Below are 121896 nucleotides of genomic sequence, written 5' to 3' on the forward strand. Positions count from 1 at the left end.
TTACATTGTAAAATAGCCACTGGATATGTGAATATGGATTTGGTTCTATAAACCAAATTTGTTGGTCTACTACTTCCTCAAAGGAAAAACTATGAGGAAAATAGTATTTGTTTACTTATGAATAAATATTGATCAATGAATGACCTCAGGACTTGGTTCAAATATCACCTCATTTGGGTATGCATAATTAAACAATTCAGATAATTAATGGCTTCTTTGAGTTCTTTGTTGATGCCTTTGCTGTTATACTTACTATCTTATAGCACTTAATGTGTATGTTCCTCCCTTTGTAGAGACAAAAAATATATTGAGTGATAATGTACTACCAAATCTTTCAAAGAAGAAAAGAATCAAACATCAATAAAATGCAAGGCTTGCCACTTCCATCCAAAGGGTCAAACCTAATAATGTAAAATAGAAGAAATGTAACATTACTATCAAATGTAAGTCAGGGCTTATAGGTATTTTGTAGGTTAATACAAGTCAGCAGTGTAATATGGCTACAAATAGAATTAGCCAAATACATATCCACAAAGAAAGTCATGGTTTTGCTGTTTTCCTGTTCACATACTTCTCAGGAAGATTTTTCTTTTTTCGTTTGGGAATCTAATACTTTGACTGAGGTTGGAAGAGCTAGAGAATATAATAAAAGCTAGATGGTACATGGACACAAAGCCACTCTGTGACAGTTTCAGGCAATGGTAAGATAGGAGCTGGAAATGTAAAGATTCATAGGTAATATGATACTCTCTATGGGCCTACATGATCCAAGTAACATCAACATAGGAAACAAACTTCTTATAATTAGAATTGACAAGGATGGAAAGTCAGTTTGTAAGGCAGTGAGTTGCACACATAGATTTTTCATGACTCATTTTTAAAATTTAAATTTCTGCTTATGTAGTATAAAGGAATCAAACCCAGGGCCTCATGCATACTAAGCAAGCACTCTAAGCACTAAGCCACATTTTCAGTCCCTCATAAGGACTTTTAATAATGGTAATTTCCAACCTCAAAATTCTCTGATTCTGAACTCTCTGAGCAGTGAGATTAAAACTAAACCACCTGAATAAACAAACAAACAAATAAGCCATCTGCGTTTTAGTGGCTCACACCTCTAATCTGAGCTACTAAGATGAGGAGATCAAGAAGATCATGGTTTGAGGCCTACCTGGGCAAAAAGTTGGTAAAATTGCATCTCAAACAATAGCTGAAGTAGTAATATGCACTTGTCACTCTAGTTCTTCTGTGGCTTACATACATAGGAAAATGGCAATCCAGGTCAATATGGGAATTAACTTGAAACCCTGTTTGAAAAATAACAAGTAAAAAGGGTTGTAGCATGGTTTAAGTGGTAAGACACCTACCTCACATCTTCAAGGCCCTGACATATATAGAACTCTTACAGCTCAACAACAAAAAGGAAATCAACCCAAGACATAGAATTGAAGCCAGATGTGGTAGTTCACAACTGTAAGCCTAGCTATGGGAGGCTGAGATAAGAAGAATTGTGGTTTAGTTCAAAGCCAACCTGGGCAAAAAACAAGACCCTGTCATCTGAGCTATGCAGGAAGCATAAATAGGAGGTTCATGGTCTAGACTGGCTTGGGCAAAATGTGAGAACAATTCAAAGAACAATGGAAGCAGAAAGGGATGGAGGTGTGGCTCAAGTAGCACATGCCTGGTAAGTAAAAACCCCTGACCTCAAAGCCTAGTACCACAAAAAGAAAAAGAATGGAAAAAATTTGAATAAACATTTCTATTAAAAATGATATACACACAAGATATATGAAAAGATGCTCCACATGATGAATCATGAGCAAAATGCACATCAAAACTCATCATTTCAGCCCTACACTGTTGGTTCACACCTATAATCCTAGCTACCCAGGAGGCTGAGATCTGAGGATCAGGTTTGAAGCCAGCCCAGGCAGGAAAGTACATGAGACTCTTATCTCCAATTAACTACCAAAAAGCTGGAAGTGGTGCTTTGACTCAAGTGGTAGAGCCCCAATTTTGAATGACAAAACAAAGGGACAGCAACTAGGCCCAAAGTTCAAGCACCAGAACTGACAACAAAACCAAACCAAACATACCATCACTTCCTAATCATCTTCATGCAAGAGCCTCCTAAAAATTTCCCAGCTTCTTCCTTGTCCTGAACTGACAACTTACTATACAGAACTCTTACAGCAGACCAGTCCCTCCCCTGCATATGCCCTTCTGGGGATTCCGTTACATTCTGCATAAGAAAACCTGGAGACCCAGGCTGGCCTGTCCTGTACTAAGTGATCTTTCTGACTCTCCCCTCCAAATGCCCTGGCTTCTCCTCTTCTAACCCCCAGGACTCTCCCCTCTGGCTCCCTCAATCCATGAAAATGTCAGACAACGGTGGCAGCAGGGCCTCTGGGCAGCTTCTCCCTCTGTGAAGACCACTTGTCCTGATATCTATCCACTTGGCTCAGCTGTTCTTCCTTAAATTTCTGCTCGGCTCTCACCTTCACAATGCATGTTGTCTCTTCATTCATATCAGGACCTGCCCCTTCCTCCCATCCTTCTAACCCCAAACTATATTTGCTTTGTCTTCTGTGTCCTATTCACTTTCTAGCTCACAATATCATTTACAAATACACTATATTTATTGGTTTATGTCATTCTTCCCATACGAAAATAGAAGTTTCATGACACAAATATCTGTTTCTACTGAAGGATCTCAAGTGTCTCACACAAAGGCTGGCCTAGGAGATACAAGAATGTCAGATAAACAAACCATCTAGTGAGTTACACAGAATGATTTCATTGAAATTTCTACTGTTCACCAAACACTCATGATAATTATTAAAATGCCATACTTCTCCATCAGATATCATCCCATAGCCATGGGAGATCAAGGCCGGGTTCATGTCAGATTTAATTTCACAGATTGAAAGTACTTGAGAGTAGAATAATAGTGCCAAATTTTCCAATCTCATGGCACTATGGGGAGACACGCTAGTTCAACTTTTTTTTCTCTCTCTCTTTCTAAAGTGTCTTGTGTTTAAGTCACAGCACATTGAGAGTATGATAGGAATTAAGGATCTTTGCTGAACAAAATGTTTTGCTTAACAAAGTGTTTGGTGGTCCTAGCCAAAACAAAAATCTCTGAGTGCTAACCCCTTAGGAACATCTCCAAAAATGGTGAGTTTTCTGCCAGGTTCAAAAGATCTACTGTAAAGACTATACAACACGTCTCCCAAATCCCATGCAATATTTAACACTGTTCCTGTCTCCTTATGTCTTGGGAGGATAGCGTAAAAGAGCAATAGACACATCTGGTCCACCATCAGAGGGAGGGCAAACATAAATGTCTGAGCTTTGGAAGCCTGCCGGCACTCTAGAGTGAGTTCTCAAAGCTTCAAAGGTCCAAGGCCACCAGCACCTACACACTGAAGTGCATTCTCATTGTCAGGCTGTCCCCATTAGAGTGAAGAAATGGTTAGCTTCCTCTTTTTGTGAATTCAGTACTGTTCTATATGGACAGTCTAGACATAAAGGATAATGGACAAACAATTAAACTGCCAGCCACTGAAACAGAAAGAGACGAGAATGCTGTGGACAAGACAATGAGAGCAGCTAGGGACAGCCAGTGCCAGCCCTGGAGTCTGACTTGCTGCTGCTACTGATTTTCCTCAACACCATGATCATAGGAAAACACACCTCTTATGGAGGCTGTGCCACAGACCACAGACTGGTATCTTGATGCCAAACAAGCATATTGGGATGAGGGAAGGATGACATGGGTAATCGGAAAGCTAAATTATGGATACAAACACTCAGCAAGAATGAGCTTTTGTTAGCCTAACAAATAATTTTCTGGCTCTGAAAAATAGCACCAACTGAATGAAAGTCTTACATGCAGTCAGGGAAATAGGATTGGTTTAAATCTCTCCTGTGAGCCCAGACGTTCCTTATTAAAAAGCTCTCTGAAGAGTGGAAGATAAATAGGACATTCAACAGCTTCTCTTTATTCCCAAACTCAATTTTACTTTTGTGTCCATGCAGATTACCACAGGCTCCTAAGAAAAGAGGAAGGGGAGGCTGGGAGAACATAGAAAAACACTCCCAGAAACCTGCCCTCCCCCAACCCTACAGCTACTCTGTGATCGGCCTCAGTGGATATAAAGCTTTATATTTCATTGTTCAGAGGGCTATTGGGTCTCTCAAGTTATACAGCAACTTCAAGTAGAAGCATGAAAGCAGGAAGAAAATGTATTCTATTTATTTGCTTTCCTCCCCCTGGTATAAAGTCACTGCCTCTGATAATGGTACTGCAGCTATTAAAGCAACAATTCTTTTTATATGTCTCATTTTCCAATAAGCCAAAACAAATTCTGTCATTACTTCAGTATAACTCCACCTTTCTCCCTAAAGTAAGATAGGAATAGGACTCATATTCTGCTAGTAATTTTCTCTATCCCAACATTTTTGGAAGATGTGGGAGAAGAGGCACAGAAAAATCAGAATATACATGTACCTACCACTGTGGTATACATCAATAGCATAGACTGGACAGGAATAAGTATTACCTTTCTTGTCCCTGTAGTGCTTTTGTGGCACTAATTTGTCCTTACAAATGCCTTGTGGACAAGGACTGAATCCTGTAGCTTCTTTAGACACTGCCCAGTAACTCCCATGCATTAGCTGCCTAAGACTTGATCTTGACTACAGGAATATGTGCACACGTGTGGGCACTCACATCAGCAAGCACACACACACACACAGGAATCCACATGAACTTTTTGTGATTCTCATCACCTGAACTGAGAATCTTCTGAATTTTAATGACAGCAATATTAGTCAATTAATGATCCTCAATGTCCAGTTCCAAGTGACCATTAAAATAGTAAGTATATGCTGGATAGCTCAATACTTCCTCCAAAATCCAATAGCACTTAAGATTGGAAACATTTGTAGTAAGAATTAATCATGATGGTAGCTGGTATTGTTATTTAAGTGTTTAAAACGCATTTATCCTATCCCAGTGATGAGTTGAGTGTTGGTGAAGCATTCAGTTAAAAGTAACTCCTAAAAAATAAAACAAACAGAGAAAGAAAAGTAACTCCTATCTGGGTGTCAGAGGCTCATACCTGTAATTGTAGCTACTCAGGAGGCTAAGATCTGAGGATTTCTGTTTGAAGCCAGCCTAGGCAGAAAAGTCCATGACACTCCAATAAATTACTTGAGGAAAAAAGCTGGAGGTGGCATTGTGGCTCAAGTGGAAGAGTGCCTTGAACACAAAGAGAGAGTGGACAGTGCCCAGGCCCTGATTTCAAGCCCCAGGACTAACAAAAACAAACAAACAAAAAACTCCTGCAGAACAGATACTCGTGTGCTGGTATTCTCCAAAAGAGCTCATCAAAGACTTGGACACATGCAGGCTCTCTGACTATGCTGAATTGTGCTGAATTGAAGATCTGAAGTAGTGAATCAAGCCCAGGCTCTAATTACAAAGTGACAACAGAAACTCTGATGGCTTTCAAAGACCAAATTTGCCACCTGTTCAGTGTTTCTGGTTAATGTTGGACTGTAACTCAATTTGGCTAACAGCTATCACTAACAAGAACCTTTAAAACACATTAGCTGTCCTTAGCATCCTTAATATGTTATTGCTGTCCATTCCAATGTCTTAATCCTATCATCCATCAAGCCTTCTTTGACCATCCTATTTTAAAACACCTCCCCTTAGCCTATTTAATATATCTGCTTTTAACTAGCTTACATCAGTTATATAGGGACAATTTCATCATTAGATTTCCACCCATATTTACAATATATCCTAATCAATTTCACTCCATCTCTCATTCTCCCTTCACCTCTTTTATTTTACTAAGTCACTACACATACCACTATCTAGTACTATGCTAAATGTGTTTATTTGTATACTGTCTTCTCCAATGACAGAACATTGCTGGCAGTGCTGGGAAAATTATGGTGTAAACAGTTCTCAATAATTATTTTTATATGTTATACACATAAATTTATTTTTTATTTTTTTCTTATTTATTGTCAAAGTGATGTACAGAGAGGTTACAGTTTCATACATTAGGCATTGGATACATTTCTTGATAATTATTTTTACAGTAATGTTACTGCATTGGCAAATATCTGATCACTCTCTGGGAATCAGGTTGTTATTTGAGATAGGGAGGCCTAGGAATGAGTTTACCATTTGACAAACAATGCACGCACACACGAGCGCACAAACACATACCAAACCACTATTCAACTGAAGCAGAATTCTTCAGGAAATGAAAAGAGAATCAACCAGTGATGAGTAGGAGAAAACAGGGTCAATCAGTATGAAAGATGTAGGAAGAGGTCTATGTATTCAGCTAAGGACCACCCCCCAACACAACAAAAAATAAAGCAAAGGGAATTGCTGCACGTAAGCCAGCTGGGGTTGAATGCCATGAAACTTACAGCAGATGGCACTAAAATATTATACTCACATTTCCTTATGCTCCAAACTGAGCTCCGTGTTAAGGCTGATTACAGGATGTCTATTTGAAAGCATGAAGATGAAAAATGAATCCCACATTTTTAAATCTTTTGGCTAAAAATATCTGTAAGCATTAGCACTTAATGTACTTTCATACAAAGGATAGGTTAATATTATTCAGACAAGGTTATGTCTAACAGAACCACCCAGAACAGGAGGAGACAGGAAAGAAGCCAAGAGACTCAGGAGTCTGTTTACATCTGGCTCAGTGTGATAAAGCCATGAAAATCTGCTTCTCTGATTTCCATGGCAATGCAGCAACCCTCAGACAAACATTTTACAAACCAGATTTGTTTTTCTCCTTTCTAAATACCTTTGTATGATATTTTTGGATAATGTAGAAATACAACTGATGTTGCATAAGGTGTAAAAAACATTGCCTGTTCCAACAGCTTCAGCCTTAGACAGGATGGCTCATCATTTTCACACCTAAATCACAGTGATGGTTTCAATGGCAACTACCCAGCACATGGCTCTCAGGGGAGGCCTCCAAAAGCACTGGCAACTGCACGCCAGGCTCAATAATATTTATAGACTGGCAGTAGCCACTCAAGGTTTACAAACCATGTAAAGTGATCAGTAGGTTCAACAGCTACTTTGTAAATATGATTTAAAGATTCTACAGAAAAAGAAACCACTGAGTATTCATTTGCTTTCCTCCTCCCCTCCTCCACTCCTCCTCCTTCTCCTCCTCCTCCTCCTTCCATCATTATTATTATTCTCAAGTAGTTTACAAAGGGGTTTCGGTTCAATGTGTGAGTTTATGAATATCATGAATCTGGATTATTGACTTTTTTTGTTGTTATTGTTTACTGAATAGGAAGGGTAGAGACTACCAAGCTCTGGTCATCAAGAAGACCAAGAAGTCAGCAACAAAATTAAAGCTAGAACCATGTAGACAAGTGAGTAATGAAGAATGCCACCAGCTATCCTTTATGTTTGAAAGCTTTCATAATAAAAAAATGAAATAGAGTACATGCAAGCTGTCTTAATCTGCAGAGAATTTTCCCCTGCTCTATATATTCATTATAGTTACTATAGTTGACAAATAGATGTTTAATTAGTCCATTTGCTAATTAAAACTGAAGGATATAGGAATGAATTTGGAGGAATGCTGGGGAAATCTGAAAATGAACTAGGCATTAGATGATATCAAGGTATTTGTTAGATGTAACAATAGCTCTGTGGTTATGTAAGAGAGATAGTCCTATTTTTTAGAGATGTACATTGAAGAATTTAGGGCTGAAATATCTTGATGGTTATGAGTTAATTTTAAAATGATTACTCTAAAAGTATATAGAACAAATATAAAAAATGAGAATAACCGCTAGATTTTGTTGATCTATATGTGGGAGTTCATTATATTATTCTCTCTACACTATGAATGTTATTTAGATAATAATCTATTTTAAGTATCTTTAAAAATAGAATCATGAGGTTGCATTTTAAATCGTAGGTGAAAGGTTAGTTGGCGGCTGAACATACTGTACCTTCTTTAATGGATGATTTAAATTCTCTGTCAGTGCTTGTGAAATACTTTGTATTCACTTGTAGCATGAGCTGGTGCACAATGAGTTCTGAAAATATATAGAATTGGACCAAGAGGGTGAAACACCAAACAAGCAAATTGTTATGGAGTTAAAAAATTCTGCAGAAATTGTTTCTCCTAACTGGTGCCAGTCTACTTACCTTATGGGGGTCATGGACAAAACACTGCCCTAAGTTGGAGCCACATCAAAGCATATTGAAATATTGAAAACTCCTAACAAAATAGGAGAGGTTTTGTTTTATTTTTGGCTTTGGTATTTGTTTGTTTTTTAACAAAATGGTGTTATCTGAGGCAGATACATAAGAAACAAACTTTAAAGATTTGCCTATCCACTTAAAGGGATGGCTGTGTTTATCATTATGAGAATGCAACTAAACTCAGCTCCTTAGTATTGTTTCAAACATTCCTACAGAATCTGAGTGTTCCAAGGGCAACTTTCCATAGAAAGCATCCTAGGGGTAGAACTTTTTATGTATAATGTTTTGCTTTGGTTAATGAGGAAGAAGACTGATGTCAAGTTTGTCCCAAAAGTACTCCCTCTGAAGGAGTGGCCTTAATGGTACTTTTTTTCAATGATACTACCACCAGGGGCATTCTGGGTTGAAAGAAATTGATCCTAACTTGGCTATAACTGATAGGACCAGAGTTGGGGCTTGAATAAATAAAATGTTAAGTGCAAAGAAGGAGATAGGCTGAGAAAGGTGGGCTCCACTTCAGATGGCAAGGAAGTGGCCCAATGAGTTCCTCCCCTTTAAAATATACATTAATATTCAATATGCCAAAGAGTAAGGGCTGGGAATGTGGCCTAGCAGTAAAGAACTTACCTAGCATTCATGAAGCCCTGGGTTCCATTCCTCAGCACCACATAAACAAAAAAATCTGGAAGTAGCACTGTGGCTCAAGTGGTATAGTGCTAGCCTTGAACAAAAAGAAGGCAGGGACTGTGCTCAGGCCCTGAGTTCAAGCCCAGGACTGGCAAAAAAAAAAAGTCCCCCAAAGAGGAAGAACTGCTGACTGGCTCAGGTGCAGGGTACAGTTGCCATGGCAATGCTACATAGGCCCACAAAGGCAGCCTTAGAAGTGACATGCCAGCCAGGGACTGGGTCACCAAGAACAGCCCACCTTTGCTATCACATTTCTAGTGTCTTTGAATAACACATGTTACTGACTGAAACCTGGCTATATTGCTTTGGCTGGAATAGAAAGCACAACCCAATTATAACATGTCATCATAACTGCCATCATCTGATGGGCCAGGTCTTTTATCAACCTAAACCCCTTAAAAGCATTATTCAATTTAAATCATATTACAATTGTAGAAAACAGAAATCATTAGTCACATTTTAAAGAAGAGTCTTGGAAAATATTAGGCCAGAAATGATGGGCCTTGATTCAAGCCCAAGTCTTTCTTATTCCAGAGCTCATACCTTAATTGCCAACATAATATTGTCTGCCTGTGTAGCAACCTTAATTACAAGTCTTATTTTTAACTGGGTCATGGTATATTTAAAATCACAATAAGCATTCATCCACACATTTTCCATTTTGTAGGGGTTATAAAGTTTCAATAGACTGGTCTTGTACAAAATCAATAGGTTTGGCTCAGCAAAGAAAAGGCTAAACACAAGCAAGCCTACAGTGAGGTCACCTTTCTCTTTGTCAACTCAAATCCATTACTGACTATGTCAGCTAAACCTCAGAAAGCATATTTCTCTGCTGGATACATTTGCCCATTCCTGGGCTGATCATCCCAGGAGTACAACTAAGAAGTAAATGTTCTTCATGAGTAACAGTGGATGAGCCACACACAGTTTTCTTCTTAATTGGTCTATTATTCTTTACCCTTTCACTGGACTCAATAACATTTAAATGAGCCTTTGGAAAAGAGCACAGCTATATAACACTCTGGCAGAAACTAACATTCTATAGTATATACTTTAGAAACTTCATTTGTGTGTCTGGAGACACTATTCATTTCGGAATCAAATGTTTATTGAGTTTCCACTATGTAGCAGACTTGACAGTAGGCACTACAGACACAACAGGGAACCACAGGTTACACTCTCTAGAGCTTAAAGTCACAAGCAATAAGCCATTAGGGACATGTCTATATCATACACCAGGTAATAGGTAGATGAAGCACTCAAATACAGATCATTGTGGGAAAATCAGAACGTAAGGCTTGCCAAATTTCCAGTGTATCCCAATGCATCGTGATGGAAAAAGTAATGTTATTAATTCTGGCCGACAAAGACCTCAAACAAAAGTGGTATTTGTCATCTCCAGGAATATGCCTTTAAGAAATAATGGGAATCTCAAACTCTCTCTAATTCCCTAATTGATGTTCAGGAGCATGGATGTGGGGATGGGAGACTGAGGAAAAGCTTGGTGCCTTTTGTAAGTAAACGAAGCACAGCCTTCATCAACATTCAAATGCATAGGATTTTGTGTGAGCTAGAAGTAAATGTGGGAAAAAGCCATACAGATTTGGGTGTTTATTACTGAAGGATGGATTTACTAAAGGAGTCCAGATAGTATGGAACTCTTGAGTCTAGGAATGGTCAGCAAATAAGCCAGAAGATAAGAAGAACCCATACACTGCAGAGATGAACTTATAAACCCTTGCCAAACATTTTAACCCCTTCAGGGTTACCAAAGTATATGACTTGAAGATGTCATACCCAAAGATTATAACTTGGGATATTTAGGGTGGGGTCTACGCATCTATATATGGAAAGAAATGCTCATCAAATGATGATAGATTGGGTCACCTGGCTTTAAAAACCTCTTCAGAGGCAACCTGTCCCACAGTGTGCTTGACATAAAACACAGTAGATCAACTCAAGCAAGCAAACTGTGACCTTTGAAGAAAATCTGTAAACTTTTTATTTGAAATTTTATGGAAAAGAACATATTGTAGAAAATGCATCAAGTGAAAGTAGATTAGATTATGATGAACATAAATATGTAGTAACAAAGTGAGCATGTAAGCACCTAATGACATTATTTTATCTTCATAAGAAGCCTGTAATGTGAATACGATTATCCCTTTGATGTTCAATGGTTACAAACAAACAGGTTAATTTGCCCTAAGTCATATGACTAATAATAAGTAGCAAATATAAGGCCAAAACCCAGTTGGACTATGATTCTTTGCTGCAATGGGGGATGGGAAAAGCAATCAAAAGGATGCAGTCTAGGGGAAATGAATTTACACAAGACACCATTAGACACAGGCTCAGGGAGCAGCTGTTCTACACCTAGCTAAGGACTCCAGTCCTGCAAGAACAGGAAAGTTCACAAGCCACGGAAGCATAATGGAAATTTCCAGTGTGAGCAATCCACACCTCTTGTTCTAATTCCATGCTCACTATGCAGCATGGGCTGATCTGTCTTCTTAGATAAAAGAATCCTCTTGTATGCACTAGTATAAACTTGTAACTGGGTGTTTGGAGTTAGACCAGATTCAGATACATTTCAGAATACTTCCTGGCAAGAAGGAGGTCATGGAATGAAGAAGTGCTATATAATGAAGCCGGCTAGCCTTCCTACAGGGATTCACTTCCTCAGGTTCTTCTAAAAATCTGGGTACTTCTCCCAAGCTCAGAGCCTGTTATATAGAAGGAACCACACATTAGCTAACTGAGGTGCAAAATGAGCTCATTTATCCAGTGAAAGCAGCATAGTATACCCTAAGAACATAGCGTGCATGAAAGGTCCCAAAGAAACAGGATGTGAATAATGCATGTTTTGAAAGGAAAATAGGAAGAACAGAGATATTGGGCTCCAAAGTAGGGGTCTTGAGTGGCTAGTGGACACCATAAAGACTGGGGATACCCTAGTGGTGAGAAGCAGGAGTACCACAAATACTGTGCCTAATTTCCAATTTTGCCTAAAGTTAGCCTTTAACAGAAGGCCTTTCCAGTCCTACTAAGGTTCTCTCTCAAGTCTTTTGTGTTTCTGCTCTCCAAAGGGCATCAGCTACTCACATTGTGGTCATTAAACACTGGAGCCATTTTGACAGCAACATTTTTCAGAAGTAGCAATAAAATGTTTTGAGGATAGGATTGGCTTTATATATATATATATATATATATATATATATATATATATATCACACACACACACACACACACACACACACACACACACACACATACATCAGCAATTCTATCAGTGAGGTTGGTTAGCCCTAGCAAAAGAGAATACAAAGGATAAAAGTGTAGTGGAGCAGCAAGGTTTATAAGATTATGCAACTCTAGGACAGATGCTCCAACACATTTTCTAACTATAGATCTTCTTTCTCAACCTTACATTGTATCATAGGTTATCTCATGACTCAAGAAGGTTCTAGCTATAGTAACAATCCTAAAGCTTCTGTGGTTTAACATAAGAAGAATTTGCTTGGGGCCCAGATGCAACTCATATCACAAACAGCATCATATTCCATTGATAATAATTAGTCTCATAGCTTCAGCAACATGCAAGCTTCAGCAACATGTTCCTGTTTGAACAGCCCCTTTTTGGCCATGACTCTATATTGTGAAAAAGCAAATGCTGATTTGATTGGAAACCACTTTACCATAGACATGAGCATCCATACTGTGAAAAAATCAAGTGCTGATTTGATTGGAAACTATTTATCTTTACCATGTACATGAGCATCATGTACATTTTAGGGGCAAACAATTATTACATAGAAAGAGAGAAAAAATCTTATTGTTCAGGGGAATGATACCATTTTATTTCAGCTTAGATGCCAATTCGTACAGATTTGATAGATGAACTATGAGGCTAGAACCCAAACGGTGATTCTCTCACAGGGGCTTTGTCCCCAGTGCCTGGGGATCATCTCCTATGCTGCCCCAATAGCACATCCTGGCTCTGAGGGTAAGATGTGGTCCCCATGGGAACTTGAATAAAAATCCACAGAGTTTTTCTAAGTCACAATCAAAGCTGAATTTTGGCATTGGAGTTACAGCACATCAAAATGGGATCTATAAAATCTACCCTCAAAATCTATTGGTTTAATGTTTTACTTCCAACATTTGAGAAAACTATGATTCTATGTAAACTTGATCTAACTGTCAATTGGGTAAGATAAGATTTTTTTAATTAAATGCTTTTTCAGGAGATTAGGCTGAATTTGTATCTGATGGATCACTGAATTAGTTGCATATAATGTGAATTAGTTACAGATAAATCTCCTGTTTAAAGTAACATATTTTCATGACAATAAATTTCAAACCTCCAAACTTTAAAGCAAATTGCTATAGAAAAACACTTAAGTTTACTTAAAGACAAGTCAACAAACTGGAAATTAATTTAGGTGAAAAAAGGGCTCCGGTTAGAGGCAGGAGATCTTATTACAAATCCCTGTTCTTCTATCCTTACAATTTCAGCTAAAACAGCTGAATGAAACTTGACTTCAATTTGAAGTGGGGATACTGATCCAAAAAATCTAGTTATTAGAAACTAGGTTCATAAATTCTACAATTCATCATATTTTGTTTTTAAAGAGGATATAAACAGTTGAGCTCCAAATTCATTATGCTAAAAAATAAGTTTACTTATATTTTTGAAACTCTTTTTTGTGTTTATTCCAAGGAAAATACGAGCAGAAATAAAGTTTTCATTGGCTTTTCATTCAGATGTTCATAACAGGGCTATCCTTACTGAAATGAAAATATATCTACCCATTCAGAGTATGATGTTGAGAACACAGGTTGTCCTAGAAGTACTAGAGAGCAGACATACAGGGCAGAGGGAAAAGTGGAGCACAAAGGAGAAATAGTCTCCATGATAACAACAGCAGAGGTCTCTGAAGGATATAGAAAGCTAAAATGATAATAATAATAATAATTTTAAAAAAAAAACTTTGGTAGAACATGTGCAATGATAAACCTAGTGCTCCCTGAATGATATATATTAGGATGCCATTGGGCATCTGCCAAATTAATACTTCATATATTTCCAGACCCTACTGAAATTAAGACCAGCAACAGCCAGGTAGCCACAAAGGAGGGAGCATGCATACTTGCATGCATAAATTTGAACGCACTTACATTTCTAGATGCTTCTGAGGGAACAAGAGCTGAAAACCACAAGCCACCTTGACCCCAAGGCTAAGGAAGCAGGCCTTGGCACAAAAGCAAACCTACTGTCCAGTGACAGTAATTACAAATAGCCAGGGGAGGCCAGGCAGCACTGATCTTTTCTCACCTGCTGGGGAAGAGCTGCTGAGATCAGAAGGAATCTCAGAGCTCAAATAATCTGCTAGTGGAGCTGAGTCATCTGCCCACCACTGTTAGGGCTCAGCTGCCCCAGAATGGACCACAGATAGTATAGCTGAGCAGGGACTTTCAGTGGGAGACTAGATTTCAAAGGACCCCTCAGTGCAGAGGACAGCAGAGGTTATTTGCCTGGCATACCTTAATCTTTTGAAAAGACTGCCTCTCTAGCTTCTAAATTTGCCGGCAGAGGGTTCAAGCCATATGGGGCAACATGCACAAAATAAGGAACACCACAGTTGATGCTCTGAAGCCTGGGCATGCATCCAAAGCTGCAGCTTTCTGCTCCCTTGGCTCCTCAGCAGACATGCGGTCAGTCAGTCCTGGAAGTTGTACTTGTCTTGCAGTTTTACTAAGGACAAAAATGAACCTGCAAATTTTCAAATTTCCTCTTCCTCTTCAATCTTCATACTTTAGGAATAATTTCTCTCTCTCTCTCTCTCTCTCTCTCTCTCTCTCTCTCTCTCTCTGTGTGTGTGTGTGTGTGTGTGTGTGTGTGTGCGCGCGCGCGCGCGCGCGCATGTGTACTGGAATAAAAGCTTGAACTCAGGGCCTAGGCACCGTCCCTTAGTGTTTTCACTCAAGACCAGCACTCTACAACTTGAGCTACAGCTTCACTTTCATGTTGTTTGGTGGTGTGTGTGTGAGGTGGGGAGGGTTAATTAGAGATAAAGGGTTTCACAGACTTTCCTGCTGGGGTCTGGCATCAAACCTTGATCCTCACATCTCAGTCTCCTGAGGAGCTAGGACTGCTGGCTCCAGGCTAGAACAAGCATATTTGAATAGCATGTGCATGTGATGACTATTTCAAGTGTATAAGGGACTAAAAGGAGACACATGCATGTTAAAGTACAGAGACATGAGCATGCACTCATTACAACTCAATCTTAACTGATTCAGGACTAGGGGTCTGAAGTTGTTCAAGCTAATACTATTGCCCTGGTTTCTTGCAAAGTGCAGAGTTCTCTCCCATTACAGTCAGAGAGATGAAAAGAAGCCAAATCAGTGAGATTTTAGCTTGCAAACACCATCACTATTAAACGTCCTACCTATTGCATGCACTAAATATGCTTTAAACTCCGGGAGAGTTATTTAGGAAATTAAGAGTCAGTGGGTGGGGAGCTGTAGCTCAATGGTCAAGCACTTGCCTTGCACATGCAAATCCCTGCTTTCAGTTCCCAGCACAACAAAAGAAGAAAAAGGAAGAGTCAATTATGTAAGGCTCAACAGCAATCCTATTCACCTGTAGATCTACCACCAATCACATAGCCAGGTTATCTTTTCATTTCATTCCCTCTCCAGGTTCCTTCAATGTTAACATGCTCATTTTAAAGTATCTATATTCTAGAGTACAATCTATAAGGGAGATTTCTCCCTCTGTGTTTATATGAAGCACTTTAATTGCCAGTAACATCACCCAAGTTAACAAAATAAGGAAAGAGGGTGCACCTTTGCAATCATTTATATTTAAAAAAAAAAAAAAACACAAAATATAGAAGACATTTGGTGGGAGGGGGCCTGGAGGGAAGTTGTTCATGAGTGCTTGCTTTCAAGTTCTACCTGGGAGTTCTCTACTCAAGAACTAGACAGAAATCCTCTATTTTCACCCAGCACAGTCCATGAACAAACACAGAAGGAGCTAGACCACAGTTACTTATATGATTCTTGGATTTTGTTCCTGAATTCCTGACACAAACTACAACCAGGTGCTGCTAGTGATTTGGGGAGCAGGAGGAAAATATCCTATATACACATACATAGTGTCTGGACAGTTATGACTTCCAATTGTCCTTCATTTGAAGATCTCTTATGGGCAGAACAAATTAAACTAATATTAAGATATAAATGATTTTAAAGATTAATAAAATAAATTAATAATTATATGTCACTCAGAGACAGACAGAAGAAACTCTGGGACCAACTTTGGTCAGTGCTGTTCCTGACTGTCTGAGACACAGAAATCTTATCATAACCCAAGTGTTCGGTTCTTTAGGTAAAGAGGAAGAATGGTTATGACCTCAGAAAACACTGGGATGGGAATGTGGCTTAGCGGTAGAGTGCTTGCCTAGCATGCATGAAGCTCTGGGTTTAATTCCTCAGCACCACAAAAACAGAAAAGGCCGGAAATGGTGCTGTGGCTCAAGTGGTAGAGTGCGAGCCTTGAGCAAAAATAAGCCAGAGACAAGTGCTCAGGCCCTGAGTCCAAGCCTCAGGACTGGGAGAGAGAGAGAGAGAAAGAGAGAGACAGAGAGCGAGAGACAGAGAGAGAGACAGAGAGAGACAGAGAGACAGAGAGAGAGAGAGACAGAGAGTGACAAAAACAGAGAGACAGAGAGAGAGATGAAGAAAGCAAGTACCTTTGGTTGACAAAATGAATCCTTACTAATGGTGGGTTTCAACCTGGAGAGAGCTAGCCACTCCGTCATTGAGGAAGTGGGAAATAAGAAGTCAGCTAGGAAGGAGAGGAGAAAATCATCTCTTTCCAGCTCTGGAATGAACGGAAAGACACAATCCTCCATTAGGTGCTCTTGGAGGGTTCACAAAATGGCTTAGTATTAAGGGTACTTAGGTTCGGCCTACCAGCACCCCTAATTCTGACATGGCTATGTCACTGCTGCCAGTGTTTCTCCTCTCTCAGCCCTTGGTTGTTCTTGGGTCATTTGTGTGACCAGCATGGTGTCAGCTCCAAGTCAGCCAGGAAGGCCTTGCTGCTGATTCCCCAGAACACCCAGAGTGGAAGGACAGACACTCACCGGGCAACCCAGCTTCAACCAGAAAGCTGTCCCTTTACCTTTTTGCCTATTGAGAAGCAGCAGCAGCGAGGGGGCAACACCAGGACCTGCAGGCTCAGGGACCTCCGGGGCTGCAGGACTTTGGTTGGAGCTCGCTGATGCTTCTGCAGGTTTCCACAGCAAAGTGGGATCCTCAGGCTCGGGGGCTTGGTCTGCAGAGGGCAGCTCGGGATTGACTTGGGGGCCAACCAAGGGGAAGTGGAGGAAGGGGTCCGGCTGTGCTGGCTCCGGAAGGCTGGGCGTACGCTCCTCCCCTCGGGTGCAGGTCTCCTCCCGGATGGCATGCAGGGCACCTGGCTTCATGGGGGGCGAGTCCTGCTCTCTCTTGGGGCTCTCCTCGGAGGCGGAGGAGGCGTCGCAGGATTCGATGATGAGCTCGCTGTCCAACTCGGCTTCGCGCTCCTCCCTCAGGATGCTGTACTGGATGGACGGGGATGCGGGCGAAGGAGGCGGGCCGGCCACGTGGCCAAAGGTGACATAACTGGAGGGCAACGCATCTTCAGAGGCCATGGGGTCCTCTGACACCAGCTCAATTTCTGAGTCTCCTGACTCAGCGCTGCTCGCCTCATGGTCCAGAGGGCTGGGGATGGTTGGCAGCCCAGACCTGGCCTTGGCCTCACGTCTGTCGGCCACTGGCCCCACCGACCGTGGGCTCTCTGCGGTTTCATAGGATAACCCTTTGGCTTCTTTAATGGCAGTGATCAACTCATCCTCTGAGAGGCTGCCTTTCCCCTGAGACTCTGCCACAGATGGTTCTGTCATTCCACAGTGCCAGGAAGAGCCAGAGAGGCATGCGTGCACGTGCGCGCGCGCGCACACACACACACACACACACACACACACACACATACAGACAGACAGATGGACACAGAGAAGAAATAAAAACAAAATACCATTAGGGGAAATGTTTGGTGGTTGCCTGAGGAACACATATCTCATTAGCACAAAAATAAGTCTGTTTCTAGGACTAGGCTGGAAAGACAGGCCACCTGAACTAAAAGGCTAATTACTGTTGTGGCCCAATTAATCAGCATTATGCATACCTATCCATCTTCATCTAGTTATTTTAAAAAAAGACCCAGCAATTTCATAGCAACAGAGACTTGTTTTGGTTTTGGTTCTTTCTGTCTCAATGCAACAAAGATGGTAGACGTAATTTTTATTTATGCTGTCATTCTTTGAAGTGGGGAGTCAGTATCACAGATTTCATTGGTTAATATGAGGAATACATCTACAAATGTGAGAATCATTCATCATTCCACATCCATGGATTTTCAGGCTTTACCAAGACAAAGACAGATAATCTGGATGCATGGATGCAACTTAATTTCTGAACTTTATATTTCCCATAAGAATCAATATCTTTTTTTTTTTTTTTTGCCAGTCCTGGGCCTTGGACTCAGGGCCTGAGCACCTTCCCTGGCTTCTTCCCACTCAAGGCTAGCACTCTGCCACCTGAGCCACAGCGCCCCTTCTGGCCATTTTCAATATATGTGGTGCTGGGGAATCAAACGGAGAGCTTCATGTGTAGGAGGCAAGCACTCTTGCCACTAGGCCATATTCCCAGCCCCAAGAATCAATATCTTTATTCCTTTTGAATAAGGAGGAAAAGTACAGCTAGATGGAGTAATTACAAGATATTGTTTCTTTGCTAATCCCAAAAGCAGGCTGTGCATAATACCATCAAGCAACTTCCTGCAGGGATTCCAACAGGGGCAACACCCCTCCCCATTCTCCACCTCCCTCCTCTCCTCTTGAGAAGAACATAGCAGGTAGCCACCCCACTCTCCTGGGTGAATGCTTGCCTTCTGCCTGATGTTTATCCAAAGGGCCTGAAAGCCATACTGGCAATCTTGCTGGGCCCTTTCTCTCTTGGACACAACTAGCCTAAGATCACCATGACAACAGTGTTCAGGAGCTTGGTCTGCCTGGCCATAGAGCAGGGCTTTATTTTAGAATATCCTTGACACTGGTCTCCAGGCCTTTTGTGAACAAGAACTAGTTGTCCAATGCTTTCTCAAAGTTCTGAAGGCCAGTGGGAGGTAAGAGGAGCAGATTATGTGTGGCTACATCATGTGCTGCCTTAAGATTGCCGAGGATCAAACATTTTAATGTTTCTAATTCCTTATAAAGAATTATTGACTTTACTCATAAATATTTCACTCATTTATTATTTATGAAGGCTCTATTATGTCTTGGGCCCTCTTCAAGGAACTCGGGATGTATTAGTGAAAGAGACAGATAACAAAATTCCTGCTTGTATTCTAATGGGGAAGGAATGCAATATATAAAGAATATATGTAATAAGGGAAGCATCTGTTGTGTTAGCTGCATAAAGCAAGGGTAAAGGAATCAAAAGTTAAGAGTAGGGGCTGGGGATATAGCCTAGTGGCAAGAGTGCCTGCCTCGGATACACGAGGCCCTAGGTTCGATTCCCCAGCACCACATATACAGAAAACGGCCAGAAGCGGCGCTGTGGCTCAAGTGGCAGAGTGCTAGCCTTGAGCGGGAAGAAGCCAGGGACAGTGCTCAGGCCCTGAGTCCAAGGCCCAGGACTGGCCAAAAAAAAAAAAAAGTTAAGAGTAAAGTTGAGTAAGGGAATCAGGAGTGCTGTGACCAGGTGGGCTAAGTTTATAGCTTTAAGTAGGGAGGTTGGAATAGGCCTCAGGAAGAAGTGAACCAATATTAGCATTCAAAGAAAGTGTGACAGTGACTCATGAAGATTGTCAGAGGAAAAGCAAGACATGCCAAAGAAACTGATAGATAGGGCAAAGGCACAGAGGGGGGAGTTCCAACGATTTCTAGATAGTGACAGGAGGCTGGTGTATCCTGGCCAAGGGAATAAGGGGGCAAATGATAAAAAGAAGTGAGGGACATGGGGGTTCTGATCTCAGGGGCTATTTGACTGAGTTGAAAAGAGAAATTATTGGAAGGTTCTGAGGAGAGAAATGGTGTGATCAACCTCTTAAGTATCTTAAAACAACCACAACATTATCTCTCAGGTAATTGTAAATTTGTTGTATGAACTCAAATGCTATTTTCATAACAATTGGCTATTTAATAAGCTGCACATATAGTACTCTGTTATGATTCCCAGCATCATCAATGTGCAAAAGTTACATCAGCTTCCTTCAGAATGGTTAGCTACAGCAATGAGGAGGACGACAAAGAGGAGAGGCCATTATCAACTAAGCAACCATCTGTATCTCTGTAGAGCTGCAAATGACAGCATCACAGCTCCATCTGCTAGCCTTTTCTTGGGTGGCAGACACTTTAGAGATAAGAGCTTGAAGTCTAGACAGAGTAGGTGAAACAAGTGTCACTGGACTGGTTTTTCTCTTTGTTTCCCCCCGCTCCCCTCAAATCCATTCTCACTTTTCTTTGCTCTGTTCTGCACATTGTACATGCTCCCTTCACCTCTAGTTTCTGGTTCCTGTCCACATAAAAACATAAACATGAATGTTTCTAACAGCAATGTTCATTATAATTACCCAAAGTGGAAATAACTAATGTCTCTCAAACAAAGAATGGATAAATAAAATATGCTACACTCTTACAACAGAATATTATGGTGCCATAGATAGGTATGAAGTAAGGATAAATGATAAAACATAACTAAAAAAAGTATACTAAGTAAAATAAACCAGTCATAAAAACTGTATATTATATGATTATGTATAGGAAATGTCCTCCATAAGCAAACCCATATAGGCAGGAAGTTGATTAGAATTGTAGGGTGGGGCTGGGGATATGGCCTAGTGGCAAAGAGTGCCTGCCTCATATACATGAGGCCCTGGGTTCGATTCCCCAGCACCACATATACAGAAAATGGCCAGAAGTGGCGCTGTGGCTCAAGTGGCAGAGTGCTAGCCTTGAGCAAAAAGAAGCCAGGGACAGTGCTCAGGCCCTGAGTCCAAGCCCCAGGACTGGCCAAAAAAAAAAAAAAAAACCCACAAAAAAAAAATGGGGCTGGGGATATAGCCTAGTGGCAAGAGTGCCTGCTTCGGATACACGAGGCCCTAGGTTCGATTCCCCAGTACCACATATACAGAAAACGGCCAGAAGCGGCGCTGTGGCTCAAGTGGCAGAGTGCTAGCCTTGAGCGGGAAGAAGCCAGGGACAGTGCTCAGGCCCTGAGTCCAAGGCCCAGGACTGGCCAAAAAAAAAAAAAAAGAATTGTAGGGAAAAGGGTACCCAAATATAGGGTACTACAGGGCACCCAAATAGGGCACAGAGTTTCTTTCATGGTAATAAAAATGCTATAAAATGTATTGTGATGGTAGATCCCAAGTATATTAAGACACTAAAATCAATTGAAATGTTACATGTGTGCTATACATTAATAAAGCTGTTTTTAAGACAGAAAGGCCTGATCTTCACTTGCAGAATGGCAGCCTATCTCCATATAAGTACTCCATGGGTGAGAAGTAACTTTAAATTCAGGTGAAACTACCAGAATTAAAGGAATATATGAATTTGAATGAATGCCTCAAATTCTGACCTCTATTCACTGGTAATTTCCTGGCCAGGTTTGAGGTCTCATCCCCTGTGACCTCTCAGCAGCATTTGATATGTTGTCCATTCCTCTGAAGTTTTTGCAACACTCTTCCAATTCTCTTCCAATTTAACTGCTGTGTCCACAACTCATCACTGCCTTCCCAAGCAAGGCAGCCTCCCAGGAGCTCTATCCTGGCCTCTTCTCCCCACCTCCATTTCTAGTCTCAGTTACCATCACTGTAGCTGGTATTTCACAGCTTCCTCTACTCTAATGAATAAGAAGAAAACAAGACAAACCAGACTGAGTGGTACCAAGTTCCAGAGAAACTTGAAGGGGGTAACTGAAGAAGGTACATTGAAATTGTTCCTAAAATGTAAATAGAGGCATGAAAGGCAGACATTGTCTCAGAGTGGATCTTCTGGGCAAAGATTCTGATATGAAACAGGAAAGGGTGTGAGTCAAACAGTGGCTATAGCAAGAGTGGAGCTGGAGTATTGTGGGGAATGATGCAGGGTATTGAAGTGACTAAAAAGATAAATGGGACATGGGAGTTCCCAAAAGCCAGTTTAAAAAATCAGCACTGATGGGTCCTGGAAGAGCAAGAATAAATCTAACAAAGGAGTGGAGGAGGGTTGACTCATTAAGAGGATATTACAATCATTGACATTATAAATAATGATAACCTGAGTTTTTGGTGACCATGGGATGGAAAGGGGATAATTCAAGAGTTATTGAACAAGAGAAGTTAGAGACCAAGGGTTTAATTCATATGGTGGGTGAAAAAAAGAAGAAATGCTGAGCCTAGGAGAGTAAAATGAGCAGGGATTCCATAGCTAGAAGCATGGAAGTCAAACAAAGATCTGGTCTGATGGACAAGAGGAGAAAATTCTTTCTTTCCTGAGGTATGCATCCTTCTGGTTTCTCATACAGGAAGCCTCTCAACACGAATGCTGGGGCATACCCAGTTCCTGCCTCCATAGCATTGGCAGAAGTGTGAAAGAAAAGGGATTGATGAGTTCCATTTTGGACAAGCAAAGATGTGACTTTGAACACAATGTGCTTATTATGAGTCAAAGGAAACTTGGAGCCAGGTACCAGTTGGTCAGGCCTATAATCCTAGCTACTCAGGAGGTTGAGATCTGAGGATCATGATTGTAAGCCAGCCTAGGCAAGAAAGTTTGTGAGACTCTTATTTCCAATTAGCCACCCAAAAGAAGTGGAATTGTAGGTAGAGTGCCCGCCTTGAGCAAAAATGCCAAGAATAAGCACAAAGCCCTGAGTTCAATCCCCAGAACTGGTGGAAGGAAGGACAAAAGGGAAGGAGGGGAGGGGAGGGAGGGAGGCCAAGAGGAAAGGAGGGGAAGGAATAAGGAAGGGAAGGAAGGAGGGAGGGAGGGAAGGAGGCAGGCAGGGGAGTCAAGTAGAATGAAGTATCTGTTGTTATAGGTAATAAGGATGCCATAAATGAAAAGGGGAGGCTGTTCTATCCTGTTGCAGGTGCTGGTGTCCATAGTGAATGATAGTGTCTTTTAGGTCTCTCTTTCTTCCTGGCTTTTTTCCCCATGCAACCTGCAGAAGGATCACTCGAAACCTTTCCCATCTTTCCATTCTGGCCACATTAGCATTTCAGGTGTTCCCTGAACACCTGCTCAGGGCCTTTGCATGGCTGTCCCTGTAGCTTTATGCCTTTTCCTGTTATTTGTGTGAGCTTTTCTCACACTCCATTCAGTTATCTGTTTAGAACCTCCAATTCAAAGAAACTTCTCCCTGACACTCAGCTTTGTCTCTACCTCATGTTGCAGGCTGAGACAAGTCACATCTAGTTTCAGTTAGATTCTCAGTTCCTTCATTTGCTATCTAGCAACAGCCAAATCTCGTAGGCTCTTACATGCAGGTCACTGTGTCTCCATATTCGCACCTGCCTCATCCTGCTCCCTTGGGGGGGCACCTTCAGTCTCCATTATTTGGGGAGCTATTGGACTCAGATATTCTTGGCACTCTATATTTCTCTTTCTCAGAACACAAATCACACTGAAGTAGGACTGTTCTCTTCATCATCTGTCTTACTAGAGCGGAAGGGCTAGCTTTTGTTTGTTTTAATTTCCATATCACCAGTGCCTCATAGCATGCCTGACCAAGAAAAGTCTGCACTGTTTGTTAAGTGAACGAATGAATTTGAAAAATCAGGGATCTTGGTGTCATGAACCCTGGGAGCTGTACGGTTGAATGAGGTAATGTCAGTGAAGAAGATGAATCACTATGCTTGTCTTTAGGGAAACAGAAAGGAGAGACTTTCATTAAGCCTTCTCTGCTCTAAAACAAGACCCTGGAGTGTAGAGTCAGGATTTCTTCCACCCAAAATGCTGACCAGCACTTGGTACAGTTATAATGCCAGCCCTAGGAGAGCATAGAAAGAGTCTGGAGTCCTCTTTATCTAGTTGCCCCATGGGCAGTGATGGGTGGTTACAGAGCATGGGATAGCTGGTATGGGGTTAAGATGAGTTGTGAAGGTTGAGGAAGCTCCTAATACCACCCTGGTCTTTTACAGGGTCTTTTACATGGTCCCCTTTGTATTTGAAACAACAATTAGAATCTAATTTAATATCCTGCCTTGAGTTAGAGCAGGGTAATATCAAATTTTAAAAATGCTAAGCCTCGTGAACTCTAAATAGATTTTTCTCTTAATTCTCACCAAACATATCTTAATGATAGAATGTCAGTGAATTAATTAAGCTGATAGGGCTAAGATGGAAGGGAGAGGGGAAGAGTGCCCTTTTTTGATGTTTTCTCTCACTGCCTGGGATAACTGAATTCTACCTTCTCTCCGTCTCTCCTGGGAATGCTAAATGTCCCTGCAAATGAAGCCCAGTCAAAGGAGCTCTCTTCCCCATGAGGCCTCTGGGAGATCTGGACATTAAGCGGGAAAGCAGAGCTATACCAGGGTATAGGTGTTTCAGTGTATAAGCATTACCTTGCCATTAAAGAGAAAGAAACACAAAGTAAATCCAATGTGACTTGGAGGGAAATCCTGCATCTCAGCCTTCATACAACAGGCACAGGCCTGACAAATTTGCGTGGTAATTAAATCAATTCAACCAAATAAGACTGCAAGAGACCACAATCGCACATATTGAATGCCACATTCCCTAGGAAGTGCTTTGGGAATTCCATCTCCATGTGCTAGGCTTTCTGGAGGTTGGGGAATGACAGTGCTTTTACCTGTTCCAGAAGATGGAGGGGTGACAGATCCTGGGCTGTCATCTTCCGGCTCTGAGACGGTGACAGTGGGGACTATGTCAGGACTTGGCTTCAGACAGAGATCCTGCTTCTCAGGGCTCTCTTCTTGGATAGCAGTTGCGAGTGAAGGTTCGATTTCCGTCAGTGTGATCTTGATGGGGGCACTGACCAGAGGAGCAGAGTGCTGCTCCTTGGACAGATCATCTATGTAAGGAGCAAAGGTAGATTCTTCGAATAAGTGGTCCTTGACGATTTTTCCCTCCACGGGAGCTGGTTTGTCAGGTTCCCGAATCCCTCCTGGTTTTGTGGAGATGTCACTGTCCTTGTTCTTAAAGTCCAAGTCTTTATTTCCCAGCTCAGGCTGATGATGCTCCTGACATTTCACCTCCTCTGGCCGGGCAATGTCAATGTACTTATAGGTTTCTGCTTTCATCTGGTCCAAGGGCTCCTCGAGGATCTTGTTCACTTCCGTGGACTCGGCAGGAGTCATCTCTATTCCAGAATCAGAACTCAACACCCCATGAGGCTCCATCCCAGGCACTTCTGGTAAGGGAGGGCGAGGGGACCCCAGCTCCTCAGGGCTCTCTGAACTGGTGATGTGGCCGTTTTCCTTCTGAAAACTTCCTGTGAAATATGTAGCATCCTCGTAGGGTGAGTAGCAGATGTCAGAAATCAGAGAAGTGTAACACACTCCTTCTCCATCTTTGGGTGTCGTAAAGGAGTGATCCAGGGCACTGGAAACAACTGCCACACCTGTCAATCAAAATGGCAGTAGACTGAGTGGTACCTCATTGCAGGTCTCTCTCCTTCCTGACCCACCAACCCAGCCTGCCTTAATGAGGACTCGGAGCACCAGCATGCTGATTTTCTCTGTTTACCTGACTATCCACAGCTCTGATATTTTTCATAGAGCACATTCAGCAGCTCACATAAGCTGCCAGGCCCAGACACTCCAGACACATTCAAGGGGACTAGAAAACTGATTTTTGATACATACTACCTCAACACAGAGTCTTAACTTAACTCAGTGTTATGTAAAAGAAGCTTGCTTTGCATCAACAGTCTTACTGGCCTTTGAAACAGAGGCAGAAATGTAGATAAATCCAGGTTAGTAAATACAGAAGGTAATGGGCTAGAATAAGGGCTGCTCCTGGAGGCTCCACAGCTGAGAAATCCCTCAACTCTCTCGTCAGTCCTTCTACTCTTGGAGACCTCATTCCTTTGGACTGAACCCATCCATTTTCCCTTTTAAGGTCCTCAGAGAAAGGGGCGCCTAGTTTTGAGTGTCACTCAAGAGGAATCACTTAATGGCTTGCTTTCCTACTCCTCACTTTCTCCCTCATTCTCTCCTCTAATGCCAATTATTTGCCTTCCAGAGACATCCAAACTGCACCACTGGGAATTCCTTCCACGGGCTGTGCTAAGGACAAAACAAGTTTATAACTTTAAGTTTACATGTTTCCCCCAATCTTTATTCCAGCACCTAGACACAAATGCATTTTGAGCAAAAAAAGAATACCATCTGTTTTTTGGATTTGGGGAGGGTAGGGCGGGTTATACAACAGTGTCAAAAAAGAACACTAATATCATTGAGGATTTACTGTTTACTAAGCAATGAGGTTTTTATTTTTACCTAATCCTTACAACAATTTTATAAATCAAGCCTCACATATCTATATACAAACACATCATAGAATCACACACACACACACACACACACACACACACACACACACACACACACAGCATCCACAATATAAAAACTCTAGACACACCCAAAGACAAAAATAATCAAAGGACTAACTTCTACAAAAATAATCAAAGCAGTAGTAGTAATCTAATAACAATATCTAACATTTGATTATTTGCCATATCATACATGTATTCACTGGGGCAATTCTATTTTTTTTTTTTTTTTTTTTTGCCAGTCCTGGGCCTTGGACTCAGGGGCTGAGCACTGTCCCTGGCTTCTTTTTGCTCAAGGCTAGCACTCTGCCACTTGAGCCACAGCACCACTTCTGGCCATTTTCTGTATATGTGGTGCTGGGGAATCGAACCCAGGGCTTCATGTATAGGAGGCAAGCACTCTTGCCACTAGGCCATATCCCCAGCCCCACTGGGGCAATTCTAAAGGGTGGGTACAGTTACTAGGTTCATTTCATAGATGAGAAAACCAAGGAAAAAGAGGTTGGATAACTCTTCTAAGATTTTACCAGCAGTAAATGTGGTAGGGCCAGCATTCACACCCAAAATAGCCTATAAGCCAGAAAACCTCTCCTAATGCTCTTCTCAAGTTTGTAAAGATATTTTTCCCAAGTAATTTTGCATTAGCATTAATATAAATACACTTAACTTTTATTTTATTTGGTTTCCTTTCTATTTTTCAACCGGTCATGGGGAATGGAAAAGCACAAAGCCCTTCTCCATTCTGGCACCCTCATTTCTCAGCACTTCGGCGTGAGCTGTTTTTCTTTTGGGAATTCTTCCTCCAGACAACTGCACTGCCACCTCCCTCACTTCTAAATCCTTACTTCAAGTGTCAACTCTGGAAAGAAGGGAACCCTGACTACTCAGCCTCAAATTCCAGCCTGCTCTTTCCTTACTACTTTCTGGAAACCCATTCCCCTTTACTCTTCTGCACTTTTCTCATATAACTTTTCTCCTTCTAATGTATTGTAGCATTAAATCATTGTTATTGCATGTTTTCTTTTCTTAGTAGGTATGTTCTATGAAAGTAGAAATCTTTTACTATTTTTCCCACTAAGGAAACCTACCAAGTAGACCAAGTCCTGGCCCCATAGTTGATATTCAATAACTATTTACAAAATAAAAAAATAATTATGAAACTTAGAATTGAGCAAAAATATCAGGATTATGCAAGAAGACAGGCTGGTAGATTCCCTCAAATTGCTAATGAGACTTCTTTCATCAAATGGCCTGATTAATGAATCCGTACAATTCAGTACTAAGTTTCTGTTTGCATTTCCTTTCCAAATACCAGCTCCTCTTTTTAAGTTAGGCCAAAATAAAACTCAATAGCCAAAGGAATAATAATATTGTTTCTATATGGGTCATGTTGGCTAAGCATACATATTCCACCAAAAAAAATCTCTTAAATTTAAATCAGTGAGTGCATACACACTTTCATCCTAAAGGTTTCTTAACACTTCCTGCTTTATGGGAGATTAGCCTGCTTGTACACCTCACTAGAGTCAGGGGACTCAATCTCAGACATTTCACTACAGCTATTTGGATCCTGAGATTTTTTCTACCAGGTTTTGTTGTTGTTTGCTTGTGTTCATTTTTACAATGACTTGCCTATGTTACTAATGAGTTGTCCCTCAGAAAGTAAGAAGGTGTGTCTGTCCAGGATATGACTGGTCTGGAGGGATGGGGTGGAAATGGACTGATACACCACAGAAGACACAGTTGCTTCCAGGCTTGTGTCATAGGCATTACCATCCAGCTACTACTCAATGCTTTCATTGCAAGGGCCACCATAGAGCTCCTGGCATTATCACCTCTACCTACCATGCTCTATCTCCCCTGCCTCGCCCCCTAGCCCCCCAGCCCGTCTCCCCACCCCCCAACCCCCACCCCTAGAGTCCTCATACTAAATACTAGTGCTGCTTGCTCAGCACCCAGCCCCAGGCCTTTGTGTGGCTTCTCTGGATACTCCTTAAACTCTGCAGCCTGGTATCTAACACAGTGTGACTCCACATCCTTCCCAGCAGTCTCCATTGCTCCTGACTCACTCCTTGAATCAAAATCTTTCACAGACACACACTTGATTGGCCAACTTGTATAGCCTTGTCTTCCACTCTCCAATTTAAACATTAAGTTCCATTTCATACAAACTACCTATCATTAACACTTTATCCTTCTAATTTCTACATCCAGCTCTCTTTCAACCTCAAGCCATCAGTGAAAAGAAACTTTAAGTGCCCCCTCCTCTATGACTAATTTGCTGACTGATTTACTTCATTAGGGTTGCTATAACAACCCTACTATAAAGTAGGTAGCTTATAAGCAAGAGAAATTTATTCTGGAGTTTGGAACTTCCAAGGGCCCAGTAGATTCAGTGTTGGCGAGTACCTGCTTTCTAGCTAGCTGACTTTTTGCTATAACTTCACAAGGTAGGAGGAGGGATGGCTCCATATGGAGATTTTTTTATATGGGCATTGATCCTCAGTAACTAATCATTTTCAGAGGTCTTCATCTCCAAAGAACATCACTTTGGTTAGGATTTCAAGACCAACCAAAACTTTTGTAGGAACACACAAATTCAGCCCATAGTAATAACCATACCTGTAGAATCAAACTTCTCCCTATTGTTCTCCATCCTCATTCTTATATCATTGAATTTATACTATTCATGTGACCTCTGTGACATTTGACTTGCAAATGTCCCTATTATCTCATACTAATCTGTCAGCTCCTGGAATTTGAGGCTTATGACTACTGTACTATGTTGTGCGCAGTAGCCATTCTATATAAAATGTGTAAACCTCTCCATTAATAAATGATGGGACATATTCTACAGAGAACAAAGTAAGAATGATTAATACAACATACAAAAAGTGCCTTTTTAACCTGGCATATGAACAATAGAGAAAGAATGCTATTAAGCAATGTGGTGGAGCTTCATCTGAGCACAATAGTGCTCTGATCGTGGCAGACATTCAGCAAGAAACCAGCATCTCCCAGGTAAGACCTGTCATTTTGTGGGAAGTTAAGAACACAGGAAATCCCTTTCCCCTTCCCATAATTTTTATACTGACTGGCTGCCACTACAGTCTGATCGAACTTCTTCTTACCCTAGGGGAAAAAAAAGCAAGAATCTCTGTAATTTTCCCTGAAGTGATCCTGCAGAAATTAGATGTTCCTAGATATATGGTACTAACTGAAAACACAGAATCTGGACTGTGTCGACATTATTTGAGAAATTATGTAAGTAGGATCAAAACCTGGGAGAACTCTTACACTTTGAATTCTTATCCTGCCTACTTTGTCTTGCTTAAAGAGCCCAGCATGAAAATAAAATAACTCCTTTGTCCCACTGCTAATACAGCTAGCTATAGGAAGAGGTCCCAAATCACTTATGCAACTCTAGCTGATCAGATCCTAAAGGACAGGATCCTGAATGCCAGCATAGAATTGTCAAAATCCCAAAGCATCAAAATCTGTACAGTCTAAAATGAATTCCCAAAATTACAATCCCAAAGATTAAAAAAAAACTGTTGAAATTCTAGAAATGAAATCCCAGAACTATAATTCATAATGAATTTTTTAAAAAAGCTATTTGGGAGAAATTAGAAGGTGAATTCTGGGTAAGTGATTAGTGTTCCTCCAGTTATACACAGATCAGTTGTATCAAAATTTAATATTGAGTTACCTTGAATGATTGTGAGGGGGTTTCTAGAAGATATTGTGTGTCTCAGTTGAGTCGGCAGAGAAGACCCATTTTGAATGTGAATGCTCTTAAGACAGCCATATTATAAACAGAAAAGAAAAACTTAGTTGTCACAAAAGAAGACTTTGAAATAGAACTAATGACTGCAAAAGTTCTTATAAATTACTTCACTGGGTTTGCCATCTCTATCCCTATAATGTGCCCTTTCATACTTGGAGTTCTTTTTTGCTTATTGTTTGAGGTTCTTTCTAGTGTTGTTGTGTCCATTTTCCCCCATTATTTTAAATTACTAGCATACTTTTTCCAGAGCATTATGCAATGTACTTCAAATTTGCATCATTTCCAATATTGCACATAAAATATGCAAAGGAATTTCATGAGTTTTGATGAATTTTGTGCATTTTTTCCAATTCAGTGTAATGAAAGTGCACTATCACACAGTTGGCTCTGTGTGTTAAAACTGTGCATATGCATAAAAGATTGAAACTGCCTCTGTAAAGACAAGCCCTTTTTATACAGCTAAATTTGCGAAAGATAAGATTTTTTGAGATCTCAGCTCTTTGGTAGCTGCTGCATGTAAATGGCAACCCATTGAAGTTTTTAATGAATCTCATCAAAAGACCTGAGTTGTCTCAACACAGCCTTCCAAACAATAACAGTAACAAACCTGAGGGCACACAATTAGCGGATTGCTACATCTATGTATTCTGTGTTTTTGTTTTCTCTTTCATTTTGAACAATTTTTTAATTAAATTTTATTGATAAGGTGTTGTGCAAAGGGGGTACAGTTACACGATAAGGAAGTGAGTACATTTCTTATGATATCTTATACCCTCATTTTTCTTTCCCTTCCCTAGATCAGGTAGGCATATATACAATATCCAGTGTACCAAAATCATATACAGTAACCACGTAGGGTACGGCAAAGGAAATTCACCTAGAACTTTAAACGTTAAACGTCAACAATAGAATCCTCCGGTGTCCTTCTCTTGGAGTTGTTTTTACTTATCCTCGTCTTATATGATCATGTGTACATAGCTGTTGAGCTATTGTGATCCACTGAAAGGTCTACTCAAGACCTTTTTAGGTTCAGTAGTTGTTTACTTTTAGATGCATAATGTAAAGTTGCTGACCCAAACATGTGGAAATACCATTTGAAAAGAAGTTTTGCAGACCTGGTCTCTACTGTCCCCCCATTCCCAAAAGTCATATATCAAGGGGACCATGCCCCTTTGTTCTCTGTGTTCTAGGCTTGTTTCACTCCACATTATTTGTTCAAGTTCTGACCATTTCCCTGTGAATATCACTATTTTATCATTTCTAATCGCTATGTAGTATTCCATTGTGCATAGGTACCACATTTTTTGAATCCATTCATCTGTAGTGGGACATCTGGGTTGTTTCCATATTTTTGCTATTGTGAATTGTGCAGTGATTAACATGGTTGTGCAGATGTCTTTATGATATCCTGAGACCTGTTGTTCAGGATAGATGCCTAGGAGTGGTATGGCTGGGTCATTAGGATATGTCGATGCTGAGCTTTTTGAGGAACCTCCACACTGTTCTCCAAAGTGGTTGTACTAATTTGCACTCCCATCAGCAGTGGAGAAGGGTTCCTCTTTCCCCACATCCCCTCCAGCATTAGTTGATGCCTGAGTTCAGAGTATAGGCCATTCTAACTGGAGTGAGGTGGTATCTCAGGGTTGTTTTTATTTGCATTTCCTTTACTGCCAGGGATGTTGAACATTTCCTCATATGTTTCTTTGCCATTTTTATCTCTTCTCCTGTGAAGTCTCTCTTTAGCTCCATTGCCCATTTCATAATTGGCTTAATGGGTTTGGAGGGGGTTAGTTTTTTGAGTTCTCTGTAGATGACGGATATTAGGCCTTTGTCTGTTGCTGTGCTGGTGAAGATCCTTTCCCATATGGTTGGCTGTCTTTCTAGTTTGGTGGCTATGTCTATACCTGTGCAAAAACTTTTTATTTTGTGGTAGTCCCATTTGCTAAGACTCTCCCCTATCTGTTGTGCCCCTGGGACTCTGTTCAGGAAGTTCCTATCTGTACCTATAAGTTCTAGCATCTCTCCTACTCTGTCCTTCAGTAGTTTCAGGGATTCAGGTCTGATGTTGAGGTCCTTTATCCATTTTGAGTTGGTCTTGGTGCATGGTGAAAGGCTAGGGTCTACTTTGAGTTTTTGACATGTGGCTGCCCAGTTTTCCCAGCACCAGTAGTTGAAGAGGCTATGTTTTTTTCCATTGTATGTCTTTAGCTCCTTTGTCAAATATCAGCTGACTGTAAGAATGTGGCTTTATTTCTGGGTCTTCTATCCTATTCCATTGGTCTTCAGGTCTATTTTTATGCCACTACCAGGCTGTTTCTGTTATGAGGGCTCTATAATAGATCTTGAAGTCTGGTATTGTGATACTTCCTGCGCTGTTTATTTTGCCTAGAATTGCTTTGGATATTCCAGGTCTTTTGCTGTTCCATATGAATATATGGGTTGCTATCTCTATTTCAGTGAAGAATGTAGCTGGGATCTTGATGTGGATTGCATTGAATTTGTATAACATTTTGGGCAATATGACCATTTTCACTATATTGATTCTGCCTACCCATGAGCATGGGAGGTCTTTCCATCTCCTGGTGTCCTCTTTGATTTCCCTTTTTAGATTTTTATACTTCTCATTAAATAGGTCATTCACGTCTTTAGTTAGGTTAATCCCTAGTTAATTTATTCTTTTTTTAGCTATTGCAAATGGTATTATTTCCATAATTTCCTTTTTTGCTTGTACATTGCTGGTGTACAGAAAAGCTGCTGATTTTCGTGGGTTGATTTTGTATCCTGCTACTTTGCCAAAATGATCTCTTAGTTCTAGGACTAATAAACTGAGGACTAATAAACTAATAAACTGGGGACTGAGTTTTTTGGGTCCTTCAGATATAAAATCATGTCATCTGCGAATAGGGATAGTTTGATTTCTTCTTTACCAATGTGGATCCCTTTGATGTCCTCCTGTTGCCTTATTTGCTATGGCTAGGGATTCCAGCACTATGTTGAATAGAAGCGGAGAGAGAGGGCATCCTTGTCTTGTTCCTGAGTTTAGGGGAAATGGTTTTAGTTTCTCCCCATTTAATATGATATTAGCAGTTGGTCTGTTGTATATGGCTTTTATTGTTTTAAAGAATGTTCCCTCTATTCCTCTTCTCTCCAGGGCTTTTAACATGTGTGGGTGTTGTATTGTCACAGGCTTTTTGGGCATCGGCTGAGATGATGATGATGTGGTTCTTGGTCTTAGCTCTGTTGATGTGGTGAATTACCTTTATTGATTTGCAGATGTTGAACCATCTTGCATCTGTGGGATGAAACCTACTTGATTGTGATGTATAATTTTCTTGATCAGTTTCTGGATCCTGTTAGCTAATATTTTGGTGAGGAGCTTTGCATCTGTGTTCATTAGTGATATCGGTCTGTAGTTCTTTTTTTTTGTTGTTGGGTCTTTGCCTGGTTTGGGGATGAGTATGATATTAGCTTCATAGAATGAGTTTGGGATTTCTCCCTCTGTTTCTATTTCCTGAAAGAGTTTGAGGAGTATTGGTATTAGCTCCTCACTGAAGGTTTTATAGAATTCATTGCTGAATCCTTCCAGGTCTGGGCTTTTCTTTGTTCAGAGATTCTTGATAACATCCTGTATCTCACTGTAGGTTATTTAGTTGATTTATTTCTTCTTGATCCCGTTTGGACAATTTATACTTCTCTAACAATTGATAAATTTCTGTAAATTTTTTTTTTTGGCCAGACCTGGGGCTTGGACTCAGGGCCTGAGCACTGTCCCTGGCTTCTTCTTGCTCAAGGCTAGCACTCTGCCACTTGAGCCACAGCGCCACTTCTGGCCATTTTCTGTATATGTGGTGCTGGGGAATCGAACCCAGGGCCTCATGTATACGAGGCAAGCACTCTTGCCACTAGGCTACATCCCCAGCCCTCTGTAAAATTTTTGTTCGTTACTGAGTAAAGGTTCTGGAAATAGTTCCTTATAATTTTTTGAATATCCTGTGTATTTTTGTAATTTTTCCGGTGGAGTCCCTGATCTTATGAATATGAGTGTCTTTTTTTTTTTTAAGTCTTGCAAGGGGTCTGCCAATTTTATTTATTTTCTCAGAGAAGCAGCTTTCAGTTTTATTTATTTGTTGAATGGTCTTTCTATTCTCAACCAGTTTTATCTCTTCTTTAATCTTTGTGATCCCTCTCCTCCTAGTCGTTTTAGATTCAATTTTTTCTTCGGTCATTTTAACTGCATCATGAGGTTATTTACCTGTTCTGATTCCATTCTTATACTGTGTGTGCTGAGGACAATGGTCTTGCCCCTCATCACTGCTGTATCCCTTAGGTTTCTTTGTGATGTATTTTCATTGTCATTGTGGCTTATGAACTCATTAATTTCATCCTTAATTTGGTCTGTGACCCAAATGTTAGATAATAGTGAGGAGTTTAGCCTCCAAGTATTTGTGTAGTTTCTGTGGTATCCTTTGTTATTGAGGGCTACCTTGATTCCACTGTGATAGAATACATGGGAATACATGGAATACATAGAATACATGGGATAATGTCAATACTCTTGTATTTGCTGAGGTTCTTTGTGTGGACTATGATATGATCTATTTTGGAGTATGTTCCATGGGCTGCTGAGAAGAATGTGTATTGAGTCTCTGTAGGGTGAAAAACTCTATACAGATCTGTCAGATCCATGTGAGATATGGTGTTACTTAGGTCTTCGGCTTTGTTGCTAATCCTCTGTGTGTCAGATCTGTCTCTTGGAGAGAGTGGCGTATTAAAATCTTCCACTATGATTGTATTTGGGTCTATCTTGTTCTGTAGTTCTGAAAGAATTTGTTTGACATATTTAGGGCCTCTTTTGTTTCGTGAACATAAATTTATTACAGTGATGTCTTTTTCCTGGATTTTTCCTTATATTAACATGTAGTGTCCTTCTTTATCTTTTTGAACTGATTTTAATGAGAAGTATAGCTTGTCTGAAATTAAGATGGCTACCCCTGCCGTTTTGGTAGGTGCATTTGCTTGGAAGATCTTGTTCTATCCTTTCATTCTGAGACTGTTTTTGTCCTTTACTGTAAGATGGGTCTCTTGAAGACAACAGATAGCCATGCTGTGTCTGAGAATCCACTCTGCCAATCTTTTCCTTTTTATTGGAGAGTTCAATCCATTTATATTTAAAGAGATCATGGATAGGTGTGGATTTTTCCCTTCCATTTTCCTGTTAGGCAGTTTTTTGCTTCTTTCCTTTCCTTTCTTTCTTGTCTTTATTGAGCTGTTTTTCCTATTGGGTTCTGGCTATTGTTGTTTCTTTCTGTTTCTGTTTGGAGGTCTTGTACGTTTTCTGTTGTGGTGGGTTTCTCCTCTTAGAATTCTCTATAAGGCTGGGTTTTTTTTGTTGTTGTTGTTATTCAAGTATTCCTTTAGTTTCTCTCTGCTATGGAAAGATTTGGTTTTTCCCCTCAAATGTAAATTCTAATTTTGCTGGGTATCTAAGTCTGGGTTGGCAGTTGTTGGCCTGCAGGACTTGGATGGTGTTCTTCCAGGCTCTTTGTGCATTGTACGTTTGTGTGGAGAGGTCTGCCGTGAGGCATTTTGTGTTTTGACTATTTATAAATATAGCTTGTCTGTCCATAACTGTTTATCTCCATAACAATTGTTAATAGACCTATTAATGCCTGATTACATGAAATGAGCTATGAAGTGCTCTATCAAGTTTTATATGGGTTTTCAATAAACTCCTTTTTTAAAAAAAACTGAATAAATCAGGTGCCAATGGCTCACACTTGTAGTCCTAGCTACTCAGGAAGCTGAGATCATGGTTCAAAGCCAGCCCAGGCATGAAACCCATGAGGCTTTCTATCTCCCCTTAACCACCAAAAAGCCAGAAGTGGAGCTGTGGCTAAAGTAGTAGAGGGATAGCCTTGAGCAAAATAGCTCAAGAACAGCACTCACATCCTGAGTTCCAGCCTTAGGACCAGCACACACACACAAAAAAAAAGAGAGATACATACATACATACATACATACATACACACATACATACATACATACACACATACATACATGGAAACATAGATAGACAACGCATACATAATTTTAGACCATAACTTTCAATAATTATATTTTGCTGATTTTTATCTTTCTCAGTTTTGGGCTTAAGAATTTTGATCTTTTGGAGTTTCAACATTTGGAGTATGATGATTGGAAATGTCTTTGAGTGTTATGGCCAAAATTTGTGTACACAGGACATTATTTTTTAATGATTTTTTTACCCATTCTAAGTGAGGCCATGTTAAAATAATCATAAAGTACTTGAAAATGTGGCCATTCCCCTTTTTCTTATATCAAAATAAATACCCTGCAAGATTTGCAAGATTCTAATTCACTGAAATTGAAAATACATGTGCATGGGCTGGGGATATAGCCTAGTGGCAAGAGTGCCTGCCTCGGATACACGAGGCCCTAGGTTCGATTCCCCAGCACCACATATACAGTAAAACGGCCAGAAGCGGCGCTGTGGCTCAAGTGGCAGAGTGCTAGCCTTGAGCGGGAAGAAGCCAGGGACATTGCTCAGGCCCTGAGTCCAAGGCCCAGGACTGGCCAAAAAAAAAAAAAAGAAAATACATGTGCATCCTATGGTGCCTACCAGAGCTCCTGTAAACAGAAAGTCCTTCTGGGCAGTAAATTATGCAAGAGCAGAGTCCTGTGGGGAAGGTTGGAACTGAGAAGTAGAGATGAACCTTGAGGCTCAGAGAAGCCAATTAATACTTGTCAGAGCTTCCTGCAGAGCTGCAGATGTGGGAGCCCAGGCAGACTACACAAGCAGCTGCCCCAGGAAGGATCCAGTATTGTGACACTGCTAAGTACAAATCCACTGAGAAAAAAATACTTCCTTATCTATTCTAAAGGTTGCATGTGCATATTGAAGGGTTCTTCTGAACGTTTCCTCCCCACTTTCCTCAGCAGCTTCTGGGGACATCTAGGAACCTGATTTCACAAAGGTAGATATATGTCTAGAATCAAGTACAGCCAGGCAAGGATGGCTCACACCTGTAATCCCAGCTACTCAGGAGGCTGAGATCTTGAATCGAAGCTCAAAGCCAGCCCTAACAGAAAAGTTCACGAAACCTTACTCCAACTAACCATCAACAAACTGGAAGTGAAGTGGTGGCTTGAGTGGCAGAGTGCCAGCCTTGAGCAGATAAGCTAAGGGACAACATCTTGGCCCTGAGTTCTAGCATCAACTCTCTCTCTCTCTCTCTCTCTCTCTCTCTCTCTCTCTCTCTCGTGCACACACACACACACACACAAAGTAATCAAGTGTGGACCCACGGATACCAACTCAGAAGATGACTGGACAGGGAGACAGAGCAAATTCAGTTATAGGAGTACATAAAATGAATTGACTTTCAATTTTTCAATTTACAAATGAATTTCAGGAACACACTTAGGACGTAAGTGAAAGATTTATAGGTAAATAGTTAAAATCTTTGATAGTCAAAATCTAAATAGAAAAAAGATTAAAATTAACTGAAACTGTAATTACTATTCACACAGGTTGATGGAATCAGCTTTTGTATCCAGTAATTCCAAAGATCATGAGGAAGACAAATGCAGTAATTCCATACAGGACATGGCTTTTATTCATCTATTATATTTTATTTTTAATTTTCTGGCAATACTGAGTACTGGAATGACAAAGATGGCTTGCTAAAGATAATTTATTTTTCCCAAGGAAAGCTCTATCGTAAAATCCCATTTCTCAATGCTGGCTCATCTGCACAGAATGAAACTCATTCAAATTGGCAGCCTATTTCTTAGGCTTTTTTTTTTATTCTGGCACTGCTATTATCAATTTGGAGGGCCTCGGCCAGCCAGACTTCTAGAATATCAGTTTATCCATCATTAAAATTGGAGGGGGAATAGTTCCTACTTTATTGGGCAATTATGAAATAGCTCAATGCAATAAATGAGATAATAGACTTAGCTTTACCAGATCTATAATACACCCTCAATAAATGAGAATTGCTCATTTGATCCTCTCTCTTTGGTGAGTAGAACACTAGTCATTTAAAATACATTACCATCTGATCTTTAGTTTGTTTCTTTACCTTCAATGGCATACTATCATTCCATTATCATATCATACTTGGACCAGAAGGAATTTAGTGTAGCTGATCCATACCTGTGCTGCTCTCTGAGGTCTGCGTTAGGTACTAAAGACCCAGAGGGCAACTCCACACACAAGTGATGTCACTACACACTACCTAGTTTTGTACTATGATGTACTCCCATAGATTATGTTATGAAAATGGCAATGATTGCTTTGAGAATGAAAAGATGAAATGTATAAAGATAGTGGACAGGAAATAAATGATGGATCAGCTACTTTCTTCCTTGTGAATAGAGCTCACTGGTATTTGTTAGGGTTGAGATGAGAAGCCTATGGCTTTCCATGACCCTTCCATACCTAGTAGAATACCTCTTACTGCTCTGAAATGGAAATGATGAATTCCAGGAAAATAAATGTCTAATTATACCACAATACATCTGAGCACAGAGGCAGAAATGCTCTGTTAGAGAAACATCTAGCTTATCCTTCTCCTTGAAATTACAAAAACAAAAAAGGCCAAGTATTGTCTAAGTATAGCCAATAACAGGTATAAAGGAAAAGAGGAACATGGGGAAACTGAAGAATAAAGAGCCACAGTCAGTGAGCAGACAAGAATCTGCACTTACCTTCCTGGACTCCTTTGTCTAGGCTGCCCTGTGGATGGATGGACTGAGCCTGAAGTATTTCACCACTCATCTTTTCCCAGTGTTAGGCAATCAGCAGGCTTAGAGTGAGGAAGCTGCCACACAGGTAATGAGAGAGGCCTCTGTGAGGGATTGCTCTGTCAGCAGCACTTGAGGGCCTATATATCATCTAGAAAACATTCTCCTGGGGCTGGGAGTATTGCCTAGTGGTAAAGTGCTGGCTTCGTATACATGAAGCCCTGGGTTCGATTCCTCAGCACCACATATATAGAAAAAGCCATAAGCAGCACTGTGGCTCAAGTGGTGGAGCGCTAGCCCTGAGCAAAAAGAAGCCAGGGACAGTGAGTGCCCAGGCCCCAAGTTCAAGCCCCAGAACTGTCAAAAAACAACAACAACAAACTAGAAAACATTCTCCTGAATTAACTGTCCTGTGGTTTACCCTGACAAATGGGTACAGAGACACATGGGCTCACCCATTCTTTGCCAGTTTCATCCAGGTCATGAATGAACTCATGTAAAAAGAAAAAACTAAAAACAAACCTGCATTTTTTTCCCATCCTGGGGCTTGAACTCAGGACCTGAGCACTGTCTCTGGCTTCTTTTTACTCAAGGCACGCACTCTACCACTTGAGCCACAGCGCCACTTCTGTCTTTTTCTGTTTATGTGGTGCTGAGGAATCAAACCCAGGGCTTCATGCATGCTAGGCAAACACTCTACTGCTAAGCCACATTCCCAGCCCCAAACCTGCATTCTTTCACAAAAGATCGTAAGCCAAAGCAGATGACATACATTAAGAATATGAGTAACTACTCTTTCTCTCCACAACTCACTGCTTTATTTAGTTTATCTGCAAGAATAATATATTTTGCTTTGGGGAATGCAAAATTCATGTTTAGTAAAAAATGATTTTGCAAGAGGTTTCCCCCTCCTTACAAAGAGCCAGGGTTTGTACTGCACAGGGAGATTTCACTTCAGTAAAAACTTCAATAAGAGAAAAACCTGGCTTAGCAGACAGAAAATGCACTAGGTCTTTGAGGGTTCTCAGTGTACTTTGGGAAGCAGAGACCTGCAGAGCAGTGGAATAAGATGGGAGCAGAGGGCTCTAATGGTCTTGGAACAATGCATTTTTAATGTTATGGGTTTTTTTCTTGCTTATGTCTGAAGATGAAAATGTAATTCTATGACATTAATTAGAGGATCTTTTTAATGGGAGAAGGTGAAGGTATTATAATTTACTTAGATCTTAAGAAAACCTGGACACTCAATACATACTTTTTTTTGGTTGGTCATAGGGATTGAACTCAGTGCCTGGGTGCTGTCCCTGATCTCTTTTGCTCAAGTTAAGTTCTCTACCACTTTAAGCCACAGTGTCATTTCTGGTTTTTGAGTGGTTAATTGGAGAGTAGAGTCTCTCGGGGACTTTTCTATCTGGATTGGCTTCAAACCATGATGTCCAGATCTCAGCCTCCTGAGTAGCTAGGATTACAGATGTGAGCCACTAGTGCCCAGTTCATACTTCTTTTTAAGTAACAATTTTGGTGATTTATAATTGACATGGGATAAATTCTCCATTTTTGTGCAGTTGCAGTTATACATCTATTTTATCTGTCTTCTAAGTCATCTACTAATTTTTCATCTCCTAATGCCTCAAGTACAGAGAAGGCTTCCAGTGACCTCTACCATGTTAAGATCTACCTTTGAAACAAAAACAAGAGCTATCCCCAACCTTCTCTCACATTTATCCCCAACCCTCTTTCACATTGTTAATAGAATGTTATCTCTGATTTCAAGAGAGAAAATTAACATTGTTCTTGGTTACTTCTCAATTCTATGCACAACAAGGAGACATGGATTTCTTGGTCCTTCAATAGTTCTTTTGTTCATCACCACCACAACAGAAGTATCTAGAACAGATTTAACAATTTAGGTTTGCAGCAAAATTGAGAAAGCGGCACAGAGATTTCCCATACATCCCCTGCCTTGCACATGTCTGTTTGTCTTCCCACAATCTCATATAGTTGAAATTCTAATCCTCAAGCAATAGTATTAAGAAGTGGGGGGAATCCAGCAGTATTTAAATCATGAGGAAGAAGCTTCATGGATTAGATTAGTGTCTTCATAAGAGAGACTAAAAGAGCTACCTATCTCTTCAGCTATGTGAGGACACAAAGAGAAGGTGTTCTCACTGGACACTCAATATGCTAGTGCCTTGATTTGTAGATTTCTCAGTCTCCAGGACTGTGAGAAACGTTTATCGATTAGAAACTTCCCAGCCCATGCTCTTTGTTATAACAACATGAGCTGATCAGACATATAAACAGCCTTCTCCAGTGCCAACATCTAGAGCAGAACACCTATTACAACCACAAACCTTCATGGATGCATTGTCACCTGAAATTCCATGGTTTCCATTAGTCTCTCCTGGTACTGTAGTTATAGTAGTTAGAACAAATATATAGGGACCATTAGAACATCATACAGAATAATTTCACTGTCCTGAAACTTTTCTGTGCTGTGACTTTTGATCTCTCGCTTGTCTAAATTCCTGGAAACTATCCACTATCTCCACTATTTTGCCTTTTCCACAATGTCATAGAATTTCAATCACCCATAAGTCTTTTCATATGACCATTTCCCCTTCCTTCCTATTCCATGACCACCACCCTAGCTAGACTCTCATCTCTTTTTATTGGGATTGTCATAAGCTTCCTAAATATCCTCTGGCTTCTAGCCTCATCTTTGAGTTGACACATTGATCCTTCCAAATGCTACTACCAAGTCAACATGACCAAGGACATCTTTCCCTACCCCATGGCTTATAATGCAGGATCCTCAGTGTCTTAGCCTGTCCTCATGGCTTCACTGATTTACTTAGTGCCAGTTCTAGGGCTTGAACTTAGGGCCTGGGCACTGTCTCTGAGCTTATTTGCTCATGGCTAGAGCTCTACAACTTGAGCCACCACACAGCATTTTTGTTAGTTTAGTAGAGGTAAGAGTCTTACAGACTTTCCTGCCCAGGCTGGCTTCAAACCACAATGCTCACACTGCAGCCTCCTGAGTAAGCTAGGAGCCACCAGTGCCCAACCCATGGCTTTTCTTTTTTTTTTTTTTTTTTTTTTTTTTTGAGGCTGCTAAAGAAACACAGCTGATCAAGCCCACAAACATGCCAGGTTTTATATTTCTGTGCCTTTGCTCAGACCCTTCCCCTCAAGTGGAGGTTTTTTGTTTCTCTTCAAAACCAAATAAAGTCTCTGGTTCAACCTTACTTCTTCTAGGAAGTTTGCCCCTACTGTTCCCTTCCTCAGTGATTTATACCTCATCTGTGTCCCAAAGGCCATGGCCTTTATTCACATATGCCTTATCTTTCCTGTCTTTATTGTCAGTTATTGTTTTTTTCCTGTGCAATTATTGAGAAACCTCTCTTAAATGTAGTCATATCACTGTAGCCCTAGCACTGTGCTTTAATCACTAAGCATGGACTTGCTCAGCAATTACTGACTGGATGATTGCCTTCATGGTACCATCTGATTTTAGAATAAACTTTATCATTAAATATATAGTAACTAAATAGAAAAAAGAGGTTTATCGGATATTTATTTCTACAAAATACCACAATGAATGCTAGGTAGATAGATGCTTCATAGCCTAGTGTATCACAAAAAAATCTATTACAGATGCTGTAAAGACATTTGCACATTCATGTTTATTGCTGCACTATTCACAATAGCCAAGTTATGAAAAGAACCAGTTGGCAATGGAGTGGATCTGAAAACTGTGGTACCTATATGTTGGGGTCAGCTGTGCCTTTAAGAGGCCACAGCTGGCCTTGGCCCCTCCCCTTCTGCCACTAACAGGAAGAGAAGCCCCTGCTCCTGGGGCGAGCAGGTGTGCAATGCGGGGGTACCCCAGAAACCCAATCCTTGGGGGGCTGGGCCTCCGTCCACAAGGGAGTCCCCTGACATCACTTGATGGACACTCCTCATGGCCAATCTGCTCTCCCTCTCTTGTGCCCGCCTTTGGGGAATATCTATGCCTTCTCATTTGAATAAAAATAGAATCATCCCAGAGACGGTCCCCGCATGCCCGTGTCTTCCTTGGACTGGCAGGCAAGGGGTTCTCGTACCCACATGCGAACCGAGACACCAGGGACCCCGCTCCCGCGTCTAAACCCTACCAGCCGGGGGGGACATGAGAGAGTGAGTATGGATCCCACACAGAAGAGATAGATAAGCCCAGGACCCCTCCCCACGTGGATGGGGAGGGATAGAGCAAAGCCCAGCAATTTAAAGCACAACACCTATACACAATGGAATTTGACACAGCCTTTAGAAAGAACATTGTGTCAGTTGCAGGCAAATGGATAGATCTAGAACACATCACATTAAATGAGGTAAGCCGAGCTCAGAGAGACAGGCAGTGCATGTATTCTCTCATATGAGGAAGCTAGATCTAAAATATACTAGGACATGATAAATTACACAGGACTGTAGTCACAAACTGAGAACACAGGAGAATAGTCTTAGTGGAGGAACACAAAGACACAATGCCTATGTGCCTCTGGTCATATATAATATTTATCAAAATGAACTCCAGGAAATGGCAATAAGAAGTTTTGTTCTTTGTTGTTATCTTTTTGTCTTGTTTATTTATTTATCCATCTTTGGGAGGGTAAGTGGAGGGTAGAGACATGGAGGGATACAGGGTGAACAAATGCAGCAGTGATACTCAGTAGAAACTATGTTAAAAATGAACTATACAATTTATGGGTGAGGATGGGGTAAAACTGGGAAAGAGTGAGAGAAGGGATGACATTGTTCAAAAAGAAGTGTACGCATTACCTGACTTATGTAACTGTAATCCCTTTGTACATCGTATTTGTAATAAAAATTAAAAATAAAAATAAATCTACTACAAAGCCATTGTTTGTAACTGAAAGTTAGATACTCCTAGGTAAAGTGCTAGTGATTCTGAGTTGGTAGCAGCATCTGTCAGAAAATCTCATTAGGATCAGAGACCCATATGGTATATCATGTATCCTAATTCATCCTTCTGCTTAGGCATGACATTCTCAGAAAAAAAAAAAATAGAGAAAGACTAGAAGAGTTCTTTGAGACATCTAATGCAACCTCCTTCCAACTCCAGGATTTCATCTACAAGGTTCAGGACCAGCAACTCCTAATCTTCATTTGAAGATCAACATTGATGGGACCTCATTGCTTGCCCTACTCACCTAATTGCCATTATTCTAGTTAATGGCATAGTTTCTAAGGTCAGCTCTGAATATTGACTCAAGCATTTACTAGATATATGCCATTGGGCAGACTACTCAACATCTTTGTATATCACTTTGAAAATGTAATCACTTTGAAATGCCTCATAGAATACTGTGGAAACTAAACAAGAAAGAGTATAAAGAATCATTCATGTCTGGCTAGGCACCAGTAGCTCATACCTGTAACCCTAGCTACTTAGAAGCTGAGATCTGAGGATCATGGTTCAAAGCCAAGCTTAGGAAGAAAGCCTGTGAGACTTTATTCCAATAAACTACCACCCAAAAAGACAGAAGCAGAGTTGTGGCTCAAGTGGTAGCCTTGAGAAAAAGAGCTCAAAGGCAGCACTCAGGCCCTGAGTTCAAGCCCTTGGACCAACACACACACACACACACACACACACACACACACACACACACACACACAATAATATCATCATGTCTGATTCACATTAAGGGCTCATTATTATTTTTAAGTTGTACTTAAATATGCTATTGCTGCTAGACCTGAGTCCACATTTTGTCTTTACTATCTATCAGTGGAAATAGATCTCTTCATTGGAAACCTCAACAAATAATTAGGAACTAATACTATGTATATAAAAAGACTAATCTCCCCAATAAAGAGCTATTCGAAAAAGACAATTAATCCACTTAGAAAGCAATATTAATGATCTGGAGCACACAAAAAGAAGCAAAATTTAAAAGCCCCTCATATGGGATTTTTCCCTGGCAATACACTCGTCAGTGGAAACAGGCATTGTCACACTGGGAATGCAATATGGTGCCATCCCCACAGGAGCATTCTGGCAATTCCTGTCCAAAGCACAAATACATTTGCTTTGGGCAGCAGCAACCTGAGACACACCTGCACACAAATTGAGTAAGTATGAACAAAGTTGCTCACTACAGTATAGTTTGAAATGACAAAAATTGGAAATTAACTGGAATGTTCATCATCAAAGCATGTCTAGATGCAGTATGCATTCCTACACATAGAATACTGTGTAGTTGTAAGAAAGAATGACAACATTGCCATGTGCTCAGAATAGAAATCTCTCCAGATAAATATAAAGTGAAAGAGTAAGATGTAGAATACATGCATATAGATAGAAATATGATTATATATATTATGATAGATAAACTAAGGTACACAAAAAGGGAATAAGGACATTTGCATTTGTACTGAGAGAGTAAACACACAAAAAAACTATTAGCCATGGGCAGTTGGATGGAATAGAGAGTAATAGAAACAGAAGGGAGGTGTTTTGTTGATGTCTTAGATAATTTTTCCTTTTAACAAATATATGCATTACTCGTCAAAATGTTATTTCATTTAAAAGCAAATACAATGTTGGGTGCCAGTGGCTCACCCATATAATCCTAAGATTCTCAGAAGGTCAAGATCTATAGTGTCTTGTTTTGAAGCTAACCCAGGGAGAAAAGTATTCAAGATTCCATCTCCAGTATCTCCAATTAAGCAGCAACAAACCAGGCTGTAAGTATGGCTCAAATGGTAGAACATCAGCCATGAGCAAGAAAGCTGAACAAGAACACGTCACAGTTTTGCCACCAAAAAGGGGGCAGAGAAAATAAGAAATGAACTGCAATGCCAGCACTAGTGTTATAGGAGCTATAGGGAATCCTTCGCATCTGAAGACAGATATATCCTCTTTGAGGTTCTCATAGCTGAGGCTAAATCTTCTCCCTTTTTCTCTATCTTACACATTTTGTTTTCCTTACCCTGTGAGCTCCTAGTTTACATTGATTGTGCTTCATTCTTCCCCTGGCTCTAAACATTCTCACCAGCATGTAGGTTTTGTTATGTAACCATGTAAATGTAGCCATGAATGCGTTTCCAGACAGGGCGTACTGCTCACACACAGGAAACATACTCTAGCTGTCATATTTCCCCTAAGCTGGCATCTGAACCCAACTACATGCTAAAAACCATATGAGGCACAGTGAGAAAATTTCTCCTTCAGTTTTGAGTCCTGTGGTGTATTTTTGTTCACCTTTTTTAAAACGTGTCATCCTGTAGTAGGTAGCTCATAGGTTATAAAGTTGTTGGTTTTAAATGAATGTGTGATTTCAACATACACACTAAGCCACTACATTGGGTATATTGCACCCATCTGAAAGATTTTAAAGTCAGAAAAGAAGACTTTTCATGACAATTTTCTAAGACCTTCATTTAGAATAGATTATCCATTATTTAGAATAGATTGAAAGCATACATAGAAAGTAGATTTATCTCAATCTAGAATAACATATAGCACAAAACTATAGTTGGAATTAAGAGTCTCTCATTATAATGTGTCTGTATAAAGGAAATTGTGTCTACATAGCCCACACCATGTCTGAACAAAAACAAAAACAAAATAACAATAACAAAAAGAGTGGCCTTCTTCTAGTGGACTCAGAGCTGTGTCAGAGGCCTGCATCCTCTAATGGTTGTTTTAGCTTTCATGCCAGTGGTGAGATTGAAAATGGGAATGCTTTAGAAGGTGCATACAAAGGACAAATGAGGATGATGACAGAGATGATGCTGTCAAGATGACATGACATGCATGATGTGGTATGCAGTGTATTATAGACTGCTGTGGCTGACATGGTAGACACATAGTATTATAGTATGGGGCAACGGGAGATATGCCATGACATGTTTCATGTTGGTGTGTGTTGGGGTCCATCTTTCTCGCCTTGATGGAAGGGGCTTGATGCACCTCCCCCAGCTGGGGAATGCGGCCCTTCCACCCTCTCTACATTGGAATCCGGAGAAACCGGTTGGGCAAATAGACCCCCGACTTAGCTGGCAGCCAGCCGGGCACCCATCAACCCCGCCCGGGTTCGGTGGGCTCAAGTGATATTAGCCCTTGGTCACGTGACAGCTCACAGCCTATCAGAATCCTGGCCAACCCCCTTCCTTCGGGATCATCTCCCCTTGACCTTCCCTCAATAAAGTTAGTTCGCTCTCAGAAGCCTACTCCGTGGTCTATGTACGCTAGCTCCCAGGGAAGGATAGCGGCCACATTACCACGCAGGTCGCGTGCACGCCAGGCCGGAGTGACCCCTACGTCCCACCCTAACATACCTGCAGGCCGAGGGTTAGGGGAGAGGACGATACGGATGGTAATAAGAGAGAAAGAAATAAGCATCTGAGCGGGGTCAGAGAAACAGCCCCAACAGGTGTGTCTGGATTGTGATATCTTTTTTTTCTGGTCAGTCATGAGGCTTGAACTCAGGGCCTGGGAGTTGATCCCTGAGCTCTTTTGCTCAAGGTGGACTTTAATTCCCCAGGCTGGCTTCAAACTACAATCCTCAGATCTCAGCTTCCTGAGTCTAAGATGGATTATAGGTGTAAGCCACCAGCACCTGGCTTGGGTTGTGATCCACAAGTCACTAAACTCCCAGGAAACCTCCTGGTCTTTCTGTTGCCAAAAGAAGTTAACAATAAGCAATATTTTCGGTACATGCTTACCTCGTGCTCACAGAGACAATTGAATAGATTGTCTCACTTTATCTTTAAACAGTCTATGAAACATTTTTCAGATCATTTCCATCTTGTTAATGAAGAAACAGAGCTTAGAGGGGTTAAGGAACTTTCTGTTAGGAACACAGACAGACATTGCAGAACAACACTTGTATTTGGGGTGACCTGACTAAAAACCTGGTATTATCAATCATGTTCTTCAGGATTGCCATGAAGATTAAAAGAGACTGCATAGTTCATGGCAAGTTTCTTCAAAGCAAAGCTAAATATCTCTGAATCTGGAGTCACACCTCAGCTAAAAAGGCAGTAAAGAAGAAAGAAATCATCTCTGCACAAAGTTGACTCCATCGCGGCTCAGCGTCCATTTCTCATACAAACTGTTAAGTGGCTGTAATAAGAAAGCATGTGTTCAGGAATTAGGTTCGTCTGACAGTATATCAAAGTGGATTTCAAAATCTCACAGGCTGAGTACCTTTTTGAAATACCTGAGCAAGGAGATTGATGTTATTTTTAAATGTAATAATCATTAGCCATCTTTTGTCTTTATATACTGTGTTCTGTATTCTTCTAGTTTTTAAAATCTACCTCACATGTTCTACTAGTCCTGAAATATGTTTAATACATTTAATTTTTGGTTTTAACTATTCCTACTTTCAAGACTAACCTCATGTTATGAGTGGATGACAAACTTGGGACAAGCTATCATAGAACTGGAATTTAGAACACATCAATCAATTCAAATTTGTTCTAACACACACACACACACACACACACACAAATACATGTTTACACGCACTCTACATCAAAATATACACTAGGTTTCTCAGATCTGTAATCCTAGCTACTCAAGAGGCTGAGAACTGAGAATCCTAGTTTAGAGCCAGTACAGGCAGAAATATGTGAGATTCTTATCTGTAGTCAGCAAAAATGGAGATGTGGAGGTATGACGCAAGTAGTAGAGTGTCAGCTGTGAATGAAAAAGGCAGCAGAGAGTGCAAGGCTATGAATTCAAGCCCTACTACTGATATACATACATACATACATACATACCTTTGCCTAGCATATGTAAGGCCCTAGGTTCAATCCCCAGTTCAATCTCCAACACTACAAAGAATAAAAATATATGTTTATATGGTTACTGTACATTATGTAAAAGTATTAAATGAATAGTTACAATGGTCTAGGTAAAAACTACAAATAAACAAAAGACTACAAAGAATACTCTATTTCTTTGTTCTGTAAGATTGCATAAAACATAAGCAGAAGGCAAAACCAAGTGTGTCCTGGAAATGAGCCAGCAATGAATTACTATGTCAATAATTCAATACAAGCACTAGATTCTCATGGTTTAAAAAATCGTAAAAAAATCTGCAGAATATTATCTTCCATATCTGAAAATTGTCCTTCATCAGACTGAGCCCGAAACAGAAGTTAATTCCATGTAAGTGTTATGATTTGTTTTTCAAATTTGGTCAACAATTAGCTTCAATTTAATCTGTTCCTCAACACGAAGTAATTTTCAAAGTAAATACTTCTTGACAAAAATAGTCACAAAGATAACAGGGAATCTATTTTTCCTAAATGTCAAGAAGCAGGCCAGAGTGGACATATAATATGTACATATAATATGTAATATGTTATTTTTGGTTTACCTGGAAGTTGGCAAAGTAAATGTCCTTATATTTGGAGAAGTAAGCTACTGAATCAGAGCTATCCAATTGCCTGTTAGCTACCAATCATTGTTGGGTGATATCAGATTTTTTGAAAAAATGATACTGTTTGAGGAAATTTTAAGCTGAAAATGCTTCATATTTATTCTCTTACTTGCAAGATAATAATTCCAATATTGTTTGCTAACATGTTTTAATATGGTGTATGAATATTTTTCCTGACTAGAAAAAATAGAACGCAACGTTTTTGTTGAGTACTTGCAAGAGGCAGCCACTCCAGGCAGTGCATAAGTGGGAATTCTAAAGAAGATACTTAGTAATACCTTAGGAGAAAAGAAGATAAGTCAACCTAATAGTGAGATTTGACTTGATAGCTCTCTGTGTTTTGATTTTAACTTTATTCATCCATCCAATTTATCAATAGGCCTGAGTTCAATACAAGTATGTCCTCTATGTTTGTGGGGGGAGAGCATATTCCAGTTTCTGGAGATAGAGCAGTGAATGACATAAATAGTCTCTGGACCAATCAAGGATGGTAACAAACAACAAGCAAAACCACAATTGCACAGACAGACCTGTTCAAGGCTGCTAATTAACCCCCAATGCCAGTATCTCCTACCCCACTCCCACCTAGGAATTTAAGCATATGGCTATCTAGCTTAAGATATGTCGCTGCTTTCCCTTAGATATGGTCATGTAACTGAGACATGAACAGAAGTGATGCGTGTTGCTTCTGGAGAAGTATTACGTTTCCCAAGAGCAAGATCATGAATATGGTCTTGTTACACCAGCTTTGACGATGTGAATGAAGGTGACACCTGAGGTGGTCATGGTTAACAAGATGAAAGGAATCTAGAATTCTGGGTGACCTCATGGTACAGGCCCTTTGCCTGGATATTCATCCACCTCTGAACCAATCAATGAGCAAGTTCTAACTTGCTTGAACCACTCTCTTGTTGTATTGCTTTACTATAATAGCTTATCCTGTAGTCTAACTAAGATAGCCAATACTTGACAATTGTAAGTGCTGGGAAAGAACAGGAAGGTTATCCAAAGGAAGGGGTGGATTGCTTTAGATAATGCTCAGGCCTCTGTAAAGAGACACAATTTTACCTAAGGTACAAAGGCTAAGAAGAGACAATACACATTTTTTAAACAGTAGGCACTCATATCATTCTCACTTTACAGAGAAAGTAAATGATGTGAATGAGCATGATGCTATATTTTAGGATAATGTGGAGGGGATAAAATTTTCATTGCTAAAATTATGTCTGGACAAACCAAGTCAGTGTTGTGATGTAGCTAAAGAAGAATTTGAGACTTACTTGTTGAATTCTAACACATTTGCTCTTGACCGTTTTGTTATATCACTTGATTTTCTTCAAGGATTCATTATTGAAAGGCAGGAAAGTTCTCTCTAAGCATTAAATGGAAACACTGATAGCCAGAACCTTATCCACAAGGTCAAGTCCTTCTGCACTGCAATCTGTTAGGGTGTTTTTCAAAGCACTATTAGCATATGCACATTTAGGAGATGCTTTTTGATTTGGTGCCTGGTTAAAGTCAGCAGCAATGCCCAGCAAGCAATTCTGATGCTTTGAGCATTTGCAGTATAATAGGATTGTGAAAATGAATAAATGTACTGTTAAGCCTCCTTAGAAATGAAATACATTTTTTATAATGCTTTCTCCAGAGTTTTTAGCATTCCAGAGTGCTTGATGAGAACTGGGTTAGGGGCCCTGATGGGGCAAGCCTTGCTTCTTGCAGGCATCATGGAAGATGCCAACAAAGTAGAACACTGACACACAGTTTTTGTAAGATCTGCCACACAGATTTTGTGTTACGATTCAACTTAAACAGAATTAAGATATAAAAAAGAGCTATTTCTTTTTCCCTTTTCAACACAAGTCTACACAATCCCTGACATCTAAGGCCAAGGCCCCACTTGACTGGTTCACAAGAAAAAGCCACATGTATTTACTGATGGTCACAGAGCCCATTTGTAAAGGGGCCTGCCTTAATAAGCTCTCATGACTTCAAGGTGAGTAAGAATCAGCCTGCTTCCCTCCATTAGTTCACAGTACACAGGTGATAGCTGTCATGAAAAGCATGAACAGAAGAATGGTAAGCGGAGGAGACAAGATTTCACACACACACACACACACACACACACACACACACACACACACACAGACTGAGGAAGATGCAAAGCCACCGGAAAGTCTGACTTTCATGAAAAAAAGAGAAAGTGAGAGACGCTGGGTGATTCCCACAGTCCTAGAATGACCATGTGGACAACAACTTCTTCTCATAGGAAGGGCAGACAGAGGAGGTTTGAAAGACATAAAATAAATTCCACTTGGGACTCACTGAGTTCGGAATGTCTGAGCAACACACCACTGGAGATGCCCACTGGAAATGTTGAGAGAGGCATTGCAAGGAGGGGCTGAGGTTATGAATGAGGTCCTGAAGAGCTGTTAAAGAGGAATCCCAAAAAACAAGCATACATTTCAGATGTAGGCTGGGGTCCTGGGCTTAGCAAAGGAGATAAAATTTCCCAACATTTTTAATGTACAGTAGGAAATAGAAAATGATGCCTAACATAGAAGGAAAAATCATATCATCATCCTGATAAATTGTATTCATAAGGCACCTTAAAGACATTCTGGAACATTCTTCCCTGGCTGCTCAGTGATGATGAGAATTTTCCTGACCTCTTTTAGAAATGGTTCAGCTCTGTGCAGGCACATTTAAATTTGTCTATATGATGCTAAGTTCTTTAATGACTAAACATGACTAACCTCAGTGCTTTTCTTCCTCTCCCTACCTCCTCCCTGCAGTCTCAGAGGAGAACATTAAAGCAGAGATGTTAAATGATTTAGCAAGGATTACGTCAATAGTCAATAGCAGGGCAGGAATTGAAAAGTAGACTCATGGAGTTTCACTTCCTACACTTACATTCTCCCAGGACTTGAAAGCAGTATTTAGAGATAGCTCTGCAGTAATTGGTATTCCCTGGGTATTCTGGCTTTTATCCTCCATTCACTACTCTGTGCCAGTTACTCCATGAGCTCTGAGGATGAAAGATAATGAAAGGTATGGTGCTTGAGGCTCAATGACCTCCCTGGCTGTTGGATGGCTAGAGTGGTAGACACTTGGGAAACAAAGCGATGTGAACCATATATCACAAAGGGGGCTGGGTGAGACACAATGTTTTCACTAAAACTTAATGTTCTTAGAGTATAAACATAGCCATAAAAGCAAAGAAATACAAAATAATGAAGTATAGTATAATGTCCAATATGAGCAAAATGTTAAATCATCTTGGGCTTGTATGCAAATTTACCAAACCAAGAGGGAGTTAGAGGAAAGGAAAACTATTCAACAGAAGGAAGCATTACCTAGTGGATGCCAGCCATCCAGGAGGAAATGAAAGCTGTGGTTATGAAACTTGAGAGAACACAAGGAGCAGAACCAGTTTAAGCCAATGAAGATGCTACAGAAGCAGTTAGTGTTGGTGGCAGGCATCACCCCACACCCTACCTGGTGATCACTTGTTGTTCTCCTTACTTTCTTTTCTTTCTCTGTTTAAGGGCATCTTCGCTTCTGTGTGTTTGTTCTCATTGCTTCTCACCATTAAAATGTCTGTGGGGCTGTGATAACCACAGCATGAGCTCATTCTGGCAGAAGTGAGTTGTTTGACCATAGAGCCAGGTAGACACAGGAAGGTGCTGTGATAGCATTAGTTCCACAAATATTGATTCACTGCACCTTCATCTGATAACTGCGATAGATAGACTGTTAGAGGTAGGGGTAGCCTGTCTAAAATGTAGAGCAGAAGCCTCTCCTATTCTGATTGCACCCCCTGCTCCCTGCAGTGTCATGACTGGAAGACTTAGTATGTAATAACGTGTGCTGATGGACTTTAATAATGAGTCGGCTTTCCCCACCATCCCACTCAGTTCCCTGACTCCCAGTGGAATCAGTGTCTTATCCCTGTTATGCAGGTCATGAAACAGAAGTGTCTAGACCAGGTCACCAGGACAGAATGGGAATACTATAACCAAAACCTTGGTTTCTTTGATGCCCTGGTTTCTTTGGTTTCTTCTGATTTTGTGTTGCTATTTAAAAAAAAAAAAAACTACTACAGCCAGATACAGTGGTATACACCTGTAATCCCAACATTCAGGAAGCGAAAGAGAGATCACAGTTTTGATTCCAGCCTGGGCTGGGGATATGGCCTAGTGGCAAGATTGCTTGCCTCGTATACATGAAGCCCTGGGTTCGATTCCCCAGCACCACATATACAGAAAACGGCCAGAAGTGGGCGCTGTGGCTCAAGTGGCAGAGTGCTCGCCTTGAGCAAAAAGAAGCCAGGGACAGTGCTCCGGCCCTGAGTTCAAGCCCCAGGACTGGCCAAAAAAAAAAAAAAAGATACAAGTAAGTGCTTGATTCCAGCCTGAGCTATGTAGCAAGTTCAAGGTGCCAGCATGGAATACGGAGAAAAAAAGTGTCTTAAGGAAAATAAAACAGAGGAGGAGGAGGAGGAGGAGGAGGGGGGGGGGGAGGAGGAGGAGGAGGAGGAGGAGGAGGAGGAGGAGGAGGAGGAGGAGGAGGAAGAGGAGGAGGAGGAGGAGGAGGAGGGGGAGGAAGAGGGGGAGGGGGAGGAGGAGGAGGAGGAGGAGGAGGAGGAGGAGGAGGAGGAGGAGGAGGAGGAGGAGGAGGAGGAGGAGGAGGAGGAGGAGGAGAAGAAGAACAAGAACAAGAACAACAACAACAACAACAAGAACAAGAAGAACAAGAAGAACAAGAAGAACAAGAACAAGAACAAGAACAAGAACAAGATGATTAAGTCATATATAAAGAAAAGAAGTTGATTTCCTATAGTTGTGGAGGATGGAAGTCCAAGGATTGAAGGGCTATCTCTGGTAAAGTCACTGTATCATAATATGGTAGAGGCATAGCTTGCAAGAGAGAGGGAACATGCAAGCTCTAATCTGTCTTTTTGTCTCATAGAGCCACTAACACCAGCACAGATGCCCAATCCTCATAACCACATCTAACCCTATTATTTCCCCAAAGATCCTGGCACCAAATACCATCAACATATGAAGTCTTCAACACAGAAACTGTCAGGTGATTGAAACCAGGTCAGTTTATCATTTGGCCACCTTCCTTCTACTAGTACACTAGAAAAAAAATCAGAACACATCTCTTGTTTCATTTCCTTTCCATTTTAATAATTTTATTATATACCTTTATATCTTCACAAAAGTGAAGTGTCAGTCATCAACTTTTAGATTCTAATTACTGTTCTGTTCCCATTTCGTTGTTGTACAATGATGATTTTTAGTTGGTTCAAATTGACAGAAAAATTTTGAGTCTTTGCTTTCTATATTTCTTGTTCAAAATGCATACTATGTTTCAAAATACAGCTTCATTTCCTGACATGATTCATATCATTTGACATTTTAGGGTTATAAAATATTCCATACTATTCTTCTCATGTTTCTATTATTATGCCTTGACATTGAGGTACTCAAAAAAGTACAAGAACTTCAAAGGTAACTATAGTTTAAATTTTACTTTTCTTGTTCACCAAGTCCATCAGTTACAGGACTTGATTAAAATTATAAAAATTATTGAGCTTATTAGATTAACATTTTTTATAGCACTTGGGTTTAAAGTTGGAGCCTTGTACTTGCTAAGCAGGCATTCTATCTCTTTAGCCACTCTGCCAGTCCTGACAATAAGTATTTTTAAAATATACTAACAGGTAAATTTCTAAATACTCCTGGAATGAAAGATAAGCATTTAGTGAAAACAGGTTGCAATGGTCTTCATGTTTTGGGTATTCATAAGGAAACATTCACTCCAAGGGCACTGAGAGGTATTATGGGGTGGGACTTTGGGAGGTAAACAGATCATGAGAGCAGAGGCTTCATGAATGACATCAGTGTCATCATTAAAAGAGACCTTACAGAGCATGCCAGTCTTGCCCACCATCTGAGGACATAGCAAGGTGGGCACCACTATGTTATAGGATCACACATTGGATCTACCTTGCTTTTGTACTGCATAGCCACTAAATCTGTGGAAAATAATTCCTACTGTTTATAAGCTACCCACTTATGGTGTGTATTATCGAAGTCCAAACCAGCTAATGAGTCTGATAAAATAATACAAAGACTCATAATAAAAAGGGGGAGGAGGATCATGAAGACACCATTATTAGAAGACCATCATCAATACTACTCAACAAAAACCTCTGTCTGGAAAGTAGGAAGTAATACATTTTAATCCCCTAATTTTTCTTTTCTTTTTTCCTAGGTCTGAGACTGGGACTTGAACTCAGTCCCTGTGGTTGCTTTCACTCATTGACTAGCACTCTACGAGCCATACCCCAGCCTCTTAATCATTTAAAATAATGTATGATAAATAAAATAAAATAATGTATGGGAGTATGAATCTAAAGTTGAGAGGTTAAATAACTTTCTACCAATCTACAGTGTACTTTCCCCTGGGTCGATAGAGTTAGAAACATTTTAAGGCCTCAATAAAACATCACTGAGCACAGTAGCTGGGATGGAAAGAAGTTATATCAGCCTTTTCTTCTAAGTCTCTGACAAATTAATTATTAAGAACCAATGAAGAGCCCAAATGTAACCAAATGGATAGAAGAGAGCACTTGCTAAAGATTTTTCTAACAGGCTGTAATGTTTTGTTTTTCTGGTTTGGGCCCTGATTTATTGCTGCTCTCTTACTGCGAGAAAAGGGACCTCAGGCATCACCCTCTACTCAGGTAGCTACTATTGGAGGTTGCTGAGTTGTGGGAATTAGGTGTTGCTGTAGCATTTTGCTTTCCGGCCCCAGTGCTAAGTGTCTCTTTTCTTAAGGAGAATGACTGTGTGAAAGGATGCATATGAAATGGGGATGGTGAAAGTATCACTTATGAACAGAATGTATGGAGTGATCTTTCTATACAGGGAGCCCCTGCTCTCTGGGAAGCAGTACATATACTTCACAGGGGTCAACTCATTTACTCTCCACAACAGCCTCCATCAAAGGGAAAGCTGTTAACCTCCCCATACACATAAAGATAGAAAGAGGTGAAGGAAGTTGTCCAAAGGACACACAGTGGCTGAGCTGATGCCTCTGAATCTCCATGCTATGCCACATCCCTTTGGGGTTCCCTCTATCTGTAAGTGTTTTGGTTAGTCAGTCACAACTATCTCCTCTAATTATCCATTATATATGAGATAAGACAGAGAAAAATTGATACACCCAAGTTATGGATGAAGTGAGGCATAGGAAGGTTTACCAGGCATGAAGCTGTCCTGAAGGAGCCATACACCAGACACATGATTCAAGTAGGGTCTGGGCGGCATTCCTAGACAGACCAGGTGCGTGGCATTCCTAGACAGGCCAGGTACATGAGGAAAAATACGTATCACCTAAATTTCAGAAGGTGTGGAAGATCAGAGATTCTGGAAGACCAAAGCTTCCTCTTCTGCTTAAAGAAGAGGAGGAAGGGGGCTGGGGATAGGGCCTAGTGGCAAGAGTGCTTGCCTCATACACATGAAGCCCTGAGTTTGATTCCTCATCATCACATATATAGAAAAAGCCAGAAATAGTGCTGTTGCTCAAATGGTAGAGTGCTAGCCTTGAGCACAAAGAAACCAGGGACAGTGCTCAGGCCCTGAGTTCAAGCCACAAAACTAGCCAAGAAGAGGAAGAGGAAGAGGAGGAAGAGGATGAGGAGGGGGAGGGGGAGGGGGAGAGGGAAGAGGGGGAAGAGGGGGAGGAGAGGAGGGGAAGAAGAGAAAAGGGAGGAGGAGGGGGAGGAGGGGGAAGAAGGGGAGGGGGAGGAGGAGGAGGGGGAAGAGAAGAAGGGGGAGAAGAAGGGGGAGGAGGGGGAGGGGAAGGAGGAGGAAGAGGAGAAGGGGGAAGAGGAGGGGGAGGAGGATTAGGAACACCAAAATAACAACAGGGATCCAGGGAATGAGGGCCACCCTTCTCCAAGGGCATCAGGGACACTGTTCTTGTCTTACTTAGAGGGGCTCATAAAATAGAGAAACAGGGAGGGATGCTTTCCCTCATCCTGTAGCAAAATATAATCTCTTAGAATTAATCATGTGGTACAGACAAATGAAAAAAATAGGTAAATAAATTTTACAGTCTTTTTTTTTTTTTTTGCTAGTCCTGGGCCTTGGACTCAGGGCCTGAGCACTGTCCCTGGCTTCTTTTTGCTCAAGGATAGCACTCTGCCACTTGAGCCACAGCGCCACTTCTGGCCTTTTCTATACGGTGCTAGGGAATCGAACCCAGGGTTTCATGTATATGATGCGAGCACTCTTGCCACTAGGCCATATTCCCAGCCCCTAAATTTTACAATCTTACCATTTTGTCATTCTTCATGCCAGAAAAGTGAGCTTATGATTTGAGGGTGCATTTTCCTGATTTCTATGTGAGGTGAGTCTCTACAAATGCCTCTCCCTTGATGGTTGCTCAACTCTTGCTCTTGAGTTGGTTCTTCATATCCCTTACACATTTCCTAGCAGGTCGGTTATCCTTTTTGCATTACTTTATATAGTATGATTATCATTTATCTTTATGAGTTTAAAAAGTCATCTCTATTACTTTTTGCCATTTCTGTTTTACTATAAAGAAGTTTTAATTCACATATGATCACACCTTTGGATCTTTGTTGTATATTGTTTGAGTTTTGTGTACTGTGGGATATTACAAGTCAGTACTGTTGGCGTATACTTTGAGATACACTGCAAGAGAGACCTTTGGGAGATTAGATGGTGCTTCTTGTTCTTTATTTTATTATATTTAAGGTGTTGCACAAAGTAGTTTCAATTCAATTTGTAAAGCCCCATGATATAAGTTCATTGCTAACACACACAAAAAAAATTATAGGGGCTAGGAATATGGCCTAGTGGCAAGAGAGCTTGCCTCATATACATGAGGCCCTGGGTTCAATTCCCCAGCACCACATATACAGAAAATGGCTAGAAGTGGCTCTGTGGCTCAAGTGGCATAGTGCTAGCCTTGAGCAAAAAGAAGCCAGGGACAGTGCTCAGGCCCTGAGTCCAAGCCCTAGGACTGGCCAAAAAAAAAAAAAAAAAAAAACCATCAGCAGTTGTGGGTAGAGCTGGTCAGGTCTGGCTGAGCCAGCTGGAGTAGCAGTTGAAGAACACTTCCTGCTCTTGGAGAAGTAGCCCACAGGCGTCTGCGCAGCAAGCCGGCCATGATTTGTCCATGCTCCCTATACTCCCCTGGGGGACCAATAGGTGCCCACCACTAGTGCCTTACATCAACTCCCCGCTAGGTGATTGGCTGGGGAGGACTTAGGAGGTGGGAGTAGCTGGGGGCTATATAATCCCTGATCTGTGCAACAATAAACGAGACCTGCTTCAAGCTTGTCCTCCCGGCGTGTGTTCCTGTGCGCGTCATTCACGCTTACCTCCTGCCGGAGATCTAGCCCCGCAAGCAGTATCAGTTTTGAACATTGATTCTACCTTTGCTTTCTGAGCAGCAGCCATTGTGAGAGGGAAAAGAACAACAGTGACTTGCCTATATCTTTGTTTAATGGTAAGAGCTACTATGTCAGAACTTAGTAACCAAACTAGAACAAAATGAATAATACCTAAAATATACCTTTGAAGTATCAATAAGTCATAATGAATACAATAATTTAAAAATTAATTGAGGACAGTAATTGAGGGATATAACTGTGCCTAAGGAACCTCTTATGTACAGATATTATTGAAGAAGAATGAAGAGTAAGTTCAGCTGGCCCTCAGGTGATACAGGAGTTGCATCCCCAAAGATCATATTTTAATCTGTTTCTGTGAACCAGGAACACGTATCTCTATCAAGAAATGGAGATATGAGCTGGGTGTTAATGGTTCATACCTATAATCCTAGCTATTCAGGAGGCTGAGATCTGAGGATCACAGTCCAAAACCAACCCAGGCAGAAAAGTTCATCAGCCTTTTATCTCCAATAAACCACCAGAAAACTAGAAGTAGAGCTGTGGCTCAAAGTGGTAGGCAAAAGATCTCAGGGACAGTGCCCAGGCCCTGAGTTCAAGCCCCATGACCGTTGTCGTCGTCGTCGTCGTCATCATCAAAACAAGTTGTAAGCTAGGTGGTAGCTTACCTCATATCTGCAATCCTAGCTTTCTGGGGTAGAGGGAAGATCAAGAGGCTGAGATATGGTTCCAAGCCAGTCCAGGCAGAAAATTCCTATCTCCAAAAAGTCCTACCTTCAAAAGACCCTATCCGGCTGGGGATATAGCCTAGTGGCAAGAGTGCCTGCCTCGGATACACGAGGCCCTAGGTTCGATTCCCCAGCACCACATATACAGAAAACGGCCAGAAGCGGCGCTGTGGCTCAAGTGGCAGAGCGGGAAGAAGCCAGGGATGGTGCTCAGGCCCTGAGTCCAAGGCCCAGGACTGGCCAAAAAAAAAAAAAGACCCTATCCCCAATTAACTAGAAAAATTCTGGACTAAAGGCATGTCTTTAATGGTAAAGCACCAGTCATGAGCAAGACAGCTAAGGGAACACAAGGCTTTAAGTACTGACAAAAAAGAAAGAAAGGAAGAAAGGGAGGGAGGGAGGGAGGGAGGCAGGGAGGGAGGGAGGGAGGGAGGGAGGGAGGGAGGGAAGATATAAATGACAACTTTCCCTAGCTGAGAAAACCCTATTTGCCTCAACATGGGGCTGAGATGTGTCATATGAGAAAGTGAAGAGGCATAAACATAGCTAGCAACTCTGCTGCTAGAGCCAGGTGATCCAGGGTTTGAGCTCTTAACCTGCCTCTTGTGTTATTTTATAGCCTTACCATCTTGCTTTAGCTTTCCCTGATTCATGCATTTGTACTTCTTTATAGCAAATGTAACCATTAAGGTAATATACCTCCATTTCATCACTAGTTTTATTCCAGAAACGGTTCTCATCGTTTTCCTCCCCCTCGTTATCTTTCTAGCTTTTCCTCTTTCCCAGGTTCTGTGTGTTGTCTCTTCTTTGCTCATGGTTAGCTCTTCCAACACCATCCAATTGCCCTTTGGCTCTCTGCTGAATTATCTGACACCTCCTAGTTTTTCATTTTCAGTCTGATAGCTGAGAATTTCAGGTTTGATCCTGGCTCAGCTGGGACTGCAGGAAACCATGGCTACTGACTGGAACAGGCTGCTTCTATCCCATGCATGCTCCTGAAAAATAAAACTCCTTCCTTGAGATGCACACCACCTAAGTCACCCTATACCAAGAGATATCCTAACTCTGGGTAAAACCAAGGAAGCTTTGTTCACAAAGACACGTTACTTTCTCTCTCTGTCTCACTTTCCTATCTCTGGCAGTGGACTCCAGTACATTTCTTTGATACAAAAAAGAGTGCACTTGGCCCATCAACATCTTACTGACAATTAACAATAACTGCTTAACAACTGAATCCTCCATATACCTGTTCCTTCAGATCTCTGTCCTCATGGACTTTAACTCCATCCATTGCCCTCCTCCAGTTAGTTCCATCACTGATTGTGCTCAGGATAATTTGCTCTGGGTCATTACAATCTCACCCTGCCCTCTATACTTTCTTTCCTGCTGGTCAGTTTTATGGTTAGTGCAGGTGCTTTTTCTTCCTTTGGTGAGGCAACAGGATGGGGGGCGGGGAGGTGAGGTGGATATAATAGGGAAAGCTTTGCAAGGCCTTCATACCCAAGAGTTCAATTCTGTATAAATTGAGAAATAACATGGAATCTTCTCAAGATTTTGTCCACTTATAAGCCAAGGAGAAAAGTGAGCATATTCAATTGGGAAAGCTTAAGTTGCTTATAAAAATAACAAAATAACCACTACTCCGGCATCCTCAGAAATTAAAACTAGAACCAACAATAGTCTTTATTGGCTTAGTTCCAAGAAGAGGGCCAGAATCCCCTTGCCCTTTATTTACTGTCAACTCAACTTCATCAGAAATGCCAACTTATAGTCGATATATGTTTAACACAGTCACACTTAATAGAAACTATTATAACCTCAAAAACCTCAAAGGAAGCAAGAATTAGTTAATAATCCTTTCCAGATTTTCTGGGAATTCCAGTGAATATTTTTCTATCAGTGGCGAGTATTGCTAAAGAAAGATTTTTTTGCAGACTTCTCCCAAATGAACACAAAAGCTTCTTTTTCATTTTATGTCACATTGCATTGAAATGGTCTACTTTATTTCATATGCCAACTTCAAGGTTATAAGCAATAAAAATTTTCCTGAAATAATCTGCCAAACTTAGCCTATTTTTAAAGGCTCTAAACTGCCGTGAACAATCAATTCACTCTGGTCCCCCATGTCAAACAATAACCACCCTATGGCAAGAGAAATCTGAAGAACAGACCTTACAGTAGTTATACAGAGAAACAAGGACTTGGCGTTTACACAGCTGCCTCCCTAATTCACATAATGTGAGCATTGGAAGCCCAATATGTAGCATTTTACTTTGCTCTGGACAGAATCATTTTCCATGGAAACTGGTTACCTAGTCTTATTCATCCTATTCTATACCAAGGTCAGGCAGAGAGCTCAAAACAGGTAAGCCATAATGCCCATCTTTAACTCTCAGCTGTCCTTTGGATCAAAGGCAAAATACAATTTGTATTTCTTAACTAAAGAAGCATCAGGTTCCATCCCAAGGAAAAATCCAAGAAAGAGCAATAAGGACAACAACAACAACAAAAATCAATTAATAATACTAACCATCTAATCAAAGACTACTATATGCAAGTATGTGCAAAGTGTGTGCATGCATGTAGAGGGAAGTCCTTTCAATTATATGTACTTTGGTTCCTATGCCCAGGGCCTTTTATCAGAGAATTAATAGTGTCCCAATATGAGAGATACAGACACATAGAGAGAACACCTTCATAGAGACTCTCAATTGGCCCTCTCAGCCCAGATTCCTAGACCATATACACAAGGTCCCAATCTGATCATGACTTTCAAACCTTCAACAGTAGTCCCACCCACCTCTGTTCAATCTCCATCCTAAAAAAAAAAAAAAAAAAAAAAAAAAAAAGAGGAGGAGGAGAAAGAGGAAGATGGGAAGAAAGAAAGCCTTTCTGAACTGAATGCAAAAAACGATGACCTAACTTCTTGTAGCACCAGTGTGCCAGCTCATGATGGCATCTTTTGATTTTGTCTTAGGATGTATTGTCATCTATGTAGTTGAAGGTAGTTCATCACCAAGTCTTTGCTATTGGAGGGATGAAGAAAGGAAAAAGAAAGAAAAGAATTTACCCTTTTCTTTTAAATGACTACTATTGAGAATTAGCACAAATAATTTGTAGTACTAGTCTACTGACTGCAGAATGGCTGTTTGGCCACAGTGAGCTGTCAGAAGGCTGAAGCTTTGGTGTGCTTGCTTATCTATGAAGCCAAAATATCTAGATTAAAGGTCTTCTACTATAGGAAATTTTTTTTTTTTTTTTGGGCAGTCGTGGGCCTTGGACTCAGGGCCTGAGCACTGTCCCTGGCTTCTTCCCGCTCAAGGCTAGCACTCTGCCACTTGAGCCACAGAGCCGCTTCTGGCCGTTTTCTGTATATGTGGTGCTGGGGAATCAAACCTAGGGCCTCGTGTATCCGAGGCAGGCACTCTTGCCACTAGGCTATATCCCCAGCCCCTATAGGAAAATTTTTAAAAGTGGATATTGAACAAAAAAGTGGATATTAAGGAAACCTGGCAGTTTCTGTGCTCTGACCTTTACAGATTGTTCCAAATTAGAACCATAATCTATCTCCTATGGTTTACCAAATTATTTTCATTTGTTCTTTTAAATCTATTTAATATCCAACCCAATTTAGCAGAATCTCGGTACCATCTGCTGAGTTCTACAGGAAAATAGTTCCATATTGTGTGTATATTTGTGTGCATACCAGCTAACATTCAAACTCTGGATAATTTCAATATTCTGTGACTAATTTTAATCTTTGCTAGGACAAACTAGGGTTAGTGCAAATTGGTTTCACTTGATAACCTTAAAGGCTAAAAAAAAAGAATAGCAAAGCAAGTGTAAGCAATTACTCTCTAAGAGTACTTTGGTTCCTTGAACCACTTCCAAATTACAAAATCAAGATTAAATGTTTTGGAAAACTGGCAATGCTAGCCACAATTTTGAACTTTTTCTAAGAGACAAAAACTCATCTGTATTATTTGCTAGTGTTCAAGGATAGCTTTGGTAAGCACATTTCCAATGCCTAGGAAGCTGAATTCACATTTTGAGTTTTAAAAACAACCTTATCAAGAAGTTCACTAAAGGGCTGGGGATATAGCCTAGTGGCAAGAGTGCCTGCCTCGGATACACGAGGCCCTAGGTTCGATTCCCCAGCACCACATATACAGAAAACGGCCAGAAGCGGCGCTGTGGCTCAAGTGGCAGAGCGCTAGCCTTGAGCGGGAAGAAGCCAGGGACAGTGCTCAGGCCCTGAGTCCAAGGCCCAGTACTGGCCAAAAAAAAAAAAAAAAAAAAAAAAGAAGTTCACTAAAAGACAAAGGGTTAAACCTTACCATTCATATTTGTTACTTTTGCAGCATATAGGAATCTGTGCCAGCATGTTTAAATGAAATGCATTTAAATGTGTACATAAATGTGATGGCTGCTGATTCATCACACTAAAATAAATATATTCTCAGCCCTAAGCCCCAGAGGGAAGTCTCTTTAGTAATGAAACATGTCTTAGGAATAAAGATCAAAATTTACATTTGTAGTAAATGTAACCATTAAAATAATCTATATCCAAAAGTGATATATTAATCACCAAAGTGGAAGGTACTCAGATTAAAAAGCATGAGACAGGGCCTCACGATATATAATCTATAAGCAATGCTACTACTGTGCTGTGTAATCTATAAACAATGCTAGATGTCAGTATAACATTTTTCATTTGTTTCTTTTTCATTTGTTACTTAAAACCTTCATTGGCCCCCATTGCTAGCAGGAAAATGCCCCCCTCACTTCTTGACCAGGCATATAAGACTTTATGATGTAGCTCTTATTTAGTTAGCATTTACTTACATAAACAGTCTATTCTGTCTCCCATAATTGGGGCTTTCCATTAAACTTCTACTTTGGCCTACTTCAAAATGTAATGCAGTGGGGCAACTGAGGGAAAAGTCTCCCTCTGTGGAATATGCAGAGCCTCCAGAAGCTGAGAGTGAGGCAGGGAGACTGGAAAACTTTTTAACACTACATGACAGTAAGCAGAGGTAACAGGAGTCCTCCCTGAGAAGAATATGAAGCTGTAAGTGATGGCAGTGGTAGAAATAACAAAATCCATTATTAATTTGACCAGTAAATAGATTGACTCCACCCTCCTAAAAGCTCACAGGAGGAGGAGCATGCTTATTTCTGAGCATAAATTCTATTCATCTCTTTTCTTCTGTGTGTTTATGCAAACGTTAGAGGAGACAAAAACACTATTTTAAATAATGAGAAAATAAACAGAGCAATAAACAGACTCAGTGTCAACACAAACACCAATATTATTGTACAGAATTTGAAAATAATTTTAAACAAACAAAGAAAATTATTAAAAAAATTTTACACGTGAATTTTAGAAATAAATTTTAAAAATTTGTGTTTTTTTTAAAAGAAAAAAAGGTTTGTCAAGATCATCAGCTTACTAGACACAAGTGAAGAAAGAAGCTGTGAACTGGAAGGTAAGTGAATAGATATCCATTCTGAAATGCCTATACAAAGCAGGCCATTCAAGATCTATGTGACAGCATCAAAAAAGTTGACAAAACATACAATTATGATCTCAGAAGGAGAGAGACTGAGAATAAGGCAGAAAAGTGCCTGAGGTCATGGCTGAGAATTTTCCAAAATCAGTAAGAACAATAATTCAGAGATTTGAGAAACCAAAGGAACTCCAAGCAGGTAACAAAAATAACACCCAACTCCACAATAGTCAAATTACTGAGAATTAAAGGTAGGGAGGAAACAGAGAGAAATTTTCTTGACAGCAGAGAAGCAAAATAAGAATTACAATCAACTTCTTGTCACAAATTATTAAACATGAAACTGGAGACTTGTAGCTCACCCCGTAACCTTAGCTACCCAGGGGGCTGAGATCTGAGGATCCTGGTTTGAAGCCAGACAAGGCAGACAAGAGACTCTTACCTCCAATTAATCAGTAAAAAGCATGAAGTGGAATTGTGGTTCAAGTGACAGAACACCAGACTTGTGCATAAAAGCCAAGCAAGAGCACAAGATCATGAATTCAAGCCTTGTACTGGCACTGGAAAACAAAATTATAAAAGGTAGAAGACAATGGAACAGCAGCTTTCAGAACTAAAAGATCAAATTTCAAAATACCACACTCAGCAATGAAAGCCTTTTTCAGATAAACTACAGTTTGGAGACCTCATCACTATCAGAAAAGTAATGAAAATTATGGTGACTCAGGCAGGCACAAATTTAGATGTACAAAATAAAGACCACTCCAAATAATTTAAAACTGAGTCTACATGAGTCTACAGGTTTCAAAATCACTTTAAAGGATAATTGGCACAAGCAACCGTAGCAAGACTATTGGTGGAGGGGAAGAACGGATGCAAATTCTTGCAAATTAATGATACCATATGCTTGAAGACATACAGGCTATGATCATATAAAGTCTTCTACACTGATAGTAGAGAAACTCCTACAATTTTCAGTTCTTTTCATACTGTCTCATGAAAATCATCCATTCAGGGGAAATGAAGGATAAAAGTATCCCCAACAAAATTTTGCAAGCTTCTCATACATATTAACATGCTAGCCCCTCTTGTACAGCATTTCCCAAGTGCATTAGAGTTAGGGGATGCCTCAGAACTCACTTGTATGATAAGGAATGTGGTTTGGGGAATGGATACCATGTGGGTGGATGATTGAAGTTTTGGAAACAACAGATACATTTGCTCATGCTGAATTAAATCTGCATCCGATGAACTAGTTTTTCTCTTTGGTTCCATATACTAACTAGTAAAAATGACATTGGAAAAAATTTGAGGATTGACTGAAACCTAGGTGAATAGAATTATGATTTTTTTCAGGAGGGGCTAGACCACCCTTATTTAAACTGTGGTCTGCAGCCAATGGCAGCAGCCTCATCTGAGGGGTAGTGAATTTTAGGTGAAGCCAAAAACCTCTTCCACTATGATTACCTAACACTAGGCTACTATTCTACAGAGTGGAATAGGCCTCTCTGTAAGGTATTAGATATTAAATCATGGTACACTTAAATGTATCATGTTCACAAATCTAAGCTATATCTAAGTTTATATTTGTTTTAAGCGAATAGTATTAGATAACAAGCACAGCTCCACAGTTTGGTTATTAATGCATACTTTTATGCTTATACATGCTTACATATGGAATGTCTATATGTGAGTATAAAGCAGCATATAGAATTTAGTCATGCATTTAGGATTTATATATTTTTGCATTCAAGGTTTTCTTTAGTTACCATTTTCCATGAGTCCTCTGGATTGCCCCACAATTTTCATCACTGGAGAAACTTCACAGGCTTTGACCTCCCAATATCTGACCATACGCCAAACTAAAATGTCACCTCCTAATCAGAATGATGTCACATTCCAGATAAGCCAAGTTCAAGTTAGGTTCCAGTTTTCACCTGTATGAGTGACCAAATATAAATAGCTCTGTATGAAAGAGCTGTTTCACAAAGAGGAGAAATAGAATGGGGAATTTACAGTTTTCGCTTCTTTATTTTTTTTTAAAGAGGAAGATGATGAATCTACAAAAGTTCCCCTAGTTGAAAGTGACAGATAGAACATGTAATTTGTTTTCAGATAAACTCACAGGCCGGCAGGAAAGAGTTGGATATCTAAATGAAATCACAAGGGCAAGATGTCTCCTTCTCTCCCGTGACTGACTGCAACAGGCGCAAGGACACCTGTAAGCCGAGCTGTGATTGCGGACAACCTGCTGATGTGATAGAAAGAGCTGATCTGTGCATGGCTGTGAACTAGCTGTGTGATGGGCTGCTTCCTGCAAGGAGTTTTCCAATGAGTAGATGTGTTTACAAGTCAAAATTTCAATCCAGATATAGAAACTTTCCAGACCTTTAAGTAAACTTTTATCCTTCAGGAATGAAACTAATATCTCAGAGAATAAATGGCCTACTTCCCTCAGAGGCCAGGTCTCTACAGTCAAAGTAAAGAATTAGGGCAACTATCCAGACAATTCAGGCCACCCACATCTGCTTTGGCCTGAATCATTCAAATTAAAAGTGATGTTTGTGGCAGAATTTGATCTCAGTATAATTCAAGGGGGTCAAGATCTCCCAGCATTTTCATATGTTGGAAATCAGCATTGCTTATTGTCTCAGTCAAGCCAAGGTGTGAAAGTACTGATGTGACCTGTTTATTTGTGTCTTCCAGTACTTTCTGTCTGGATACATTACACGTTGCCCTGCTCTGAGCTGAGACCCAAGAGACAAACAGTAGTAAATAGCAAATAAGGCAGTGAGTGGCTGGTTTACACTTTTTGACTTGTAGATTCAGAAACCTGAGGCTCTGGCATTGCATGCAGAAGTCTTCATGTGATTGACATTTTTTTTTAATGTTGAAGGTTTTATTTACTTACTCACCTTTATACTTGCAGTTAAGCCTTTTATCTTTAGAATAGTTTGGGAACTTACAGAAAAGTTATCAAGAGAATACAAAGCTCTCATATACCTCATCCAGTTTCATCTAGCAATTAATGTTTTATATTAGATGCCACATTTGTTATAATTAACTGACATAGACATATCATCACAGACTAGAGTCCATGCTTGATTCGTGCTTTCTTCTCTTCTACCTGGTACCCTCTTTCAGCATTCCATAATAATTAAATCAGGGTACCTGGTAGCCTGATTACATTTAATCATCGTATCTCCTTAGGCAGCTCTTAGCCATGAGTTCCTCAGACTTCTGTTTTTCACAAGCATCTCAGTTTTGAGTTATACTGATCAAGTAGATGGTAGAGTTGACCCTGACTAGTGTTTGTCTTATGTCTTCTTCATGCTAAAGCTGAGGCTGAAGATTTAGGGATAGATAGCTCAGTGCTGTCCTCTGTATGCTCAGCAGGCATCTACCATACTGGCAGAATTACTTAGTGGTGTCAGCCTCAATCATTGGAACTTCCTCCCTTGTAAAGTTACTGACAGAAACCCTAATACCACAAAGATCGTAAATTCGCATCTGTGTTTCTATGATTGTATATAAAGTATATAAAATACATGTTTGAAATACTACCCTCCCCTTAAAGTGGTTTAATTTTAAAAGAATTATAGAACATCCACCCCCTCTAGTGACTGCTGACTCCTGAAGAATTCACTGAGTTATGAAACTTGTATTTCCTGGGTTCACAAAGGGTGTTGGTAAGTATTCAGTAGGAGTGAAGGCCATCCAAAGTATTTTTCTGAATGGTAACTCCTTTGAACAACTGCCTAAAGATAATTTTTTTAACTATATCCAAAGACTCCTGTAAGAGCAGAAATTTGCAGAAAATGATATCTCAAATCAATTAGTTTCTTTAATTCAACCCCTCCTCAAAAACTAAGTATTTTAAAATGCAGCTAAGGAATGTAAAGCTATACCCTGACAAAACTGGGTGACAGATTAATTTACTTCTAAACAACAACAGTTTAGTTTTCAAAATAGGTACCAAGAAGTGCAAGGTGTTTTAATGGCTCTGATCATGAAGGAAGGTAAACTTAACAAGGGACTAATATGTTTCCATAAATTATTGTATGTGGTTTAGGGCTTCATACTGAAATTAAAGATAGGATTACACTTGAGTAAAGATTTTGCAGATAGTAACTTGCTCAATGATCTCTTCCCTGACCCCAAGCAGCTCATAGATCTTAAGCAGTACCTTCACAAAGGCAGGAATTATTTGAGTGGGGTGATCCTCAAACATGTCAAACACATTCTTTTCTTAAAGATTGTGTGTTTCTTCTTACTACCTGGAATGTTCTGTAACAAAATTTTGGTGTACCTCACTACCTTCCTTCACTCAGGACCCTCTTTAACAATCCCTCCCACAGGGAAGCCTTCCTAAATGACCCCATCCAAAAGAGCCCCAAGCTAAGTCCCTCTGTTCTTATGTATGTTTTTCCTTTTGACATTTATTACACTTGGGATAGTGTTTGGTTTCTGTATCCACCACCAACCTCCACCAGAAGGTAAACTTCAAAAGACAACCACGATTTTTCTTTCCTTATTTCTCTATGCCTGAATTCCAAAGTTGTCTCTAGCACAGAAATGGGGCTCAGAGGCCTAAGCAAAGCAGGAAAGAGAGGGCATCACTAGCACAGAGAGCTGAGAAGCTAGCTATGTCTGAAGTATCTGCCTCTGAACATCTAGAGAGGCTGAACCACTGGCCTGGAGGCCCACCTGCCTCCTCCCCCTAGACCTGGAGTTATACCGAAGAATGAACATTAGAGACATATTATAACTTAGAACAGAAACACTGATATTTACATTAACCATGCACATAAACAGATCCATTCCGGAAAAGCTTATATGTTATCACAAACCTGGATTGTCCTGCAGAGGTTAAATTGAAAATTAATGTCAAAACCATCTTTCATACAAATCTTTACATTTTATCAGTTGCATTTCTTAGACAATAACTCATGGTTTTTACAGTTAAAGGAAACAACATGAATTCTACATTATTGAGTACTCTCCTAAATTACATCTAAAAAGACTCAATAAGGAAAAAGCACAAAACAAAGATAAAGAAAGGATGTCTTGTTTAGTTTACTGAATTCAATCCTACTGGACAGACTTACATAGTTGAGCAGAAGATATGTGCTATGAATCAGATGAATTGTAAACTTAATTGCCCATGCTTGGTTTAATAAAATTATGCCTCAAAACCCATTAAAAATATTGCTTTCCCCTCTCCTCTCGTCATTATATATCTTCCTACCCAACCCAGACCAGTAGAAATATCATGGCTTGTTTGCTTAAATTTGGTTATAATTCAGCAGAAAAACAAGAGACATAAATTGCAATATATTTTCGTGTTTTATCTTTCAATGCTCAATTTGCCAAATCCAAGACTTTATCTCAGACTTGGCTGAGGCCCCAAAAGGCTGAGAATAAAAGAATAGGTAGTGAGTACTCCCAAATTCCAAAGGAAGAAGGAAACTAGATTAGTAACTCTGCCTCTAGCTCATTTGGGTGTGAAAAAAAATGCACATGTACACAAAAAGATTCAAGTCCAGTATATGCAAGGGAAGATCCCAAGGATATAATCCTTTGAACAACTGATTTACAGTTTAACAAAATGAGTACTAGAAAGCTGAAACATGTTGTTGGGAGAAAGGCAAGGGGAGGTGGGGCAGACAAATAGAGAGAGGAAGGTTGGTGAATACAGTCATGAGACTCAATGTGCATTTGTCAAAATGGAGCCAGGAAATTTGAGGGGATAGATGGGGGTGAGAGATGGAGGACAACAATAGAAGGGGTAATCAAGATATATGTTGTACAGCCAGGTGCTAATGGCTCTCAAGCCTGTAATCTTAGCTACTCCGGAGGCTGAGATCTAAGGATGTGGTTCAAAGCCAGTCCAGGAAGAAAAGTCCATGAGACTATCTCCAATTAACCATCAACATTTTTTTAATTTTTTTTTATTTTTTTCCAGTCCCGGGGCTTGAACTCAGGGCCTGAGCACTGTCCCTGGCTTCTTTTTGCTCAAGGCTAGCACTCTGCCACTTGAGCCACAGCACCACTTCTGGCCGTTTCCTATATATGTGGTGCTGAGGACTCAAACCCAGGGCTTCATGTATACAAGGCCAGCACTCTTGCCACTAGGCCATATTCCCAGCCCCAGCAAAACTTTTTTTAAAAGAAAAAAAAGAGGGGGCTGGGAATGTGGCTTAGAGTAGAGTGCTTGCTTTCTGTACCTTGAGCAAAACAAGCTCAGCAACAGCACATAGACCCCAAGTTTAGGGCCCAGGACCAGCACCTCCACCTTAAAAAAAAGATACATTGTACTTATAAGCTGCAGTGAAACCTCCCTGTACAAATTAAAGATAATTAAAACAAAAAGAATGTGAAGTGTTAAAGCTAAGAGATTGAGGGAGATGGTAAGGACGTTTTCAATGAAAGCAGGTGTCAGTATGACTTTGTGGCAGTCTAGCAGCTTTCCAGGAGAGCCTGGTGGCCATTACAGTGGCTTGCAGGGGCAGAAAGGAGATCTGACTTGGGGCAGTGAGCGCATTCTAACCACTATGGCTAAAGGAAAGTTGATCCAGCGTATCTTAGACCTAGTCCCAAAGGTCAGTCTACAACTACTAGGAGACTTGAACAAAATGACTGTAGTTGATGTGCATGATATGAAACTCTACCAGTGATACAAAGGATTCCAGATGAGAGAGCTTTAGGAATGGAAGAGATCAACAGAGACTCCATAATACCTCATCAGCCTTTTCCATCAGTATCATTCAAGAGAAACTTTTGGGACTTGTCACTTCCCCACTTGTCCCTCCTCTCAACTCTGGAAGATCAAAAATTGCCAGTAGGAGGGGGCAGAAGTAACAGACTTGTGGCCATCTTTGTGACTATCTTTTCCACTGAAGTCTCCACCCTAGGGCGTGGCCCTGGGTTGTTGTTGGGAATAACTTAAACCTTAAATGAAACTGGGAGTTTACAGGGATGTGATATTTGAATTGTATACTGTGCCTATGCTTTACACCACTTGAGGTAGCCTAAGGGCGTTTTGTCTCCCAAGAGTGAACAGACAAGTTGTAGAACCTATACCATCATTCATCCCCCAAAGAAGGAAGAAACGGCCCTATTCAGTGAGTCTGAAAGGGCAGTAGAACCCAGGGCTGGTTGTGTTTGAACTCTCTGATTCCGATATCTTCAATATACTTCACTGTACTCTAAAGCAGGCTACTTATTAGTTCTTGCTTACAATGAATATTAGTGTCCTTTCATCTCTGGGAGTCTACTGAAATTTCTAAACTTCACACTAGGGAGTCAGGTTTAGCAAAAATTTTCTGAAGCTAACATTACTGCACCAAAAGCCAAAGGCCATAATTAGGCAAATGAAGGACTTCAGGGGATAGGAGAAACCGAAGCTTAATTAAGGAATCTGCTTCTTGTCCTTCATTGTGAATCAGCATTCAGTATTTAGCTTTAACATGCTCACAGGACGGGAAATAGCAGAACACATGGGCCCTGCCTGACAGTTTGCATAGAGGTTTTCCCTATGAGCATCTCCTACCTGCCTAACACCCTTAAGGCAGCCGACCTAAGGATACAGATGCCCAAGTAAGGTAGTAAAAGTGTTTCAGGCTAATAATCTTGCTATTTTATACTCTTAAAAAAGTGGTCTCTATTCAATTGTTTTCAAGGAAAATCTTCTAAAACTGCCCCCCCCCTTGTTTTTAAACTTTTAAGGTGCATTCTGAGTTCCCACTATATCCTCAGCCTTGTGCTAGCTTCCAGAAAAGTCAAAACAATTTATGATGGGACATGGTATTTCATGTGCCTCTTCCCATCTTTTTTTATGGTAATAGGTTTGAACTCAAGGCTTTATGCTTGCTTGGCAGGCACTGTACTGCTCGAAATACCTCTAGCCCGATTTGTTCAGGTTTTTCTTTGAGATAAAGTCTTATATTTTCCCCTATGCTGACCTTGACCACAATCCTATTTATGCTTCCTGTGATAGCTGGGATGAGAGATGTAGCCACCATGCCCAGTTTTTTCTGATCAGATGGGATCTCAAAAATTGTTTTCTTTTTACCCAAGCTGACCTCAAACCATGTGAATAACTGGTGGCATGAGCCACCAGTGCCCAACCTTCCCCCATTTCTTTTTTTTTTTTTTGCCAGTCCTGGGGCTGGGGACTCAGGGCCCAAGCACTGTCCCTGGCTTCTTTTTTCTTCTTCTCAAGGCTAGCACTCTACTACTTGAGACACAGCGCCACTTCTGGCCTTTTCTGTGTATGTGGTTTAGGAATCGAACCCAGGGCTTCATGCATGCTAGGCAAGCACTCTACCACTGGGCCATATCCCCAGCCCTTCCCCCATTTCTTACCAGGGATTATTTTTGTGATACTGGGGATCAATCTCAGGGCTTTGTGCTTGATGGGCAAACATAGGAGCCATGACCACATCTACTCCTGGCCCTTCTGTTTTTGTTTGTTTTACAGATAGGGGCTTGTAAAACTTTGCCCTGTCTGTCCTCAGACCTTGATTTTGAGCCTCCTGATTTCTGCCTCCCAAGTATCTGGAAATACAGGTGTGCACCATTACACCTGGCTTGTATTTGAGATAGGGTCACTCTAACTTTTATCCCACACTAGCCTCAAACTTGTGATTTTCCTGTCTCTGTCTACAGAGCAGCTAGGATTATGGCTGTGCTCCCCTATACTCAACCCTCTTCCAAACTATTGACTGCTTTGTTCTCAGGAATGTTTGGGTAGCAAACATGTTGGAAGACAGTGTATCTCCCTCCCAGGCAAAAGGCAGGTGTACTTCTCAACTGGGATATGATTATATCCCCCTATGGGGAAAGATTGGTCAGGTCTGCTAGCAGCTCTTGGAAGTTCTCCTATGCTCAGAGCTCCTTGGCTATTACATAAACCTAGTGTACATGTAGCATCTACCTGGGATGCTCTTTATTGCCCCTTCAGGATGTGGAAGTCAAGGATAAAGACAGAAGTTCATGTTCCCTGCTGTGATGCAGCCAGTAAGAGTACTCTTTTTCCAGCCCAGGTGTCTCCTGTCTTCCCTCAACCTCCAGGAAATGGAATGGTTAATGAGTTAGCCTGCCCACAGGGTAAAACCTCAAACTTGATGTTGCATTCCTTTTCTCACACTCAGAAGCTAATGACCTTTTAGGGGAATAAAAGCACATAAAATTATTGAAAGATGTGTTACCCAGAATAATAAAAATATGCTCAAGGCATATGGGAATCAGAACACTGGAATCTGCAGGTGGGTGGGGGGGACACTTACCAAGGTTCTTGGGAGGTGATATCTGAACAGAACCTTCTCGTCTTCCAAGAAATCAGCCAGGTTAACAAGAGGGCAAGAACCCACACAACCATAGTAGCAAATTAACATGGCCTACACAGAGAACCGAGTGAGTCACTTGCTGGAACAGACAATCTGAACCCAGCTTGACCCTGAACGTGGCTGGGACTGCAGTGTAAGAAACATAAGAGACCCTTATTTCACTCCACAAGCCTGGGTTTTGGTGTTATCCAGAGATACACTCAAATTAACCCACTGTGGTGTGGAAGAAATACATGGAAATGACTATATATGTGTATATTTTCTTCAGAAAAAACAACCTAACATTATTAATAACTAATATGTGGACTAGCACAGACTCCTCCATGTGATGTTGACTTTGCACCTGTGCATCACAACCTGTGTAGGAATTCCTTGGGCATGCTTGATGCTCCTTACCCACTGGGTACCTTTCAGCACCCCATTGACACTGCAGCACCGGAATTGTTGGTTAAGATATTTGCAGATTATATTATGGGCAAGTGGATTACAATGGTTTGCAGCACAGAAACTACAGACTGACAGTAGCAGTCGTAACACAAACACATGCAAATAATTGGAAAATGCTGGCACAGTAGCTCAAGTTGTAGAATGTCTGGCTAGAAAGTTCAAGGCCTTGAGCTACAACCTCAGTACAGATACAAAAAATACATAGGGAAAATGGATTGACACTTCTGGTTTGCTATATTCATGAGTCACTTACAAGCTAAAGTCAATGACAGTTTAATCAGATGTAACCAAAGGAACTACAGTTCCTTTTTTAAAAAAAATTATATTATGGATGTACAGATACCTGTGATAAGGTGAACTATGTTATAAGTATATGTTGATTCTTGAAATACTAGCTGAAATTGGTGTCAAGTGATCACAAATGATAAGACATTTAAAACCTGAACAAAAAACTGGAGACAACCAGTATAATTTTATTTGTTAGTTGTTGCTTAAAGTTGTATATTCTTCAACACAGAAAACATTGTTGGAAATGTACTAAAAATACTACTGCATATTTGAAAATTAGCCCAAATAATCCAAACATTAGTGGGAGGTCTGATACACAATAAGATACAGGCACTGGGTTTCAGCATGTCTCAGCTTATGGTAGTTGCTTGAACCTGTTCAGTAACAAAAGTCACAAAGAGCTACTTTGGGTGAAGGATACTTTAGCTTAATGACACATAAGAATTAGCTGACTATGTTTTAAAAATTTCTTACTGTCAGTTCTTTCTCAGACCAATTCAATCAGAATCACTGTAAACACTTCTTTAGTTAGGAAGGAGAAACAAAAGGAAAGCTGCAGTAACAGCATCTCACTGTGGCAGTCATTCCCTAAGTCATTCACCAGCAAATCAGCTTTGCCTGGAAGCTACAGCCAGAATGGCATTGCACAAACTGCTATAGGAAGTCATCAGAGTGCAGTCATTTCTGCTCTAATGGGAGAAACACACTCCCAAATGTCACCACACCAAAGTATGTGAAATTGTGATGAAAACTGCAAGGTTTATTGACAACACGGGAAGAAGGGCACAAACAATCAAAGACTTTATCTTTGACACAGTTGGTTCGGGAACATCATAAAAATTCAAAAAACACAAAAGCATCATTTCTCATGTGTTAAATAGTTTAAAATACACACATATGCAACAGTCATGGCATTATACCTTGGCAAAGGACCAAAGTCCTATGGAAATGGAGGTTGGAAGAGTTCCCTTCTCTGGGTTCTTGTGAAGTAAGGAAGAAAGGTTATCTTTAATTCAGTGGTACTACAGCTTCAATATGAAATGTTTTTTAAAGACTCAGATTTTGAACATTTGATTCACAGCTGGTGGTCCTATTTTGTAGGTTTGGAATCTTCACAAGGTATAACTCAGTTGGAAGAAGTGGGTCATGGGGAAGGGGCACCTTTGAAGGTTATTACTAGCACCTGGTCTCGGTCTCTCTCTCTCTCTCTCTCTCTCTCTCTCTCTCTCTCTCTCTCTCTCTCTCTCTCTCTCTCTCTCTCTCTCTCTCTCTCTCTCTCCTTCCTGTTTTCCATGAAGTAAAGAAACTCCTTGACAACATGCTTCTGCCACCATTATTTCCTTCCAAGTACTGTACTGGGTAAGAAAACATGGAAAACATGGATGGAACCTTTTAAAACTGTGAGAAAAAATAAATAGTTCATCTCTTTAAGTTCTTTTTCTCAGATATCTGTCACAGTGATGAGAAAACTAACACAGATGAAAGGTTTAGCAGATATGAAAAAGCATGACTCAAAGCACACACCAAGGGACTAAAGGAGAATATTCTTAGAAGAGGATCACAAAGGTACAATAGCTATGTGCAGCTGGCCATATAAAATAATATTTATCAAAATGAACTCCAAGAAATGGAAAAAATGGTTTTTTTTCTGTGTTGCTGTTTTTATTTTCTTTTTGTCTTATTTGTTAGTTTATCTGTCTTCAGGAGGGGCAGGGGGCACAGAAAAGATGGGACAAATAATATACAAATGCAGCAGTGATATTCACCAGACATTATGTTGAATATGAACTACACAACTTGTGGGCGGAGATGGTAGGAAAAATTGGGAGAGAGCAAGGGAAGGGATGATATTTTCCAAAAAGAAATGTACTTATTACCTGATTTATGTAACAGCAAGTCCTCTATATATCACTTTTGCAATAACAATAAAATGTATTTTTAAAAACTTAGGGATCTGGGAATGTGGCTTATTGGTAGAGTGCTTACCTACCATGCATGAAGCCCTGAGTTCAATTCTCAGTACCACATAAACAGAAAAGGCCGAAAGTGGCACTGTGGCTCAAGTGGTAGAGCTGGCCCTGAGCAAAAGAAACTTGGGACAGTGCATAGGTCCTGAGTTCAAGACCCAGGACTGGCAAAAAAAAAAAATTAAAAACACAAACACCATGTGATAAACAGAAATAGCTGTTTGATGCTTGAGGGTGTGTGTGTGTGTGTGTGTGTGTGTGTGTGTGTGTGTGTGTGTATGCCCCTATATGGTTTGATTCACTATTTTCTTTTTGTTGTTGTTTGCTTTAAGATGAGCGATCAATATGTAAGCCAAGCTTACCTCAAACACTCAATTTTCCCACTTTTGCCTCCCACATGATGGGAATATAAGCATGTTCCACCACATCTGGATGATTCAGCTATTTTCTACATTTACCTAAGTTTACTTAGCATTTTCCATGGATGAAATTGTGTGTAGGGAGCCATTCACTAGTTGCTCATGACTGTAATCCTAGCCACATGAAAGGCTAGGAACAGAATGATTGTAGTTTCAGGCCAGCTAGGACAGAAAAGTCTGTGAGACTCCATCTCAGTGAAAGAAGTTGTACACAAAGGCTTCCTATTCTATCAGTTACATTAGAGGAAACCTGTATTTTCAAACTTTATAGCAGTACTGTAAATTCAACATTTTTAAAAGCAGAAATAGAGATCAACTTTTGACAATTTACAATGGAATGAAGAGTGGATTAAAAAGATCTTTTATATCACATGCAGTTTTCTAGTTAGGATCCTGAAAAAAAGAAAAAAAAAGAATTTTTGAACTTTCAATTGCAATTGTGCTACCCATTTGTCATTTACCAAAAAAAAAAAAAGATAAGTAATCTAAATTTGCTGACCTCTTTGGAAAAAAATACCTTTGGTAGTACAGCACCAATGCATGGTTCACACAAAAGAAGCACATGCAAATTCTCCTTTCTTCATAAAGTTGAAAAATTAACCAAAAGGCACAAAGTAAACATTTCTGAAAAGAGACTTGAGCAATGGAAATAGCATTTTGAAAATGAATAATTGGAAATGAACAACTGGACTCTATTATTGCATAATTTTCTGAAAATGTATCACATTCAAACACTCATATGCACATATTAAACTGGAGACTGAATTTTCCAATGCATTTAAAAATCATCCACATGATGAGAAACCAATTGTTAAAAATATAAAAAGCACCTTTCCCAATTACTTTTCTGGGAAATCATCAAAGAAGAACACAGTTTGCTGGCTACATTTAATAATTTTTAAAACCTTTGCATTATTCATGATTGTGACTAAAAAATGAACATCTACATTCAATAAGTTTAGCCAATAATCTACTTACTATTTGAATATATGCATCTTTATAATATATAGTTTCCAGATTGGACTGGGAACAAAGCATAAAGCTAAACTAATCCTGTAGACAAAGACAAATCTTCCCATCACACCCTCACCAAGGGTTATGCTAAGATCCACCTCCCCATACCAAAATTAAAGTACATTAAATTATAGTCACATTGCTCTATTTTATTTGGTACTGAGAGTAAAAAGGACTCTATATCATTTGTAAACAGTAAAATTCAATATTATTTAAACCTTTTTATCTTCAATGTATTAGTTTTTCCTTGTCCAATATAATACTAACACATTGACTATAAAGCAAATAAAATATAAATGGTTACATTTAAGTACAATGTGGGCACATATTTTTATTATTAAACATCATGATCAAAGAATGTTTTGGATCCAGGCACTGGTGGCTCACATCTGTAATTCTGGCTATTCAGGAGGCTAAGATCTGAAGATTGCAGTTTGAAGCCAACCCAGGCAGGAAAGTCCATGAGACTATTATCTCCAATAACTATCAAAAAGCTGGAAGGAGAGTGGTAGAGTACTACCCTTGAGTGAAAAAACATGGCGCGCGTGCGCGCGCGCACACACACACACACACACACACACACATATTTTGGATACCACTGCTAGAATTAATAGGGAAATGAAATAGTGGGGATGTGTTCAAGTGCAAGTTATCAGAAATATTTTAAAGGGTTTAACTTGCTTGTGTAAAACATGTCCAGTTGAGTATAGGGGTCCACACCTATAATCCCAATCCTAGGAATGTAGAGACAGGAAGGTTATAAATTTGAGGCCAGCCTGGGCTATATCGCATGCCTATTTCAAAAACAGACTAATAAACAAACAGAATAGATATAGGTAGGGCCAAGCTGAGTTTAATGTACATCCTACACTCCTATTTAAGGTTTATTTAACATGCATACCAAATAGCTGCTGTATTTTAGACAGCATGTCCTGAGACCAGGAAAGAAACAGAGCAGACAGTGAAAGGAAAAAGAAAAAGTAAGTAAAAAGCAGGACACACAATAATTAGTACATGTCCAGGATAATTCTAGCAGATCACAATAGTTCAATAGATATGTACATATGGACACATAAGATGATGCTAAGCAAAATGAAGTCCAAGTTATGGAAATAAGTGTTTTATCATTGTTGCTATTTTCAGTGTACCATGTGAAATTATGTCTTTTGCCTTTCTTCCCAATGGTTTTACCCCTGATGTCACTATAACTGATTTTGGTACCCTGGGTATTGTATATACATTTATCAGAAGTAAGGAAGGTAAGGGGAACATGAAAATGGAGAGACAAAGGGGTAAAAAGCAAACCAATGCAACAGCAATACTTACAAGACTATATATTGTAAACCAACTTAGGGGGCAGGGTTGAGGGAGGGAGAAAAATGAGGGAGGAGGTAACAAGTCTAATAAGAAATGTACTTGCCTTACATATGAAACTGTAACCACCTCTGTACATCACTTTGACAATAAATTAATTAATTATTTTAAAAAGCAGGACACACATATTAGTTAAAGTTTTGTACAGGTCCCCCAGGGTTAGGCATCCAGAGGATAAAATCCAGGGATGTCAATTACTGTATATGCACCAGAGAAGATAGAAGAGAGGCAGGAAGCTGGACATCTAGAGTTACTGTAGTGAAGTTGAGCAGAGAGCCTGAGTGCCAGTTGGCTGCAAGATACCAGTAAGGGCCTGGGATGAGCTTAAATCTAAGATGGAGGGCTGGACCACAGCCTGTGTCCTCACTACACAGCTGGAACCTGCGCCCCACCTGAAAGCACAGGCTATGAAGAGATCAGGTCAGCAGTTCCTCTGGAAAGAATACTAGGAAAAAGAAAATGAGGCTCATTGACTCTCATATTTTTAACCCATTAACTAACTTATTTTTGCAAACAATAGTATATCTGGTCATACATGCCTTTTTTTCTGTTTTCCTTGTGCTGTTGGGGTTTGAGTCAGAGACTTCTACTTGCACAGCAACAACTTGAGCCACACCTCCAGCCCTGTTTTTGCTGGTTGTTTTTTTTTTATATAGTTTTGCATACTATTCAGCTCCAGCTGGTCTTGAACCATGATTCTCCCACTCTTGGCCTCCTGAGGAACGAGGATTACAGGTGTGAGCCAACGGCACCCAGCTTATATATGACTTTAATAGGTCAGATTGGTACCTACTGCGAAATATTCTTTGGGAAAACCCTAAAGATCTCATCCATTCACTTACATAAAGCAACCTGAGCGATTTCACACTTCTAAGGGCAGCCCAAAGTAATAAAGAACATTCACAGACTAGAATGACTGCCAAGTTCTTTCTAGGATAAAGAAAAGTTATCCAGATAAATCCTCTGTCTGATTTTTTCTCATATTCAATATTTTGGCCTTTTCTCTATGATAGCTACTTTATTAAAACAGCAGAAATAATAAAACTAAAGGCCAAGATTATATATTGTTCATAGTGTATGTATGTGTTCAAACTATTTTGTATTGCTCAAGACTCAGCCATGTGCATTGTTCATGTATTCCAAACAGGGTTTGTAATATATTACTGCTTAGATGCAATCACTTGAGGGAAAAGAAGACATCTTGTATTTGCTCTAAAATATGATTTCTTCTGACAGTCTCCTCCAAATAATGCTTATCCTTTACCCTCTGTATACTGCAACTTGAAACAGAAATTGAAATTTCTCTCTAAGATTTCACACTCTGAAGGTGACATCCCTGTAAGAGCCAGAGTAGTGTTTGAGGCCCTGAAAGCAATTCAGTGTTGAAGTCTCCCCACAGAGCACAGGAGACCATCCCCCACCCCCCACCCCTGGTACTTCCTCAGAGAGGGGATGCCACTGCTTATCCCTTCTTTCCCCTACTTCAATCCCTCCATTCCCCCCCCCCTCCGACTTAAAAACCCCCTCCTCAGTCCCAAGTAACCTGTATTTTTATCATGGTCTTTCTATGACATTTTTCTCATCAAGATTCTCCATGGGGGTTTATACTGTCTTCACTTCCTCAATTCCTGTTCTCTTAGTTCTGGCTACAAGCTCCCTGCCCATTAACCAATGCCTGCTGAGCCAGGCACTTACTTCTACAGGAGGTCTCCATGGAAACCTAACTTCTCTGTGGCCTCATGGAACAGGAAGGTGCACCATGGCAGGGTCCTTCCTCATTCCATTTCTCTTTCAGCCAATTACCCACTGCTTCCTTCCTTGCCCCAAATTTAGGCTCTGCCTTTTTCATGCCCAATCTTCTTAGAGTCCTAAAAAAACAAATCAAATCCATATTGCTGATTCCCTGCCCCTAAACACCCTTGCATGTGCAACTGTCTCACAGTTACCTATATTGTTTACTAGCTCTGACCTGCAGGCCTTGCACTACTCTGCTGGCACTACCTCTCGTCCTAGCACTGTGCCAATTACTGCGACCACCTGTCCTCAGACCAAGATAGGAAGTACCTCCATGCAGCCTTCCCTGATTAATCCAACATCCCCAAATACACAGAAACATAATTTCTCTCTCACACATCCCAGAATGTATGATCCTTGTCTCTTATTTCCTTATGATTACCTCCCCATTTTCATGCATCATTTTAGAGATTGAGGTAAACAAACACAAACATAAAAACACATATAAACAATCATTAGATAACTGAAGAGGAATGATTCTGGTACAGATCTTTTGGGAAAATAAAATACCATTTTCTGGAGGTCATTGTTCATTTTCATCCACCTCCACTATCACCTTGTTGCTATAGCTCTGACCTCATGGCAGCACAGTTAATTGTCTGCCTTCCTCCATCCCCAGGAAGCTTCTGGGAAATAGGAAAGGAATCCAATTTAGCTCTGTATCTCTAGCGTGTCACAGGGTGCTGAAGACAGATCAGGGGGCTTGATAAATATAAGATGGAGGATTCAAACCAGAAAAACAGATTGTAATCAACAGCCAAGATAAAATTATGATAAGAATATAGGATCAAATTATGAAATATCCAGTATCAATGAGAGATGTTTTATGTAGGTGAACTTAAAACAAAACAGAAGAGAGCATCTCATGAAAGTAACAAGCAGACATAAATCTCAATTCTAATAAAAATGTACCCACTTTATTCAGAAAGTGGCATTGAGTGCTTATATGTGATACTGGAACCTAAGTATGGAATTACAAGTTCATTAGTCCTAAGGAAGATGGAAATGCAATTGAAAACTGTGTAAGTACTGTGAGGAAAATAAAGGAGGCTATGAGCCTGCTCTCAGGAGGATCTGATCAATATGATGCCCGATAGGGCAACTGGCTTCCAACAGCTGTCCAAATAGCCCTGAAATCTGCAAGGGGGGATTCCGATTCTGACGAAGAGGTGTCAGAAAAAAGAAAATGTTTGTGTTCTGTGTCTCTAAAGAATATCATAAAGTCCTCTTCATGAATAGGTTAAAAACCAGCATCTAATTCTTTATTGTAAGTTTAAACAGTTTTCAAAAGCTAATTTACTGGGCGGGGGTGGGGGGTGGGGAGGGGGCGGTCAGTGTGTTGCCTAGAAAAAATTAGTCACCTTCTCTAACCTGAAGGTTTCTGGAATGTCAGGTAGACATAGCACAGTACTGTCTCTGAGGTGCTGTCTAAAGATAACATGAAATGATGTTTGTACAACGTTCTATCAAATACTTATATGTAACACTCAGAGGCTAATAGCTATTGAGTCTGTTGTTTCATTTTCACTTTCTTGTTCCTTTAGATTTGAAAGTACCCTTTTTCTTTTTTTTTTTCAGTATAGGCCTTATGCTTGCTAGGCTGGTGCTTTACCATGTGAGCCATTCCTGTAACTCTCCTTTGTACTTTTTACTTTGGAAATGGAGTCTAGTGGTCTTTTCTGCTCAGGATAGCACTGAACTGAGATCCAACAGATTTCAGCCTCTGGAGTAGCTAGGATTACAGGTATGAGTCACCAGCCTAGGCTTGTAAGTACTCTTCATGTGCATATTTTCCCTGATGTGGAATCTAAAATAAATAAGCTAAGAGCAGAGTGATGGCTGCCAGGGATGGGAGGATGAGTAAAAGAAAATGTTGGTCAAAAGGGTATCAGTTCTCAGTTATAAGAAAAATATGTTCAAGAAATGAAAAACTTCACTATCAACTTGGCAGAGCCAAAACCTCACTGCTATTTCGAACTCAAAACAAATTTCTGAAACCTCCTCACTGGCCGCTCATAATGGCATGGAGGAAGCAAGTACCTCAAGTTGATGGTATCTTTTCTTAGAATCCTAGTTCCCATATGCCATCCTTTAGCACTGCTTTTCTATTTCTACCTGCATTTTTTTTGCCAGTTCTGGGGCCTTGAACTCAGGGCCTGAGCACTGTCCCTGGCTTCTTTTTGCTCAAGGCTAGCACTCTACCACTTGAGCCACAACGCCACTTCTAGCCGTTTTCTATATATGTGGTGCTAGGGAATTGAACCCAGAGCCTCATATATATGAAGCAAGCACTCTTGCCACTAGGCCATATTCCCAGCCCACTACCTGCATTTTTTTATTATTAGACATATCATGAAGTGCTCATACTTCTTCAACAGATAAATTTAAAAAGAGCAATTCCTGGAAAAACAGGAAACTGAGATACCAAGAGTTCAAAAAGGCACCACCAATAAGAAGAGGGAAGGAGAACACTTATTGAGCACAAACTTACTGAGCATAAATGCTGCCAAACTAATGATCTCAGCTCTAAACCCTATGATGTAGATATGAACACCAGCTCCACCATTAGACAAATTAGTATCTTTTGGTAAGTTGCTTAAACTTTCTGAGTCTCACTTTTCTCATCTGTAAAATGGGTTCGATGATAGAACTTGTCTCATTGCATGACTATGGGTAAAGAATGACAGAATATAAAAGCACTTAGCCCAGGAGCTACCCAATACTATTTCATAGCTGATAGTAATTATTGTTTTGTATTCCAATGAGCTGTGTCTGTTTCATCTCCCCACTGAGACCACCATATTTCCAACTCCAGACTGGCTATAGCATCATCATTTTGAGGCCTCTCCAATGCCCCCAATGTCCCCTCCTATAGATTTTCATTGGCTGTTGGCTCTTGTGAACCATCCCTGGGAAAGAGTTTCCAGGGCCTTCAGGCTCCATGTTTCATCTTGGCCCACTTTTGCTCCATAAATGTGTTTGGGCTAGAAATTCAAAATTCCAGGATGAGTAAATCGTAACACACACTGACATGCAACACACAATTTTTCATCTCTCAAATGTTTATAGGCCACCTATTCTATACTAGGCTTTATAACGGACTCTAGGGAGAGATACCACAGGCAAAAGGACGGGGAGGCAGGGTCCTGCATTCATGAATATTATCTTCTCATATAGGGAAGGCAGTAAACAACTATAAAGGAACACATGATATCAACTGTGCTGAGTACAAAGAAAATAAAATAGATGCAGCTAACAGAGAGAGAGCTATGAGGGTAGAGGAGCAGTGGTTAGTAGGTAGCCAGGGAGGATGACAGGAGGAGGCAGCATTGGAATTGACATAGGGCATCTAGCAGGGTGAAGGTCTACATCTGACAGAGACCTGCGTTCATGCTCTTTATATTGCATTTTGCTTTTTTGCATCACATGGCTTGATTTTCTCCCTGGACTTGCCCTCCCGTTCATTGCCATAGAAACCTGGGCAGACAATTTTATTTTGCCCACCCAGTCACTCATCAGCCCACACTCAGCATGCACACAATCCTAGCAACCAGTCATGGAAACATTATTTAGAAAACAATGCACACCATAACCCTTTGCACAGGCTCCAAAGACTATTCAGTCACAAATGAAAACAAATCAAGCTGCCACTTTCCCCCAGAGAAATCTTCCATCATTGCTGATCCTTCACATATAAGGAGCTCAGCTTTCTCAAGACAATTCCTCCCTTACTTTCTACAAAAGGCGTGGTCAAGTCAGCCCTGATTACCTGTAATGGCCACATTCTGTTACGCTCTCTCTCCCTCCTTTGGGAAAGTTTCCTGTCTTCATTCTACTTTGGAAACTTCTTTTGATTTCAAATACTTCTGGAAGACAGACTCTCAGAAGCTCCAGCCTATGTCTGGTTTGTTTGTACTGGTTTGTTGTATCTTATTAAATTTGTTTTCTCTCCAAGAAGAGGAACAGGATTCTTCCATGTTGAATGAGCCATGAAGGACCAAAATAAGTTCCCATTCCATTTCTCCATAGGGAAAAGAGCTCAAGAGAGGCTGGTTTACTTTTATTCACTTCACACTGGAATGGAGCTTACCCAATGTTCTCTGCCATCTTTAGCAATAATTCATGATTGTCTTTCTTGACAAAGACATTTTTCCTATGTATCTTGGAAATCACTTTCTGAAGACTTCCAAATATTTGTGTTAGTTTTTATTCTCAAAGGAAAATTAAAGAATTAAAACAATATGATTATACAGGGCCCATAATCTAATCATTCCTTCATGACTGAAATGTTGGGATAAGTGAAGGAGAGACAGGTCAGTTTCAAAATCTCGACAGAAGTCAGGAATTCCTTTCAGAGTGACCTGGCTCTCCCCAGGGTGCTGTGCTCATTTCTGGCCAAAGCCCAGATTAAGAGGAAAACACTGGCTAGAGCTCAGAAGCAAGACAGTAACAGAGGCCTGACAAATGAGGCTGCAGAATGTCTATTTGCATACCAGCAGTGTCTGAGGAGCAGTGATTTTCCAGTTTGGGTCACAAGGGTCCACATCATGAAACATCTGGGCAGCTGCTGGCTGGTAGGGGAAAACACACAGTATGATTTTTCTCCCCTCCTTCTCTCCATCCCTCCCCCCACTCCTTCCTTTCTTTCTTCCTTCCTTCCACCCCCCCCCTTCATTACTGTCCCTTTCTCCATCTCTCTCCCTTTCTTTCTCCCTGTACTGGGGGTTTGAACTCCAAGCCTTTTGCTTACTAGGCAGGCACTCTACCAACGGAGCCACGATCCCAGCTCTTTTTGCTTTAGCTGTTCTTTTCATATAGGCTCTTGGCATTTTTACCCTGGGTTACCCTCAAATTGTGATCCTCTTGCTTAAGCTATCTCAGTTCTCTGTAGCTGGAGATTCCTGGTGTGCACCTTCTAGCTTGTTTGTTGAGATGAAGTCTTGCTAACTTTGGCCCAGACTGGCCTTGAACTCCTCGCAGTCAATACTTGCCTCCCTAAAATGTTCTTAGGGAACTGAAAAATCTACTGATATAAGTGTCAAATAAATCATGCAAGAGGGAATTCCACACCTAATAGAATAAAAATTCTACAATAAATGCCTTTCTCTACATGTCTCCTTTCTGCCAAATATTTTCTTATTCAACCTTTCACTAGAGCCCTGGTTAATCTCATAGATCAATACCATACCCGCTGGGCAATAATGAACTTTAGGATATATAACCCCTTGAATTTCCTAGATGAACTTCTTTTTTTTTTAATTGCCAGTCCTGGAGCTTGGACTCAGGACCTGAGCACTGTCCCTGGCTTCTTTGGGCTCAAGGCTAGCACTCTAACATTTGAGTCACAGCACCACTTCTGGCTTTTTCTGTATATGTGGTGCTGAGGAATCAAACCCAGGGCAAGCACTCTACCACTAGGCCACATTCCCAGCCCCTAGATGAACCTTTTATTTCATATTTTCCCATGTAAGAGACTAGCAACTATACAGTAACTCAACAGCCATTCATTAGCAAACACTTTAGAGTATCTTCTACAACAATAGGTTGGAGAGGATTTAGAGGTGAGTATGATGTGCTCCCTTGGGGAGGTGGTAATCTGCCAGCAGGAAAATAAAAATACATCATGAGGTAAGAGGGAGGACAGAAATGGTGAGACAAAGAGAAAACAAATGCAGCAGTGATACTAGACATTTTGTTGAAAAGTAACTGTATGAATTGTGGAGGAGGGAGGTCAGGAGGGAAAAACTGGGAGAAAGCAAAGGAAGAGGTGACGTTGTTCAAAAAGAAATGTACTCATCACCTAACTTACATAACAGTAATTCCTCTGCACATCACCTTAGCAATAAAAAGACTTCAAATGCATTATGTAGCTATAAGATAAAAATGTGCTATTTGCTAAAACAATGGCCAATCAAAATATGATGGAGTTTTAGAGTAATTAAGGTGTACATTTTTAAATCATATGGAATAATTAATGGAATAAATGGAATTATTGATCTGAGGTGATCCCAAAATCTCAATGACTTAAATAAGCATGCTGGATAAATCCTGCAGAATTCATAGGGGAAACACTGAAGTACATGAGACTTCTGTTACTTTTGCAACCAAAGCATAGGTGAAGGGTAGGTAGTAGAGACTGAGCTAAGGGAAGCTCGCAGACAAGAAATATATGAAGCACATAGTCTTAAAACTTTGACTTTATATATAGCACTTCTTTCATGGTCCCTTAGCCAAACCAAATCATATGGCTATTATCTAACTTCCAGGAGACAGGTAGGTACTCAGAGGAAAAGGAAAATTATTTATCAGAGACTACTGATGACTACTGTGCCAGGGGCTCAGGCATTGGTTTTTGAAGGCTTTTCTATAAAAAACAGCCACAGGTATTTTGGACATGTCTTTTGTCTTGTTACTTTTCTGTAACAATGGAGTAAAATCTGAAAAGAATTCAACTAGCATACTGTCTCTTAGACTGCTAAGCTAAGAATTTAGTAACAGTGTGGCCTTCTCTCTACTGCTTAGGCCTCTCCATACTAATAGCATACTACTTACTCTACAATGCTCTCAGAGAGGCATTACGTAGAATTACGTAGAAAACAAATCACAAAATGTGGATAATGTAGATAAGGCTGGCTGAAAAGCAGCCCTCCCAACTAGCCAAATATCCTAATACCAATATTCAGTATGTTTTGTGCTGGCTTCTCAGTACATGCTGATAGATTATCTAAGAGTGAGCTACAACAAACCTGGTTTACATTCTCACCCACCCACCATGCCTGCAATACTAGCATCCTTTCACAAAGTCTAGGTAGCTTAGGGAGTCCTTCATCCCAGGCTGCCTCCACTCAGGACAGCATCTTGGGGAAGAATCCAGGATTGAGTGGCAGGTGCCTAAGAACAAATCCCAGTTCTGATTTGGAAAATGAGGGTAGTAATGGGCCCAGAGTGGTTACAGTAAACATAACAAATGCAAGACCTTTAGAACAATGCTTGACCTAAAATTAATTATCTGCTGTTTTTGTTGTTACTACTATAAATTGGACAAATACACAAAAGCAACTGTAGAATTCTCTCCTTTGTCTCTGACAGAGACCAGGAGGCACAAGACAACATTTGGAATCAGTTTCCTAATAAGTATGACTCTAAAGGTAAAAATAAAAAGTATCATACCAATTATAGAGCAAAACAAAAACCCCAAAACAGCTAAATTATTACTTTATCTTTTGGTCATCACAAAGAAATTTATTGGTTTTTAGCCAACAAAGGAGGGCTATGGTGGCTCTATCTGCCCGAGGCAGTTCATTTTATGTGTCAGCATGACTAGATTCCAAGATGTCCATATGCTCACTTGACCTCATTCTAGGATCTTCTGTAAGATTAACATTTGAATAAGATTAATATTTAGGTACGATTAACATTTGAATCTATCAACCAAGTAACAAAGATAGGCCTTCCTAATGTGTGTGGGGCTAGACCAGTTTGAAGGCTTATTGCTCAAATATGCAATTTCTCCTGCCTGACTGCCTTCAATCTGAGCCACTAGCCTTTTCCTGCCTGTAGACTTCAGTTAAAGCATCAGTTCCTCTTAGGTCTCAAGCCTTCCAGTTTTCAGACTAGAAGTGGGCCATCAGCCGCCCTCCTTCTTCTACTCCTACTTCTAATGTTTTATTTTTCCTGAAAATCTTGGAACTGCCAACCTCCATGTCTGTGATCATTCCTTATAATAAATCTCTATATAATTATGTAGGGCTGGGATGTAGCTCAGTAGCAAAGTGCTTGCCTAGCAAGTACAAGGTTCTGGGTTTGATCCCCAGTACCAAAAAAAAGATCAGATAATTATGTGTGCATTATTTATTTGTGAATTTATTTATGAATTCCCAATCATAAATGATCATTGAATTCACTTCCTTACTTTTCCCATTTCCCTTGGAACACAGGAAACCAATTAAAAGCATATGTAGAATAAATCAAGACTGAACTATAAAACTATGACTCATCAGGAAATAGTCCTACAAGTCAGGTTCTCAGTATGTCTGGGAGAAAAATATGACAAGGATCTCAGGAGAAAACTAATGATAACACACTTCTTAGTAACTAGCCTAACTGAAACTTGAGCAAGTATTTTCCAAGAATCATGCCTTAAAAATCTTGAGAAACAGATTGAGAGCTAAATCTATTATAACTCAGAGATTTATCTGAAAATGTGACATTTATACCCCCATGGATTTGTATGGAAGAAGACATAACTCTAAAAGGGAAAGAATGAAGGAAAAACATAATAAACATTGACTGTGACTGTCTTCTGGTAATTAACAAATATCCAAACTAAACGAAAATATTAAATAATAGTAAAAAGGTTAGTGATACAATTAATATATTAATTTTATTCAGAACTCATACAATAAGAAAGGTTACATCATCAGATAGGTTGCTCCCCAAAACAAATGCTACCTCAGAGGTGCTGTCATACTATTCTGTTTTGTTCAGATACTTAATCAGATACTAAAATGTCCCCAACTTAAAAAAGAGCCAAGTTGAAGGACTAACACTATCGATATTCAAAACTTATAAAGCTAACAGTTATCAAGAAAGTATATTGGCTTAAAGATAAATATGAAGATCAAAAGCACAGAATAGAGAGTTCATAATTAGATGCACACATAAACAGTAACTGATTTTCAACACAGACAATTCAGGAGAGAAAGGATTTTCTTTAATGAAATGGTGCTAGAAAAATGGATTCCATAAGCAAAATAAAGTAAAACAAAACAATAAAAACTAGGATGAACATCTATCCATATTTTATATCACATACCAAAATTAACTCAACATGAATTATATGTAAAATCTGAAAATGAATCATTTCTAGAACAAAATCTTTGTTACCATGGGTTAGACAAAGTTTCTTAAGACACAATAAAGAAAACACAATCTATTTTTTAATTGATAAATTGGACTTGATCAGAAGGAGAAACTTTGCTCTTCAAACGTTTAAGAGAATGAAAAGATAAACTATAGAGTATGAAAAAAAACTGATAATCATATCTCATAAAGGATTTGGGTGAAGAATATATGAAGTACTCTCAAAACTCATTAATAAGAAGACAAAATTGCTAATAATAAAATAGGCAACAGACTTTAACAGTTACTTCATGAAGGAAAATATATGACTGGTAAATAAACACAGAAATGACTTGACATTATAACTTATTAGGAAAATTCCAGTAAGGAGCTTTAAGTTTAATCCCCAGAACCACAAAAAAATGAATAAAACAACAATAGCAAAACTCAACATATTAGCATGGTCAAAATTAAAAGGAAAATGGGCAATTTCTTCTTGAAAATTTATATACATAACTACCTTATGATCCAGCCATTCTATACCACATACAAGTACAAGAAACGGAATGCACATGATAAAGCATTTGTTCATAACAGCTTTATTGGAAAGAATCCGAATGGCTCTCAACAATGAGTTTAAATATATTCTTTATCTACACAATGAAATACTACTCAGCAATAAAAAAGAACGAAATATTGACATATACAATTCAACTGAATATTAAAATATTCTGAATGCACATAGCTACACAAAAAGAGCATAATCTATTATTTCATTATATAAAAATCAATAAGATACAAACTAATTAATAGTGACAAAAAACCAGAACTCAGTGAGCCAGGTGCCAGTGGTATCTGTAATCCTAGCTACTCAGAAGGTTTTTATTGTGATTTTAGGATTGTGTTTCAAAGGGAGCACAGGCAGGAAAAATCTATAAGACATTTTATCTCCAATTAACCAGAAAAAGGCCAGAAGTAAAAGTATGGCTCAAGTGACAGAACACCGGGAAAAAAAGCTATTTCAACCCCAGTACTTTCACACACATACACACACACAAAAGAACTCAATGAAACTTTTGGAGATGGGTATGCCTATGCCCCCATTCTTTGATGACAATGATCGTTTCATGGTTCTGTACACTTGTATACCTTAGTGTATTCTGTAAGTTTGAGCTTAATATATCTCAATTATATTTCAATAAAACTCTTTTTTTGTTGTTGTTATGGATCATGGGACTTGAACTCCAGGTCTGGACACTGCCCCTGAGCTCTTTTGCTCAAGGAAACTATTCTACCACTTTGAGCCACAGTTCCAGTGCCAGTTTTCCCATGGTTAATTGGAAATAAGTCTCATATACTTTCCTGCCTACACTGGCTTCAAACCACATTCCTCAGATCTCAGCCTCCTGAGTAGCTAAGATTACAGGCATGAGCCACCAACACCTGGCACTCTTTTTAAATAATAGTAATTTTGGTTAGTCAAAAAATGTTGAGCATGTGCTCTATGCCAGACACTGTTATTGGCAGTAGGTTCCAATAGGGATCAAATCAGATAAAAAATCCTTCCTGTAGTCAAATAAAATCCCATTCATATATCTAAAATGTCGTTTAAAGCCAAAAAAATTTCTGAAGAAAAAATAATAGAGAAACTTCTTGAGTCAGAGTGACTAGTCTAGTGCTATAACACTGGAGGGACCCTCTCAGTTCATACTACAAATCAAAGTTTTGTGCATCTATAACTACACAAAGCCTTCCGCCACAGAATGTCCAAAACATACATTAGCCTAGTTTCAGCTCAACTCATAAATACTTTATCATGTTCATTCATTATTACTATAATCATTGTTAATTCAAGGTAATGCCTGCTTGTAACCTGTCAAGCAACTCAGAGAAATATGAAAAAAGAATTGAGAGCCCTTCACTTATCCAAATAGCACTCATGTTGAGGGATTGAGGTTACTGGCTGCTTCCATTGGCATGCACAAGTAAAATACTTACTTTTACACTGAATTACTTATAAAAGCAAAAATTTAGCCCACTATTATGTTGCAAAATATGGATTGATGATTAATTGATTGATTGATTGACTGTACTGAGGTTTGAACTCAGGGCCTGGTGCTTGCTATGCAGGTACTCTACCACTTCACCAATGTGCTCAGCCCAGTTATTGACAAACTGAAAAAAAATCAATAGAAGTGGATCAAAAGGGACTCAAAAAAGTCTTTTCCAAAATTAAGGCTAAAGATTTAACAAACTTAAAATAACCCACAGAAAAAGAATCATGATTTTTTAAATTCTCATATTACAGAAAGTAAGCTTTGTACAACAATAAGCTTGGTACAAACATCTGCCAAGCAATGAGTTATGTAGAATCTATTGTTGGTGTTAAATGTGCAAAAAGAAAAAAAAAAAGTCACTTGCCATTGGTTCTTTTTGGTCTTGTAAACGGAACCTTTCTTTTTTTTCTAAGTTTAATTCAATTCTTGATGTTAGGTAATTAAATTTTCTTTCCAACTTTTCTTTTTTTTTTCCTTCTAGTTCCAAGATCTAGTTCTTACTCTAGTTGTTGTTGGTTGGTGGTACTGGGGTTTGAACAGCTCATAACTCTAAATTGTGTTTGTGTGTGTGCGTGCGTGCGCGTGTGTGTGTGTGTGTGTGTGTGTGTGTGTGTGTGTGTGCCTGACTGTACTAGGGCTTGAACTCAGAGCCTTGGTTTTTTTCCCTCTAGGCTGACATTCTACCACTTGAGCCACATCTCTACTTCCTGCTTTTTGCTTCTTATTTGGAGATAAGAATCTCATGAACTTTGCTGCCTAAGCAGGCTTTGCACCTTGATCCTCAGATCTGAGATTCCTGAGTAGTTAGGAATGCAGATGTGAGCCAAACTTTTGCAACTAGAATTTCAGAATCTTTTTTTTTTCATTTCTTTATTTTCAAAGTGATGAGGGGTTACAGTTTCATACATAAGGCAGTGAGTACATTTCTTATCGAACTTGTTACCTCCTCCCTCATTTTTCTCCCACCTCCCCCATCCTCATTTCCCTCTCCCCACCAGTTGTACAGTTGGTTTACACCATATAGTTTTGTAAGTATTGCTGTTACACTGGTTTATCTTTTTATCCTTTGTCTCTCAATTTTGGTATTTTTAAACACAACCTCAGCCTTTGGAACCCATTGGCTGCTCTGCACTTCATTCTGTGCAGTCCTGCTTTCTGTGGTTTTCTTATTGGCAGCAACACTGGAGCTGGTGAACTCACCAACAGCTGTCTCTGTTCCTACCAACAAAAGATGTGATTCCTATGTATCTCCACAGGAAGTTGTTATACTCCAGAAGAGCTTTTCTCCACCTTCCATTTGTGTAGTTCTGTGCCTCCATCTCCTTATCTGTAAGTTGGAGAACTACCACACGTTTGTTGCAGGATTTAATGCAATAATATAGGAAAAGTGCTTGGTACACAGTACATGATTAATGAATGCTAATTTCATTCATTTTATAAAGGCTCATATTTTCACTCTCACAATAAACCCCAAACTAAACTATACTTACATCTTCATTCTTAAAAACATTCACCATGTAATTCCTCTTCGTGGATTTTCTTTTGGGAAAGAATGTAATAATATTTCCTCATGAATAAATAGTGTTTTTGATGAAAAAGAAGCAAAATTTGTAGCCTGAAAAAAATGTCCATTTCTCTTAATAAAAGTAGCTGGTGATGAATTACATAGAAATGCCACTGAGTACTTAGCACAAATACTTTTTTATGACTATATAGAGAGAACCATTAAATTAAATATCACTGGGGCCATTTAGGTACCTAAAATTTTTGTTTGTTCATTTTGTTTGGTTTTTCAGAAAAAGTCTCTTTATGTAACCCATGCTGGTCTTGTGTTCATGATTATCCTACCTCAACTTCCAGCATGCTGGGATTATAGGTGTCATGAGTGTATTCACTGAATAGTACAAATGCAATTAGTTTGCTTTCCTGTATGTAAATTGCATATCAGTGTTTAAAAATATATATCAAATGGTATAATTCAAGTTCAATCACAGAGTCATCCTGACAGGTAATTGATTTTTAGGAAATTACAACTATTATCATTATTCAACTCTAAAACATAAATAACAAGCAAAGCAAGGGTAAGTGCAAGCACTTGGAAAGATAAGCTACAACAACTGAGAAAGCATGTGTGATTGAGAAGGACATTTGTGAAAATGTGAGTGCAATTTTTATAAAAATGAAACACTGAAATATAAAAGCAACAGAACCCATGTCCTCTAAATGATTAGATGCACTTCCTAAGATGACCATAAATTACATAGTCATTTAAGTTTTTTTCACTTGTGTCATTTGTTTTCAAAACCTTCAATTTCAAAAGTAATAATTATACTATTGTGCTTTTGTAAGTAAACATGTTTAAAGCATTAGAAAAGAAGAGATTTATTTTAAGAAAATAAATGGGTTAAGATTTAGGTCAAAATATCCCCAAATGATTTGTATTTGTCCTTAATTTGCTCCACAAAAGAGGCTGCTTTGAGAATCTCTTGGGGTTCCCTGTGTCTGTAATAATGCAGGCTGGCTTAGTGGTGAGCGAGTCCTTACCCAACAAAGAGCAAGAAAGACCCATGGGTGTTCTAATGGGCACAGCGACACAGGTCTTATAAGCACAATTTTAGAGGTGGAAAGGAGACAAAAACAGATCATAGTAGTTGTTTTACTACCCATATGTAAAGAAAAAGAAGGCTTCATGTAGTGAAAAATCAAAGGACCATGTTGAGCACTTAGAAATTTAAGGGCTTATATTTTTCTGCTTCTAGTTATCTTCCCACACTCTCCCCAATACTCTATTAAAGAAAAGGAGCTATTCATGTATCCATTCAATCATCCAATTAGAATGCATTGAGTATGTTTTATGCCTGCCATGTATTGTTCTAGGCAACAGCCACTCCTAAGTGTAAGTCACCAGGGAGCATGAAGTTTCCAAACAGGAAAAAATGAAGCAGGTCATTATAGTGAGTTCAGGTTTCTGAATATAGAATTACGGATAAAATTCTTTCTTGCCTTACTATGTCAATCAGAAAAGAAGAGAGTAAGTGGGGACCAAAATACTTGTTCTCAGCCAGGCACTGTGGATCACACCTGTAATCTTAACTATTCCAGAGGTTGAGACCAGCAAGATTGTAGTTTGAGAACACCAGGTACAAAAGACCCCTCTCAACCAGTAAAAAGCTGGGCTCGATGGTGTACACCTGCCACTCCAACTATGTGGGGTGTATCAACAGGAGGACAGTAGTCCAAGTTTTCCTTGGTCAAAAATCAAGACTCCATTTGAAAAATAAATAGAACAAAAGGGCTGGATGAGTGGTAAGTTCTTGAGCACATATGGGTGGGATGTGTGAGGAAATATCCCTGGCCAGAGTCCTTGCCTACACTCTGTGGTGCTGGGGCAGGGCCCGAGCGCTCCTCACACTGTGTGATCCTTCCATTGACAGCCCTTTCAGATAGCACACAGTGGGGATGGCGTGCTGTCACTATTCTAAGGCCCTAAGAATGTTCACACTTCATATTTCCATTATCAAATTAAGAAAACACATGGGGCCAAAAGCAGAACCCTAGAAACTTTACTAATCATCAAAGTATGTTACATTCCCATTCTAGCTGATGTATGTGGGTGTGGACCTGACCATGAGCAAGAGCACCAATTATGGAGCTTAAACTCAGAGCCTGACCACTGTCCCTGAGCTTTCACGGTCAATGCTAGTGCTCTACTACTTGAGCTACATCTCTACTTCTGACTTTTGGGCGGTTAACCGAAGGTAAGAGTCTCACAGATTGTCCTGCCTGTGTTGACTTCCACCCATACTCAGCCTTTTGAGTGGCTAGGAACACAGTCATGAGCCACCAGATTCTAGTTGGTTTAAAAAAATAAAAAAATAAAAAAACATCACAGCAAGTTCTCAAAATAATCCATAGCCACAGTCTAACCTTACTTCCTGCTTCCTGGTCAGTTCAGATTGTCATAAGAGATACAAGACTCATAAATTCTCCTGAGGAACAGCAGTCCTTAACATTAACACAGACTATAAACAGTCATGGATTGCCAGCAGCTTTTTCCAATACTTTCCCATATAATGATGAGGAAACTGAAACTCCACGACTTGCCCACATTTGCACCAGTAGAATGTGGTAGCTCAGGATTCTAAGTCTGACAAAGTTACTCGAGATGCTGTGCTCTCAAACACTGCCCTCATTTACCAGCACTACCAGGAGACTGATGACTGATAATTAACTCTGGATGTAGTCTGAATAGCATGGATGTGCCCAAGTTCATCAACATGCTATCTTCCCTTCACCCCCAAAGCACCATACTGCTCTTAACCCTTTGAACAGTTAACATTACAATTCAACATCACTACATGGATGTCAACATGAGGAAACACACAGTTTCTAGAAAACATATATATATATATAAATATATATGAAAATATGAAAACAAATGAGGTTCTGAGCAACAAAGACAAGCAAGAGCTTGAGGCCTCAGTACTAGCACAAAAGTAAAAGTAAAGAGATTATAAACTGCAGGGCAATGGATAGCAAAGACTGGCTTTTTGGCTTCCGTGTTTAAAGAAGCTACTTGTACATCACGAAAACAGGAAGAGCTCAATAAATGAGTAGTGTTAATGAAGCAATTTTCTTCAACTGTAAGTGACATAAGGAAGGATGTCTCAGTGCCACAGAAAATATGGTTTTGAGACAGAAAGAATACAATGCACCCTCCATCTCTTGCCTTAACTATAAAATGGAAGGCACATTACCTACATTGTATGTAAGATACATAAAGAGCTGGGAATATACAAAATACCAAACTGCTATTCCACTCTCCTTTCTCCCCTGTCTTCAGGATCATAAGGTCCTTTTCCTTTCATTTTCTGTATTGGCCTCAATAGTTTCAATGACCTTTAATACTTTTTTTTTTAAAGATGCATCCACTTTATAAAAAAAAAATTCTATAGTCCTGGATTCATTACATGTGAATCTTTACCTTGCTCACTGAAAAAAATATCCTTTTGCTTCTTTTTTTATTTTTAAATGGTTCTCTGTTCAGAGCCAGGTGATTCTAATAGAAGTCTCTGAAGAAAAAAAATAAAAAACTAGCAAGCTTTCCTACAGTAGTTGAGTTCATAGAGACAGAAAGCAGATTAGAAGTTGGTTTGCCAGGGATTAGGGGGAGATGGAAATGGGGAGTTGGTTTTTAATGGTTACAGAGTAGGTGCTGGCGATTAATTGTGTCAACTCTGCACAACACTGGTGACAATGCTGTAGTATGAATGTAATTTACAACACAAACTACACATTAAGCAATATTTAAGACAGTAAATATTATGCGCATTTTATGAAAGGTTATAAAGTACTCAGGGAAGATAACTAAATAAAAAATCATTCTACTATTTTATCTAATAACTTTACCAAATGAGTAAACATATACTAGGAAATCTTTATGATATATCTTATTGGCACCTAGGTAACTTTATTTTCCTCTCTAGGGAAGATTTATAATATTTAGTCTGTATTTATGAATAATAAGTAAGATTATAAGAATGCAATTACATAACCAACTTTCAATGGGTAGAATTAACACTTCTCTATATCAGAAAGCAAAAATCTATAAAGTAAAACTTTATCAACTTACAAATGAACTTGACATGGTAGATCTCCTCTACTGACTAAAACAAAATTAAATTGAAAGGGTTCATAGTTTATATCTTTTACACAGTGATATTAAATCACTAGCCTTGTGATTCCTGGTAGTTTCTCTATGTATATATAACTAACACTATTGATGACTGTATCTTAAACATCAGTGAGATATGATTTTAATATTAATATGCTACATTTGCAGTACAGCGCTATCTTTAGAAGCATTTTTACATTGATTTTCTCTTCCTGTATTTGTACCTCACTCAAAAGCTTTGTCATCCACCCACATGTCTGAGCCAGAAACTTAAATAATTCTCTATTTCATCTCCAAACTCTATCCACTGTGTTTCATAAAACCCCAATCCCACTCACTCAGCCTCACTGGGCCTCATTTGAAGAAGCCTCATCAGCTCTCAAACAAGTACCATGCTGGACCCCAGCCTGGGTGCTTTCCTAATGCAGATCCTGTGTGTGTGTGTGTGTGTGTGTGTGTGTGTGTGTGTGAATGTGCACCAATACTAGGACTTCAAATCAGGGCCTAGGTGTTGTCCCTTAGCTTTCTTGTTCAAGGCTAACACTCTACCACTGGAGCACATCTCTCCTTCTGGTTTTTGTTAGTGAACCGGAGATAAGAGTTTCATGGACTTTCATATACAGTATGGCTTTGAACCACAGAGCTCAGCTTCCTGAGTAACTAAGATTACAGGCATGAATGGCCAATAGCTGGTTCCACATAGAATTTCTTGTCAGCCTCTGAGCCTCTGAGCCACTTTAGGACCCTACTCATTCATTTCACAGCACCCAGCTCTCCATAGATGTTTCTACTATCATTGCAAATTTTCCAACATGGAACATTACTCAAGGCTCAAAGAATTTATCTCAGGCAGTTTCCATGGACAATTCTATAAAGGATATACTAAAAGAATAAAGAAAACTCCTGAATTCCACTATTACACCTATCTGCAGTATATAGATTATGAACACTCATAGCTAAAACTATAAACATACAGTCAGTGCACATTCTATTTATTTCAATAACTAAACTTGGAGGAGCTGTGGAAAACCTGAGTCTTTTCTATAATAACAGCTCTGATGTCTACAAGCAGTAAACCAGGGTGGGTTATTATAGAGGAGAACTAGGTTGGGATACATAGAAGGTCCATGGTTAAGCTGCAGAGTAAGTATAAAGGAAGAAGAGAAGAAGGCCCAGAGCCATGGTATCTTCCTTGACCCTTCTTTCTGGTCCACTGGCCACTGGTACATTTGTAAAGAAGAGCAACAGAATGATCTGAGATGGTGACTTCTGGACCAAGTGCAGCTTGTTTTCTTATTTTTCACCCATGGTACATGATAAGCATTAGTTAGCTACAGAACACTATTCAAGTACTCTTTTTCATCCCAGTACCCATCCATGCTGATACATCCATGAACTAGTGCCACACACACACACACACACACACACACACACACACACACGTCACCTTGCTCCTGGAGTCCCAATATTTGCCCCCAAGCACCTACCTACTCTTCTGTTCAATGTTTCTCAGTCATTTCCCACTAAATAAGCATAAAGGGGAAAAAAGGTAATGAATCTTTCAAAAGCTTGTGTATGTAACTTAGGCACATGCTTTAATAAAGTCTCATGTTTTAAAACTATCTATGAGGGCTGGGGATATAGCCTAGTGGCAAGAGTGCCTGCCTAGGATACACGAGGCCCTAGGTTCAATTCCCCAGCACCACATATACAGAAAACGGCCAGAAGCGGCGCTGTGGCTCAAGTGGCGGAGTGCTAGCCTTGAGCGGGAAGAAGCCAGGGACAGTGCTCAGGCCCTGAGTCCAAGGCCCAGGACTGGCCAAAAAAAAAAAAAAAAAAAAAAAACAACTATCTATGAGTTAGTTCCTTAATACTTCTGTTTATTTATTTATTTTTTACAGTCACAGAAAATGCTTCTGTTTATGTACAATTTTTTTAAAAATAAACAGTGCTTTGGACAACTTACTGCTAGATAAAATTGACTTTTTCTGGTCTGGCTTAAGTGCCCTTGGCCCTTGGCCAGGTATCTCCCAACCTGTTTGAGGTGCACAGTCTGCCAAATTCTGAAAGCCGTATGCATGCTCAGAAAAGAGCCACTTTGGGAAAAATGGCTTTGCTTACAAAGAAAGAACAATCTAGAGATGTATATCTAAGTACTCATTCATAAAAGAGGAATGCAGACAAAGAGCTCTGTAATCCTTCATCACTATTCTAGAAACCTAGAGAGTCTAAGAGGCAAGACAAGTGAAAGGGGGAGGAAGGGAAGAAGAGAAGAAGAGAGGGAAGAACACAGGCTTGGAGGCAAGCCAAGAAGGGGGAAACATGATTTGAACAGTTTGAAGTCATTCTGCTGTCTCTGACTGGTATTCCCCATGCTTTGCCTTGCTAATTGCTCATCCATGAAAACTCAGCTAACAGAGTCACTTCCAGTAAAAAGCTTTTCTGACTTTCTCTGCAGCTCCAGGGCTTGACAAAGCTTCTTACATAGACTCCTATCAGATATCTTCTTCAGGTTAAAACACAATTGTTGCTTTATGTATCTCCTTTATTCTACTATAAGTTTATTGAGGAAAGAGTATTTTTTAACTTTGTATTTCTAGTGCTTGCTTATCATATGACTGGTCATGTGAGTACATAATAATAAGTAGTCCCTCCCTACATTTTCAGTATTTTCCTCTAGTAATATTACTTTATAAAATATTTTTGCCTACCACTTTAAAGTATAAAATGACTCATCACATGCCTATTTTACTAAGAAAAGATGTTTTATCTTAGCATGCCCACAAATATAGCAAATGGAAAATGTTTGAAGTGCTAAAATTATTTGCCAATTTATATTCTTTCTATTATGGCCATATGGAGGCATAAATTATAGCAAAAAGTATAAAATCCCAACACAGGGTGAGCATCCCTAATCTGAAAATCCAAAATTCACCAAAATCTGAAACCTTTGAAACTTAACGTGACATAATACAAGTGGAACATTCTAGATCATGAAGCCTTGATTTGTGCACATAATAATTTAAAATACGTAAAGTTTACATTCTGCTTTTGTTAAGATATGTGTGTATGTGAAATATAAATGAATTTTGTGCTTTAACTTAGGTCCTCTACCCAAGATATCTAATGTACATGCAAATTTTTCAAAATCTAAAAGTAAATAAATAAAAATTAAAAATCTAAAAACATTTCTTGTCCCACAAGTATAATTTCAAAATCATTCTCAGGACACAGTGAACAGCAATTTCTTGCTTAATCAAAAAACCATAGAATCCTGACAGTAGGACTATAAAGAGAGTATTTGAAGTAATTAAGTTCAACTTTCCACATTACAAATAAGCATCTTTTGAAACACCTCTGAGAGGTGATTATGTAGTTTCTGCTTATACCCTAGAGTGACAGGGAATGACTTTCTTCATGATCCCTCCCTCCCTATCAGCACAGGTAACTGCTAAGCCCATAGTTTACTTCTGATGTACAGGAACAAAAGCCTATGCATGAAAGCCAAGTAGAAATGGAGGCAGCGGGCACAGATTTTGTAGCCAGCAGTCAAAAAGTAGACCAGGCTATGAACTTGTTTACAAAGCTATACAAAGACTTTTTTTTTTTTTTTTGGCCAGTCCTGGGCCTTGGACTCAGGGCCTGAGCACTGTCCCTGGCTTCTTCCCGCTCAAGGCTAGCACTCTGCCACCTGAGCCACAGCGCCCCTTCTGGCCGTTTTCCATATATGTGGTGTTGGGAATCGAACCTAGAGCTTCATGTGTAGGAGGCAAGTGCTCTTGCCACTAGGCCATATTCCCAGCCCCTATACGAAGACTTTTATCCAGTCCGCGTTTGCTAGCACATGGGCAATTCCAAATCTCATTTTGTTGGAGCTGCTGTTGTTGTTGTTTTGGTGGGAACTTGAACTCAGGGCCTAAGAGCTGTCCCTAAGTTTTTTTGCTCAAGGCTAGTGCTGTATCACTTGAGCCACAGCTCTGCTTCCAGCTTTTTTTTTTTGGTGCTTAATAGGAGATAAGAGTTTCATGGACTTTCCTGCCTGGAATAGCTTTGAACCATGATCCTCACATCTCAGCCTCTTGAATAGCTAAGATTACAGGTATGGGTCTGGGAATATGGCCTAGTGGCAAGAGTGCTTGCCTCGTATAGATGAAGCCCTGGGTTCGATTCCCCAGCACCACATATATAGAAAACAGCCAGAAGTGGCGCTGTGGCTCAAGTGGCAGAATGCTAGTCTTGAGCAAAAAGAAGCCAGGGACAGTGCTCAGGCCCTGAGTTCAAGCCCCAGGACTGGCCAAAAAAAAAAAGATTACAGGTATGAGCCACCAGTGCCTGGCTTTAAAAAAAAACAAAAAAAAACAAAAAAAAAAACGTGTTGGTCCTGGGGTTTGAACTCAGAGCCTGGGCACTATCATTTAGCCTTTTCACTCAAAACTAGTACTTTACCACTTAAGTCAGACCTCCACTTCTGACTTTTTGGTGGCTAATTAGAGATAAGAGTCTCATGGACTTTTCTGCCCAGGCTGGCTTGGACCTGCCTTCTAAGTAGCTAGGATTACAGGTATGCGCCACTCGTGTCTGGCTGAGCCACTTTCACGTTTACTTAATAACTGTTCAGATTTTAAATGGTTAGAATTGAATTGTTCTCCATAAACTAATGAAAGATTAATTTCCTATGATTGTTCCTATTATTTATAAAAAACAAGGACCTCACTTGCAAGGGTCTTGCCTCCATATAGCATCCTCTTTTTGAGGGCACAACATCCAAGTGAGCAGTCAGGTGCTCTGAAGGAGGGGCTGTTAAATGGCATTATGTCAAACTAGTATCAGCACAAACCACTGCATTTTATTATATAAACTCTCAGGGTAACTGAATGCTGTATCAAGGACAGCCATTCAATTAATTTTTTAAAATGCTAACAACTCATTTGCCATCAAATGGTTTCATTAACACCTGTCAAAATTTGTTTTAATTTTACATTAATAGAATGATTATTGTTATAAATAGGTGAACTTAACACTGTGATTGACTGATTTAGGAGTGGTCATAGAAGTTGTATACAAAAGATGTAAGAACTATAAGCCAGACACTAGTGGCTTATGCCTATAATCCTAGTAACTCAGGAGATGAGATATGAGGATTGAGGTTCAAACCTAGCCCAAGCAGAAAAATTTGAGACTCTTATCTCCAATTAACTAGCAAAAGGTCAAAACTGAAGGTGTGGCTCAAATGGTAGAGTACTAGCCATGAGTACAAAAAGCCAAATGAGAGCAAGAGTTAGTGCCAGCACAAAAAGAAAAAGGGGGAAAAAAAGATCGATGAACTGGAGGTATGCTTCAGAGGTGTCACGACCACCTAGTTCAAGAGTTCAAACACATATATGAGTTAAAACTCATATCACAAAAAATAAAATTAATTAACCAATAAATAAAAATAAAATCTTGTGGGGAAGGGAAGAGAGAGAGAGGGATAAGGGGCCATAGTTGAATGGGATATGGACATATCAAAATAAAACTCCCTTGTACAACTAGTTGATGCTAATAAAAATGTGGGGGGAAATTTAAAAAATAGAAGACTGAAATTTTACTTCTAAAGTCTAAAAGTTATTGATTCTGTGAGTGTAGAAAGCTTTTGAAAATGTGCTATGATCTCAATATGATATCAAAAGCATTTGATGTAGGCAAAGGAAAAGATAAAATAAATCATCAAATGATGAAATTCTGACCCTCACATACTTGAACCCCTGCTGAGGATTATAGACATGACAGGAGTCATAACCTCTATATCAAGGGACTTTCTGTCTAGCCAAGAAGAAACAAACCACGTGATATAATTTTAACAACTTTATAATACCCAAATCATCATCTATGAAAGGAGGTATGAGCTCCAAATCTTACCTAAATAATTCTGATAGGCCCTTCAGGAAGAATATGGCTTAAATGAACATTGTTGAAAGCATAGAATGTTTTGTCTAGGTAATGTGAACCCAAATGTCTAGTTTAGGGGACATTCTAAGCAGCCTAGTAAGACAGACCTTACTGGAAGTCTCCTTCTTTACATGTAGTTTATAGCTTTGTTAGGAAGTAGTGAAATTATGCAAATTAGTTTATCACCCCTATTCAAATTAGCCAGGTGATCCTTTAAGCGAATCTAAGGTGTATCACAGTGCCTGTATCCTAGCAGTAGGGGCTACATATATGTTTATTTCTTTCATATTTATTCTCTACTAATCTATTTTCTTTACTTATTCCTGATCTCTAATCAAGGAAAACATTTTTAGATTTAAGCATGTTGAAAGAAAAAGCAATTAAGCTCTGACATTGCTATCTGAACACTATATTTGCAAGTCTCAGAGCTAGTTATACAGAAGGGAAAGGTATATAAATAGTCACTTTATCTGTGAGGGAAAACCCTGAGCTAAATTCTTCTTCATTTATATAGTTCCTGTGAGTCCTTTGGAAAATCCCCAGGGTGAGAGGTGTGTCCAGCCCACAAGCCTGACTCAGCCTACTGCCTAGTCTCATCTAGCACAGGGATGAGAAAGCTCTGGTAGCCTGCCCCAGGCACAGCTTCCACCCTGACCCCAGGGGCCTGCCAGGGTCACCCCACTTTCAAGTGTTCCATATGGCTTTCTATGGGATGTAAAATCAAGAGTTTCTACTCTTCACCTACTCTAGATTTTAGAACTTATATTTTTCTGCCTACTCGTCTTTTCCTCTTCTTTATAAATCAATTCCTTTTGTTTTCTTTGCTTCCTCGAAGGCTTTGCTTCCCTCTGTGCCCTTCTCTCTTCTGTAATCCTCCATTGTTCTGGTTTCCTCCCTCCTCTTCTGATCTGTCTCCTCTGTCCATTCCCAAGATTAAGTCAGCACCATAGCTCTCTGTGCCCTTTGGACCCTGTCTCTTCTCCGGCTTTCCTCTCCCCTCTGTGTTTCCTCCTGTCTCTAGGGTGATGACTCCTCCTATTACTTGTTCCATCACCTAGCTTTGTTGTTCTGGTTTGAATATGAAATCCCCTGTCCTGCCCACACATAGAACAAGTCAGGGAAGCAGAAAGGGAACTGGCCACATGGAAAAATGACCAAGACAGAAGACGCCTCACTTTATAACAATCTGCCCTTGTGAGAATCAACCAAGTTAGAAGAGGCCTGATTCACTCCTTCAAGAGAGGATTAATACATTCATAAGGGTGGAGGCCCCATGAGATAATTACCTTTGACAGGACCTCACCTTACAAAGGTTCCAACAACATCATCAACCAACTTCCAGCACATGAACTGTAGGAAGATAAACTATATCCAAACCATGGTGCAATACTAGGTATTTGTTTTTTTCACACAGTCCTGAACAAATAAAATAGAAACACTTCTCAAACACCATGAATTGAACTAAAGAAATAAATTCACTTAAGTTCAATTCTGATAATTCAGGCATGCTGGGTGTCAATTTTCTCCTGTGTTATGTATAATAAAAAGCTTTGTTAAATAAACTAATAATGGAATGATAAGTAGAGGCAATTGAAATTTCTATAAATATGGTACTTAGTAGAGGCCACACTCTGGTTGGAGGCAAAAATCAGTTCACTCATTTTGAAGCTAAATGTGAAGAGCATGTCTCATTATTATAGGTAAAACATATCTTTGTCAGGTGCTGGTGGCTCATGCCTGTAATTCTAGCTATGGAGTAGACTGAGATCTGAGGATCTAGGATCACAGCTATCTCAAAAAAGTCCATGACATTCTTGCCTCAAATTAACCAGCAAAAAGCATGAAATAGATATGTGGATCAAGTAACAGAAAGCTAGCTAACCTTGAGGGGAAAAAAGCTAAGGGACAATGCTCAGGCCCTGAGTTCAAGTGCTAGTCTGGCACAAAAATAAGAAAGAAAAAGAAAACTCCTTAAAATTATGTTTATGCAATAGAAACTTTCCCCCTCATGTATACTGCTCTCCTCAGATCTATCTTGTTGTATTTATTTTACTTCATTTTTATTATTAAATTGTACAAATTTATATATTCTTATGGTACATTTAAGTGTCATCTACCCAACTTCATAATCTGTATGTGAACAGTAAATGGATAATAAATATTCACTGAACAAATGAATGCACAATTTAGTATGATTTTATTTAACTGTGAAACGGTTGCTCTTACATGCAAGTATCTGATGTCACAGAACTCTGAGAGTTAGAAAGTTACTTCCTTCTTTAATGCATATAAACCCTCTTTCAAAGGGGGATGCATAAATGGAGGGAGGAAAGGTAAAAAATATGATTTCATGGTATTCAGTATACACAATGTGTAAAATGAACTTTGGAACTGTGGATAGAGACAGGAGGGGAAAATTGGGAAAAGGAAAGGAAGAGGTGTCATTGTCCGAAAAGAATTGTACTTATTATCTGATTTTTGAAATGGTAACTCTTTTGTACAACACCTTAATAATAACAAGAAAATCATATTTTTTTAAAATCCCAGAATTTGCAGGCAAAATAGTGAAGTATATTTTCCTGACTAGGGATTTCTGGGATTCCAAGCACATGCCAACATATTCAGGTCCTTTACATTTCTATTTCTTCAGTAAGCCTATTGCTTTGCTGTGGCTTTCTATTTTATTACTCATTTTAAGTATATTTTTAATGCTTTTGAGCTGTTTTTGTGATAGCTGCTTTAAAATCTTTGTCAAGTAATTCTGATACCTGTACAATTTTTATGTTAACTGTTTTCTGTAACTCTAGTTTAATCCTTCTGGTATTTCCTCCAATAACTGATTTTTTTATTGAAACTTAGATATTTGGGTGTTAAAGGAAATAGATTTTATCTACAGTCACTCCAGATGCCTTGTTAATGGTGGGTAAAGATGAAAATCAGGCTCGCTACTTAGTCTTATTACCACTGAACAGCAATGAAACTCCTGAGTCTTCACTCAGCTGCTTCTTACACTGCCAGGTGGCCTGTAAGCTAGACATGCTCAGCACTGCAGTAGTAATGGGGCCTTAGTCTATTTCACGGTATTTTGCTGGTATGATGGTTAATCTTGGTTGTTAGCTTTATTAGATTGATAAATGCCTAGAATATTAATAAATCAAATCTCTAAGTATGTCTATGAGAACATGTCCAGAAGCAACTAAATAATGTAGGCTCTTATCTAAAGAATGCATTCAAATTTTGAAAAGATTATTGGGAAGTAGTAGAAATGTGGGAAATGGGAGTGGCTATATGAAGTATTACACTACCAGGGCCTGTACCTAGACGCTGTATCCTTCCTGGCCCTTTTCTATTACAGTTTCGCCACAAAGGATATGCTGTCCAAGAATATATAGAATTATTCCTCTAAAACCACCGGCTAAAATAAGTCCTTCCTCCTTCGAATTTGTTCTGTTGAATGTTTTGGTCATAGTTATGAAAACACTGACTAATACAGCTGGAGTTTCCCAGTCTTGTTTGCTAGAAAGAAAGGGGTTTTGTGGGGAGTGTGTGAGGGGATGTCCTTGTTATTTTCTGTTGCTGGCTTCTCCAATGTATACTATGAGATACATTTAAAAGAAGGAAGGAAGGAAGGAAGGAAGGAAGGAAGGAAGGAAGGAAGGAAGGAAGGAAGGAAGGAAGGAAGGAAGGAAGGAAGGAAGGAAGGAAGGAAACCTAGATAATTTACTCCTGTGTACTTTCTAGGGCTCCAAGATTTCTAGAAAGTCTGCCTCTTTCTCTTTACATTTCAGTCTTTTAAAAATATTTGGTTTAAATATGAACTCAGATTTTTAGTTTGCTTTTTGCTAGAAGAGTAAGAGGAAAAATATGAGTACTCCATCTTTCTAGAGTATTAGTGAATTTACAGTGAATTTTTAACCTCCTGAGCTTTAAGGCTAGACTGTCACAAGCACAAAGAGACAGTTAATTCCAGCCAGCCTTGCAGGTAGCCTTGTGCTGGTTTTTAGTGTAAACCCTCTCTGATTAGTGGTACTTCCTCATCTAGTCCACATATACCTGAGACAGCTTTCTTCACTTAATACCCTTAGCAGGAGAATAAGAGCAGATCCCATCTGCCATCCTCCCTCACTCCAGCTGGCCTTATGGGAACACCTCAAGCCTACTCTAGTCACTAATCACTCATGAGAATGTGGCAAATACAGCAACTCCCCACTTCTACTGCCTCTCTCCTAGGCAAAACATCTTTGATGTTGATTGCCAGTGCTGACTACTCCCACTCCCATTCTTTTCTGTTCTCCTATCATTCCTTGTTGCTGTTTGGCTAAGGCCCAGCCAAGTATGACAAGCACTTTTTATTAAAATATCCAGGGCTGAGAGCTAGGCACTGGTGGCTATTGCCTGTAATCCTAGCTACTCAGGAAGCTGAGATCTGAGGATCATGGTTCAAAGCCAGCCCAGGCAGGAAAGCCTGTGAGACTCTTATCTCCAATTAACCATGAAAAAAACCCCAGAAATGGTGCTGTGGCTCTACTAGCCTTGAGATGAAGAGCTCAGGGACAGCACCAGGCCCAGAGTTCAAGCCCCATGACAGACTAGATAGATAGATTGTTCGATAGATAGATAGATAGATAGATAGATAGATAGATAGATAGATAGATAGATAGACAGACAGATAGATAAAATATCTAGCGCTAGGATAGTTTAATTTTTCCTGGTCTTCGTTCTGAATTTCTTCTGCTGACTAGGATTCCTATTAATAGCACCTTAAATACATAATACATTCTTCTTCATATTATCTCATTTTATCTTTATAAGAGCCTTATTTTTAAAAAGTCAGAGAAACTGTATTATGTCCACAATATTTATGAAAAAACCAAGACTTAAAAGCAGTTGTGTGAGTTACTTACTATGACATAATATTTTATGCCAAGGCCAAAAGTAGATAGTCTGTTTGTTCCTTTACAACATATCCTATACCATGATATCTTGGCTTCGATAGTACTGTAATAATGAGACTAGTTATCATTTTATCATCAGCCATGCTAACACCATATATACAAATGTATTATTACCTCAAGCTCTTATTTTAAATCAGTCAGCTAGTAGATTCCAAAGAGCTTTCACTTTGTCCTTGGCCTTGTTTTCTTTATTTTCTTAATCTTTAGGTAACTGTACAAAGGAGTTACTATTTAACAGTAGTTTATGAATATAATATATCTTGATCAATGTCACTCCTTTCATCATTCTAACCCATTTCTTCCTATTTCCCTATTCCTCATAATCTTACTTTCAAAAACTAATCTATTTTACAGCTTTTCTTCTGATTTGTTAAATCTGTATTAACAGTCCTGTTTAGATCTCTAAAGAGCTATTCCTTTACCCACAGATATTCACTCGTGGCCTGTCATCATTTCAAGCCCTATAAAACTAAAAGTGAGGGGCTGGGGATATAGCCTAGTGGCAAGAGTGCCTGCCTCGGATACACGAGGCCCTAGGTTCGATTCCCCAGCACCACATATACAGAAAATGGCCAGAAGCGGCGCTGTGGCTCAAGTGGCAGAGTGCTAGCCCTGAGCGTGAAGAAGCCAGGGACAGTGCTCAGGCCCTGAAGTCCAAGGCACAGGACTGGCCAAAAAAAAAAAAAAAAAAAAAAAAAACTAAAAGTGAATTGGTTATCTTTACCACCTACCTAATTCCTGCCTCCACCCTATAAAGCACCAATATTTTCCCAACTATAAAGCATAGAACCTTAATGTCATCTTTTATTCATTCCTCCCATCATCCCTCCATGTCCAATGGTCAGTTACAAAGTCCTGCTGAATATTTCTGTGAAGATAGTCATCTTTCTTCCAGCAGCGTACCGGCCTCTTTCGTAGTTCCATGGTTACTTATTCAGGACCCTGAATTTGATGTTACTGGATTCGTCTTCTTTCAGTAAAATTCACATATTTCAGGATTACCCCTGCTCAAATCCATCTTCTATGCCACTGTCATATTAATCCTCCTTATCACAATATCTATACTATTACTTAGCCTGTGTGCCAAACTGTTGAGATCTCAGAATCCACATAAAAGGAACCTAGTCAAGACCTGCCCCCAAAGGTTGGGACATTTCTCCCGCCTAACTGGGCAGGTGCTCATCTCCATATCTGTTCACTTCTATCTCTTCTTCTATCTTCTCACTTCTGTTCTTCTTCTATCTGTCCTTTAAATATAAGCTGCATTCTATCCCTTTCAAGAGACCAAGTACTTTGGAACTCATACAATCATAAAATTATTGCTATACATAAAGGTTTTACTACCCATCAAAGCACTTGGCTGTCTTATGACCTGAGTTTTTTATATTTGTTTTGAAGGAGTCAGCCATACCTCAACTAGATACTAATAAGCTCGGGAGGAAAGGGGGATAGAGGACATCACTCAGGTTCCTCTGTTCTCCACAGCTTCTAGCAAATTAATAGTAACCAAGTGTGGGGAGGCAATTTAATAAGGCTATCACATCTCCGAGCTCTCCCTTATATTTGGTGGGCTTGTTTCCCTGAGCAGAGGTCTGTGGATTACCCCAGGAAATTTTGGAACTGGTCATCTACAGACTACATTTTGAGAAGCTCTGGGGTTTTTTGTTTTAGTTGAAAAACTCATGCCAAAACAGGCATGTCCTTGGTTTTTCTTTTTCATTACTGTCAACAAGATTAACAATCACTCAAATATATATAATATTCAGTTTTCCAAGAGTTGTTTTTTGAGGAATAAAACAAAACTGCAGGTATTTTACATGATATAAGATATTCAACAAATTCTCTACATTGAAGAAAGAATCTTATTTATGACTAGACAATAATCTGATGTAAATTGGAAAATTCATGAGTGGGTAGAAGATGAAAATTAGCAGAACTGCCTCAGCTGAAAATGTAATTCATAGAAGAATCAGCAAATATGGTCTTTCAGTGAGTAATATGCTCTAAACATACAGAGAATAAGACAGAGAAGTCAGAACAGAACAAATTGGAAGGTGCCTTTAGCATTGTACAACTACTCAGTGAACTCTCAGAATATTTTAAAATACTTTATGTTGCGAAGTTATAGCATTGAACCTAATGGTAAGTACTGAAGATGGCTCCAGAAAAGAAATATTATAGATAATGTGTTTCACATTTAGGTTAATAACTCAAAATTAAATAAAATTGTTAAGTCCTTATGAGGCAAAGTATTACATTATGAGGGTTTTTTGTATTTTTTTAGACAATGGAGAACTAGAGGTGAGTTTAAAAGTAACTACAGTCTTATGGGGCATGACTGTTAAGTCACCTTGAGGTCTTTATGATAGTCACTGCCCCTGACTTCATTGGGGTGATATTCACTTTGGAGAAACATGTGAAATGGGTGAAAATATCATAACCAAAATTTAAAGTAATAAGAACGAAATAATAGTAGGTGTACTGTTCCCATTTAGGAAGTATGAAACTCTTGGCATAAATAATACTATCTTTCTGAAATTTTATCCAAACCAGTAACCTCACTTTTGCATGAATGTGACTACAAAGTTGCAAACCTATAATATATATGATGACTAATCTCATTGTAAGTACATGACCATCAACACCAAGTGAGTCTCAAGCCCTGTTTAGAATTCCTGTACATTTCCCTCATCCTCTCATGTTTTATCACCCCTAGATGATAATGTTTTGCCTTCATTCCTCTTCTCACACTTTCAAGAACTCCACCCCTGCTTTTACTCTGTGGTGACCTTGTTTTCTATGTATTAATAAAATAGAAGCTAGAAGAGCACACTTTCACTCACATGTCCACCCACTCCCTGCATACGTGCTCTCTCCTCTATCTTTCCTGTAGTCATATTCATGAATTGTCCTCATGTCTGACATCAACTCTCCACTGTGCTATGGCTCCATTTCCTCTCATCTCCTCAGAGACATAGTTACAGGAAATCGCCCCTTTTCTGTAACACCAGGGTTCCCCTGTCTACTGAGTCGCTGGATGGCTTTATGTTATTATAACAAATGCTTGGTATAATCAGACTGCAATGAGAAAAGGTTTAATTTAGCTCACTGTTTTGAAGGCTATAGAACATAACCAGTGAGTCCCATTGTTTGGGGCTCATAAAAGCACATTATAGCAGCCAAGTATAGACATGCTTTACTACCTTCCACAATAAAAAAAAAATACTTAAGTGAAAGAAAATTTTCTTTTCTTTCAAATCCCTCAGTTATATCATTGTTTTTGTTTCCTTTATAGCAAATTTCTCAAAAGAATTATCTTTAAGTACTTGTACAAAGGATTTACCATGTAAAATATATAATAATTATTTTCTTCCCTTCCATTTTTTCTAAGACACATTCTAACCAAGTTTTATCTCAAACATTTCATAAAACAATCTCAGAAAATTCATAATAATTTCCTGTCAAAGCCAATGATTGAGTCTCAGTCCTCATGTTACCCAACCTACAAGTAACATTTGGCTGAATCAAGTCATTTAATTCCCTTTGACATACAGCATTCTTGACTTCTAGGGCCGCACACTTTCAGTTCGCCTACTTTTGTAGTCACTTTTCCTTTTCCAGACTTCTGAATATATTAGCATTCCTGGATTCTAGAACTTCCCTTCCCTGTCAACATTATCTTCCTTTGTCATCTCATTTCTCTGTCAACAACTCCCAAACATGCATGTCTACTTCAGATCATGCTTCAGTCCCCTTCACCACCAGCTTCACGTCTCCACCTATGCTAGTGAGCATTTAAAAATTAACAGTTGTATAAACACACTTCTCCCTAAAGTTTGACCTTCCTAAAATCTTCATACTTTCAACTATTAGTCAAAGCATTATTATATTTTCATCCTCATATTTGCTCAAATCAACGCATGATCTTTGAGTCCTTTCTCTTACACACCATCCATAACCCATCAGGATACACAGTTAGTTTCAGAATATTTATTCAGAATGTATCAAGCATCCAACCACATGCATCTCCTCTAATGCTATCATTGTGGAGCAAGCCATTATGATTTGTTCCTCATATTATTACAAAAGCCTACTATTTATTCATTCTTCCTCCAAAGCGAACACCATTATCTTATGTTACTTCTTAATATAGTGACCAGAGTGATCCATGACATTTAGCTTAAGCTTTAAATATGTTCTTTCTCTGCTCAAAAGCAAGTAAACATTCTCTTCGGGTCCCCATTTCATTGAGACTAACAGGCAAAGCCACTGCCAAAACCTAGAACCTGGAGGATCTAACATGCCATTGTCCTTCATCCTTTGCTCATCTCCTCCTTTTCCTTCTTTTGCTTACTACACTTCGCTGTCCTTCCAGATGCTTCTGCCATGTGCCAGATACATTCACACCAGTACCATATCCTCTGCCTAAAATGATTCTCTTCTCCCAGGCATCTGAATGACTTTCCTGCCACTTTCTTTAAGTCCCTGATTCAATGCCACCTTATGACAAGGGCCTCCTTTGACTGCCCCTCCTGCTCCCACTACTCTATTTTGACAAGTAGTTTCCCTGAGGTCACATCCTAATCCACCTGGCCACACCCCTTACCCCTGCCCTAAATAAAGCAGGGCTGGGTGGGGGTCACTCTCTCTCTCCCTTCTCTCCGGCCATGGATCATCTTGGCCACAGGCCAGCAGTTCGGTAATAAACTTTCTTTCCTGCCTGAATACCGCGTGGTGTTCTCCTTTACCAGCTACCTACTTTAAAAACCGAACGGTCATGTTTCCAGGAATGACTTGTGAATGAGAAAAATAAAAACTGACACAAAAGAAAATGGCTACATTAAATATTAATGTGAACAAAACAGTACACATATTGCAGGAGTCCATGACCTATGCTTAGCAAAAATCCTAACACAATGAAGACATTCAGTAAGTGTTCACTAACTTGAATCACCATGCTTTCTCAATTTACAGATAATAACTTTCTGTAATCCACACTTCCCAGGATAGCCAGCATAATGAGCACGACAACTTGCCCCAAACTTCTCAGAAATATAACCCCATGGGGTGGGGAGCACCTATGGGTGGTATTGGAGCATTTGGAGTATTGGTGGTATGGGTTTCCTGGAACAAACAATTCAGAAAGGAATGTTAGGCTGACAGTCTTAATAATACCTATATTTCAATGTCTTTTAGCAGTCCATCACCTTAACCACTCGGCCACCTAGTCCCTTCAATGTCTTTTAAAAGCATGTAAGTATTTCTAAATTTTAACGTAACCTAAATTGAATATTCCATATTAAGGGTCAAGTGCTATACTTACTGCCAAAAATGTTACTGATTTCACCTATAGGTTATAGCCAGAGAAAGAAATTGCATTAGGATTCTAAACTCTTTTATTCCTATGTGTTCTTTAGTAGATTATAAAAGCAAAGTAGAGTAGCCCTTCCCATTTCAATAGTACTGGTCTTCTAAAAGATAAATAAAAACAGATAATTGAGATCTATACTTTCTGAGGAGGATTACTGGAAATAATCCCAAATTAAAAAGTTTCCATACATTTATCAAACACATCCCAAAGTGAAGATACCCAAGCCAATATCTAGATGAAAATAATGGCTAATAATCAATCTTTAGATTGATTATATTAAGCAGAAGAAACACAAAATATATGCAATATTTTTAAGATTATTCAAATCCTGACAGAGCAAAAATAACTTTTCTTTTACAGTGTGATATTTAGCATTTGAAAAATACAAATTTATTAGCTCCTTAGTTCAAGTAATATAAGCTGGAAAAATCTCTTCTTTTTTGCAATTTATATGTTAAAATCAAACTATCTAAAATTCAACATTATTATTTCTCCTGACCCTTCTCTAATCTGTTCTTTGGCCTTTCATGCATGAATTAGTCAATGAGTTAATTTCCAAAGCATACAATGAGTTAATTTCTCACCATTTCATTTTGTTCAAAAGCTCTATTTTAAATTTTTTCTTTAAACAAAGGGCCATTCTTCTATACTTTCGTTATTGTATGCTCTTTTTGAATAGTTTCCAGTGGTAAAATAACTGATCATGAAAAAAATCAAAGCAGTTACTCTTAACCTCTTTTGTATAACATTATTAGATGATGGCACAGTTTCACAATTAACAGCTCTAACATTATAGCCTACACACAGCAATTCAATGTTTCTTGGCCATAGAAATCAGTTTTAGTCACGAAAACCTTGCAACTCAAGAAGCTAGTGTTATTTCTGTTAAAAATATTTCTGTGCCACATAAAGGACAAGAATAAGAGAATACCTGAAAAGACAGTACAGAGGGGCTATTACAGTGTAGCTTTACAGATGAAACATATATTCATTCCAGGGAATGGCTGAGAAATATTTTTGGAAATATTTCTTTGGCATCTTTAATGATCATCCGTGTATAAAAATAACAGAATTTCTGTCCAGATGGCATCATTGGTGGTATTTCTTTCAGAAAAAGTTTTCGAGACATCAATATCTGTCTTCCATTTTAGTATTTCATCTGAGAAAGAAACAAAATCTGTTTACAGTGCTTCACAATCAGTGTACTTCTTAGTCATCATAGAGTCTCATGGCAGCTTTCTGCCATGTGAGGACACAGCAAAAAGGCAGAAAATTGTGAATCAGGAAGCAGACCACACCACATACTGAATCTGCCGCCACTTTGGTCTTAGACTTCTCAGGCTCTAGAACTGAGGGAAAATTCATTTCTATTTATAAATCAATAATAAAGCAACTTTTTGAGAAGCTAAAAAGGCAATGTACTTAGTTAGCTTTCTTTGATTTTGTCTTTGATACAGTTGAGGATTCACCGGCTGCCTTTGTTTTTGGACATAAAACTGCCAAGATAGCAGTTAAGGAAGCTGGCCCAGATTTCATTTGGATTTTTCAATCTGTGATAATTTATTTGGCTGTAACCATCAGTATCCAGCTCTCATGTAACAGGTCAGCCAGCCTGTCAGTAGAGAATTTACAGAGTTAAAACTGTAACCTATCAACAGCTATTGCTGTTTCAGGCAGTAATAATAAATGAAAACATTTCTATATAAATATGCATTCTCTTCCCATCCAAGCTTAGGATCTCGTTTAATCTTATTAGTGTATGAGTGGCCTAAGAAGCCCCTAATATATACAACGAAACAAAATATTTTTATAGTAAAGATATCAAAAGTGCAAACTGCAAGGTTAGATATTGTGGTCACCATTTTGTATATTGTTAGATAGGTTTTAGATATTTTCAACAAAAAATATAATTAACAATATTTATTAGCTTGACTAATGAAACATCACATTGTATTATTTATATTTTTTTAGCATTTTCTATGGAGAGACTGGTTACAGTGCATAGACCACAGGCCACTTAGTTTCTGTTCCTTTTCTTTCCTTAGTTTACCTACCTTTTATGACACTAATGGGAGGCAGACTGTTTATAAAGAAATTATTTGAATATGATGGGTAGAGGTTCTGAATTCTGAACTACCCTTAGTGAAGAATGTTAAAGACATTAGCTACTTTCAATGGCCAATTATCACTTGCCATCTGATCTGACAGTTGTAAGCTTGTTGTTTTTTTCCTTTTCCTTGAGGTGCAAAAGAGTCTGGGTATTCCCCCCTTCTCACACACTCTCTCCTCATAATACTTGATGTATGTCACATAAGATTTTCAGCTGTTTGCCCTTGCCTTCTTTTTTCATCTTTGTTTTTTTTTACCTCCTCCTCCTCCTCCTCCTCCTCCTCCTCCTCCTCCTCCTCCTCCTCCTCCTCCTCCTCCTCCTCCTCCTCCTTCCCCTCCCCCCTCCCCCTCCCCTCCTCCTCCTCTCTCTCCTTTTCCTCCTCTCTCTCCTCCTCCCCCTGCCCCTCCCCTCCTCCTCCTCTCTCTCCTTTTCCTCCTCTCTCTCCTCTTCCTCCTTTTTGTCTTCCTCTTTCTCCTTCTTTGTCCTACTTTTTCCCCTCAGGATATTAAACAAGTTTTGCTCACCGAATTCTCTAACCCCCATCTCATATCTTTTGTAGTGGAGCAGGGTTAGAACCTAAGGCACTCCCCAGAATCCTTCACAGAGGGGGTGGTTTTAGAAAGGGGTTTCCCTAACTCAGCTGCCAAGCGCGCAGATGCCAGTCCTGTCCCCCTATCCCCTCCTCCTGAAGCACTCACCTCCCAGACCTTCTAGGGCTACATTGCCAAAACTACACAACTCCCACTCCAGCAAAGCAAAGCTTCCCAGAGAACAGCGCAGCACCACACCCTCTACATCTCTAGAAGGGAAAGGGGGCGAATCCGGCTGGCAGCCCCCCGGGGTGCAGGCCTCTTGCCTCCTTGGTCCAGAAGCGCCGGATCCCCAGGGTCAAGCTAGGCACCGGTCTGCTCGGACGGCAAAGAAGGGAATCAGGCAAAAGGGTGGCCGAATCCAGGACAATTTCTGGGTGAATTTTACTGCCGTAAGATGTGTCTCCTCCACTGGCCACCGTCCAACTCCTCCAATTCGCAGTCAGGACTGACTGCTGCATTTCGGGGTTCCAAGTTTCAATGTCCCCAGCACCATGGAGGCCTCGGGCTAGCTAAGGGGGGAAATGGTTCTGAAGCCGGACAAACCACAACTCCCAACCTCCTAGCAAGAATTAGTCTCTCAAACCAAGGGATTTGCGCTCTGGGTAAAGGGGGAAGGGAGATGGAAGCGGAGTCTGGCAGGGGGACTGGCAGGGAGCCCTTTGAGGCACTTTCTGGAGGGAAGCGTAAAGGGGAGCTAAAGTCACAGGGCTGCCCTGTACCTAGCCGGGTCCAGGGGCCAAGGGCCGCCCGGTGCCTTGTCACCGGGTCCCGCTGCCTGCTTGCACACGTCCCAGGAAAGCATCGCAACCTGTCATCCCTGGCCTCCAGTTCCGAGTCTCCCGACGGCCTGGAGAAACTTGTCCCCGGGCGCGCCCGCGGCCAGGATGCCGCGGCTTGCCCACGAGGACAATGCTCAGGGCCAAAATAAGAGTGGTAAAGAAATAAAAATGATCAATAGCGTTCTGTTTCTCTTCTGAGTTTTCGGGGATGAAAAAAAAAAAAGAAGAAAGAAAGAAAGAAAAGGAAATTGTTGTTTTCTACCCGTCGGCTCCCATTTCCAGGTTGGGGTGGGTGCCCAAGTCAGCGGGCCCGGGAAGGTGCAGGGGGGAGCTGTAGCGACCAGGGCCCTCGGGGACCCGAGTCCCCGAGGCCACTGGTAAAGGGGTGGGCGGGGGACAGTGGCGCCCGCACGCCCGCCTTACCTGTGGATGCAGTTTCCATGGCAACGGGCAGCGGCCGGGCGGGGCCCGCGCCCTCGTCACGCGGCGCCCCGGTGCCCAAGCCCCAGCCGGGTTCCCCCGCCGGCAGCTCGGGCCTGGCCCCTCTCGGCGTCTCCGGGTCGTCCACCCCTTCCTCCTGATCCCCGAACCACTGGGACCCGGGGCTGGCCTGAGGCAGCAGCTCGTCTTGCAGATCCAGCGGCGCGGCCATGGCTGCTCGGCGGGGCCGGCAGGGTGTCCGCTCCGGGAACTCCGGGCTCGGAGAGGCTGCGGAACGCCGAAGTCGCGGCCGCCGCTACTGCAAGTCTGGCCGAGCCGCAGCTCGCCTCTCCCCCCACGGATCCCCGGCGCCCGAGCTCCGCCTCCTCCCCTCCTCCTCCGCCTCCCCGGGCCCCGCCGAGGCTGCTGCCCGCGCTCCTCCCCTACCCGGCTCGCGGCTGCTGCCTCGCCGCTCCCAGCCCTGCGATTACGCAGGTGAAAATGGCCTGCTACGCCCCGCTCCGCGCACGGCAGTCCCCGACCTGCCAATGGCAGGCTCCGAGGAGGAACGTGCCGGATCCTCTGGCCGCTTCCCTTCGTTTGGGGGAGGAGGACACGAGTGGGGATCCGCAGGTAGAAGCCAGGCCCCAGCTGCGGGGAGACAGGGGAGACGCGGAAGCCGGCCGCCCTCCCGACGCCAGAAGTTCAACTCCGACCGGGCTCCCAGAAGAGGAAGCCGCGGAGCCCTGGGGGCGATAGTCGGGTGTGCAAGGGCCACGGAAGCGTGAGAAAGGGTAGAGCTGGGTGTTGCCATCTCCAGTTTAAATGCCGTGTACTTAAGCTGTTTCTAGAACGGGGCTGAAAAATAGTAGAAGGAGCTATCAGGAAAAAGGAAAATAAATTAAAGGCTTCCAGACATCCCAACCAGCCCTGAAGGCAAGTAGGATATCAATCAACAGGCAGGCCAAAAGCACCAAGGGTTTCCCTCCAGAAACAGAAGGGGGGGGGGGAGGGGGAAGCCAGATATTACAAGTCGTCTGGGTTATGTTTTTATTTGAGAAGTTAGATGTTCCAAGATGCCGGCGACTGCTTTTCCTTTGCTGTAGAAGAAGACATTTTCAGAAGAGGGAAGTGATTTGCCTTAGGCCCATCTTTTCAAAGAAGCCCTTGTGCTTGATTGGTTCCTAAATTGAAAGCTAAGGTTAGGTCTCCACATATGAAGTAGAGGAAATTGGTTTACCTGCTCTGTCTTCTGTAGCAAATGTGAGGATGGGTGGTACTGAGGATTTCCTACCTGTCCATGTGCAGATTATTTCAGCATCATGCGGGTGCTCCTGATAAATGCTAAAGCGAAATATCTCAGATTCAGCCTAATCTTTTTGTTCCACTAGTACATTGATATTCCACTGGACAACAAAATTTTCTTAAGTCGTACTTGAGATAACTAAAATGAAAAGCTTATTATACTACTATCTCTCATGGAGTTTAATCCAGTTGTGTAACCAAGGGTACTGCTGAAATCTCCCACAGATCTATTGTTTAGAACGTGCTGAAGCATCAAAATTACCCAGTGGAAATTTCTCAGTTTTATTATTAATGTATCAAGATCATAGAAAACTTTAATCATCTAAGTTTAACTGGCTATTAATGGATACTGAATATTTGAGAAATGTGGTGAGAGTTACATACAAGATAATTTGCAGCATGTTAATTTGTTTCTCTGAGAAACACTAATGAAAGCCATCATGAAAAACCTGGAATACCTATGCAAGCGCCTTACGATTAAAATAAATACTAAGTGTGAAGGCATGATTGTAATTATTTTCCATATTTCATCAGATATTGATCAATACTGTCATTTGAGGCTATATAGAAGAAATGGCCAGTGAAATATATTTAGATTTTCCTTATTAGAGGAAATTTGACGGTTTCATTTTAATAAAATTGTTCTATTTTGATCAGCTGAAAAAAAGCATAATGGGATGGAAATGTAGCTCAGTGGTAGAGCACTTGCCTAGCATGTGTAAAGTCTTAGGTACTATATCCAGCACAATAGGAAGAGGATGAGGAGAAAAGGAGGAGGAAGAAGAAGGAAAGGATGTATACAAATTATTTGGGAGAAGAAATTTTTCTATGATTTTAAGTAGATGATCAATATTTGTATTATTTTACACTTGAATGCTCTTAAGCTCCCAAAGTTTCACTAACTGGAAGATGTATGGCATAACATATAGAAGTAGACTTCCAAGGTTTGAATACTTTTGAGATAAAATAGAGTTGGCATTTTTAAGAAATTCTCATCAAGAAGAATTGAGACAAAAGAACTGTCAGGTTTTGTCTTTAGCTTTATTTTTCTTTCTTTTCTTTCTTGGTAAAGTAATGTTCACAAAAAAATTTAAAAAGAAATCTGCTGAAAAGCACCTATTTAGGACTAGCTTCTTAATTTCAATCAACCTTTATCACTGGGAAAATGTGGGTGGAGACATGGAGAAAGTTCTATGAATAACAAACTTTAACCTAGGTGACTCCTTCCTAGACTCAATATTGCAGCTTCTTTCTATCTCTAGTTCCTCAACTACAGTCTGGAGATTTTAGTTCTGCCTCTTTATAGACCTTGAGAACACTACATGGTTCACACATGTAAACTATATTATGAGGATAATAGCACATATCAAATTACTTCCAGATAATGGCCTAATGTTAAAAGTTCTATTTTGGTGTTTATATTTGTATAGACCAAGGAGTCATTGTATTTCAGTCATTTAAAGCAAATACAAAGAGAAATATTCTGTGATTAGCAGATACATCATTATACATATACTGAATAAATATTGGATGTTTCTACTTCTAACTCCTGTATTCTATAGTCCGAAAGGGAGACTATATAGAGAACTATTTCAAAGGTTCTTTAAAGTAGTTAAGGTACATGTGCACAAGCACATACACACACTATTTCAACTTAGAATAACCTGTTTTGGAAATGGTAAATAGTATGTACTGTGTGATAAGTAATAAATGCTTAGAGTGTTGTGCAATTGTCATTGGCCACATTCCATAGGAAAGAGGACTTAGACATTTTCCTACATTTAAGTTTACCAGCACCCACACCAAGGCCCTACTTTTGAGCCTTCTTAGAAGAAAGGTGAGTGTCTGGCTGAGAGTCTATGCTTCAACTTTCTCAAAAATCACTGACCCTGGAATTGGTTCACTCAAT

General features: G+C 39.9%; 1 protein-coding gene across 1 annotated transcript; it reads right to left on the bottom strand.

Moving 5' to 3' along the window:
• Positions 1-16744: 16744 nt before the first annotated feature.
• On the bottom strand, positions 16745-118931 carry LOC125363071 (reticulon-1-like). The gene is made up of 3 exons (XM_048362051.1): positions 118686-118931; positions 24887-25657; positions 16745-17924 (listed from the first exon to the last, which is right to left on the bottom strand). The coding sequence occupies exons 1-3, from the start codon at positions 118912-118914 to the stop codon at positions 17068-17070; spliced, it is 1857 nt and encodes a 618-aa protein (XP_048218008.1). The 5' UTR covers positions 118915-118931; the 3' UTR covers positions 16745-17067.
• Positions 118932-121896: the final 2965 nt, after the last annotated feature.

The sequence above is a fragment of the Perognathus longimembris genome, chromosome 14 (genome assembly GCF_023159225.1).
Source record: "Perognathus longimembris pacificus isolate PPM17 chromosome 14, ASM2315922v1, whole genome shotgun sequence".
Classification (NCBI taxonomy): Eukaryota; Metazoa; Chordata; class Mammalia; order Rodentia; family Heteromyidae; genus Perognathus; species Perognathus longimembris.

What these genes read in the sequence shown, in the direction of transcription:
- LOC125363071 (XM_048362051.1), bottom strand. Translation starts at nt 118,914, where the DNA reads ATGGCCGCGCCGCTGGATCTGCAAGACGAGCTGCTGCCTCAGGCCAGC. An exon ending in CATGGAAACTGCATCCACAG is followed by an intron (nt 25,658 to 118,685) that starts GTAAGGCGGGCG and finishes TTTGATTGACAG; the next exon opens with GTGTGGCAGTTGTTTCCAGT. An exon ending in CCCTCCATCTTCTGGAACAG is followed by an intron (nt 17,925 to 24,886) that starts GTAAAAGCACTG and finishes GTGGAATGACAG; the next exon opens with AACCATCTGTGGCAGAGTCT.